A 124923-nucleotide genomic window follows, 5' to 3' on the forward strand; every position below is an offset into this window, starting at 1 on the left:
AAAGTTTACAAATGAATTTAATATAATAAATAAGAATATCCTAGTACATATCAAAAGTTTTATGATCTTAGTAGACAATTCAATGTAAACTTATTGGACCTTTGATGGAAAAGTTTTATAATATTCTATTATTGGCTAAGTATCTTCTTTGATACTCAAGCATAACTTAATGTTGAATGTCATTATTCATAAAAGTTTAGGAGAGGAAGACTGGTCATCACAATCTAGGAGAATTTTAGAAGCTCCATAGATTCAAAAAACATGATGTGTAAGATATTCCTACAATCCTATAAGTTTTTAATTTAGTATTTTATGAGCTATATGAGATCTTGCAGATTTATATTGTTTCATGTACGGATTAATATTGCATATGGTATTAGAGCTAGATGTAATAGACTATGAAATTTGAAAATTTTGGATTGGTAGAACAATGATGAGAAGATCAACATGTAATTTGATTATAAGAACCTTATGCATATGTATGATGGTCAATCTAAAAAAGTTTATACCATCAAATATTATTCTAACCAAGAGCTTATATAATGTAGAAAGAGTATTATTATATTAAATGACCTTATAAAAAGGCAAGGACAAATCGTATATGTTAAAACTGATGTTGTCAGCATAGCGCAATATATGAATACATATTGACTATATGTTCATTAAACTGACTTGTTAGAGGATGATAACCCTATTTTCCATAGAAGAAATCTTCAAATAAATAGAGGTGCATATAATCTTACACTTAAACTTACCAAAATGTCTTACTTACCAATCAACCTAATTTGACACTAATCTAACGTAATCTTTTTTATTAACCCTAAGAAGTGGTTCTCTGTTGTGCTTCTCTTATTGTGTCCACTCAATAGCTCAATGTCTTCTTGGCTTTCTAAGTGTTGCATGGTTCTATCAACCCATCTCGAAACCTCCTTTATCCTCCAACCAACTGCCAACCTAGTTGTTAGAATTTGTAGAAGTTATAAAAAAATGACACCAGATTGCGTAGTAGTTATGAAGAGATCAGTGGACTAGATTGTTATGATCATGTGAAAATGGTTTTATTGGATTTTGTATTCGTTTAGAATAAGCTTTTGCAATTTATTTTGAGGAGTTGTTTATGCTAGCTGAACTCTAATAAAAAGTCATTCTTAATCAATCTTGCGATTGTAACTTACAAGGATGATCAAAGACTAGTTGGTAAGTATTATGATTTTAGAGTTTAGAATTTATGATTCACGATTTAATGTTAAATGTTTAGAATTTACAGTTTTTTTGTTTAAAGTTTATGTTTTAAGGTTTAAGGTGCAAAGGTTTGAAGTTCACAATTTCAAATTTAGAATTTATGGTTTACAGTTCATGCTTTCAATTTAGAGTTAAAGTTAAGGATTTACGAGATCAAAGTTTTCAGCCTACCGTTTACCGTTTATGATTCGTGGTTTTCATGTAATGTAATCAAACCAAAAACAAAGACCCAAGTTCAATAACCTTGGCTTTCTCTGATCACAACAACAAATGCACATTAATCATGGTATAAATCTAAGGGCAAATGACCATGTCCCACCCAAGGTTTTATGACATTTCAATTTCAACCCTTTAAATTTCAAAAAGTCAAATTCATACTAGTCATATTTCTTTTTATAAGTTTATTTGTTTTTTTTCTTAAAAATGATTGTTTTGTTTTTTCTTAAAATTATAAAATTACTATTAACATTAAAAAATATCAATAAACTCTAATAAACTTTAAAATATTTTATTTTATTTAGTTCTTTAAGGTGTAATTATCATTTTTTAAACTATTGAGAGACATTTTAAAAATTTGGAAAATTCAAAAACAGTGTCAAATTTTTTTATATTTCCAAAACCCTTTAAAATTTCATTAATACCTTTTTAAAAAATTATAATTCACCTTTTTTACTTTTGAAAAGGTAAAATAGAAAAAACAAAGGAGAAAAAAAAATTAAAGAAAAATGGAAAAGAGAGAGAATATGAGAAAAAAGAGAAACTTGAAATTTTTTTACAAAATGACATTCTTTCCCATTCATTTAATGAAATTTATAAATAGAAGTAAATAACATATGTGAATTTGATTTTTGAAGCTTAAATAGTGGGAATTTGTTAGTTTAACAAACTTTGGGTGGGAAAGAGTATTATGGCCAAAATCTAGAGGTCAAAAGGATTTCTTTTATTTTATGTCAAATTAATTGCCCTTAGGCCTTACGTTCCCACCTTCCATTCGGGGAACAAGGGCAGTCGGAATGAGAATGGCCATTTCCATCATAATAAGGTAATATTGAATGAACAATATTATATATATATAATATAAAATTTAAGTATATAAATAATATATTATTATGTGATTAGATGTTATTTTATTCTTAATTTAAAATAATTAAATTATAAAATAATATATTATCTATATATTTAAATTATATACAAAAATATATATACATCTAATTTTATTGACATTGAAAACCAAGAAGAACAATCTCGGCATCAGAAATGCAACACAAAATCAATAAGTTGAGCACATGTTATTTAACAAAATTATACACATTTTAAACTGCAGTAAAAACTTGAAATTACGAGCTAATATAATTTATCATAAAAGGACTCAAAACAAAAGAACAGCGCAGAGAAATAGCCATCCCTAAACAAATTAACATTGCTAAGACCTTTACTACTTAGAATCTACTCAAATGGATGTAGAACAATCTTTCTCAGAAACCAAGAAAAAGCACTTAGAATTCTAAAATCCAACCCATTTTATTGAAAACTTTCTTATGGTGTTTGGTTTAGAGAATATTTTATTACTAAAATTTTATAAATTACCTTGAAGATAAATTATCTTGAAGATTACTAAGTATAAATTATTATTATTATATTTGATAAACTGGGTAAGTATAAATAATTATTGTGTTTGGTTAGAAGTAATAAGAAAATATTAGTATATTATTTTACTTAAATAACTTTGAGTATAAATATTTTAAAATATTTTTTTATGTTATTTGTTATATTAATTGAAAATGAGATTATTTTTGTCTTAAAAAATTAAAAAATAAATATATAGTTATAATAAAATGAATATTATCTTGGTAATATTTTAATACCTAAAGTGGAGGTGATAATTAGATTATCCCTTATATTACCTGACATATCACTATTGGTAATAGAACATTACCAAAATATTTAATTACTTATAAATCAAACAAAATAATGTAAGTAATAAAAGATAAATTATCAGAGTAATCTTTAATACCGTTTAATCAAACGCCTCTTAAAATGCAGATTCTATAAACCAAAAGAACAGAAAACAAAGATCAAGAAAATGAAAAACGTAATGCTTTGGTGGACGACTAACAATGCAATAAGACATATTGGGAAGTTGATCCTTTCGGTATGAGTGTGTATAATTTGATTTGATGCAATTTAAGAACTTTTAAAATTAAACTGAAAAAAAGGTTTAAAAAATTTTCAAACAAAATCAAATCATTTTATATTTCAAACCAAACCAAACTAATTTGAAAAAACATAAAACTATTTGAACTGGATTGAAGTACAATTTGAATTAATTCAAAATCATTAACTTTCAAAATATTTCCTAGTCAATAAATTATGATTGAATAATAGTTATCTAAGGCATAAAATAAACATGTAAAGTGAACATGAAATAAAATATAATAAACATGTAAAGTTTTATAATTTTTATTTCAAATAATCCCTTGTACAATGTAGAGATTATATCAATTTATATATGTGGCTTCTAAAGCTTACACAATTAGCCACTTAAAATAGAATGGACAAAAAATGTATTGAATCTTGTATTATATTCAGTTTTTTTTATATAACTGTTATTTTTGAAATTAGTAAGGAGTATATTAAAATTTTAAAAATTTCAAAACACCTCAAACTTCTAAAAATTTCTAAAAACCCTATAAAAATTTAATTAACACACCTCGATTTTTTGAAAATTAAATGCACTCCAAACATATGATTACATTTTATAAATCAAATTAACGTCCTTCACTTTTGAAAGGAGTTTTCGTCATCGATTTGCTTAAAGTACCACTAATTATTAGTCTAAACAACCTTTTTTAATAAATTCATGTTACCTTAATTATTTATTAAACCGTTAAGTAAGGAAAGACTAAAGGATAAACCTTGGTTAGTTAAGTTTTAGATCTATTGACTCAATCTTATTGTTGAAAACATAAAATATTCTTGAAAAGATTTTGATTCTACGGTATTCTATTAAGTATATATATGCCACCTTCTTCTTTAATATAATTAATACATACAACTAACATTCCTTTGTACGTATATTAAGAGTTAAATTTTTAGAAAATTTATGTATAACTAACATCCGTTTGTCCTACAAATAGGACTTTGTACGAATAAAGAAATAATTTTATATGAAAAATAGACTTCACAATGCTCATTGCTCTACCTTTGCCCGTTTACCGAGTGCTCACAGTATAAATATATATCATTTTAGAACCAGCAATTCTATCACGGCTGCTTTCCAGCATTTCAAAAGAAGAGCAACGAAATTTAAAGCTACAAGATCTCAGTCAAAAAATTGTAAGTATTTTAATTATATTTTGGTATATTTGTTGTTCATATATTGTTAGCTCTTTGAATGCCAAATTACTTACCATTAATTGTCTTGCACAAATTACACGAAGAAATAGAAAAAAAAAAAAGAAGAGAAAACCTCACTCTCCTTTAATGAAATCTTAGTTTGGTTTCATTAATATAGTAAAGTAATATTAATTTTATAATACAAAGTTTCATGTATATAGTATGCATATTTTAAAAATATCTTGATCAAAATTTGGTCGTGTTCATGCTTTTTCTTGCTTTTAACATTTTTTTGTTTTTGGTTTTTTACGTTGATCTGTTTGGGGTTGTTCATGATGATGAAGTACAAAGTGGGATTGTTGATTTATGATGAGTAAATTACATTGTCGCATTCAAGGTTGAGCCTAAACACACCTTTTCAACTTTAGATAACATAAATAATATTTTTATATTTAAAATCAAACTCTGTTAATAAAAAAAAAATCTTAAAGTAGTATCAAAATGTAAAATTATTATGTTATTTTTCGAAATTATAATATAACGCCAAATTAGCAAAATTTAAAAAATCTTTCAAATATCTAAATTGCTAAAAACCCTATTATTTTTATTTTCTTTTACTTTCACCTCTTTCTTGATCGTATATCTAGTTGACCCCACCACCTCCCTTTCTTTGGCATCCCACTCCACAGTTCCAACCTCTCAATCCACCTCTCTTGTACAATCATTTTTTGCCCTTTTCTCATCACGAGTTTTAACCCCCAAAATCCTTTGTCTTGTCACCACTGAAGCTTTCATTGATGACTCTTGTCGTGAGTTATTGATGACTTGATTGAGTAAATGATTCGTGAACAACAACTTAGATGCTATGAGGGAGAGGATTCAGGGGGTCGAAACTTGTGATGTTGGTAAGATTGTGACAGTAGGAAGAAGATCTTCAATGCTAAGGTTTCTAATGGATTATAAATATTCAAATGTAAGATTTCAAACCTTTAAAAAAGGTCAAACTATTATTTTTAAATATTTAGGTGAAATTTGTAAAAAGTTATTTTTATTTTTTTCAAAATATCTAGATGGTGAAATTACTATAAACAATATTATATATATTCAGTTTTAAATATTCAATTAACTTTCACTGATGTCTTATCATGTGATTGAATATTACTTTATTTTTAATTCAACAACTTTTAATTGTACAATAATATACCATTTGAGTATTTAAACTAAATATATATAGTTTTATTGAATTACTAGGATACCCTTGTGACATTATTTTTTTTTATAAAGTTCGATTTTGAATAAAAAAATGTTATTTATGCCATGAAAGAGTTAAAAAAAAAGAAAAGTTGGGGCTAAACTGGGTGGGAAAATATCATTTACTCATTTATAATTAAAGCTTTGGCATTGGTTATCTCTCTTTCAGTCTTTTCATGACTAATATTTTTATTATATATTTTAATTTCTTCTAATAATTATTTCATTATGAAAGCAATATATGTATTTTTTTTTAAATTAATGGCAAATTTACATGCTGGTTGAAAAAATGATGGGTGAATTAGTATATTTGTCATTGATCGTTAACATAATCAAATCAATTAATAATTTAAAAAATTATATATGGGTTAAGATTTAAAATTATATCTTTTTTGTTAATATTACTGGGTTATTATTTAGCAAAAATACACACCTCGAGAGTTTATTATAAAAAAAAAACCCATAATTTTTTTATTAGTCTTTAAATTTATACTGTCTAATTATATTATAACATATTAATTTATACATATAATTATTATATATAAAAAATTGTACACAATTTTATGAAACAGTCAAATATCTTACAAAGTATTCCAATTTTGGGATTTCTGTGTTTTGTTGCATCATTGGTTTGAGATAGAAGAAGTGTTTAGTTTATGTAGTTCTGCTTTTAGATTTGAATGTAACTTTTCTTAGTTGATGTTCCAGTATTTCCTAGTAGTTTGACTACAAGCTTGAAATTCTTCTGCTTTTTACTATCATCTTTTATATTTTACTGTTTTCTCTTGGATGAGATTTTTCCTATATTAATTTCAGCAAACAAAAGATGCCTAATAGCCAGGATGATGTCACGAAATTAGCGAATTCTTTGAGAAACAAGTTTGAAAAATTGCATCCCTTATCCGATGAATGCTTCATCTATAAGGTTCCTCAGAGATTGCGTCAGTTAAATGAAGGGCTCTACACTCCAAAAGTTGTCTCAATTGGGCCGCTTCACCATGGCAGGGAAGAGTTAAAACCTATGGAAGAGATTAAAATAAGATACCTAAGAGACTTTCTTCAACGTACCAAGGCACCCATGGAAGAATTTCTTAAGTATATAAAGGAAAGAGAAACGAAATTGAGAAAATGTTATGCGGAATCCATTGAGCTTCAGAGTGCTGAGTTTTTAGAAATGATTTTTCTGGATTCTGTCTTCCTCATTGAGTTCTCACTAAGGATCCACCATCAACGGAATACTGGAGTGGACAGAATATTTACAAAGCCATGGATGAAAAAGGATGTGAGAGATGACTTGTTTCTCCTAGAAAATCAGCTTCCATTGTTCATTATCAAGGACTTGTTTGAGCTAGCTAAAAGCAAAATGCAAAATGACAAGCCCTATGAAGGAGTTTCTATGAGAGAGCTTGTTCTTGACCTCTGGGAAGATTTATGTATCAATCTCTTTACAGAAAAGTCTTTGGAGCAGCACTTTGATGGAGCACGACATTTTGTTGATCTGATAAGACTTTGTCTTCAGCCATCAGAATTAGGGCAAAGTGGTGAAGTCAAAACTATAGTCACTCCAACTATAACACAACTTCTCCAGGCCGGAGTTAAGTTTAAAGTTGGGTCAGTCAATAGTTTATTTGACATAAAATTCAATCATGGGACTCTGGAAATCCCAAAATTGACAATAGACGATCGAACTGAAGCTCTGTTCAGAAATCTGGAGGACTTTGAGGCATTGAATTATGGAATTAAATACTATGTGAATGATTACATTACGATTATGAGTTACCTCGTCAACAGTCCAAAAGATGTGGAAGTACTTGTGGAGAAGGGAATCATAGAAAATTTTCTGCCCGGTAGCGAAGAAGTTTCAACGATGTTTCGAAACCTTGCGAAAGAGAACAAGATAGATAATAGCGATTTCTCGTATGTAGGTTTTATTGAAGATCTAAATGCCCGCTGCAGATCCTCATGGCACCACTGGGAGGCTGCTTTGATACAGGATCACTTCAACACGCCATGGGCTTCCATCTCCATCGGCTATGCTGTTGTTATTCTCCTTCTTAGTTTCATACAAACCATTATTGCCATCAGAAGTTCTCTGCCATAGAGGAAGAATAAATGTGAGGTTTCATTATGTGGTTTGATTGTTCAATGAAGAATAAATAAGTATGAGGTTTTGATTTTGTACTTCAATTGTATTTTCAATAAAGAGTAATAACTGTGTGGTTTGGTTATGCATTGTATAATTTATCTCACATTTTATAATCTTTCTCAATTCTGAAAATTAATTGAATTGCAATTAACTTTTAATAGATAATTTTAATAATTTTAACAAGAAAAATTATAACGACAAATGATAATGAGATTTTCTCCACCACTAAAACTTTTTAATTACAGAAAATATTTTAAACAAATTTTTCTCTCATTACATTCATAAATTTATTAATTTTTACTGAAAATACAAATAATTAGTTATTAAAATCATGAAAATAGTATTTATAATAATTGAATTTTTTTTGCTTATTATTTTTTTATAGTGATCTCTAAACTATGTTGTTATTTTAAAATTAGTGACCATTTTAAAATTAAAAGTTGTTTGCCTGAAAAACAAAGCTATTTTCTTTTCTTGAAATAAATAAAAATAATTAATATTATCTAAGTAAGGTAATATTTGAATAGTTATATGAACTTATATTAATTATGTTTTAATTTGATAAAACTGGTGAATGTATAGTCCATTAAGAATTTTTCACATGTATAATATGATCAATCATATTGTAAAAACACAATACACTTCACATATAATTTATTAATAAGTCACAAGCGTGGACTATTCAAAATTATTGGGTTTGTAATTAGAGAGCTCAATAACAGTGTTTTAAATTAAAGGCTTGGTCCCCTTTCTATATAATTTATACAATTAAAAATTTCATTCATAAGGTAACCTAATCTTGAGTGTTATTAGAAAAGAAGATCAGTTCTCTTTAGATTGATAATCGGTCAACATCATTGAAATTTTTTTAATCACCCTATTCGATCTATTACCAATATCTTGTTTTGTTCCATACTTATTAATCTGCATCAATCATGACATAATTAGGTTTTCTGAATTGCTAAAACTTCAATTCCAGTATCCTATAACCCTGTGTTAAAGAGATACAATTGATTAATTATAGGTAATTGATGATTGTGTTTAATCAATTAATCGAACAAAAGATATGTTAATTATGTTATTAAAACTTATCTCAGTTTTACAACAAATATGGAGATGGTTGACATAGAAAGTGATCAACAAAAGAGAACTAATGAATATTATCTCTCTACATTCCAAATAAAATTTCAGTATCAATTATTCAAATTGTAATTTTTTATCAATATAGTCCTTTAAATTTATGATATCATTATTTTCTTTGAGTTTATGCTTGATTGTTTTGCTAGACAAATTTCATTACTTAGTTATGATATATTTAATTAAAAAAAAAGAGATAGAAAGAAATTTTGAGATTAAAATACAAAAACTATTATTATTAAAAAAATTATTAGTAATGCCTTAATCTTTATCTAAGCATAAACGAAATAAAGGAATTCAATTATATAATACCACTTAAGAATTATGGTACCAGGATTCTGTTTCCTATAGTCTTCTTTAAGATTTCATGTTAATTTTGAAATAAACAGTATAAGACTCGTCTCTGAAGTTGTAAAGTGGAGCTAGAAGAAAATTCCTTGTCGCTCCTTTTGCTACAAAGCTGATAGGATGATACTCACTCATACCTTTCCCCATTACAAAACTGGCTGCCTCCCTAAATCCATGCTTCGATTTGTTGCAGCCGATCTTTAGGATTGCGCCTGCCTTCAACTTCCCACTTCTATACAAAAAGCAACCCTTCCAGTTTACCAATTCCAATGAAACAGTTTCAGCTTTTCCATCCAATCCACCCACCAAACGAAAAATCGAAAAGCTTTTATGTCCAGGCGGATTCGCCGCCACAAGTTCGCGATGTTTTCCTCTCTGCAGCAACTTTCCTGGAACATCAAACGGTTCTAGACTGACTGATTTGCCGATAACATCTCTGACTGATGAAAATTTTGTGGTGTCTTCATTGTTAAAGATGAGTCTGAAAGTGGCATAAACAGAAGCATTAGTGCCGAGTCGTGGAAGCTTTTCCATTGTAACCGATTGGTTGTTCATTAAGACGAAAGTTGAATTTCTGGAAACTTGAGATAGTGTAACCAAATTAGCATTGTATGGGGCAGGAATTGGGGTTATCCATTCCGAAAGAAATTTAGCTGGTTTATTCTTTATTTCCCAATCAAAGTTAGAATAACCGGCAAGTAGATAAGGACCATAAAGTATTGCCTGAAGAGACGAATAATCAGGCCGATCATCTGAATTAAAAAAAAAAAAATCAGTGTTAAATATCTTTAAAAAATATGTAGTCTATATATGTAAATTATTCACGAAGATACCTTTAATCGCCTCTGTCCAAAGATGGATCGGAAACTGAACAGTTAATTTGTCATTGGAGCTCCATTTTCTTGTGAGAGATAAATAATTACCTGATCCATGACAGCAAATTAGACTGATCAGAAGGGGGAAAAAATTAATCCCTTTGTATCTGATTGTATTAGAAATCGACCTGGAGTTGGTGCAGGCAATATCTGGTCGTTTAATTTTGCCTCAATACCAGTGGAACTTGTCCAACTTGGTATCCGCAAATTCAAGGTTGATTTTACTGCTTCCTGTGCAAGTGAAATTAAAACTGTATTCACATTTTGTGCTTCGATCAAGCAATGAATTATCCAGGGTAAGATGACAAAATGAAGTTAGTACCTTGGTTGAAGAGAAAGTTATTGTCAATCGAAGGAAAGGATCCCATGAAACAACAGGATCAACAGTTTGATTCAGCACAAACTTTCCGGATTCCCAATTAATGGAGCTCGAAACATATTGGAATATGTAAAGAGCAGGAATTTTTCCTTCCTCTTCAAAATAAATGGAATCTCCTAATTTTGAGAACGATTCAATTCCTACATGAAAGATTAAAATCTATCAAATGTTCGGTTCATAAAATACACAAGAGCAATGAATATGGATTCGAATTGGTAGAGCCTGACTATTCCCAAGGGAGGCCTAGGTTCAAGAAAGGAGCTGTGATTGTGTGTCCAATTAGTGTATCTCAGGATTCATTCATCCAATTAAGCCGGGCAGGTTCCCGGTCACAAAATAAAAAGGAATATGGATTCGATGTACCTGTTCCATAACAGCACCAAAAACTATCAAACTTTGTTCCCCAACCATGAAAAGTATTGGCCTTGGAACTTCCAGGGCCGAGTGGAAGCATATAAATCATAACTCCAGGATCCGTTCCTCGCTGAATACTAAACACGCCATTTGTCAGGGCACGCTCATAATAGTCCGCATATCGCAGGGATTTTGTCCATCGGAGAAGATATCGAGAGACCTACAAAATCAATTATATTAATTAAAAAGAAGACAAGAAAACCACAGATTGATTTGTCAATGGGCATACCTTGAGCATGTTATAAGTTGTGCATGATTCTTCGTTCTCCGTAGCTAGAGTTGTCGCCAAGCGCATTGGATCACTCCTAAGGGTGAGATGTTATTGATAAAAAATTCAGAAAATTTGGGCGGCCATTGATGTTTGGATAGAAATTCAATCTCAGAAATAGTTATATTTTTAGTACCAGTGTTCAAACAGTGTTGTTCCTCCAGTTGCGTAGGTGTGGGAAGAGTTTACAATGTCAAAGAAGAAAGTCGCCATGGACTGGCAATCCAAATATTATAAGAAAATTAAAATTAATTTTTCCAAAATGAGTTTATGCCATAATTGAGAACTTATATTACCAAAAAGAAAAAAAAAATACCTTGGAAAGAGGATGACCAGTGATTTCATACCGCCTCTGCGTTCCAATAACAACAGGTATGTGTGTATTGGCGTGCATACCAGATAGGTTATCAGCCTATGAGCATAAGAAAATGAATTTGTATAATTAATTTATATATATATACATATATAAGCCCAAAGGAGTTATTCCCACCTAAGCTTTATTCTATTGGCAAAGTCCCCATCGGCTAAGTTTGAAAATCTAAATACCCACTTCCAATCAAGACAAAAACATTTGAATTTAAACACAACTAAAACCACGTTATAAACAAAAGACGGGACATTCAGTAATAAGAAACACCCATAATTGCAGCAGATAAATACCTATCAATCGACTAAGTAGAATGATCAATTTAACAGCATGAAAGTGATGCCCGACACATGTTTTGCTCGCGTAAGAACTCAAAATTCCTATCTGAAAATTATAAACTTGGGCAAACTCATCTCAACAATTGAAAACAAAGGAGTATCCAAGCATCATCTCAACAATGAACTCCATTTTTTTCCTTTTTCGTAGAACTACAAAGCACAATATTGTTATTTCGACAAAAGTTCGATTTTTTCCCACCAACGGCCGGAGACAGAAGATGTTGGTTTGAAGCAGAAACACTAGGCGACGGAAAACAAGACCTTTGAAGCAGCAACGGAAGCAGCTAAATTTTTTCTCATATTCAACTTACAATCACTAGAATGCCAACTAAAAGATGGTTGTACATATTCAGACTGCTTCCGTTTCGTTTACTACAAGAACGACACCTTTACAGGTTTTTTCTCATATTCGAGCATACTTAATCTGAAAGACCTTTCAGATAAACTTCCCCAGAAATTCTAGCTCTTTGAACTTCTTCGGTAAACTAAACCTTCGGTGAGAATAAGTCTTTTGGCCTACATATAATTGCATAAATAGAAAATAACATAAACAATGTGGAAATTACCTCAAATGCAAGCGGCCCTAAAAAGCATGTTTTGTCAAAGAGTCGGGCCAACATGAAATGCTTTTTATCTCTCTGGGATCAGTAACGTAACATTAATAATTCGTTTATTTACTTTAAATAAATAAAAATAAAATCATTTGAAAAAAAAAAAAAAAAAAAGACTAGACAGATGACAATTATAATACAAGTATTATTAGTTACTTACCGTAATGTTATATAGCCTGTAAAGTACATCATTCATGCCACCACTTTCTTCGTTAAGCGTTTGATAGTGGCCTTCCAAACCATACTTTCTTATAACATTGTGAACACGACGCCCAAAATAATCAGCCATCCATATTGTCATGTTCAAGGCCAGAGCATTATCAGCATACGTATATTGATCCAACAACCCGTTCATAATCTGTTAAAGCCAACCAATTAAAAAATATTTAATCATTTCTTTTTCGAGAAAAAAAAAGGAATAGTGTTATACCTTGTGGATGGTGTAGTATGGAGCCCAGACTTGACTATCTAAATTCTCCAGAAGTTGGAATTGCTTAGTAGGGAAAGCAGAAAGATATCCGGAGCCAATTTTTTTCTGACAACTAGATAAGGCTGATACAATTCTGGACATTTTTCCTTTTAATTTTTCATTGTGAGTGTTTGCCCACATTAGTGCTGAAGCACTCAAGTAATGGCCTTCAATTTTTTGAAGAAATTAAGTCAGTCATTTGAAAAGAATACATTGATTCATTCATCAATACTTTTGCCTAATCTAATAATGAATGTAACCGCACGTACCTACAAAATGGCCTCTGAGATTATTGGTTTTATTCTCCCAGCCTCCATATGGAGTCCCTGGAGTTGGCAAACCAGCATTTTTCCTGAAGCTCCAAACCAAATTATTGACCTTCAACATCAACAAGTACTCCAAATTTGTTTGCTGTGCTCTCCAATGCAATGAATTCGGACCCAATCTGACATTATGCAATGACACTTCCTTGAGATATCCTTCTGGCAACTTAAACTCATCAGGATTTTCCATCTGCTTGTACATCATTTCCCAGCCACGACCTTCATTTGTTGTTCCAATCCACAATTGGTATTCAGATTGCATTTCTACATTCCGGGTTTGACCTCCTGGTAATCTATCTGTGCACTCCTTTCCAAAAGCACAACCCCATAAAAGAAACACTAACAATGCCTGAAAGAAGAGAGACCCCATCATTTTTTATGCTTATTTCTTTGGTGAGTACCTCCGAAAAAGAAAGATCTCTAGTCTGTACATATATTCACAGGTGGAACTACGTAAAGAAAGAGAGATTTCAACTTAAAAACTAATAAAAAGTTTGACAAGTTTTAGAAAAAGATTTCTTTTTATATAGATAGATTGTATAAGTTATGGATTAGGATATGAATCATATAGTATATTCTTAGTGTTAAGCCATGGATTAGGATATGGATCATATAGTATATACTTAGTGTTAAGCCATGGATTAGGATATGGATAATATAAACATCTACTTAGTGTTAGATAAGACCAAGTCTCCCTCATCCCTTTAATTTTTATCCTCAAGTGTGCATATATATATATATATATATGAAAAATTATTTTTGAACAAATCAAAGAGAAAACAAGTAAATTTTTTGCCATTCTTTCCAAGCTAATTTTCTTATCAGTTTCGTTACGCTCTCATCTGCGTCTCCTTAGTTAACTCTTAGGCTGCAATTCAATTAGTGCGACAGTTACTGTATTACACCAAATGATATAAAAGCTAACCTTATTAAAGTTGTAATTTCATTTATATCAATAATTATCTGATTAAACTAATTACCTAAAATAATTATTTTAATTTTCTATAAAAATATTTTATGAATTAAATTTTTTTTTTGCCGTTTTTGACAATGGATTCAACAAAGACAATTAAATAACAATTAATGTTATAAATGATAAGTTACAACATCCCAAATTGCATAAAGTTAACTAAGTTCATCCAAAATTATGTATTTTAACATAGTTCAATGACATCTAACAAACAAATTGTTTATTTAATTAGAATCATATTTTATATCATTAGATGAATATAGAGTAGGTAGTATTAAAATGCATTGGTTAGGAGTAAAATATATTGGTAAACAATATATTACTTTTCATTAACAAATGGTTTCTTATAATTGTAAGTCAAACCAAATTTTCTTTTTATCTTATTCAAATATTAAATTGTTAATTTAATTTTTAATTAACAATTACAACATAACTTGTTCAAGAGCAATATAATGTGTACTCATTTTAGGTATACAAATATATACACATTTGTATATGTTATTATATGAGTAGATGTTATTTTATTATTATTTAAAAATTATCTAATTATGTAATGATATATATAAATGTGTATATAATTATAAACCCAAAATGAATACATATAATTTTATTATTTGTAAAATCGTAGAGCCGCTTACATATGAAGTTGCTTATCTCATTTTATTTTGTTTTTTTTTTTTAAATCTAGCATGAGATTTTTTTCGAGAAAAAAACTTTAATTATTGCAACATCATATTACATTTAACAATTTTTTCTCATTTTTTAAAAAGATTTTATCGCCTATGAAACAGATAATGTTATAGGAAAGAAGATATTCATAAAGAACTTTGATATTAAAATACAAATATAATTGAATAAAATTACAATGAAGCCTTAATTGATAAATCAATCACTCTATCAATGCCAAAGAGTTCTCCTTGATTCATGTGGCAAGTTATCATCATCAACCTCTCCTTAAATCATATGACAAGTCAACACCATTAATCACTCTATCAATTGAGCCAAAGACTTCTTTTTGATAAGTTAACACCATCAATTACTCTAATTAAACCATAATTATATCCTTAAATCTTTGGCAACATGACTAGGTTTGTCACATAATTAAAAAACGACTTGAGGTTGGTTCCAATGGAAAAGAGGTTGCCAGTTCTAATTTGATAAATTGGCATAGTTATGGAATCCACGACTTCCATAAGAAGTTTGTTGAGATTGATGATCATTATTCTCATTATTACCATTATTGTTTGCTCTATAGTTCGATTGTTTCTGAGAAGTATTAAAGTCGTTATTTTTGTCTTTTTTGTTGGATTGATTCTAAGAATACTGGGCTGTGATGGAGAAGTTTTACTTTGTTGAAGTTGAGTGTTTGAGGTTGGATTTATAGTCTAGAAGTTTCTTGACTAACTCTTTGAAAGAGATGGGTGATTCTCTAGCAGGTAAAGTAGCCCTAAGCTCTTTGTAGTTGTTGGTGAGACCATTGAGAGTATGAACCACAATTTTGCCATCACTCAATTCATGCCCAATCATAGCAAAGTCATCAATAGTGGTTTTAATTGATTGTATACAATTAGAAATAATTTTTTCTTTCTTGATTGACCTTAGTAAGAGAATCAATAAGACCAACCATCAGAGTATTGGATCTATTAACATAGGTGGTTTTGAATTTGAGTCAGATCTCTCCTGTATTTTTGCACTGAGATACAAGTGGGCTTACTGGTCCAAAGACAACAATTTGGAAGGCAAGGAGTAGCAATCGATCTTGACGAATCCAAGTCTTATGCTTAGGATCATTAGTTGATAGACATAAATAAAATTATGATTTGATTAGAATGATTGATGGTGTTGACTTATCAAAGAGAAGTCTTTGATTCAATTAGTGAAGTGATTAATGGTATTAACTGGAGAAGTCTTTGGCATTGATGCAGTGATTGATTTATCATTAATCTCTAGTCATGAAATGAAATATAAGAAATTAATTATGACAGCTGTAATCCCAAGTTTTTCTTTTAGGTGTAATTTTGAAATAAACAGTGCAACGACTCATTGAGGAAGCTGAAAATCAAAGCCAGAAGAAAGGCACAAAGCTCACTTGTCTCTTTTGCAATTACAAAGCTGACTCCCTGATTAAACAGACTCAAGGATAACGAAATTGATAGAGTTATAAAACTTTTAAAGAGAAGAGCTATATTCACCTTGAGGTATGATGTTAACCAATCCTTGGTAAACCACGGGGTTCTTTTCATTAACCCTGACTTACCAATCCAACCGATTTGGACAAGGTTTCTTGGTTAAAAAATAATAATAATAATAATTGCTTGAAGAGAAGAAAATTCAGCCCGTCATCTGAAAAAAAAAAAAGTCAATATTAAAATTGTAAAAAAATGTAAATTTTGTATAGATAAATTATTCATGAAGATGCCTTTAGTGGCCTCGGTCCGAAGATGGATGGGAGGCTGGAGGGTTATTTTGTCACTGGAATCTCGTAAATTGGAGAATGGTTCTCTACATGAACAGAAAGATTAAAATCTATAAAATGTCTTGTTCATTAAAAAGGTTAATTAGAGCATCACAGAAATCGTTACATAAAATATATCATTTCAGATTTTAATTCCCCAACCGTGACGACAATTGGCCTTGGACCTTTAGACGCCGAGTGGAATTGATAAATCATAATTCAAAGCCCTGTCGATTTGGTTTGGATTAATAAATTTTTTAAAAATAGTTTTCAGTTTGAGTTCTAACTTGAATGATTTTTAAATTGAATAAAATTGTAAACTATATTTTTTTAAATTATATATACATATATAACTATATTTGACAAAATTTTTTAATAAACAATTAAGTGTATAACTTTTTTTATATTTATTTTACATGTTTATATTATATTCTATAAAGTTATAATTCAATTAATTTCATTAAATAATATATATTTAAAAATAAATAATTTTAATAAGTAATATAAATCGTATTTTTTCAATTTGATTTGAAATTTAAGATGATTTTATTTGGTTCGAAAATATTTCAAATTATTTTTTTCAGTTTGATTTAAAAAAATTCTCAAATTATACAAAACTAGATCGCACACACTTCTAGCGGTGGTGCATTTTTTTATTTAGTACAAAAATTCCATGGTTGATGTTTCTCCTGTGCATGACTGTGAGAAGAGTTAACAACGTCCATGAGGTCACTATGGTTGAATAATAAATAAAAACCAAGTGATTTATCAGTCTCATGATTGAATAATACTCATTTATTGAAAGCAAAACTTTATAGTTTTCTTTTAAATTTCTTTTGCGACGAAAAAATGCGCAACTTTGAAAGTTGACTGAACGTCTTGCTGGTTTCATAAGAAATTACATTCTACCTTGTGATTTACCAAAGAAGAAGAGACTTAAACTCTAACCAGTCCTAATTTAAATTATAGTAAAATTAATTGGAGCATAAAGAAAATTATTTGACATACGATTCGACATTCAATTGAGTAGAACCAGACCGAATTTAGAGTAGATTTTGGATTCAACCAATTGAACTGATCTATCTTATCTGATTTTTTAAACCTTGGTTGAATGGAGCTTAGTGTGCAGTAATTTACACATTGGTCAATTTTGACTTGTAATTTGAAATGTCACTGTTAATAAAATTTGGGAAATTAATTGTTGCCTCACTAATTTGATTCAAATTCATCGCCATAAATTTTAGGTGGTTATTAAATGAAAACATGCTGAAAACAAATTAATCTAAGAGTAAAGAAGTTAATTATATTATATTCGTGCATAAAAGGTAGCTTAATATATAAGAATTTTAATGACTTCAACCCAAGTTTTACTTATTTCTATTAGAAATAAGAGAATCATGGATTGCTATACAATTAATAATTAACATTTCTTTTGTTCCAAATATATTATTCTTAATTTTTTTTATATCTAAGAGTCTCTAAGATTTCAATCATATTTTGCTTAATTATCTACCTTGTTTGCGATGCACAGGGCTTTACATTAGTTTTTCTGAGGCAACAATGTGATAGTAGGACATGTGCTTTATTATATAATGAAAGGAGAAGAAAAAATATCCAACACACGCTTGAGTTGTTAATTTCAATAGGCACTTTGCAAAAGTGTTTTTTGTAATGGGATTCAAATGATACAACACTTGAATTCATTCATGCAATCGATGTATAGAATCATTATGGTAAAATATATACAAAAGTTAAAAAAAAAAAATCATAAACAAAATGTGATATGTTTAAAATAGTGATATGATTTAAAATTTAAGATTTAATATTGATCTTTCTTTCAATCTTGTTCAGTACCATTATGATTTTTTTTTTGTCCACACACACACACACATCATCCTCCTCCAATGGTATAGAAAGTATTGATCTTTTCTCTTGTTTTGGAGTATTTCTTTCAATCTTGTTCAGTACCACTATAATTTTCTTTTGTCCACACACACACACACAAATGAATGTTCTAAAATTTTTATATTGTTCACAAATCTTTTATATATAAATATTTGTCTTTTAATGTTATCTAACGATTGACGATATGTATTTAGACATTATCAATTTTTAGATGTGTAATATGTTAAGTTGTAATATATTATTTCATTGTGCTCTAATTGTGTTCACCAATACTACAAAAGCTCATATATAAACTAGACACAAAAGCATCTTGAATACATTTATTTATATACATAAATTATAAGTTTGTATTTCCCTTTGAATGACCCGAAAACCTTTTCAATTGACATAAACAAAAGGGTTATTTTTCGTTGGTAAAACCATGGCCGACAAAGCCATCATCAAAGCATTTTAGCTTTTTTTTTTTCTCTTGTAAGTTCATTTGTTCCTAACTTTGACATGAGTGGAGGAATATTGGTATTCTAGCTTTTTTTTTGGTTCTTTTTTAAGCTAATTTATTTATCATTTCTTTGCTTTTACTCTGACCTTAGGTGAAGCTTACATTTTCTCCCAATAAATGATGGTAGACAAGAACACATTTTACGAACCTTTAAAAAAGGAATATAAAGTCTTTTAGAAAAAAAAAACTTTGGTAGGGTTTTGCTGTCTAACATTGGGCTCAAAGAGCGCCAAAAAGAAAATAGTGACCAAGATTTAGTGTAAGCTGAAGTTAGATCAAATGGGGTTTTATTATTTGGATCCTTTTTCAAAGAATTACAAGTAAGCGGGTAGCTTTGCCGAACATTATTTCATGTCATTGAGTGGCCTATAACATCGATCATATTGTGCTGTTGAGCTGGCTTGATTTATTTTTATTCTACTAATTAAAAAGAAACATATATGCATGTGTATTTAATATATAATATGCAACCCACTGAGGATTATTCTATGCATAAACATGTGTTAGGGATTGATTCATGTTCATTCAAGTTAAAATGAAATTAATTCACTTATTATTATAAACATTAAAGCTACATATATCATTGAGTTAAACGTTTTAATTTTATTTATTCCCACTGAACTTAGACCTAGCCAATTACAAGGAAGCCTTTTAAACTAAAAATAGAGAGCCTCCCTTGTAAGTAGAGTTTTCCATAAATTTTATTAAGGATAAGATAACATTATATTTTATTAAGTTTTTCATATAACAAAATCAAACATATTTATAAAAGTTATGATATATGTACATATTTTTAATACATAATTTAAGTATACATATGATATGTTATATATGATTAAGTATTTACTTTAAAATCATTCAATCACATACTGACATATTATTTGTGTACTCAAATTGTATATAAAAAATATGTACAAATAGTTTTATTGTATTTATAATATTTAATTGAAAAATATTCTTATATGTAACCATCTTTACTACTTTTAATTCTCAAAATTTAAGTGTTTGTTTGAAGAACAAATTTAGTCATAAAATCTTGTTACTCTTATTAAAAAATATCAAGAACAAAAATAACCAGGATGCACCAGACTATCAAATCCAGCATGGTTTAGTATATGCTTTAATTAGTCTATCCAGTCATACTTCAAAATACTTGACTAGAGCTAAACCATCAAATCTAACAAAGTCTAACGTTATATATCAATATAGCAATACATCATTTGTTGTTCATTAAAGTATAATCAGTAAATCATTGAGTTTTATGATGGAGGAGTCTGATTATTAATTTGGACATCCATGACCAAACTCCATTAATTAATTAATTGATTATTCATCGATAAATTTTTATTATAGAGGAGTGCAATAATTGTATTTGTATATATAAGTACGACCAAGGTTAGATCCCGGCTAATTAGTGGAAAATCCGTAATTATCCTTGATCAAAATTATTGAAGAAGTACAGGTATGTTAATAAAATAGATGATCATAAGGCTTTTTAGGCCAAGAAGACTCTAAAAAGTGGAAACTAGGTGAACCCATCTTACCAAATTTATAAATAAAAATTTATACAAATGTGGGTATTTGAATGTCTTAAATTAATTAATTTAATTTTCTGAAATTAACCATGATTAGTTGTACTACCTTGTCATGGGAAGTGAGATCAATATTTTTACTTTTTTCTTTTTTAATATACGTAGGAGAGAAGCTGATTGCATTCCAATAAGCGTGTAGAAAAGGCCCTTATTCATATAAATGTTTCTGTAATCCTAAGCAATGTTTCAGGTAAAAATTAAGCAAAAAATTATACTAGTTATAATAGCTTTTCATACTTTGAATCAAAGCAAATAGGCAAGACTCAAGAATAACTTCAAAATTAGACCCTTCATACTTCTTTCTCCATTCCGTTATAGAATAAGCACTTATTCATATAAATGCTTCCGCTTTTCTATTTTTCTTGATTCTTTCTCTCGAGTTTATGTGTGAAATGCCTATGGGTTTTTTTTTGGTATTTGCCTTCTTTAATGTAATTTAATTGTATGTGTGCCACATGTCAATAAATTTTGTCTTTCTTTGAAAACACTAAGAACCCTAATTCGAAGTAAGAACGGAGAAAATATCTAAAATTTCCTTTTTCTTATTAACCAAACTTCACAAAAAATATCTTTATACAGGTTTATATACAACTTGAATCTAGGATGGCAACCTTGGTTAACTGAAATCTAAACCACTGAACAGTTCCTATGAGAAAACACAACATGCTGCATTACCAACCATTAGATTTCAAGAAGAAGACGTTGAGATGAATTTCTCTACTCTGGAAGAAGAAGTTGGGTCACGGGTGTGCTCAAAGGGCAACCAAATTAAATTTAAAATTTTTGAGCCCCATGAACCCTTACAGGATCCATTCGTAGACTATTATTAGACAACATATATGCATATAGAAAGAGCCAAAAGAAAGATTTAGGAAGCAAATCTACGTTGGCGGTTCCTTCACTTCGACAGTCTCCAATCTTGGCTGCAACCACTTTCGAACACATGGATACGGATGCATCTCAGTAGCTACACGAAAAACAAACGTAAAAAGATTGTTTCACACACTCACTGTTTACTATAAGCCTAGAATGCGATGTATGAATAGGGGTGTTTGGTATACAGACGTACATGATGTGTTATGGACAAAAGATATGAAATTATAAAATCATTGTTTGTATATAAAGACGTCATATACGGTTGTATCTCATAGTTGTAGCATGTGTAGAACAGTAGATTGTTGGTGCTTCTTATGTGTTGAGTGATAACGCCATTAATTGTTATTATTTTGATTTATAATTCTCTTATGTTGTGTGGAAATTTAATTTAATCTAATGGAATTACTTATCTTTTTGCATTTAGGAAGCTTTGAGTATTTTTGAAGTAACTTGGGCCAAAAAGATGAAAAATTGGAGCAGACCTATTAATCTGAAAATTTCGTGATGCTGACTAGACGTGGGCAGGTGAAATGACGAAAGCAGAATTCGAAAATTAAATCTGGACGTCCAGATCAGCTGTAAGGGTCCACAAAATATCAAGATTTGTTTCCTAAAAAAGGGATAGTTACTAGCTAGAAAAGAGAATTAATTGAGATAGATAAGGAAGGATATTTTTGGAGGAAGGATATACATCAAAATATATACTTTTCCTTTCTTTTTGGGAAGATATGTATTAATTTTGCTTGGTTGGATTAAGAGATTATGATTGACTTTTATTTTCCAGATTTTTAGTAGTGAGATAATATATATATTTTTATTTTGCTGAGGGAAGAATTGACCATTGTAATTAGAGGATTAGAGAGCAAAATATGGTTTACAGTGGCTGAATATTTTCTCTTGGTTGAAGGGATCAGAAACCATGGAACTATAATGATTGTGAGATTTATTTTTGTTCTTTAATGTATCTTTTTAATTATTCGAGTATTGATTATCTTTTTGAATTATTTTTCATGATTGTGTTGGTTGATTTCTAAGGTGTGCAATTAGTTTATCAATTAATATAATCTACTACTAGTTTAGGTGTTGAATCCGTAATTGTTCAATCCATCTAATCGAAGTGGCAACTAGGTTTATCGTTTGTTGCGTCAAAAACTGTAAATTCTAGGAAAATAATCAACTGGATTAAATACAATGTCGTACGTTTGTATTGTCTTGCTTTGTTGGTCTTTCTAATTCGTAATGCTATTGTTTAATTAAATTCGAGATCGTATCCGAATTATTAATCAATAAGGGTTAATTGGAATACATGTTTTTGGTTAACTAATCGTAAGGAAAGACAGGTAAATTTAATACCACAACGAATATTCGAATAATTAATTTGATATTTTCGGTTTTAATGTTCAATCGTAGTTCCAATGGTGGATGTGACCGTAGACTAAAGTTTGTTTAATTGATTATTTATTTTAAATTATTTCACTGAATTTTTATTGATTATTTTTAATTAGAATTTGCATTCAATTCAAAACCCTCATTCTTTTCTTATTTCGATTTATTTGTAGCGACATAATAATCAAAGCTCTTCGAGGGAACGATCTCTACTTTCCTTTACTACGTTTTTGTTACAGGAATTTAAGATTTTAATTTGGGTGTCGACGATAGCACGTACCATTGAGAATGTGTTAATTGTTTTGTTTTACTGTTTGTTAGTAATTTGATTGATGATGGTTGGTTTTGCTATGTGATGTTGATGTTATGGAAGGCTGTTTACTGGTGTAATTAGGGTGACTGATGATGATTGGATTTCCTGAATATATGGTCCTGATAATATGGTAAACATATAGGGGGGTATGTAAGAAACAATTACCAAATTAAATACATAATTATTTGATTGAATGTAACTATTTTAACCAATTATATTATTATTATCTGAAAAATTGAAGTCAAAAGGTGAGGCTTATGAATTTTAATGAGGGAGATTTATTGGATCAATTAATCTCAATTCTTTAAACTCTTAATAATTTCTTCTACAACATATAACATATTAATTATGATAAACTAGGCACAAAACTACTAATTAGACCTGGCCACGGTTCATGAACCGTCGGTTTCGGTTCGGAACCGCCGGTTCACGGTTCGAAAATATAAGGACCCTGAACCGAAACTGTAACAGGACGGTTCGTCCACGGTTCGGAACCCCCGGTTCCGGTTCATGGCCCCGGTTCGGAACCGACGGTTTCGGTTCGAAACCGATATTAAACAATCAATTTTAATATATGATCTTGATTTAATTTTTAAATTATTAATTACAATAATTAAAAATTAAAATAAAGGCTTGGACTTAATTACAATAAATAAAATTAATTATATAAATAAATTATATAATTAATTATAAAAGATAATAAAAAAATAATAAATAAAATTAATTATAGAAATAAATTCTATAATTAATTATGAATTGTATAAAAAAAATTAAAATTGAAATTGAAATTAATAAAAAATTAAGAAAGAATTTAATTAAATTTAAGAAAATTTGATTGAATTGAAAGATTGAGAGAGTATTAAGAGTTTAAAGAATGAGAATGAGAGTTTGAAGGATTGAGTGAGAGAGTAGAAAGATTGAAATTTGAGAGAATGGAATTTGGAGGAGTATATATAGGAAAAAACTTTTTTAAAAAAATTAAAGATAGGGGGGTGAATTGAGATTCAGAGAAATTGCAGGGGACCAAGTCCCCTGCATTTTCTCTGAAAATTGCAGGGGATTGGTCCCTCCCCTGCAATTTTTCCTTCAAAAGGCAACGGTTCCCTGCGCAGGGAACCGTTGCCTTTTTAAATAAAATTAAAAAAAAAATCAAAAAAATTTCAAATTTTTTTCGGTTCAACACAGTAAGCCGCCGGTTCATAAACCGGTGTGAACCGGTGGTTCCACGGTTCCAATTTATGTGAACCGGAACCGAACCGTAGAGCCACGGTTTCGGTTCCGGTTCAGTTCGGTTCCGGGTCTGTCGGTGCCGGTTCCGGGTTTATCCGGGCCGGTTTCGGTCCAGTTCACGGGCCAAACCGGCCCGTGGCCAGGTCTACTACTAATGATTGATGACCCTTAATGCCCAGAAAAAACAAACTCGTATCCTTAAATTTTGACTAAAATAATTATAAAACAAACCTAGTTTACATATATTTTTGTAAGACAATACCCTGAATTTTAGTGACTTTATCTACCAAATCATTCATACTTAGCCCATTGAAAGTCAATTTAATGTGTTTTAGTTTAGTGCATACGCATGCATGCTAATTTTAGATGATGAAAAAATAAAATATGTCATAACAGAAGCTTATACGGGGACAAACTATATTATAGTTCATTTATTTATAATGAATGGAAAAAGAAGAGGAGAAATTAGAAAGGATAACTAGCAACATTCAATCCCGATAAAATCAATTTATCTCATTTTAGATAATTATTGAAAAAGTTGTGATACCTTTAGCTAAATCTCATATTAATAGAATATGAGAGAGATGTTGGGTATGAGTGTATATATCTCATATTGCTTAGGGAAGAGAACATTTAATTGATTAAATATCTTGTGAACTCCTTAGGTTACCAAGACACATTTTGGATTGTAAAGCCCAAAAACAAAAATATAATGGATTAAGTGGATAATATATTAATAGTAGACATCTTTTTTATCTCAAGAAATGCAATGAAATAAGCATAGAAATACTAAGAAATATACACATAAAGACCTCCAACAATATTAAATTAGTATGCTCACTAGTAATTTCTATAAAATTATTTTTCATATCACAAAGTTTGCTATCAATGTTATTTGTTTTACATTCAAGATCTCCAACAACATTGCACATTAAGATCATTAACAAACAAAATTTTGAATATTTTAATATATTTTATTTATTTTCAATAGACAAACCAATATATTTTTCAATGTGTTGATATTCTATTGTTTGTCCATCAATGATCTCAATAGATACCCCTAATTAAGAGATTTTTAGAGCTACATACAAACAACTCAAAATTACATTCAATTATCAAACCAAGAAAATGCATTTTGAGAAATTGAATAAATGACTGTCAAAGATGATGATATATAAATAAATAAATAAATAAATAAAATTTGGTTTTATATATATATATATATATACACACACACACACACACACAAAAATGGAAATTTTGGTATAAAATGAAATGTGAATGCTTTCACTACTAATTATGTTGCATATTATATATTATATTTCTTATAATTTCTCATTCTAAATCTATTTTTAGCATTACTAATTTCCATTTGTTTTAAACAAATAAATGGTTGTTATTAATCTTTATAAATAATCACTTTTAAAATTATAAAAAACAAAAACTAAACCAAACCCAGCCTAAATAAGTCTCAAGTTCATGTACTCATCTAGGGTGGGGCTAATCAAGTTGAGTGTCGAGTCGAGTAGTGTCTGGTGTGATGTTGGTTTGATTACCTTAAGACAAAATTCAAGCTTAAACTCCACTCAAAATTTATAATTATCTCCTTAATTATTACATTTAATTCAAAAACAATAAATAAGTTGTTAATGAGTATAAGTGTAATATTTAAAAAAATTTTAGATCATACTGATATCTTATTTGAATTGTGAACTCTGCCAAATTAATCATCCTTAAACTCCAATAACTTTCACTGAAACCCGATTTAACATTAATCAAATGGAGACTTTCTTTTGAACCAAACTTAGTGACTAGAGTTGTACCTCTATTTAACTGTGCTCATCCTAGGCCCTTGGAAGCTGGGAGCCTCCATGTGAGAACCGTACACCCAATCTTATTTTGCCTTTTGATTGGCTCTATGCATCTTTTATTTGCTCCTTGCACGTGTGAATCTTCCCTCAATTTCTATTTTTTATTATTATAAAAAATTTTAAAAATTAAAGAAATGCCTCCGCTTTAATTAACCAAGTCATTACACTAAGGACGTCTATATGATTAGCATATTAACAGTGTTGATTCTGTCAGTCTTTTAAGTAAATATTAGAAAATTTTCTTTTAAATAAATTTTATAATAATTGCAGTGTAAGGAAAATAAATTGGATCTTTTTTAACGTACACGACGAAAGCACTACGACTTGAAAGCAAAAACAAACGCGTATACTGTACAAAAAGAACAACAAAAACGGAAAAACAAACGCAGCTGCGTCTTTTTAGTTTTTTCTTCTTCGGCAACCTTTCTCTCCTTCTTCCACCAATGGACATTCTACCACCGCTGCAACAACTACACCCACAAGAGCAATCTCTAAACCTCGACAACATCAATGCCCTCAAAATCCTCGGCAAAGGCTCCATGGGAACCGTCTTCTTAGTCCACCACACCACAACCGACCCCTCCGCCCGTTTTCCTTTCGCTCTGAAAGTGGCCGACAAGACCTCTCTTCATTCCAAGCACGACGCTGATCGTCGTGCCCGTTGGGAAATCAAGGTCCTGACCCGGCTTTCGCATCCCTTTCTTCCCAAGCTGATGGGATTTTTCGAGACTAAGGATTTGCTTGCCTGGGCTGTCCCTTATTGTCCCGGTGGCGACCTTAACGTCCTCCGTTACCGTCAGAACGACCGGGTTTTCTCTCCTGCCGTTATTCGTTTTTACTTGTCGGAGATTATTTGCGCGCTTGAGTATCTTCATAATATGGGGATTGCTTACAGAGATTTAAAGCCTGAAAATGTTTTGGTTCAACAGTCGGGTCACGTGACACTTACGGATTTTGATCTCTCTCGCAACCTGGCTAAAAAAACCATCAATTCAACGACCACCTTGGAGAAACGAAGCCATAAGGTTCCAGTTCCGGAGATTTCGAAGAAACATCGAAGAGCATTGACTCGTTGGATCCAAGCTTTCAACGATAACAAAAACGGGTTAATGAGGGCGAAATCGGCCAGAGTCAGCCCCGTTTCTCGGAAGAAACCGAGTTCCGACAACGGTGAACGGTCCAACTCGTTTGTGGGAACAGAAGAGTACGTATCACCTGAGGTGGTGCGTGGCGATGGACACGAGTTCGCTGTTGATTGGTGGGCTCTGGGTATCTTGACGTACGAGATGTTGTATGGAACAACGCCATTCAAAGGCAATAACCGAAAAGAAACCTTTCGAAACGTTCTGATGAAGTCGCCGGAGTGCTTAGGTAAACGGACGGACTTGATGGATTTAATCGAACGGCTTTTGGAGAAGGATCCCATGAAAAGATTGGGATATGAACGGGGCGCGTGTGAGATCAAGGAGCACGTGTTCTTCAAAGGCATAAAATGGGACCTACTAACGGATGTATTACGGCCACCGTTTATCCCTTCGAGAGAAGACTGCCAGTTAACGGAGAAAGTAACGGGTGGTGGACAAGTGATAAACATAAGAGAGTATTTTCAGAATTTGAGAGCTCCACCACCTTCAATGCCGCCGTCACCAATACCATCATCATCGCCCGGGCAATGCCAGGGAAAAGCTTCTTTCACAGAGTATTGACTGACGCCCGTATGGGATATGACTCGTGTAAGGATAGTATAGGTATTAATTTTAATTGTGTAAATAAAAAAATTTTTAAAATAAAAAAATAATGGTAGAAAGCTTAAAACGTCCATGGCTCGTATTTTGATATTTTTTTACGTATTTTTATACCTTTTGCCTAACATAACTGCCTATGGAGGCGCGTGATTACACGCAACATGATTTCCTCGCGTAACTACGAGAAGGCTGCATGAAAATGTGAGGAAATGCTTTTTGGACCAAATTTCATTTAAATTCAAAGAATGTGATTGCAAGTTTATCATCAGAACATTTAATTAAGTTGTATATTAATTAATAATTTAATTTGGGATTTATATTATAATTAAGGCCAAAAAGATTATTTTCCATTCAAATTTTAATGTAAAGATAAATATATATATATATATATATATATAATTTAATTTTTATTGAAAATATTAGTTATAATTTGGAATAATATTGTTATTTATTAAAAAATTTAATAAATTAAAGTTTTATCTCATTTTTTTTCTAAGTTTAAAAATCTTATAATTTGTTCTCATTTAAAGTTTTCAAGTTTTAAAAAGTGATTATTTCACTTTACAATCCTTATCTTTTCTTTCTCTCCTCTTTGAAGATGATAATTATCTGAAATCGAGACAGAGACAAAGAGCCGACCACCATATTTTTAATAGAGATTGGGTTATGGATAGATGTTTTTTCGAAATCTTAAATATGTATATTTATTTTTATATTAAAATTTGAATGAAAAATAGTCCATCAACCTATAATTAATTTATAATTTCATTAAATGTAATTTCACACGTCATTATTATTATTTTATTGATTAGATTGTAATAAGAAAAAATAATTTAAAAATTAAATTTAACCTCATCATAACTAAATATAAGTTATTAATTATCTAATTAGATTAATTAAATAAATTACAAATATTAACAAGATACATATGATTACAAAGATAAAAAGAACTAAAATTACGGGGCTTTATAAAACAAAGCCACATGACTTTCACCTTTGGGGTCCAATCCATCAATAATCATAATAACAACTTTCTTATTAAACCTAATAAAAAGATCAAATCAAATCAATCACCGATATTGTGGATTAGAGTAAGCCATAATAACTATAATTATCCTAATCCTTTTTTAATATAAAGGTGGGATATTAATTAAAAAAAATTAATTGAAGATACCTTATTGAATTTTCAAGAAACATGTCAAATGTTTTTCCTTTCATTATCTCCATAAAACGTTTTTCTTTACTAAGCATCAAATGGTATGGGTTATGTATTAAAGTGTCACGTGCGATGGCAAATTGAAAAGTTATAATATTATCTGAATTAAAACATTAAGAGTATGTATAATTTACTTTAAGCCGTAAAATTGGATCAAATTACTTAAAAATTAAATTATGATTTGATTTGGTTTAATTTGTAAAATGATTTGGTTTGAGTTAATAAATTTTTTAAAAATAATTTTTATTTTGGATTATAGTTTAAATGATTTTTAAACCAAACAAAACCATAAATAAATAAATATATATATATATATATATATATATATATATATATATATATATATATATATATATATATATATATATATAATTATATTTGACATAATTTTTCAATGAACAATTAGGTATATAACTTGTTTTTTTCATACTTATTTTGTTATTTTCTTTACATATATATTATATATATATTTCATATTTATTTTACATGTTTATATTATATTCTAAAAAATCATAATTTGATTTATTTTATTAAATAATATATATTCTGAAGTGAATGATTTTAATAGGTTTAAATCGTAATCCGAACCAGACCAAATTGTAATTTTTTAGCTTGGTTTAAAAAATTTTTAAACAATTTTTTTCCATTTGGTTTAAAAAAGTTCACTACACCGAACCACACCGTCCACACTAATAAGAGATGATACAAAATTAGAGTATTTCCAACCATAAGTAAATAAGGTAAGAAGTGAAGGAAATTTGTGTAACGATGTAAAGAGAGGTGGTTGTTTAATGTTATAATTATCAACAATACTATGTATACCTATTTAGATATATAAATATATACATACTTATATGTGTTATCACATGATTAGGTGTTACTTCATCATTAATTTAAAATACTTCAATCATATGACTACACATTTAAATATGTACATATTTGTATGTCTAAAGTAGGTACACATAGTCTTATTGTATAATTATATTACAAATTAAACAACTATCATATTTGCGCATGCAAACAAAAACTAAGGGGGCATTTGGTTTAAGGAATATTTTATTATCAAAATTGAAAAATTACTTTGAAGATATATTATCTTGAGAATTACTAAGTATAAATTATTACTATATTTGATAAAATTTGATAAAAATGAATCAGTATAAATAATTATTGTATTTGGTTAAAGGTAATAAAAGAATATTGATATATTATTTTACTTAAATATCTTTGGGTATGTTATTCTAAAATATTTTTTATATAATTTGTTATATTCATTGAAAATAAGATTATTTTTTTCTATAAAAAATTAATAAATAAAAGATATATTATAATAAAATCAAGATTACATTGGTAATTTTTTAATACCTCAGGTAATAATCAGATTAACTCTTATATTATCTATCACAACACTATTATAATAAAATATTATCGAAATCTTTTATTACTTATAAACCAAATAAAGTAATATAAATAATAAAAAATAGATTATCAAAGTAATCTTAAATTCTTTCAATCAAAAGCCCCTAAAAGTTTTCCAACATTAATTCGGAGAACTATTTATATTTTTCATTTCACAACAAAAAGTCTGATAAATTTAAAGATTACTTACTTTTCATAGAGCGTTCCCACATCCAGAAATACAATGAGATCTGCTGAAATTTACATAAAAATAAATTTGGGGTATCAACAACATATTATTCTACTTGCCGGGTAAATTAAGCCCAATTGGTTTAAATCTGTCGCCTAGAATTGACTCTTCACAAAGATAAACCAAATGAACTTCTTTTTTCATGTACATTAGTTTGTCGATAGCTCTTGGCTCTTTGCAATTACAGCGCATTGGGCCCCTTTCACGCCAAGCAATAATAAATTGATTTCTATATATCTAAATTGTAGAGACAGAAAGGTTGCACAGGGTCCCTTGCATTTCCTCTTTTGACAAACAAAAGATCCCACTGTTCTTTTGTTTTTAAGCCACGATTTATCTTTCATTTTCTTCCCAGGGAAGTCTCATCCTTTTCTCATCAATCCATCCGCTACCCTGTGTCGCAAATTTTCTTGATGAAAGAAAGAACCATATCATAGATGTAAATTACAAATATGATATATAGTATAATATGATAAGAACCACACCATAATATGATGATGCCCACAGAACTTTACTTTAGAAAGTACTCAGTAATATCTGTCTTAACAATGAAGTGTTATATTGCTTAATTTTCTAGCTTTCTATATATATACTTCCCTTTTATTAGTGAAGTGAGATTAGCAAACATTAATTTAGGTTTATCCTTTTGAGGTTGAATAACCTAACATTTTAGGTTTCAGTTAAGTGGCAAGTTTGTTGTTTTCAGTATAAGATCAATGATTGTAAGGTTTTCTGGCAGTTGTAGCCTATTTGGCAGGTTGATTCGTGTATAAATATTGTTATAAACCCTAATTTTTTATGAATGAAAAAACTGAGGAATTTCATTGTTGTTCTTTGTATCTTGATTTGTGTTTCATTTGTCTCATTTTCATGTAAATCAATTTAATGGATAATGAAATAATCTTGCATTTTCAATCGTTATTATTATAATCTATCATGTACAATACTCTATATTGCGTACTTTTTTAATTGGTGACGAAAAAAAGTTTTAACAGAAATAATCTTATTTCAAATTATCTATGCAATTGTGACAAACGCCTTCGCAATATTTGCTAAGATTTTAACTAGAGAAGTAGAACATGTCATCATAAGTCAATGATGCCAGCTCCACAAGGTTTATGAAAAGGAATAGATACCTTTTTACTAATCTTAAGTCAATTTTGAATAATCACATTTTTTTACAAACAATCCACATTTTTTAAAATTAAGTTAGATTCAAACAAAACTAACTTGAGTTTGATTGTCAGCTTGACTTGATTAAACTCAAAACAAGATACTCCTCAAGCTTTGGGGTTGTGGTACTATTGAGTTCGAATTCAACTTTAAGAGTATTCAATTTGTTGGGCTCACAAGCCTAGACAAGCTTAATTTAAAAACGATTAAAATAATTTTATTGTAATACAATACCTATTAAAACATTTTCATTTTCATGCAAGTTGAGCCAAAATGAAGTTCAACTTGTTACTATAATCAAACTCGAGTTAAGATTGAATTCAATTCTTTTCAAACCAAGATTAACTTAGACTTGATTTAAGGGGAATCTATTAAACTCGAGTCTAGATTTTAGTTCGACTTCTTGAAACTAAACCAAACTCAAGTTGGTCTACTCTCAAGTTTGATTCAGCTAACAATCAAATCCAACACTATTCCAAAGAGTTACAAGAAAATTCATGAGCACAATATAGCCGTGTATGAAATAATCTTCTTAAAGGCATTGCTCAAAGGCCATAAGACTTTGTCCATGTTGAAGTGCGACGGTGGAAACTTTTTGAGGAGTAATTTAAAAAAAAAAAATTGAACATATAAAACGTATTAGTAGAAATGTTGTAGAAACTATTTGTTTTAAAAAATAATCCAAATTTTTATTTGGGCCTTCTGGATACAAAAATTGGGTTCTACTTAGACCCAAAAACTGACATGGCATAATCTATGATCACTGCTGAATCTGATTTCTGGTCAACTCTTCTCTAGTAAAAACCCTAACCTCACCCCACCGCACTACACCAACAATTAATCAGCCAAAAATGCACGGAACAAAATGAAAACTAGAGTTTCAAAAAGTAGACCTAAATCTCCATAGATTCCATTCTAATATTTTGCTTCTGCAAATAGAAAAATATCAGCATAATAATAAGTTCTCTCAAAGCATTTTCAGTCAGTCTTTCCACATTGTAAGAGCTCCTCCATTTGTGCCCTGAATTGAATACCCAGGCCAGTTGCCATATCCACCTGTCGGCATATCGTAATCCACCTTGTCCAGAGCGAGCTCTTCAGCCGATCCCACCCCATTAACCCCCGAAGAATTCGAAGTCATTCCATTAATGCCGTTTCCGAGATACCCTCCACTGTAACTCCCACTCGAACTTCTATTATTGTCCAGCACAGAAGAAGAATTAGAACCCATGTTGACCAGCCCGTGAAGCAAAGCCGGATTGTGCTGAAGATAGCAGTTGTAAAAATGAGACTCCTGGCTTGATTGCTGGTGCAATTGCAGCTCGGTTTGAATATAACTTTGGTGAAATGTAGGGTCCTGAGTATACTGAGAAATGTCCTGATTTTGTAAGGATTGTAAAGGTTGAGGGCTCTGATTTAATTGGGTTTGCATTAAGGGATAAGCCTGTAATCTGCTGGAGCTTGAGCTTCCATACTGAAAAGTTGAACCGAGGGCTATCATTTCTTCACGTCTTCTTGAAGTTTCAAGAGCTTGAGCTTCTTTTAATCGTTTCGCAGCACCTCCTCCGATTGGTAGAGTATTGCTTTCCTGTATAGTTTTTACATCATAACGATTCATGTCGAAATTGGTGACTGCGTTTAACCCTCTAAACTTTATCGCTGCAATGTCGTAAGCTTCTGCGGCTTCCTCTTCCGTACCTTAAATTGTTAAAAATTAAGTAAAAGTTTCTCTAATTCAATGAGTACATGGGAGAAATTGATTTTACTTACTGAAAGTTCCCAAGTAAAGATCTTTGTTTCCAGCAACTCTCCCAATCCTTGCTTGCCATCTTCCATGCTGGTGATGCCTTGTAACTCCCCGATACATTGAAGCACCCCTCGAAAAACCACTACTCTTCCTACACTTTATCACCAAAATCGTTAATCTTTTGCAAATAATAAACCAGTTATTAGCTAATTTTCGAGTAACAGAAAATTTATTCCTACCTCCTAATAGAGGCCACAAATTCTTGTCTAGTCATGTGTTTCATCTCTTCCAATTCTTTATCGTAGTTACTAATCTGCAACCAAAACAATCTTTCATACCAACTATAATGTATTGTCACGTTATTTATTTAAGTTTAATTCATATCACATTAGATATTTTATACCATTTTGTATGAATAACTAACATTATAAAAAAATTTGACATCAATTGAGAGAACAATTAACTAGCAGATAATATTTAGTTTCCTTTCCATGATTTTGACAATTCAATCATTTATATTTTCATTAAAATTAAATAATTTTATAATTTTAATAAAAAAAATTATCGTTAAAAATCTATTTTTTTCGATAAAGAAAGTTGTAACAGGAAAAAATATCTCATTATCGTTTGCCATTATAACTCTTCTCATTAATATTTTAACAGGAATAAAAACATTTTCCCTTATTAAATTCATTATTTTTTTAAGTGTAAATGGAAACTTACTGGAAAATTGGTGGTGGTGGACGTGCCCCAATACTTCAATGCAGCTAGATCATAAGCCCTAGCCGCTTTTTCTTCTGTGTCATACCCGCCTGAACATAAAGGGAGTTAAAAGAAACCTTTTTTCTGCTTCTTATACCAAAAGAAACGATGAAGAGAAGGTAACTTTTCTCACCTAAGTATACTGTAAGTGACAATACAAAGTAAAACCAGCATGAAAAACAAGTTAGTAACTGGTCAAACGACACTCAATTGAAAATTTACAACAATATCATGAAACTCTTTCTTTTACCTTGTCGTCCTTTTCTTGATTGACCTTCCCTTCTACAACTATTATCCCAAAGATGAGCTTCATATCTTCCTGTCCATCTATGCCTATAATTAAAACCATAAATTTTCAATGTAAACTGTAGTAGTGAAAATGAAAAAACATTTTAATTAAAAGTATGAATATTTGTTCATGCTTACCTTGTAACGCCGCGATATATCGAAGTTCGTTGTCCAAAAGTGTCCTGAGTTCGTCTAGGGGCAGCTTCAACGGTATTGGTACTATTATCACCACTAGTTGCACAAGTTGAAACCTTGCCACTTCCCATGGACAATGTCAAAGACTGCACATAGTTAGCATTTTCCTGAAACTCATAGTTGCCAGAAGCGCCTGCAATAGTATTTTGCACTGGCAACAAACTGTTGTTTTGAAAGAGGTAATCAGATTCGTTAGCTTGAATTTCATTGAACGCCACAAGATCTGACTGGCTCTCCGATTTGCTAACACCAAGAAAATCGGCAACCTTTGGAACTTCTCCACTTCCATGAGGATTAATCAGATTCCATTCTGTCAATTTACAAAATATTCACAAATCGTGAGAGAATAATGTCAAAGAGATTGAAATAATAGGAGAAAAAGAGATATTTACCTTGACCTTGAAATGGGTTGTCAATTTTATCATTCACTAACCCTAAACTGAACTGATGAGACTGAGAAGAATGAAGTTGTCGAGGTAGAGAGGCATGAGTGGGAGAAAGGGGAAAGGACAGCCAGTTGTTTGAATTCATGGAACCCATAATAATCTTTTTCTTTGCTTGCTTGTAATCTTCAAATTCTTTACCTTGATTCCTTCAACAAATCAAACTATTTCCAACATGTAGAAGAACCCAGTGGAGTACACATGTGAGAGAGAATTCAGAATCCTTAAGGAGGAGGTTGAAAAGAGAGAATTTAGAGAATGTATACAAGGGGGTTAAAAATAGTAGAAATAAATCATACTATTTTTTAATGTATAATTTGATGTGTTAATATATAATTAAATAATTTTAAAGTGAAAGAAAAAATAAATAAATATATTTTCCAATCATATATTATTAAATTAATTTGTATGCAAAAATTTGTACTAATTATCTTACTCATAATATTATTCAAAACAATATGAACACATTCACTTTTAAGTGTATTGACTCTCAACTCCGTATATTTTCCAAGCCTGATATTGAATATGGACACGAGTGATCATAATAAACTATAAGTTGGGGATCCTATCAAATTCAGTCTTTTGTGCTAAGACAAACCCACGATTCGAATTGGAAAAATCCAACTCTCACCTCTCCATCTTTCTCTCACTTTACCCCACTTGGTTTCTTGGAACTTTCGTCCTCGTTCTGTGCAAAATATGACTCCCCAAAGCCCAGCATTCCCACACTCTGCAAATCATCTCTAAGTCTAAATATTGACCACTCTATGTAAAGTTTAACTTCTTTCTCTTTGTCTCTCTCTTATTTTCTATATTCTCAATTGCAAAAACTAATAAACTATCAAACCCATCACAACAGAAGATCTCCCAAATGGGTTTAACTCATCAGAAACTTAACGAAAGAAATTTGTAAATCCCCGAGTCTAAAGAGGGTTTGCGTACGAACATGCAATATAAGGTAAAAAAACCAAACTTATTATTGATGTCCAATGTAAAAAACCAAACTTATTATTTTAGAAAAAAAAAAAAGATTGAAGGATTTCATTTGGTTCCCCAAGCAGAAATCTGTTGACCACCTCATCGGTTTTCGCATCCGTCAAAAAGTTAATCTGAGATTCAATGGTAAAAATGATCTCCTTCCTGTCCTATAGAAACGCTAGAAGGTTGTATTGTGGCAAGTAATTCATTTTTTATGTCACTTGTGGCATCCAGTTAGGCTAAGTCTAATTTCTAAAACAAAGTAATGATCGATCTAAACTATCCATTGTATGTATAGTCATCTCACCAATTCAAATGGCTACTATCCCAATGGGGCAAAGTGCGAAATCAAGCGAACTCTCTTTTAAATTCACAGCAGCAATAAGAAGATCAAGAAAAGTTTCATATCTGTTCAACCACACCATAAATACGCCACATATATTTCCACTAGAGTTAATTTCTACTACAAATTTAAAATATCATTCATCGCTATCATCTCTAATTTTATTCGTTGTACAAACAAATGATGTCAACTCTTTTATTTCTCTTGGTTTCGCGGAGAAAGTTCCTAAAGATTGCTTGTTTTTTGTGTTGATGAGGATCCACGTGCAAAAATATCCCCATGTGCAGGATAATTCAAAATTATACATCTATAAGAGCACGCATATGTATATATAAAATATAAGTAAAAGATTATCTAGAGAGTCATCATTTGCGGACTCAACTTTTCAGAGATTTAGACTGGGCATTCTGCCTCTGCGCTTATTAAATAAGAAATTTAGTAGTAAGAATCTGAGACTGAAACTGAATCCAAACCAAAAATAATAAAGAAAACATTATAACACACGTCCCGTCAATTTCTCTTACTTGTGTGTAAAGTTCGTTGACTGAAATGATCCACAATAAGGAGCGGGACCAAAGTCTCTCGCTTTCTTCAACCTTTGCATATCAACAAACCCACAAATTATATAGTAAAGCCCTAATCAGAAGATCGAAACTAAAACAAAACCAAGAGAAAAAGCAATGATAAAGATATAACCCCCTTTCATAAAACATAAAAATGAAAAGAGAATTACTCCCTTTGTTACTTTCAAAGAGAAGCATTTTTTTGTTTCTTTATGAAGAAGATCAAAAGCTCATCGCGAAGAAGTTAAAAAGCTTTTACTTACTAACAAAATTTTCTTTACAAAGAAACAGAGAATCTCTTTGGTTCTAGTTCTCACTCACAGTTCAATCCATTTCTCGGAAAATGTAAAGAGGAGAGTGTTGGGGATCCGCCACCGGGCCAGGCACATTTAATCAAAGACAACGCTCAAGCCGTTTCAGATTTCAATGGAATGTGTAATCAAAGACAATGTTCTCTACTATATAACTCATATAGAAAATAATATAATTATAATTAATATGATATAGTAGATAAAATACATATTTTATAATATGACATATATTATTTATATGGGTTAATATACTTTTTAATATAAATTATCATATAGTAAAAATATATATAAAAAATTTTAAATTTTTATAAGTATTTATAATATTTTTTAAAATGATAACATATTGATTATTTTTTATTATTTATTTTTTAAAAATTATATTATATAATATGATATATAAAATTAAAATTTTAATATACAATATAATACACTATTTAAATTTCACGCTCAAAAGTGCAGCTAGATGGGCCAATTATCCGGTTTGCATGCTTGAGGAAAAAAAAAAACACAAATTGGAAGCAAATTTGACCCTGCTCTGACCACCTCAGCAAATGTTCTTGCATCAAATTACCAAATTGCCCTATCACCTTCATGTCATTCATCAATTGCACACTGTGATAAGTAAGAGGAAAACAAAATAACTCCTAAGTTACATTAAAATGGATTCGTTTTTCCAATTTCAAAATCTGGTTTCTAAATTTCTGAATTGTTTCATGGAACTTGTAACCAGTTAAGTGCAAATTTTAAGGATTATTTTATTTGATTTAATCTCAATTTCCAGATAGGTAATTTAGTTTCCCAATGGATGAAAGTTAATTCCATTATGTGATCCCAATAATAATCAGGCACCTGAGTTTATTTTTACCAACCACTCTTGTTTGTAATCAACTTCTTTTAGATGAAACTTGCTTCATGAGTTCCTTGAGATTTGCATTATTTTTATATATAAGGTGATTGATATGGATTTATATGAACGATGATGCATGACTAAGTAATGATTATTTAGATGATATGTTCTACAGTTATACTAATTGTATCATATTTGTATTTAACGTTCGTCCTCTTCCAACACCTGTTCACGAGTTTGTATATAAATAAATTATATTGTAAATTGTTTTTACTTTTTAACATTTCATGCACTCTTTATACACGTTTTTCATTCTCCTTGGGTTCTAGGAGACCTCTTGAACTCTTGATTGAGTGTGCCTCATAACGATACTTGCAACATATTATCATAAAGATGAAGGAGCCTATAAGACCCTAAAACATTTGATGTTTTTTGTATTCATGTTATGCATAATATATTTCATATTCTAATCTTGTTAAGGAAACTTTTAAGTTATTCTTCTACTTCCCTTACCGATATTTTGATTTAAAAATAATTAACCAACATCTTCATCATTAATATTAATGTTTACATTACACTTTTCATTTTCTTTTTTTGAGTCACGTAGAGATTGTATCATTTTCTTATTAACTAGCATAATAGTGATCTTCTTTTCGTTGAAATGAAAAATTCATCCATATATTATGTTTTTAATAATGTTCTTTTGAAATTTTGCTCTTTTCTCTTTATAATTGTTCGTCACATAGAGATATGTCACTTATTTCATTTTTTTAGCTAATCTTATTAGACATTGAATATTATGATTATCTTAAATCTTGTAAAACAATCTATTGGTTAAATTTTTAGTATTTATTGTATGTCGATATGTTCCCACATTTGATTGATACCCTAAGGAGAGTTGAAAGCCTCAATAAATCCTTCTTATATAGTTTTTTATTCAATTATTTATATTCTCTTATTCTTGCCACCATATTTATATCGAGTTTTTATCTTTGGATATCCACCGTCTTTCGTACCAAATTATAAATGCAATTTTAGTTATTTACAAAAAAGAAAAAATTTTGCAATTAGTAAAACAAAAGTAGTTATATTAACATGAGTTGGAATACATAATTATACAGTGATATTCAGAAAATTCCACATGTTAAATTATGTATTAAAACATAATTTGTCGAATATCGAAAGCCCTTATATTTTTATATATTTATAGTCAACTTGAAACGTTTGAAAATTTATATTTTGCCCTATTTGCACCTTCCTGTCTACCCTGTCCAAATTACTTCTACCCTTGGTTTCTTTTAATTTTTTGTAATTTATAATTCAAAATCAAATAAATATATTAGTAATGCATTGACTTGAAGTAAATAAAAGGTTAATGACCATTCTTAAAACTAAAATGAACTACAAAATCCAGAACTGACAAAATAATAAGATAGAATTGCTCACTCATACCTTAATTTATCATGATTTCTACATATTTAACACAAAATCTAACTCTAAATCATATAAATAAGGTTAACAATTATACATATAATTAAAATTAATAATAACAATTGAGAATTGACGGAAAAAAAAAAAAAAACAAGGCATGAGCAAGAAAATATGGTAGGAGCAAAAAATGAAGGCTAGGAGCTACCATCCCTCCTACCCATGGTTTCATCACATTTTCAACAAATTTCAAGCAAAACCAAAAAAAGATATCATACTCCTAACTAAAATACACAATAATAATGAAGAATTGATTAAAAAAAGATTACAATTAGAGGTATTTATAGTAGGAGCAAATCATGCCTACGTCAAGAAATATTTAAATTTTGGATTCACTTCTCGAAAAAATAAAAAAAAGAAACAAAGCGATGAAATACTTATTTACTTAGATTAAGGTAAATTGGTTGTCAACTTTATTTTATTTTTTACTAAATTCTTGATGAAATTATGGATGAAGAAGTTTTTGCGCGGCTAGGGTTTACTTAAGGTTAGAGATGAAGGTAAAATATGTATTAATTTGGTCTCTTGACTATATCCATATAATTCCTAGAGTGTTGACTAATATCATATAGACCCTCTAAAATTAGGGTATTTTAATTAATTTCTCTTATTATTTATACCTAAATCATCATAAGCCTAGAAAAAAAAAAGTCATTATGAAATTAGATTTATGAGCAATACTATAATATTCATATTAAATACATAAATAGATATAGACTTATATGTATTATTATATTGTTAGGTATTACTTTATCTTTAATTCAAAATTATTCAATCAAATTGTGACACACATCAAATAGGTATCTATTTATGTGTTTAAAATATGTAAACATAATTTTATTACTCAAGAAAATGAGAGAAAAAAAAGCGAATATTGCTTCTTAATTAAGTTTAGCTTGAATTTTGACAAAAAAAAAAAAAAGAAATGATAACATGAATTGAATACATAACATAAAATTGTCATAAGATGTAGAAATTGTGTCATAGGGTCACATATTTCACATTCAAAAACTCCCACCCGTAAAGAGGTTTTTGTGCATGCAAGCCCAAAATTTAATTAGACTATCTTCAATCCTCATACTTTCTAATTCTTTAAATTAAAGCTTATGTTCATTCTTTCTTCTCCAAATGGGCCATTTTTAAAAGAGAGTTTAGATAATTGAGCCAAGAATGCAACTTGTAAGGATTACTTAAATGGGGTTTTATAATTGTTTTTCAAAAAAAAAAAAACTATGGTTTTTTTTAAATTGTATTTATAAAGAAAGGCATTAAAGTTTGATACTCAATAAAGCTCACAACAAAAATTGCTTTGTCTAAGAGCTTTATAAATTCAAAAAAGAGGGCTGTCAATGCGGAGTGGCATTTGAAATGAAAATAATAGCACGTAGATTTAAGGAGATCATAAAAGGTAGCTATTAGAATTTAAGGAAGACAAAAGATAGATAGTGGGGTAAATGAAGATATTTTTTTGAAAAACAAAATCAGAGAAGGGTAATTTAGGAATTAAATATAATATAAAATTATATTTTTTAAAATAATTTTAATTATTATTGTAAATTAAAAAAAGATTTGAAATTTTTCCGAAAAGGAAAATTAATTAGAGGTTTGCAATAATTATATTAGGCCGAAGCACTTTTTCCCACCTAAGGTATAGTAAAATCTCAAACACATACCGTCAATTTAAAAAAATCTAAACACCCACCCATCACTCAACTTTTGTTAGAATTTTAAGTTTAGATTAAAGATAAAATCATTATTTTACTAGTAATATTAAAAAAAATTATAATTTTATCTTATTTTCTCTCAGATTTTGAAAAACTAATAATTTTACCTCATTTTCAAAAAATTTTTCAGTTTTGAAAAGTAGCCCCCCCCCTCCCAAATCCCTAGGTTTCTTTTCTCGTTCTCCAACAACCAACCAATTACGACAACAACTAAGACAAGACAATATCAAACGTTTCTATTGATGAAGATATCTCTTCATCGACAGAGATAAAATTTGAATGAATAGATGTCTTCGTTGCTATCCAAAAAGAAATGGAGACGATCTCTGTCTCTTTGTTGACATCTTTTCATCAACGAAGACGAAAAGATGTTTGCTGACATCTCATCTCAGTTGCCACCATTGTTAGATGGTCGTCAGAGAAGGAGGGAAGAAACCTAGGGATTTGGGGGGAGGGGGAAACTACTTTTCAAAATTGAAAAAGTTTTGAAAATAAGGTGAAATTATTAGTTTTTAAAACTTGAAAAAAAAATTAGATAAAATTATAATTTTTTTAATATTATTGATAAAATAATAGTTTTATCTTTAATTCCAATAAAAAATTCTAATGAAAATTTGGTGTTAGATGAGTATCTAAATTTTTAAAAATTAACAAATATGTGTTAAAAATTTCACTATAGCTTGAATAGGAATAAGTCGTTTGGCCATTATATTATTTTGATTTTTTAGAAATTGAGGAGATCCCGATCCTATATGTGGATTATGATACGTCTATTTTTATTATTAATTTATTACTTAAAATCAATTTTCTTTTGATTTTACTAGCCTTAAAATGTTGAAAAGTCAAGTCTAAATAGGGTCTGTAATAAGACTTCTCATTTTTATGGTCCTGGTCGGCAAGGATACCAATTATATAAAGGTGAACATGAAATAAATTAAAGAGTAAATTACATTTCTCACCCAAGGTTGGACTTAAGAACAAGATCTACCTCTAGTTTGCATGAATTGCATTTTTACCCAAAATCAAATTTGATTATTAAAAAAGTTAAGAAGTGGAATAACCATTGTATCTCTCAAATTTTATTTTTCAAAATTATCATATGAGCCTATATTAACAAAAATAAAAATTAATTTTTTAAATATTTCAATTACTTAAGTACCTTCTCTTTTTTTTTTCTTTCACCCTTACCTTATTCTTTATCTCTTCCTAATTTAGGTCGAGAATGATGCAAGTAATAAAAGTAATTATCCTAGTAGAAGAATAAAAAGGGATGTCAATGACATATAATTTTATGTTAGTAAGATAATATAATTTTTTAAAATATTTGGGGTGCTCATAATTTTTTCAGGGTTTTTAGTAATTCAAAAAAGTTTAGGGTGTTTATGATAATTTTAAAATTTTAATAGATCTCTCGATAGTTTTAAAAATCATATTTATACCCCTAAAGAGTTAAATAGAGCACAACAAATTAAGTATATAAATGTTATATTATAAATTATTTGGGCAATTAAACTTTTCAAAATATATGAAGGTGAACCAGATAATTTCAAGGGTTTTAGAAAATTGAAAAAAGTTAAGAGGTTTTTCAAATTTTTAAAATTTTAAAATACCCCTTGGTAGTTTAAAAAATGATAATTACACCCCCAACTTAGGAGAATAAATGTCATATGAGAAGTTATTGAGACCATAATAGAATTTTCAAACTATATAGGATAAATATGATACTTTTATTGGGTTTTGAAAACTTGATAAAAGTTTTTGAGTGTTTTTGAAATTTTTTAAATTTTAATATGCCTTGTGACAGAATTTCAAAATATTTAGAGGTTAATTTATGAGTTTTCAAATTATTTTTAATGTTAAATCATTATATTTAAAATATTTGGATATGATCTATAATTGAGTTATTTTTTAATAATAAAATTATTATTTTACTCTTACATCATTTTTTTTATATGGAGTGTGATTTTGATGAAAGGATATTATTTATATTAATAGAAAGTATTTTTACGCCGAACCTTGGGTGTCAAAATTAATTTACTGTTTAATAAAATATTAAAATATATAAATAAAAAACAGTTTTAATTTGATTACTGAAATTTTTCTTTTTTTCTCCTTTCATCTAATTTTAGTTGATTTCTTATTGTTAAAACCATTTTTTGTAATCGGGTAATGGTTGGTGAAGATGCAGTTAATTAATGATCTTAATAAATTAAGAATCCAATAATCACACAAAATGACATTGTAAAAAGGTAATTTTTTTTTTTACGGCAAGATTTAATGGTAATTAACTGAACTTTTGTCTTTTCCTTTGGGAACTTTATTCAATTTTGTCAGATAAATAAATTCTAATTTTGTTTCATATGGTCTAGTTATTTGATTTTAAGTTAATCAGTCTAAAATTTTTTAAATATGAGTGAAGAAATTATTCAAATTTTGGCCTTTTCGCAAGGAGACTTTCAATTATCACAATTTCAAACAAGGGGGTTAATATTTACATTCTAAAATATTGGATTTTAATGGTTCTAGAAAAACATTGTGGGGTTAAAAGTTTTTTACCGTCAAAAGAAGAGAGTCTAGATCTCAGCTTGACACGGTTGTACCTGCGCTGCCTCGTACCGAGGGACAACCTCGTCTTGAATGTACAAGACCAAAACATGGCGCAAGACATAAGGAAATCCCCACTGGTTCTCCTTTCCACTTCATTAATATCATAAAGGTATGCTTTTTATCTCTTATTTTCTTCAATTATGTAAGCTAAGATCTGGGTTTCATTAAATTAACCTTGCGCAATTTTCTTTTGTTATCTTTCGATTTTAGAACAGAAGAATTTGATCTAGAAAATCGCTAATTTTTGCCGCAAATTGGTGAAGGCATTAACTGCATGGAATTTAATTGTACCAAGTTCATGTTTTCTGGATTATTGGGTTTGATTGAGTGATGATTTTTTTTTTTTTTTTGGGTTTCTGGGAGAGCTCAGTTCGGGTTCTTAATGGTTTTGTCTTGTGATAAGTCTTTGTATTTGATATCTTATCGATACATCTTTGTTCATTGTTGTTTTTCAATTTTTGGCTGTATGAACGATGTTTTACACCACAAGTCTGATTTAAAATTATAGTTGTGTGACACTAACTTTTGAACTATGAGTTGATAAATTTCATTATTCGTTTTCTGGTATAGAAATGGGCAACAAAGCAAGGTTTTTTAGTTTTCTTTTATTGTACTTAATGTGTTGTCTGATAAATTTCAGGGTAGGTTTATCTAATATTGTATTGGGTTATGGATTTTTCATGATCTGTTGTTGTTGTTCTTCTTCTTCTACTGTGAGTTGAAAAGGATGATCTTCGAAACAAAGGAAAGTATTGCAAATTCATGGACTCTGTATTCTTGATTAAAGTGTTATGATTTATAGGTGCTGTTTTATGCATAAGTGGCTATTAATTGGACAGGAGTTACTGATTAGAGATTTTTACGTTTTTCTCTCGTTGGGTGATAGGGTTTTTTTTTTTTTTTTTTTTTTAAGATAACATCATTTAGGCTGAACCTTTAAGCCATAGGTAGTCATTTCTGTAAATATATAATCAATATTGTTGGCTGATAAATAAATTGAGTGAACATTGTCCATTTTAATTCGCAAGTTGTATGTTCTAAACAGTCTGTTGTTTGTTATAAAAGAATATATAGAGTCATTTAACCCATATGGTGACCAACTCGAGCTAAGCTCATTTCAATACTGTAGCTAAGCTAAAATCAATCAAAATGATATCGCTTTGATGCGTATTAGTCAAAATGATGTTGTTTTAGTTGATTTGAATCGAACTTTCCAGACATGCGAGTTTGGTGAGCCGAACACCTTTCAAGCTTGAGCTCAAGATCGAAAATCTAAACTCCTTTGACTTGAGCTCAAGTATTGCAAACAAGTTTGTTCTGAGCTTGTTCGAGTTAAGCTAGCAAACAAGTTCAAGCCAGTTTGACTCAAATCCAACCCTAACAGTATGTAGATGGATGCTTATATAAGTTAGGCACCAGATTTCTAGGACAGAAAATCAGGACCAAACAAACAAAAGAGGATAGTTGACCATAATTGTATTCCTTTAATTCCTAAATCACATCCCTATGGTCTAGGGAATCATATCCCATTAATTCTTAAATCACATGAATGAAGAAGAATTTAGGTATTATATTTGATGATGCCAAAAAAAGAAAAGCTCATTTGGACAAGATTGTTGTTTAGCTTGCAATCAATCATAAATATCTATTGACCTTTCTTTGGAGGCTTTTATCTATTAGCATTACTTTTGTTAGTGGAATGTTGATTGGACCATGCTTGAATATTTAATCTTTTGTAGTTGATCTCTTTGAACTCATTAAGTGCTCCTTTCTCACAATGACAGACGTTCAATAGATTGTGATGGTGAAAGCATACACTCAAGAGCATGTTTACAAGCACCCATGGGAGAGGGTAACTTCTGCATCTTGGCGCAAATTTGCTGACCCTGAGAACAAGCATACTTTGTCACATATACTTGAAGTGGATACATTGAGCCACAAGCTGGATCCTCTCTCTGGGAAGCTTTACACAACTCGTGCCCTTACCATCCATGCCCCAGGACCATGGTTTGTCCGCAAAATTGTTGGTCAAGATATCTGTCACTGTGTTGAATCAACTGTTGTTGATGCTCAGTCAAAGTCAATGCAACTCACCACCCGCAACATTAGTCTCCAAAAGTTCATAGAAGTAGAGGAAAAGATCAGATATGAACCTCACCCAGATAATCCAACTGGTTGGACAATGTGTCGACAGGAGACTAGTATTCGCATTAAGCCATTATCGGCGCTGGCATCAATGGCAGAAAAGGTGGAGCAACGATGTGCTGAAAGGTTCATGCAGAATAGTGTTAAGGGTAGAGAAGTTATGGAGAGGATATGCAAGTATCTTGAAGCTGAATCTGGTGGAATTGCTCTTTAATTTTCACTTGCAGAGTTCAATTTCTTTTAGCATTCAAATCTCATTGGGCTTTCGAGCTCTTTTAGAGTTGAGAATAACTTACAACAGGAGAATGTAAAACTACAGAATGTTTAACACAATATCTCCTATCAAGAGTTTGATACAAATTTTTGTGTAGTTCAAACGAAATTTGGAACTCAGTGTTCTTGTTTTTGAGTTAAAGACTGAGCATTATATTGCTTTCCTGGATTTTGCTAGAAGAGAAGGTCTTTTGGTAGAGTTGCTCCAGTTTTAGACATAATGGAGTGCGTTTGTTCCATCATATTGGATTCGAAAAACTGTTTCTGTATGGGATTGATTTGAAATGTATACTAATGGATGAGGCATTGAAACATAGACAATGAATCTCTAATTAAAACACAAAAAGCCTTATTATATATCTATGCACAGCTACATAGTGTTCAAGACATTTCCTCTGTAATCACTTTGCAAACGCCACTAGAGCACTTTGGAAAGATAAATAGCATAACCTTGGACATCATTCTTAAGTAACGGGTCAAACCATATTAAAAAATCTTTTATATCTTTATAATTCTCTCTCATATTTATACAATAAATACAAGATTATATGGCTAATTCCAATTCCCTTTATCATAAACTATTATTTTGTGTAAGACTCAAATTTGTGTATTTACATGCTAATTCAACAAATAAGTGACTCATATGAAAAAGATGCCAAAACTCAACATTTAAATAACTCTTGAGGGGTAGAATTTAACTCAATAAGAGTGGACAACTTAGTTGTAGTGGTGTCATGTATCTAATTTTTTGAGTAAAGAGATCTATTTACTTCAAGTAGCTTGGTCACAATCTGAACGTGTGTCTAGACATTGTCAATTTGTAGAGACTAATTCGTGTTAAATTGATAATTCATGCAGCAATGACGTTAACAAGCAAGATACAAAGCCAAACTTTTGTCATGTTGATTGATTATAAAAGGTGTAGATTGTAACCCATGTTTCATCAACTTTAGTCATCTATGTATAAAAAGTTACATCAATTACTAAGTGGAGTACTTGATATAAGTGTTAATAGACTAAAACACTTCTAATTTTATTTCATAAACACTGCTAATTATTAAAAAAAAAAAGCTCTAGATTTTATAACTATGTAAACTACTTTAATGCTTCAATCATGTCAAGGTGTGACACGTCCTGTACTGTGTCACAACACTAAACCTTAACCTTTTCTCGTGGTATTAAGGCAAAAGGAATTATTCACATTTAAAGTATGTTGTTTTTCTAATTTTTTATTTTTTTAACTTTAAAAATTTTATTTACCTATCAATAGACAGTTAAATTTGTTAGTTTTGAAAACAAAATCATTATTTCATATGTAATATTAAATATAAGCTTAAATTTTGTTTTCTTTTTCTTCCCTAAACCTTAAAAATTAACAATTTTCTCCCTAAACCACATGTTAAAAAATGACATTCCTCTCTAGATTTTAGTTTTCAAATTTTATCTCTTATAGGTATGAGTTTAAGATTAGACTAAAAGTTGTGTGGGCAATAGTCCTTTTCCCTTGTTTAAATTTATAAACCCCGTTCCTCGTAACCAAATATCTCCCACTTTCTTCCTTTTTTGTCATTAACTCTCCTCTCCGCACATTTTTTTTCCTTCCTTCAGTCAGCTGCCCTCTTCCTCTCCGTTTCTTTCACACAAACAAGTGAAAAAACCATTTTCACATTAGCCATCTCTAAAATTATTCAAACCAAAGTCAAACAAACCTATGTTCAAACTTGGTTTGATTTGAATCCACCCCCACATCAAATCAACGTTTTTACTCTCTCACTAAAGTAGAAAGAATCAAATCAAATTGAACACCAACACAATACAAATATATGCCCAAAGGAAACAAACGCCTTTAAGGAAAAATAAAAGCATAATAAAAAATTTACAAAGATAGGCACAAGAAGATCCATGGATATTTGATTTTCATATCAACTGGAAATTGAACAACCATTTTAACAGAAACAACCACCAGAAATGAATATATATGCCACATGACATGACATATATTTCACAGCTAGCCAAACCAAAAAGTCCATCAAAACAGAGACCACAGAGATTCAGACCCTAACACTGAAGCCAACATACAAGGGCTCGCCAATCATAGATATAGAGTTCTTCATACTTTGCAGAGATGTCCTAATTCTCATTCATTCCCCTGCCCACCATCATATATAACAATAAATAAGGACACCTGATAACATAAGCAGCCAATTCCGAAGAAGCCCCATAGATGAAAATAACCATATCACTCTTTTTTGGTGAATTGAAACTTTTCATTGGATTTAGATTTTGTCAAGCTTCTTTGCCTTGACAACAGGATTTGCTTGAGCTATTGCATCCTGGGCAGCAGTGCGGTAGTCGAAGGGGCAGTCGTGTTTGTCTGAGTAGCGATGTGATGCACAGAACATGTTACCACAGCGACATTTGAATCCTGTTAAGCCAACCCGCTTCTTGCAACTGTTGCACCGGTTGGGACCCTCCTTAGGCTTTGCTTCAACACTCTCCCCCAAGCTTGAACCACATGAGGTCTGCACAGAGATAACTTCAGACTCCACCGAAATGACTTGCACATCCACAGTGGCAGCACCAGCAGCAACAGGTTCACTCGCTTTGCTACTTGATGATTCATTCACAAGGCTTCCAATAGATGATGCAGCGAGCTTAGCTTGCTCTTGTTTCAAAATCATATCCTTGTAACATTTGGAACACATATTCATAGTAGCCACACTACCGAAGAAGCCACAGTTGTTGATGCACAAGATAGGTCGTTCTGGAGGAGCTTGGCATCCAGTCTCATCATTGTCCATTTTTTCACCTCTCCTGCACCATGAAAGCTGAAAACTTTCAGATGAAAGTATATTAACAGAAAAGAAAGCCAATGATTGAGTCTCAACTTGTCCTATGTTTACATTGAACAAGAAGTGGATAAACTTGAAAACAGAAAGACGTGAAGAACATTCAGGTAAATTGATTAAATAGGAAACTGTTACACCATGATATAAAAGAAACTGAAATAGGTACATAAGTGAACTAGAAATCCACAAGCAGATAAAAAAGATGGAGCTTACTAGAAAAGTAATTAGATTTGGCTCATCATGCCAACAGTACTACAACTGTGTAATAAGAAACATTTAAAGCAAAAAACCAGCACCTTCAAACACAGAGCATATAATCAGTACATGAGCTAGATTTAGATTGGTTTAGTCAAATCAATCCTCTCCAACCAAGGAAAACCACTTGGGCACATCCAAAGCACCGCACCATAATGCTGATGCAGTACATCAACCAGCACATTCGTGACACATGTATGCGTAAAGAAATTTACCAAGGAAAATACTGATTTGACACACCAAATGCACCCAACACTTTCTCCCAAACAAGAATTGAGTCACTTTTACAAGCTATGAAACTCAAAGATTACACAGTTGTTGAATGTTGAGACCCAGACCATGCAAACAGACTCATTGATCGGTTTGCTTTATTTTTTCATGCTGCTGTATTCTAGTTGCACCTCTAAACAGCATAAAAAATTATCATACCAACACCACTCAACTACAATTCACACACCCTCAATGTATGTAGCTCTCATGAAAATAATAGTACTGACAGATCAACAAGATGATGAAAACATTATAACATTGTTCTCCCACAAGCTCTTCATTTAATAATCAATATCCCAACCAATGCTTAAGTGAGACCTTTCAAGTCATAAAGTGACACTTAAAAAATTAGCCAAATCTGGTTTTGAAACTAAGAACAATAATATTTTATATATATGAAATCTATAACTGTTAAGATGCAGACAATGAAAATGAATCAGTGAATGGGGTCAAGAACATGGTAAGTGCAGACATGTATAGCTCCTTAAACAAGGAAACAATTCAATTTACACATGCATGCAACATCAAATATTTAAATTATATTTAAAATAAGGACAATAATGTGCTCCTTATCTACTTCCAAAACATTTAAATATCTAGCAAATGCATAGCAATAAAATTGTATGATCAAGATTTAGTGATTAATATGACCTCATCAGAGACAACGTATCTCGTATTGAAATTCCAGATTTTTATTCTAATTACTCTTATGCATTGTTCACACACATCTATCTTTCAACTCCAATTATTAGAAAAGGAAAAAGATTGTGCACACAATAACCTTGAAATGGTACCAAATTCTATACTAAAAGAAAAATATAGTAATTTTATAGCTATGAACAATAAAATATCCTGAACAGATAAAAAAGGCCTACTTATGCAAATGAAGATTCCCAAATATCATAAATTTAAAAAAAAAAAATCCTAAATTATGAGGAAATAGATGCTCGAAAAGATGCCTATATAAGAGTCCCTCTTGTTAATACTTATAGGGACCTCATCTTAATTAAAATCTTGTTTGTGCCAAATTTTTTTTATTACTTAATTTACATAATTAATGTAATAGAAAAGAGTAAAAAGTTTAACACCTTCCTTAAATATATACTTAGAAAGAGATTCCAAACTCAAACCCACTTTGCTGGTTGAGTATCAAATTAACAATCATAAATCTCCAGTCTTGATTGGATAAAATTTCAGATAAGGATCTTGTGAGACATATACATAACTATTATTTCAAGATAATTACTCTGTTAGATGCTAACCTTTTTAGAGACTATTAATGCTGGACAAGAATGATTGTTTAAGATTGGTTGATTTAGATTGAACATCGAAGAGTGCCAATAATTTATCTAGAGCATACACAAAAACCATGAAATACGGTACAAGAAACATCAGAATCAACCAGACACAACAAGATATTTTGAATCAAACACACTTCCCCCAATTATTTCTCACTATTAGCATATACAATGCTTATATTAATTAGCTACTTAATTAGATAGATATAAGCAAGTAGCAAACTAAAATAGAATCATTCAAACATGAACACACAACATTTCATATCATGACATGATGAAGTAAAACCCCAAACTTCTCAATAATTTCTAAAATTACCCGGCCATCCCCAAAGCCATAGTAATAATCACAATCCACCGACAAAAATTAACAGCTAAAATGGGTAGATGCTATCAGTAAAAACCAAACGCAACCAATTCAGACATCAACAAGAGGGAGCAAAAACAAATAAACTAACCTAGATTATTACTAAGAAAATTAACACAGACACTTCATCATAAACCATATGAATCCGCTTCTTATACATATAAAAAATGAGTTTCCTTTTCATCAAAGGGAAACAAAAAATTCCCAAACTTTCTCTTAAATTCAAGAAAAACGTCAAACTTTAAACATGCCCAGATAACAAATTTTATGTCTTTCTGTTAATATATAAATCAGGCCCCAACTAAACATAACTCACACAAGCTTTCCTAAACAAAAATACAGAAATAAAAAAATCAACATTAAAAAAAAAAAACTAACCTTCGTGCCACAGAAGTTCTACAAATGAATCCCTAAAGCCTATCAAAGAGGCTCAAAACGGCATCCGTTGAACTTGAGCCCTGCGTCAATTAATTAATTTAAAAAGCCCTACAAAAAAATTCAAAAAAATATAGAAAAAATTGAATAAAAAACCACACAATCAAAACCAAGATCAGAAATCCTAACCCCAAAACTTTTTGGACCAGATCCGAGAGAGATTGAGAAGACACAAAGCAGAGAGAGACGTCGTGATTTTTTTATTTAATTTTGTTTTTTTTCCCCCCCTCTTCTGGTCTCTCTCTGATTTACCAAAAGGTGTTGTTTCTCTGCCAACGAAGGCTCTACATCGATTAGGAGCAGGTGTCACATCCCTATTTGATTAGCGTGTTCTTTCATTTTTCCCATTTTACCCTCTGCTGGATAGTTAATATCGGTTTTGACATTTTGGTATGAGAAAGTGACGGGTGGTGAAGACTGTGAGGGTGACCGTCGAATGGGAGTTGAGAGAAGTGGGTGCTTTTGTGTGATGTTGTTGGGGTGTAAATTATTATTAGTAAAAAGATTAATTAAAAAACCCTTTTTGGGGGATAATTAAGTACAATTAACAATAATTAATCACTTGATGAGGTTGGTGGTTGGAACTTCATAAATCAAGTGGCGAAATCACGATATAATTCCTCAAAAAAAAAAAAAACGATATAACAATAAAAAGTATTTTTCAGATTTGAAAAAAAAATACCTAAGTTTTTCCCTTGTTAAATTTAAATAAAAAATAAAAAGTCTATCTTGTAAAGATATTCAAATTAAATCAGTGATATTTCTAGATTTCGTCATAAATCTAATTAGTTATTTCTAATTATATAAATCAATAATTTAAACCAACACTGAATAATAGGGCATTTCCCATTTTTATAAAAATTTCTATACCAAAAACAATAATATCTTCAATTATAGTCCTTTTGAAATGTAAAATATATCTCATTTCACCATCTTCATCATATATGAGACAAACGTATATATTCTAATTAGAATCATATTACATGTGGATAATTTTATTATATTTATCTTTTTCATTTCATCAAAAATCGATTTTATGATATAGACGCTTATGACCTCTCTCTCTATGTTATGCGGTAATGATTCCTCTGACATTACGATCTTTACCACAATAATGTTGTCTATAGATCAAATTATCTGATAAATTAAATTATATTTTATAGATTTAACAAAAAGAAAACATAAGTTTTTCTAACTTATTAAAATTTCAAAGCATCCAATTTTTCACTTATCTATTAAAATTTTTAATAAATTTTGTTAATTTTTTTAAATTATTAAAAAAATAAAAAAATTCCTCAAACTAAATAATATTTTACTCTCAAAATTTTGTTGAATAATTTTATAACCTTAATTTATATTATTTGATAATGATGAAATTTGAATGAAACTTTGTCTCCTGCTTTTGTGAATAATTTTCTACACTTTCAAACACTACTTTGAACCGTTTCATCACTGCCATTGCCACCATTGCTGCAGCTGTTGCATTTTTCGGTCATCACCACCGTTTCCGACCTTCTGTCAGCCCGTCACTCCTTGCTCCTCCTCCTGTGACGTTAGTTTGGTTTGTGTTTCTTTTCTGGATTTATTTTGTGTATACGGATTTGTTTGAATCTGATTAGGGGTTGTGTTCTCTGTTTGATCGGTGGGTTTTTTGAGTTTCGTTGAGGATTTGTTTGTGACTGGGAGTTGTATTGTTGACCGGGAGTTGCATTGTTGAAGTTGGTTGTCTCTGTGAGAAGAAGGTATTTGTGGAAAAACCTATGTCAGCTAGCACACCGGGGTCATCCAACGACTCTCTGGCCTTTTGCAGAGCCATTGGGCGCAAGCCCAACGGCTAGTTTTTTTTTTAATTTTTTGTTTTTGTTTTTGTTTTTTTTAATATATATAAAACCCCCCTCCAAATTAATTTAAATTTTCAACAAAAAAAAATCTCTCAACTCTCTCAATCTCAATTCTCGATGGTTCATGATTAATTTTTCGTTTTTCTTAGAACATTATCGATTATTATTTCTATTTAATTTATATATAAAAAAAATTCAAGATTGAATAAATTCAATCTATTCGGTTATTTTGATGAAACACCTCTGTTTCCATATGTCAATAAAGAATTTGAGTTGAGCAAGTAAGTCCAACACCCCTGCAGGTATATGAGATCATTTTAATCAAACTAAAGAAACAATCGATTATAAACTGATTCGAATGATAGTATACAAACACTGTAGTAAACATTTAAGTTGTGCGAGTTTGGGAGCATTAGACATTTTTGTCAACATATAACAAAGTACTGTAAAAAATTACTCAAAACTTGAAAGGACAATAACAAATTTTCTTCACAAGATCAAGATTGGTGTGTGTGTCTTCTTTAGGTAATCTAGTTGCACCCGGTTTTGTTATGTGAGAAACATTCAATTTTACGTACAATCATCAATTTATGTGCAATTATATTGGCTAGGTACGATGTCTCTTCTTACCAATCTTCTTTTTCTTATGTAGAAAATACAATATTAAAAGCCTGCTCTAAATATACCTAAGTCTTAAGATTTGATATAATTAAAAATTATGAATTAATGAAATAAAAAATATGAACGAAATAAATGAATTTAATGGTTTTATCTTTGTAATTTCTGATTTATGTTCGACTAGTAGTTAGGAATTAGGGTATCTTTACGCAACTACTTAATATATTAATTTTGATTGCTAGTATTACAAAAAAATTAATGGAATTTAGGATGTTACAATATCTTCATTCTGATGTCACAATTTATCGAATATCCACTAAAATATTTAATGAATATAAAATTAATAAATATATTTGTACAATAACACTTAATAATGCTAAATTTAAAGATAAACTAGTAGAATTAATGTCAAAATATTTAAACTTACCCTTTGATTGAAAATTATTTCATATTAAATGTGTGTGTTAAGTTATGATTTTGATAGCATAAGATGCCATGAGCTTACAAACTTACTATTATTTATATTTCATTATCCTCATCTCGTTTATAAATTTATCATAAAATATGTAAACAAATTGGGTTAAAAAGAAGAAAAAAATTGTTTTACACCCTTGGGGGTAAAATTACTACGAGTTCAAATTTTGTTAGAAGTTATAATTGAAAATTTCGTAGAATCATTAACCTTTAAGTTAGATGATATTCAAGAATTTTTGTTATAAATGTATAATGTTTAAAAAATATGGTAACACATCACACCTTTTAGAACCACAAGTTTAAGTTGTTCATTTAGAGGTGAGTCACGTTTGTGGTCTATACTATGAAAATGTAAGCAATCAAATTGAATTTTATAATTGTATTAATATTGATTATTTTCTCAAAATAAAAAATCAAAGTGAACATTTAGATATTTTATTATGGTGGAAAACACATCTAAACACTTATTTTGTGTACTTTGTGTTTTTTTGCTATGACACGTGATCAACTAATCCCTCTGACATCTGTTATAGCATCAAAATCATCTTATAGTGCAGGTAGATGCATCTTAGATGACAGATATTTAAACTTATACTTAGAAATGGTTAAGGTCATCATGTGCTTGAAGGATTGGGTGATGGTAAAAGTTTAAGTTGTAGAATCATGTGACCAATGATATATTTGAAGACTATAAGAATTTAAATATTGAAGATGAATGAACAAGTTGATGTATATTTTTTATTGGGTTTATTTTATCTTGTATTTATTTTTCTATAATATAACCACGGTTTTCCTTTACTATAAATGAGCTCATATTACTAAAATTTTAAAGATATTGTTGTTATTTTGATTAAGTAGAAAATGTTAAGAAAATTAATACATTATATATAATAAAATTTAAATAAGCTTAAAAAAATTATGTCCAATAGTAGCGAGCCATATTGGGCAGCCCTGCAGGTCTTATCAAGTAGTTGAATTGAGCTCGAGTGGAGCCAAACTCAAACTCAATTTACTTGAGTTTAGCTCGATTTTGAACTCAAATAGAGTTTTGAGTTCAACTTGATATCATAGACAAGTAAAACATTACAAATATAATATCATTTTGATATGTATTAGTTAAAATAATGTTGTTTTAATCGATTTGTATCAAAACTTTTTAAGCTTACGAACTTGGTTAGTTGAACATCCCTAAAACTTGAGTTTAAGTTCGTTTAAGTACTTATTTATAACTTATTTGAGCTGAACTCATTTATTACTTATTTAAACTGAACTTAAACTTAAGCTCAGCTTAAATTGATCCTTAACCTTATCCCATTACTTGGAACATGATTTGTTAAACTTAGGAGAATGATACAACCCACTTTTTCTTTATGCTGGGTTGGCATGTGCCGTGCAAAATTTTTTGGGCTGGCCCCCGACCCTTTGACAAGTTCATGTATGTATATTTTTGTTGCAACCATTGTTAGTAAGGTTGGACTCGAACCAAGTCCGTTCTGACTCAAACCAAGTTCGTTCTTGCTCAAGCTTGAGTTTAAACTCGGTTCGAATAATCCTAAAACGAGCTAGTCCTATATGAGCTTGGTTGAGTTTGAGCTACTCATCAAATTTTTTAATTAAAAATTTTGATATAAAATAACGTCATTTTGATCAATATGTATTAAAACGATATCGTTTTAATAACGAAAAATGAATCGAATTGAATTCGAGCTAAATTTGAGCTTGGCTTTCACAAGCTCGATAAACTCAAGCTCAATTTGAATCCAGCCTTAGCTATCCGTGTCAGAAGACTTTCATAGCTGCAAGATTTCACATTTATATAGATACAGGGGATCTTCCTATTCTATTTATAAGTTATAATCATTTATTTTATATGTATTATTCGATAATTTCCTGAGATATTTGTAGGGTAAAAGACTTATACCCATTTTGTTCATTCACAACTTTTATAATTAACATAAATTTTTAAATTTATGAATATAATTATTATTTAATCAATAATATTATAAAAATAAAATTTTATTTCATTTTTATCCTTTAATTTAAATATCCAAATTAAATTTTATCTCATATCTACCTCCCACGATTTGCATTTCTTTTCTCCGCCCAACTTCTCCATCTCCAGCTGCCGTCTTCAGCTCACCCTCTCTCTCTCCCGGCGCTCTCTCTCCATTTTATTGGTGAAGCCAATTGACTTAGGTACAAGCTCTCGTCCGGTCAGTCCTCTGACATAAATTTCTACAAACCAGAATTCCAGTGCAGTTTCTTCTTGGAGGCAAAAGCAGCCGTCGTCAAGAGGAGATGTCAAGAAGAGTAGAAGGCAGCCTCAAACTGAATCAAAGGATGCAGCTCCACAAATAAAATGGATTTAGTAAGTATTTTGCAGATGTGATGTTCCGAAGCCTTCTGGTTTGATCACAAGAAGTTTCTCAATAGAGATTGTATCACCTGATATCAATTAATACACGAATCAAGCCGAGAAAATTATAATTTTCTTTTAGATCAGATTCTTTCCGTAAATAGAATTCAGTCCAACAACCAGGAACCAGAAATGCGCCCAACGTGCGGAACTTCAATTTAGTTATTTTTTTTGTTTTATTGACCTTTGCTAAATCTCTGTTTGCACTTTTCTTAATGCGAACTCTATGAATGATGGAGAGTACTGACACTATTTGTTTTCAATGTTAATGCAGTAAACCTGCCGGTAGAAGATTCGTGATGCAAAGTACTTCTGCAATTTGAAGGTGCAAGGCCTCCTGTCTTAATATGCCGAGGAGATAATCCATAGTTGCTGAGTTTTGCTATATATATATATATATATACATTTTTGTTGCAGTCATTGTTCTTGTTAGTCTCATAAGACTTTTAGAGCTGCAAGATTTCTCATTAGGTACAGATACAGTGGATCTTCCTCTTCTTTATATAAATTATCATTATTAATTTTATATATGTTATGAGACAAGAATAGTCTCTCTGTAATAAACATAATTCTCTAAATAAGTTCATTTTCCTGAGTTATTTACAATATGATGTGCAGAGACCAAGCTTAGTCTAAACAGTGACATGCAGGGGCGAACCTGCCAAATGTTGAGGGTAGGCCTCAACTTTGATGAAAAATCAAATAATTCATGGAAGCAGAAAACAGAGTGTGTTTGGGCTAGAATTTGTACGTATTCACCCTTAACAATAACGTAGTCATGGAGACCCCTCAATAAAAATCCTGGGTCTGCCAATGGTGACATGGAACACAAATATATGTAAATTTTAAACCCATTAAATGTTACAAAAAATTCAGTTCGAAGTCGGACTCCATAGTTGGACGCTCCACAAAATAATATTAATTGCAATTTGTCTTTTGCATTAGTAATGCAATCCTTTTGGCCTTTAAATGATTCTTTGCAAATTGTTAAAGAAGAATGTTGCAAGAAGTCGAGTAGATCAATTAAAATTACTGAGATGAGTAAATTCTAATTAACAAATAATGATATGAGCAAAGAGGTTAACAATTCTGGATGAAACCGCACCTCTAATCTAAAATTTATTTGACTAATATAAATAAAATAGTATGAAAAATCTAGCTGTTGATGTAATTGATAACCAAACAATCATCTTCTGAACTGGCTTCAGCCCAAACGATGAACAAATTGCACAGAACCATTGATTGAACTGCTGAATTTGGATTAGTTTCCACAGAATCTCAAGAACCCATTTGAAATTGCTTTAAACTAAACAATTTACAACAAATTCGAAATAAAAACTAATAAGATGTGGCTTTCTTTCAAATTTAAAATAAAAACAAATAGTTACAAAATTTCCAAAACTAATTCGAACTTCCTTCTTTCAAAGTGTAACTCTATTTTCAGCATTGCAATCCTACTTCTGTCTCCATCATAAGATTTGGCTTCAGGCGCTTCCGAGGACCAACGGTTATGTCAAATTCTGAAACTTTATCATTCCTCTTCACTGCTCTCCTTGGCACTTTAAATCCTGGAGGTACACCAAGAAAAGAAAGTGGAGCCCAAAAGCCATTATTCCTGAAGAAAGGATGTTGCAAGGCTTGAGCAGCTGTTGGCCTCTTGCAAGGATCCCAAGAACAAAGCCATGAAATCAAACTAACAGCATCCTCACTCACAGATGGCATGAACCTTGACAAGTTAACTCCTGGTAACTCTGGAAATTGATACCTTAAACTTCTTGCCAAAAGTAATCCTTCAGGCCAAGTCTCCTCAGTTGGAGTGCCTAAAACTCTGCAAATCTTGAACATCTGGTCGATTGTATCTTTTCCAGGAAAAATAGGGTGCAATGTATACATCTCAGCCATTACTGCACCCACAGCCCACATATCAACTTTTCTATTATAACTGCCAGACTTTAACAACACTTCAGGTGCTCGGTACCAAAGAGTTGTAACATACTCAGTGTACGGTGGTTCAGAATCTATCTTCTTTACCATTCCGAAATCAGCAATCTTGATTATGTTCTCAGAAACAAGCAGGTTTTCAGGCTTCAAGTCACGATGGAAATAATCCTTTTGGTGTATGTGGTTGAGACCTAGAAGAATTTGAAAACACCAGCTTCTCACCTCAAAGTCAGAGAATAAAGACTCCCTTTGACGAATAATCCGATTAAGATTGGTTTGCATGTACTCAAAGACAAAGTATAAAGAATCGTGTTGTTTAATAACTTCTTGAAGCTTGACAATGTTAGGATGTTTCATCTTGCCTAACGACTTCACTTCTCTCAGATTTATGCAATCCTCCCAAGAATGATATCTTTTTCGTAACTTTTTGATGGCAACTACCTCGCCTGTACGCTTATCAAAAGCTTTCCAGACTTTCCCATAAGCCCCCTCACCAACACGTTGAATGGCCTGAAAATTCTCCATTGTCATCTAACAAAAGAAGAGAGGAGTGCTTAGCCCCAAAAAAAAAAAAAAAAAGCTTAGAGAAACAACAAAAAGTGAAACTAAGATGAAGAATTGTGATTGTATCTTCACGTATTTATAACAGATCATAATGACTCTCCTACTTCATTCAGGTTTCAGAAATCAGAGTTTTACAAGTGCTTGATTAGTAACTAAATTTTGATAGTTAACAGTAATCTTTTTAAGTATTAGTTTGTGTTGGACTCAATTAACCAAAAAGAAGACTATAAAGTTTCCTAATCTGTTAAAGATTTAGGAATTAGAGTTGGACAAGAATGTATTATCTCAGCTGAATCCAATGATATTCAACTATGATTCTTACAGAATTTAGATTATCAAAAGAGAGATTTAAGTTGAGTGTTGACCATATTTGTAGATATGCTTAACATTCCAAATACGTTAAGACTGCGGAGCGGAGTGAAATTAGAAAATCAACAAAAATTAAGTTGTTATTAATTTTATGTAACATCTCTCCCTAGATGTACTATCCATCAGAGGAGAAATATTACGAATTAATATCCGGAGCGTCTATTTTTTTCTTTTAAAATACTTTAACATGAATGCATCACTAAAAGTGTTTAGAAATTATTCTAAAAAAATTGAAAATCTGGAAGTAAACAAAAGATGTATATACTCATATGAAAACTTATCTAAAAACATCTGAAAACAAAGAATAATCATATACAACTGTACAATCCTATCAAAAAGGTCAAAAGTTGCCAAAAACATGTCATTGTATGCATGTAATATAAATCAGAAATAACCTGCTCCAACTGGATCTACCTACGCTGACCTGACCCTGCCTCGCAACTACCTCGATCACCTATACCTGCAATCATAAAAGAAAATGAAGTGAGAGATAAGAACACTCAGTAAGGGGAAATAATCAAGTAAACTATCTTATTTCCTGTTCTAACTCACTCTCGGGACTCAACCTCACATCATAACCTCTATAAGAGATTGAAGGGGTAATCTAGTTCATTCTTTACTATTTGGGTCATATTTTGTCTCATCTGGTGTCTATTTGATACTTTCTAGAAGCTAACTATAGAAATTTGATACTTTTTTAAGCTCGAGCTCTTTTTCTTTCTCTCACTACACCATTTTTGAATCTGAATTGAGCTCTATTGCGAGCAGACCCTATTGGGGGTCTATGTCCTACTACGGATGTGTTCTACTGCAAACGTGCCCTTCTGCGGGCGGTGCAATATAAAGTGCCCCCTCATAGTTCATAGCGTGCATGCGTGTCTTATATCTTACTAATCTTGTTTCCATCTAAATCTATTCATAACTCACCAGACCATACTCTTGGGACGACCCCTGAATCTTGAGTCTTAAATTCCTTTTCTTACTTTTCTTTTTCTCTCCTTTCTTTCCTTTCCTTTCCTTTCTTTCTTTCCTTTCCTTTCCTTTCTTTCTTTCTTTCTTTCCTTTTTCTCCTTTTCTTTCTTTCCCAAAAACTGTGAAATACTGTTCATTTGATAAAGTAGCCTTCTTTTTCATACAATTTCACAGCCCAAATGGTCTTTAATTCATACAAGTTATATATCGTTGAAAAGAGAATTCAAAGAGTTTTCCAACAAGCTATAATAACACTTATAATTCATTATATAAGGCAACCAAAACGTGAGATGAAATCAGTAGCAAAAAATTGGCTTCACTCTTTATTTGGTAAAACAGTCCTTTTGGTTCATACAATATTTAACAATACAAATGATCTCCAATTCATACAAGCTATATATCATTGGAAATATGATTCAAAGAGCTTTCCAAAAAGCTATAATAGCACTCATAATTCATTAGATAAGACAGTCAAAACGTGAGATGAATTCAATGGCAAAAAATTGTCTTCACTATTTATTTGGTAAGACAATTTTTTTGTTCAAGCAATTTAACAGTCCAAACAATCTCTAATTCATACAAGCTATATATCATTGAAAAGAGGATTCAAAGAGCTTTCCAAAAAACTATAATAGCACTCATGATTCATCAGATAAGACAACCAAAACATGGGACGAAATCAATGGTAAAACTGTAAATATTATCCAACTTTCTATCATCAACAAAATCACACACATAGACACCCCAAATGGCAAAACAACATTTCTCAACTTCAAAATCATCATTTATAACATAAATGCAAGAAACCAAAAGCCTAAAACATGTAACATATCAAAGATGATACCTTTTACCTTGTTTCAAGCCAATCTTTACAAGTTGGCTCTCTCCTTCTTGTTTTGTTTTCTCTATCACCAAAATCACCTTAAATCAACACCAAAACATACTAATATGTTTATATAACATGCATCTAATGCATATATAAACATAGGTAAAGGGAAAATGAAGAGATCTTTTGGTTACCAAGGCTCCCAAAGTGCTTCATTTTCTTTTTCTTCCTTATTTATCCTCCAAAACCCTTCCAAATCACTCACTTTTCTTCAAAAACACAACAAAGAAAGGAAGAAACTGCCTCCTTTTAGAAGAGACGGGAAAATGATAGAAAAAGTGTAAAGGTTGCCTTTTTTTACTTTTCTCTCCACATATATAAATTTACATACTTTTGAATATATTAATATATCTATATATATATATATCTTTGGTTTTCTTTGTAATTGGTTTGTATATAACACACACACACACACACATACATTTCAACATATAAATTTAAAACTGAAAATGTCTCAAAGTATGATCAAAAGACACAAATACCCCTAGAACGTACCACAGGGTATTACATTTTCTAATTCGTTCTCCATTAGGAATTAGACTCATAAATATTTGTAGTAAGAAGACAACAAAAATTAAAATTATCATATACCCAGTCCCAAATATTTGCAAATTTAACATTTTAATCTAACATCTAACATCTAGAAAAATCTTTTGTATTTATAAACTAGTGTGTGAAGATTCGGGTTTCCCTCATATTCATCGCCACGTCCACTAGCTACAATTTCTAATAAACTATGAATAATTATGTTCACATTTAGTTTTTATGTGCCATGTATAAATGTGTGTGCACACGATTGCATCGTATGAAAATATTTAAAGTAGGTTATTCATCCAAGAACACTTAACAACCTATTTTATCCTTATTCGAATAAGTTATTAGTTATCTAAATAGGTTATTCATCTTTTATACTCTTGTTGGGTATATAAACCAACATTTTTCTTCAAGCCAACTAACACGTTTTTTTTTTTTTTGTTTATGTATCAATTTTTTCAATGTCATTTGGTTAAGTTCATTTTTATTGTTTCAGTGTACCTTCATTTTACAATTTCTCTCTCTCTCTCTTTTTTTGTTTCTACCAATCATTTTGCAGTTTAGCTTGTTAAGATCGTGGGATATGCATTTGTTATTAGAGCTTTGAGAGATTTCAAGGCCAAAGGCTAAAGAGATTTCAGCCACAAAGTTGAAGGAGAGCTTGAACAACCAAGTGGAATGCTCTAAGGGTCCGTTTGGTTAGGAGATTTAAATATTATTTTAGTAATTTATCTTTTATTACATTTATTAGTTTGTTTGGTTTGCAAAATAATAAAATATTCTAATAATTTTTTATTATCAATAGTAATATGATAGATAATATAAGAGGTAATTTGATTATTACCTTCATCTTAAGTATTAAAAAATTATTATGGTTATTTTAATTATTATTACTTTTTTGTGCTTACTTATTAAATTATTAGGATAAAATTCCCTCAATTTTTAATTAAATAATAAATAATATGAAAAATATTTTTTATACTTAGTAATCTTTCATATAATAAATAAAATAATATATTAATATTATTTTATTATTTTTAATCAAATATATTAATTATTTATACATACCAATTTTACCAAACATAGCAATAAATTTGTATCCAGTAATTCTCAAAGTAATATTTCAATTTTGATAATAAAATATTCCTCAAACCAAACGCTTCTTAAGTATTTCAAATTTGAGGATAAGCAACTGTTTGTTGGAAAATTTTAGGAATTTATTAAGTGAACAAGGAGTGTTTTATGTATGTGTTATTTTTAACTTGTAATTGATAGTTGGTTTATTGTTTAATGTATTATATTTGCTGGATTTGGTTTCATGCAATGTAGGCTTTATTTGAACTTAGTCTAACCATGCAAAAATTGAGGTATCCACTTTATTTTTTCTGCTCTTATTTGTTTTTACTATGATTATTGTTTATGTGCGAAGATTGGGTAATTTGAGCAATATCTAAGTTCAATACAAGCTTAACAAACCAAACTCATATCATTCACCTCAATCAAACTTTCAGTGTTTGTTAATGCTGGATTTGTATCAGTTTTCAATTAATGGTTACTACTAAGCTTTGTGATTTTCCTGTAAAAACATAAATTGGGTTTTAACATACCGTGATACTGTAGGCAGGACCAATCATATCAATTTAGCTATTCTTCCCAGAGGAGAATGGCCAAATTGACGTGTTATTGAATCATTTTTGTACTTGTATTTCCATTAGTAAACTGCATGGTTTCCACACGATAATGCCAATTGCTCCCACAGCCGGGGAACTAGGGAGTACAGGTCTAGAATGGGTTTCCATTTCATTAAGGATTCTGATTAAAAGAAGCCCATCATTCAAGACAGCCAAGGAGCACAAACTGCATTTCTTTTGGGAGAACAATTGGATTTTGACCCAGAAATATGACTATTGGATGTTTAAAGTCATATAAATCTTACATTAAAAATTCATATTTTTTAATATAGGATCTATACCACCATCCTCTACAGTCCCAACACCCGTGAAAGCTCTAATATTAAATAATATAAACCTTGACTTGAAAGAACTATATTTCAAAAAGTCTAAACTTATAGAAATCTCATACTAGAAACTTATACTTTCCAATGTGATCTAAATTCATACACTTGAGATCCTAATATGGACACAACTTGATACATGTCATAGGTTTGTAAGCTCTATGAAAGCCTCCAATCCTTCTGTTTATTATGTAGATTGAAAGATTGACATCATTAACGTTGTACTTCAGTAGTTTTCATTAGAAGCAGTATTTTCAGTTCGAATCCTAAATTCTGCAAAATGCTAATTGAATTTGAGGCGAGTTTTCACCTGACTTTAATATATTTTTTACACACAATTAACAAACAAGATTGAGAGAGTCGGAGACAGAAAAATAGGAGATGAGATTGCAAACCATTTTATTTATTCATACATTACAATTATAGAGAATTCGACCATTCAACTACAAGAAGAATCATAAAGGTGAGTCCATCCTTCATTTTTTCATCTTCTCTATTTGAATAATTCTCCATTCGCCATCAATTTACTGGAATAAAAGGCCGAAAACTGACAAGAGAAAAGCTCCAACCAAGGATCCAGCCACAGGCATGGTTGCAGCCGATTCACTAGGAGCAGCAGCTAACTCAGAAGAAACTGGAGCTGGTCCAGGAGCGGGCACGTCCAGCCTTGAAGTTGCGGCCATAGTTGCAGTCATAGAGGCAGCTAAGAGGAGGATAGCGAACAAAATCATCTTCATATCCATGGTGACAGGTGAATAAATCGGTAAAAAGAGCTCAAAAATGAGATCTAATCACCAAAAATGCGCAGCTAGCCTTGGAGATGAAGAAGTCAGCAAAGGGTTTTTCTTGTTTGCAATCCTGAAGAAAGCATTGGGGTGAAGAGGGCTTATATGGTGGTAGTTTGTTGCTAATTTTATTGGTATTTTGAGTGTTCTGTGGAGGAATTTGAATGAGAAAAAGTTGGCGGAGGGTGTGGTAATTCTAGCTAATTAATTACACTAGGAGGCTAATTGTGGTTTTGTGAGGTTAAATTAGTTATAACAATATGACTCATAAGAGTTTTTTCCTGTTGAATCAGTCCTTAAATTGGAAATGATAATACCTAAATTACCTAAGCTAATTATAGTTATTGATAATCTATGATACACGATATATATCATATTTTATCATATGATACAAATAAAAAATAAAACATATCATGAGGTGTATCAAATTAATACGATACAATAAGTACTCTATGATACGAGACATATTATTGATATAGATCAATATACTTTTTAGAGAAAATGATGATATAATAAAGGTGTATATTAAAAATTTTAAATTTTTTATGATACTTATGATATTTTTTAAAATAATAAAGTATCAATTAGATTTTTTTATTTTTTTATTTTATTCTTAAATATCGTATTATACAATACGATATAATATTTGATATATGATACATAAAATCAGATTTTTGATATATGATATGATATACAATTTAACTCCCATGACATTTACTCTTGAATCAAATATAATAGGATCTTGAGAACCTAAAGTTCGGATTTGATTTGGATTTACAAATAAAATAATAATAATAATAATAAATGATTATGATTAATAATTTTAAAATTAATTAATGCACAATTATTTTCTTAAGCATTTAAATATCCTTTGAAAGAGCTAAAAACTCCTTTAAATATATTATTAAAAAAAGCTTTACAACATATCAAAAGTTGAGTTATACAAAAGAAATAAAATTAACTTGTTATTTACATAAATCTAATGGTTGATGCCAAGATGACATTACCCTAATATCATAATCCAATATTCCTAATTCTAAAATAAGTTGGACTATCATCTAGTGGTAGGCTCAAATTTTTTGTCGAGAGGGAGCTTTCACAATTTCACCATTATTTGTCGATCAGTTAGTTAAAACTTTAAAAAACTACCAAACTTTAAGTAAATGAAATAAAACATTATCAAGAAGTTGAAAAAAATAAAAGAATGTTATAACACAATCAATTTTTTACGTGGAAGGAAATAATAAATGTTTCTTTTTTTTCCAAAAAGAGTGAAAAAAAAGTTATGATCGTTAGATTGATAAAGACCCTTTAGTAAATATACTCTTTTAATTTTCTCTTTTAATGAAGTTTGATTAACTTTAGTATCAAACGACACTAAAAAATAGGACATTTTTCATTTTTATAAGAACTTTTGTACCAGAAACAATAGTATCTCTAATTATAGCCCCTCTGGGATGTAAAATATATCTTTTCTCACCATCCCTAGTGTATGAGACAAATGTATGCATTTTGATTAGAGTCATATTCTATGGTTATGATTCTACCATATATGTTTTTCTTATTTTATCGAAAATTGATTTTACGGTATAGAATACCGTAAAATAATTAGATATCATAGATGTTAAATAAAAAACAAATTATATAACATATATAATATAAGTGATTGATTTTAAAAAAAAAAAGAAAAACCTAAAATATATGATTTTTAAGAAAATAGATAAGATGAAATGAATTAGATAATAATAGTCATGAATAATCTTATGAGTGACTGACATCCAGCATTATGACCACAAATCTCATGTCTTATGTTATATCCAACTCAAAACATTATCCATCTTTCACAATATGTAAATTCACACTGATATTTTCACAAACAACTAATCTAAATTCTCACAAAGTTTATATATTTTTTGTCGAATGACCAACTATGTAGAATCAAATCTTACCTATTTCGCAACAAAACACTATATGCCTTTTTCACATGTAAAGATGTATCAAAAATTGAATTAATTTGAATAATTTGAAGCGACTTGAAGAAAATTATCAATGATGAGACACAACTACAAGTAACCTTTCAAATTGAAAAATATCAAAGAAGTTTATTAGGTGCGTTATAGATGTCGTATAGAATATGTGTACTAAAAAATTTTAATAAACCCCTCACTATGTGTGACCTACGCACTAAAAAAAATTTATAACCACTACATACTAGAAAATATTAATAAAATACCGTTATGCGTATCACACCTACTTTAAAAGTATCTGAAATGCCTACTTTTATTGGCTTTCAACATGTGCGGCTTGATTCATGATTATTGATCATGCATATTGATCGGTTTTATATGTGTATTTTGATAGTTAAAAATTAATTTAAGATTTGTTTATATATAAGAAGTTTCGTATGAGTTTAATGTATTATTATATCTATATATCTCTCTATGGAGTTGATCGGTTTTGTATTAATAGTGTCTTTTTAAATAATTACACTATGTTATATGAGTTGGTTATTATTTATTTATTTTTATCCAACATTTTATATTTCAATTTATTAAGTATTGTAAATAGAAAATTCTAAATTTCAAACATCAAAAATATGTTGTTTTATTATAGGGAATAGGAATTTAAAGACTATCAAGTTTCGAGTATTTGCATATACCCTTCTAAACTCAAAATTTTATCAAAAACATTTAAAAAAAAAAAAACCTTATAAAAGTATTTAACAGTTTTTGAAGAATAATAATTAACATTCCTAGATGTTACTAACTAGTTGCTTAGTGTGCATAGAAATCAATTCTAAATCTAATTCAAATCACTCAAAGAATGAAACAAAATGCATTTTTGAAATATAATTATCAGTATTTTATTATATACGATACCTATTTTATAATTGAATATGATACAAGTGATAAATAATATATATCATAAAGTATATCAAATTAATATGATACAATAAATGTATCATATAATACAATAAATATCTTACGATATTATACATATTATTGATACAGATTGATACATGTAAAAAATAATAATTATATAATAAGAGTTTATATAAGAAATTTTAAATTTTCAAAAGTGTTTATTATATTTTCTAAAATAATGATGTATCAATTAGATTATTTTATTTTTTAAAAAATATATCATACAATATAAAACAATACTTTATACATGATACAAAAAATTAGACTTTCAATGCATAATACAATACGTGATTTGACTATTATATTTTGAAACATGCCTAGAATGCACAAATAATCTTATTTTACTTTACAAATTACGCACCAAAATTTAGTTGTCTTTTATGCACGGGAACGTAAAGAAGAACTTCATTGTCATGGTAAGATAAACTTGACAAAGAGACATTTGGGTTGACAAATTTGAAGATTACAACCTAACTAGTTTGTTAGGAGGGATTAGATGAGCATGCCTTACTATTTGCCTGAAAATGAGCATAAATCAACCCATTTGGAAAATCTACTTCATTGGCAAAGAGCAATACAGATCCAGTACATTTGTCCAATTATTGTATAGAAGAAGACCTAAGGGTTTTCCACAACTATTTCTAATAACAATAAAATTATGTGTATTTATTTTTTTATATACAATTCATGTACATAGTTGATGTATTATCATGTAACTGAGAGATTTTAAATTAAAGATAAAACAATACTTAATCGTATGATGACACATCATCTGTGTATATGAATTATATATTAAAAATAGATACACATAGTAACGCTCCTCTAATAGTGTTGCTAAGAAGAGCCAACAGTTCCGGTGTAAAATGATAAAACTTGCGCTATATCCTAAGGTATCAGTAGTTTAATCATCCTCATGAACTACCTCACAAAATACATAAAAGAAAAAGTTTTTCTAGTTGTGGACAGACACCCCATTAGTACCAAACAAGAAATATATGGGAAAAAGAAATAAAGAAAGAAAGAAAACAAATGTCGCATCCTATCATATGAAGATAGCCTGAAAATTTGTTTTTAGTCCATGGAGTTTTGGATAGCTGATTGGAGCTTTCTATTCAGCTTTGCTTTCCTTCCCCACTTTCGGTTATTACCACTGAGTAATTAGCATTACAAGAGCACAGTCCATACCAACTGTTACCAACCACAACAAAGTGCAAGTTGCAAGGTAGCTTAATCTCTCAGTAGCCTTTGTTTCCGCGGATCCTAGCTCTCATGTCAACCTGACCAACCACAACAAAGAAGAAAAAGAAAAAGACCAGAAACTGCAAGTTAGTAAAAATTGACTTCAACTAAAAGCCCCACTGATATGCAATAAAATAAACCCTCTAATAACTAACATCCAAAGTTCAACATTTCTGAGCACACTATCATTTTTGAGAAATGCTCCAGAACACATCTAAGAATTATATTTGCATCCTCAACTTAATAAAAAGACAATATATACATATTCTCAGAGCACATGTCAAGTTTTCTGAACTGGGTAGAATGTACGTTATGCCTATTAGAAATGCTATGCTTGCTCATAGTCTTTGGCTTATCAAATGATAGGGCCGCCAACACCCACAGTAGGATAAGGTGAAGTGATGGAATCCATTACCTTAACTGCCTTATGCACAAAAAAGAAAACATAAATTGATTTTGAACAATAGTATGCATATTGAACTTTCAATTTTGCAATAGCAGTACACCAAAATTTCAAAAAGAATAGCTCTCTCATGGGATTGTGTGATGAAATCCTTATCCAAGGTGTGACCGTTGTTTTATTTTTTAAAATAATCCAAAAATCCCTCAAACCTTTTTTCAAACTCGAGTTTGAACCCTACACTTGTAAGAAGTAGGAACCATGTGGCCTTTGCTGAGTAATATGTGAGAATATAAAATATAAAATATGACAAGATAATGGAGAAAAAACTAAAGGACTCGGAATGTTATTATCCTCTTACTATACAATTCCTTCCTTTTCAATTGTATCTAAATCAATGTGTATTTGTGGGCAAATGACACCAAAGCTAAAGAATAATTTATTGTCATAAGGCTTGCCACATATCCATTTAAGAAACAAGAAGTTGAGGAGAGCATGATCGATATTAGCAAATGCCCTATAAAATGGTAGAAATTCACCAAGTATTATAACACCATCACTTACAAGTAATTGTATTAAACTGTTCTAAGAAAAAATCCAATGGGACAAAAACCTTAATAAAGAATCACAATTATTTGATGAGCTGTAAGTGGTGTTGGATATGTTCAATACCACCTCGTCAAAAACCTTGGCTACAAAACCCAACGAGGTAAAAGTTGGTCAAGGGAAAAAAAGTGCAGTATGATGTGTCAAATAATTTCTTCAAAGATATGCTCCCTTGATAATTACTACCCTTATCATGGAAGAACTGTAATACATGGTGTCTTTCCACCAATTCCAGGACACTTCACAATATGGATTCATACCACCATTAACTTCAAGTTTCTCATGTGGGCATGTGGCAAAGCATATGACATCAATTTATCTGACAAACTGGACAGTTAATGCCTATAAATACAACATGGTTTCCCTTGTTATCGTGACACCTCTGAAATAAAGTAGTTTTGTTATGAGAAGATAACAATATTTAAGTCTTCTTCCTATATTCTGTTTTAGTCCTTTTACTTTATACATTTTCCAATTATTATATGACATGTTATCATCATGTAGGAGTTTTAAATCCCAAATGAGACAACCACATGCTGAACCACTAGACTATCCTCAAAAATAGAACCATAGGTTTGATGCCAAATATTATCTATCATTGCCAAGAACCAGCATGTCAGAACTTTATTTTTGAGTCACATTTGACAAAGAAAATTCTCTTCACTACCATAATAAAGTGATATACCTAATTAACATCTCCCTGATTTTAGCCATCAAGTCAACCATAAAAAAGGCCTTATTCAACTTAGCTATATGAGTTTTATAGGTAAATAAAGGAGAATAATTACTTGGGATTACTCATCTAAGACTAATTTCAAGGAAAGGTTTAAGAGCTAACCATGCTTCTTATCAGGAAATCTCAAGTTATATCATCTAAAGAAAACTAAATGGAAACAATTACTTGGGATTGCCTTGTTGGAACAGAATTTAGAAGATTTTAGACACTATCAAGCGGTTTTTCTATTTTCTATATAAGAAAACACAAAGGAAAAATACTAAAAATTCTATATTCATAATTTAATGTATCTCTCAACATAGGGAAGATAAAGGGATTTCTGGATACACACAAAAAAATTATACTTCACTCTAATAAGGAACCATATATATATATATCATGATTATAGTTGTTTCCTATAACTTCTGCAATTCAGATCTTTTAAGGAACCATACATTGGTCATTCGAATTTAAACAATCAATGCTAAGTAATAGAGAAAAATAAACATAACATTATAAAATTGCCTAACCAAAAAATAGAACATAGAACATGCCTGGCCTCTCTTGCAATTGAAATAAGTTTCCCTTAGTCCGACACACTCGCTCGATATGCATGGGCTCTTCTCTCCAACACATTCCCTGTAAGATCTCTTCTCAACCTACAACAAGAAAGATGATGAATGTCATCATATAATCAGATTATGCCCAACAAAACTCATCCTTGAGTAGATACAGGCACATTGAATAAGAAAGACCTTTACACAATCCGATTCACTGAGACACTTGACTAGTTCCATAGCCAAGCCCTTGCAAGATTTTGACATTTTGCCTCTTTCGACTAATAAAACATTGACTATCAGATAGATAAGAACATAGTTAGCTAATCTGCAAACAAAGAGGTTATTGGACAGAAAAAAAGTTCGAAACCCAACCTAAAACATACAGAAACGAGAAACAAATCAAAATAAATCCCCACTGCAGTAAAAGGAAAAAAAACCCTAACCGTATATTTTACACCAACCGAAGAGATCAAAACAGTTTCGAGTTCAGAATGGATAATACAAAGATGGCGAACTTCCGGGTCGGGTTTCCAAATCGGGTCGAAAATAGATATAAAACTTTTTAAACGGACAAATATATATGCCCGTATGCTGCTCATGGTATTTTAAAGATAGGCTTTTCACCAAATACACCCCGTGAAACCAAATCACGACAGTCCCGCCCATTTTCTAAAGTTACAATATACACCCCTCTCAGGAAGTGTTGACCTCTTAAAGGAGGAAGTTGACCGTGTTTAGGGATGGATTTGAGCCGAGCCGAGCTCGGCTCGCAGCCAGCTCGGGCTCGGCTCGATTTTTTTATGGCCGGCTCGAGTTTGGCTCGAGCTTAACTCGAGCCAAGTTTGACTCGTTTACGACTCGTTTTTCATATCAAAACGACATCGTTTTGTATATATATGAGGATCAAAACGATATCATTTTGTATAAAAAATTTTAAAAAAAAATATACCGAGTCAGCTCGAGCTCGATCGAGCCGAGTAGAGCTCGACTCGTTTCGAGCTTGAATCGAGCCGAGCCAAGCTCGAGCTCGAGCTGGGTCGGCTCGAGTCCAGCCCTAACCGTGTTTGACCAAAAATTACAAAATTACACTTTAATTTTTGTGAACGGACAATTTACCTAATAAAATTATTATCTTCTTTTTAATCATCTACATTATAATTTAAAGTTTACATTATTATTTATATACATTTTTTTAGTATATAATTATGAATATAAATGATTAATCATTATATAATTAAATAATTTAGATTTAAAAATAAAAATAATAACTATTCATATTATAATATAAAATCTATATACATATTTACTTAAAAATTTATATACATAATATTTTTATAAAAATAAAATAATTAAAAAAAATTAAAAGCAGAAATCTAACTACAACAACCAAATCGACACAAATCTTTTAATTTGTAAATACAAAATTTTATCCTTTAATAAAGTACAAAAATCTTTTACTAAAAATTAATAAGTAAAATTTTTTAATTTCTTCTTATTTAATCTCCTATTTTTATATTAAATATTAAATTTATCCTTTTGTTATACATCTTAATAGCTTAAACTAATGAGAATAGAGATAACAATTACAATTTGAATTTAAGATCTTAAACTTTTCTCGACTATAATAGGAAGGAGATTCTATGATATAAACAGGAAATGAGACGAAGACATGAATGAAAAAATCTCCATAATCGAGGATGAAATATATGTGTCTCCTTCTCACTCTGCCCCCATCCTCATTCTCACCCCTTTATATTAATATTTTTGCGTAAAATACTAATATATTTTTATAGTATTTATATTTTTGTTGTATATATTAAAATAATTAATATATGATATTTGTGACATTTAAAATAGTAAGTTAGTTTTAATTTGACTTAATTTTGTTATTTAATATATTTATATTATGTTTAAAAAATATGAAAAAAAAATTTTTTCTTGTAAAGATAAAAAAAAGATTTTTTGTGAAAAGAAAATAAAGAATCTTTATCATTTTTATAATAGAGATGAATCAAAGATGAAGATTGATATCTTTTGTGAGAATAAGAACAGAGATATCAATACCCTCCCAACCCCTCTGCATTGCCATCCCTAAACAGAGGGAATGCATCTTTAGTTGTCGAAGTTGGTCAGTGCTAGACTTATTTTAGTTTAGGGTTGTTACGTGGCATTTTCGTCTTCTAAAAATTTGGTTTCTCTTTAAAATATTCGATAGGCACGGGCATCTGTAATTTATAATACAAAAAAATTCGGCCTGGGTCACTGGGCCAAATTTCAAACCCGGAAAGGGTTTATCTTGGTCTTCTTCCTCCTCTTCTTAAAACCCTAGAAATCAAAATCCCAGATTAAACTTCCACAAACAAACATTTCGATCAATTCAAGCAATGCCTCACAAAAACGAAGACGTTCGCTTCACTTCGTCTTCTGTCAAAGTTCCTCTCTTTCGTCCCCACTCTTCTCTCCGCTTTTTTCCCAAGCACTCATCAAAACCAGAAATTCGCTTTCCCAACTACTTAATTCACCCAAAATTCGTTCCTCTGAGTCGACTTTTGTGGCATGGAATCAGAAGGTCCATTTGGTGGCCTCACTCTTACTAGGAGAGTACAAAAGAAGGCTTCCTCTTTTCTGTTCAGCTTCATTGGCTCTCACTCAATCCGAGACGGTAGCGAATTCGCCGCTTCTATGCTCGGCATCTCTGTCGCTGAGTCAGGCAGCACCGGAGTCGTCGTTGAGTCAGACCGAGTCGTCAAATCCGCAACTGAAGGGGCAGGCGCATTCACTAAGTCAGTATGACGAAGAGCGAGTGTTGATAAGTGAAGTTTTGGTGAGAAACAAAGACGGTGACGAGCTTGAGAATAAAGATCTTGAAACTGAACTTTAACGGCGTTAAAAGCCTGCCGTGCCAACTCAGCTTTAACGATACGTGAAGTCCAAGAGGACGTGCACAGAATCATCAATAGCGGTCACTTTTGTTCGTGTATGCCTGTCGCCGTACGCGCGTGACGGCATCAGATTAGTCTTTCAGGTATACATAAAGAAATATTTCCTTGAACTACTTTATTTTTATTTATCAGAGTTTTTCGTCATGTCATTCTGTGTTCTATAATCTACCGCCTTCGTCGTACAAACATCAAACCGCTTTCCACGTCCATTTACAAATAAACCTAAGCAAGGAGTTAATAATGCAAACACAGAAAATGCTTATAATTAATTGAACGCAAATCCAAAAATTAGTACGAGAATAGACTGGAAATTGTACTCAAAGATACTGTTCATTGATTGATAATGAGACAGGGAAGGCAGATGCACAAACCACCTCTAGGCTTACAAACTGAAAGTGTAATCGGAAGATGACAGAAGAAATTAGACTGACTATTAAGAGGTCCATACTCTCCACTTATGACTATTCCAAAGGTCAGTCTCACCCTTCACCAAAAACTTGTTACCAAATTCTGCATGTTTTTTTTCTCTCCACTCTTACACTTTATTCTCTTATCTTCCTGCTTATCAGACTGTCATGCTCTATCAGTCAGCAAAAGCCATATAGCCACACCCAGGTGCTATTAGAATCTTCCTGAAACAGCTCTTTTCTAGCCGCTGGTCACTTGCATTGTTCTTTCCGCTAGTGGCTTGCATTTGACAAACTGCGAGGTGCAAGTGACCCCTGCTTCTTAGCTCATGCTTGCGCATGTGCCTCCGCTTAATAAGAGATCACAAATCTGGGAATTTAAGTATTTTTACAATCCAAACAATGTCCCACCTACATAGATCTTCCAAAGTACAATAGGAGATAAGTTGGTATGAAGGAGCTATATAGGCTAGAACAGTAAATTATGGGCACTAGGTGCTATTAGAATCTTCCTGAATCAGCTCATTTCTAGCTGCTAGTTGCTTGCATTGGTGCTAGTGACCCCAGCTCCTTAGCTCGTACTTGTGCGTGTGCCCCCACCTAATAAGAGATCTAAAATTTGGGAATTTAAGTATTTTCACAATCCAAACAATGTTCCACCTACATAGATCTTCCAAACGTCTAATAGGAGAGAATTTGTTATGAAGGAGATATACAAGCTAGAATAAAAAATTAGGAGGTTTAGCTCCATCTATCAATCTGATAGCTTGATCATTGGTTTGTTGAGCAGGTTCTCTTGATGGGCCATCAAATTGATGCTGAAAAGCCTCGAGTAGTTAGGTAATCAAGTTTCACATAGGTTATTCCTTTGGTAAAATGGTATCCTCTAAACTAACAAACTCGAGCCAAAAACCTTAATTGCCAGCCTTTACAGATTTCTAGAGACTTTTGAATGTTGTTTCCATAGTGATTAGAGTTGGGTCACGTTGCAATTGTCGTCGTTACAATTTGAAACACATGGTTTGTGTTTTTCAATTACCTCACACTTTACCTAGCATAGACAATCGATTCACCCCTAGTGTCACATCCACATTACCCAAATTTAAAGGGAAAAGATCTTGAGTGATATGGATACTATGTAAAACCAAATTAGACCTGATAATTTGTGTTATCGGGTCGTATTTGTATTTTGTCATTTCGAGTTTAAGTTAGAGACTTTTAGTTTTAACCCGACCCAAATTAGAATTGTGTCCAACCTTTTAATGTTTAGGTTGATCTGACACAACCCAAATTGATTCAAAATTGTCTATTGTTTTTACTTGCCTAAGTGTTTTTAGCATTTTAATTCATTTATTAAATTAACTCAACCTATTATTAATAAAATACACAATATAATATTTTTTTCTTGTTTACAAATGGTCTAATAATTATGTACCTAGACATTTAAAACACGTCAATAATTTTATTGACCAAATCATTTTTTTTTTGGAGAAATTAAGAAATTATAAAGAAAAAAAAAAAACAAAATGTGAGGGGCATACCCCAATCAAAAAGTCACATAAGACTCAAAATAAAACACAGTGGGCACACAAACTCCATAAAAGAACAAATTGAAAAAGTGTTATAAAAGACTCAAAACAGAATGAGCACGCAAGCTCTAGAGAAAACTAAGTAATTGTCAAATAGTTTGAAACTAAAGGGAGATCTCATGCCTCGGCTCCAAGCCAACAATCCTAGCGTGAATCACATTGAAAATGCTTGTAACAATCTCATAGCGATGCCTATAATGTTGGAGGAGCACTCGATTATTCCTCTCATATCATAGACAACATAGTATGACAGATAGGGATAATCGAGATAAAACATGTCTAAAGTCTCTCCTGCATCAAAGGTGTAAAGAAGCCCAATGAATCAGAGAGAACCAAGAAAAGCTTGACTAAGTCACAAGAGTTCTAACTTTGATTTCCTCCCAAATAAATCAAAGAAATTGTAGCTGAAGAATAGGTGATCATATGTCTCCATGACTGAGTTGCACAAAACATAGCTGGTAGAATCTAGAAGCTTGTGACCTTGAAGGTGATCCATGATGCACAAACGACCCAAAGTGGCAAGCCAGAGGATGAATGAGTGGCATGAAACATGTCCTGGGAACTAAAGTAGATGGTGCACAAAGTTGACATCTCTTTGGGCCTATAACACATTCTATGCGAAGTCAACCTTAAACTTGTTAGAGGAGTGACCTTTCCATACAAGATAATCAGAAATCCCAACTCATGGATGGGTGGTGACTGAGTTCCATATATGTTGCAGCTCCAAGCTACTCGACAAAAGAGCCTATGAACCATCTTGGATGATATCTGACACCTTGGTATCTCAAGGTAGACTGGTAGACGATAACATCCTAAAGGAGAATAAATCACACAAAGGACCTTGTGATTACCAATAATCAAGCCAAATAGAAGTGTCTCACCCATCACCAATGCAACTAACAATAAGGCCTTTACACCAATCTCTACTAAGAAAAATCTTCCTCCATGCCCATGAAACCTCGGAAGTAACCTTGATATGCCAAAAGGATTAACCTCTGAGAAGAACCCTATGAACCTAAGATGACCAGATGAAGTTGTGATTTGTGAGAAGCCTCTAAACATGCTTCAAAATTGTTACCTTATTCCATTCTTAAATCCTCTTAATCCCCAAACCTCTCTCCCTCAAAGGGTAACATGCTAACGTTTAAACCACCTTAGCCCCCAAATGTAAAAGTGAGGTGCCTCTCCAAACAGAACCTCTCAAAATACTCTCAATTCTCCACATAGTAGCTATTGGAAGAATAAACATAGTAGACTAGCATACTTGAAGAGAATAACGCTGACTTAATCAACTGTAGTTGACCAGCGTAAGTCAGTGAAGTTGAAGTCCATAGTCTGATCTTACACAAAATCCACTCAATCAAAGGTTGTCAGTCGACATGCTTAAGTCAAGTGGAAACCAAAGATTCTCCCAAATATTGGATAGGTAGCACACCCAACTGAAAGCCTAAAGTAGACTATATCTGCACATGATCTTCACTAACCCCTGACAAAAAAAATGGCTCTTCTCTGAATTAGTAACTAAACTAGAAATCGAAACAAACTCATCTAGAGAATACTTTATAACTCCCACAAAAACAACATTAGCATGACAAAAAGCCATCAAATCATCAACAAAGCAAAAATGAGTGATACTTGTTTGTCAACATCTTTAATGGTACTGAAAACCTAGAACCTGAGTAGTCTTTCGCAAAATACTGCTTAACCCCTCCATGGCCAAAACAAATAGATATGGTGTTAAAAGATCACCTTGTCTAACTCCTTTAGATGATAGGAAAAAATCATGCAACTTTCTATTCAGTGCAACTAAAAAATGCATTGTTGTCATACATGTTTTAATCTACTGAACCATTTGATCTGGAATGCCCATTGTTTGTAATGCCAAAAGAATGAAGTCTTAATACATTGCAACAAGAAATCGGTCTAAAGTCACTCATACTTCTATGACACTCCATATGAGGAACCAAAGATATACTTATGACATTTACACATCTAGGTAATCTACTGGTACCAAAGAAATGCTTCATTGCAACTCTAAACTCAACCCTAATAATATCCTAGGATTTCTTAGAGAATAAAGATGTAAACCCATCTATACTAGGAGATTTATCATTAAGAATAGAGAATAATGCATCTCTAATCTTTCTATTAGTAATGAGAGCAATCAAACTATCTATTATATCAATAGGAATACAACTAATGAAGTACCTGAATGTGTTCTCAATAGATGGTTGTGTTGGGACACTAAGCAAACCTGGTAAAATCGCACAACCAAATTATCGAAATCCCCCTATTAGAAATGAGGGTACCCCACTCATCCCTCAGTCATGTGATCTTATTTCTGACTTGCCTATGAATTAAAAGCATATGAAACCAACTCCAACACGAACAACTCCCGAACACAAAACAACACCTCGAACAAATCTCAACTTCCCCAACTCAAAAACACAAATTCAGCAATAATCAGAACACAATTATCTAATAAGAGGTGACGTGACGAACAAACCAGTGATGAGGCGGTGGTGGTGATGGCTGGCGACAGTGGAGATAGGTAGGACGACCACCAACAAAGGAAATTGATGTGGCAACAATGACGAATAATGTAGCAGGTTTGGAGATGCAACTTGAAAGTCATGGAAAGAGGACATTTTGGGTTGTAAAAGGTGGACTTTGGATGGCTAAGGTTGGATAGAATGGTGTTGCCAACAAACGACATCTAGATTCTAACAGAGATGCCAACAAAAGGATTTCAATTCTGTCCAAGAGTTCAAAGAATTTTTCTCCCTATATCACGTTCTCATTATCAAATAATATAATAAAATATTTAAATAAAAATTAAGAATAATATGATTAATTACAATTATATGCAATATTTAAGTATTTCAATTTTGGTTAATATTTCCTTCAACAATTCTATAATTTATCCTTCAAAATTCTACTAAATTAACATTTCTCTAAATATTCGAGTTAGTTTGGGTTACTTTTGTGTCACTTTTATGTCAATCTTAACACTATCCAATTTAGTTTTGAGTCATGTCGGATTGATTCGAAATAAATTCTATGTCAAAAAAACTCAATCCTAACCGGATATTTTTTATGTCATGTTGTGTTAACAAATCGTGTTGAAAATCACTAGCTCTAAACCAATTGGATCTCTCAGCAAAGACCAACTCCTCTCACACCTTACGTGTTACCAAGAGTGACCTTGAAATTCTTTGTATTAATTAGAAGTTAAAGATGTTTAGCCAACCTTTAGGCGATAAAGCTATGAGTACCCCCGTAATTCACTAAGACGATGATTGATTGATTATGGATGGTTTCTTCAATCTTTATTGTCTTAGGGGACATAAAACCAACAAATTTTGTGAGACCTCCATTGCCTTAGCTTCCACTTCAATGACCTCATCTTCCTTTATAGATTGGATGTCTTCCTCCTCTTTCTCTTCTTGGAACAAAAAGACTTTCAGTTGCTTAAATCAACATATGTGATTTAATTTGTATTTCTCATTGCATCAAAAAAATAACCCTCGATCTCTCTTGGATTGGAATTTTGCAGAGGATAAACGCTTGTACCCATTTGGATGGATCGTTTGACGGATACTTGGAGAAGATTTCGATGTGAAAGAATGTTAAAGTGGTGTTTTAGGGTTGGATTGAGGTCTATAGGTTGTCAATCTAGAGTTTATGGCTGGATGTATTAGGGGAAATGTGTGGAATCAAGTAATTTGGTAAGTTATGGTTGGGGAATTTAAGCAAGTGGGTTGGGTCGAGTTAATAATTCTTGTTAAGGAAGATTGGGAAAAGCCCAAAGCCTTGCCACTGCTTATCATTAGACTAGGTCAATTCCTTTCCTTTTAAAGCCCAATTAAGCATTGGGCAAATATCATCACCTCCTTCAATTCCTTGGGCCTAAATAACCTTGATTCACTCTGGATTTCTTCACTAAGGTTGACGACTGTAGCTAGCCTTTCAAACTATTCTCAATAATTTGCCATCAAACTCAACTGTTGGAGCGAAATCAATTCTTCCTGGGGGGATCTCATCAAAGTTAGACAAATCTGAGCAATAATTCATCTTGTAATTCTTCCCAGCTGTGAAACGGTTGATTTAGTTCATAGAATTATAACCAGCCATGGGCAACTTCCTCGAAACACAGTAAAACTGAAGCTAATTGCTTTGATTTAATTAACATATTAATGTGAAAATACCTCTTTATTTTAGCTATCCAATTGTATGAGTCATCCCCGAAAAACATGGGAAGCTCAAGTCGATGTGGAGGTTGGTCACACCATGGGATCCTACATCACTGTCAATCTTGGTGGGTGATTAACATGCGAAGATCGTCAACCATTAGCCCAGTTTCCTGGCGCACTAAAGATTGGTCGACGATAACCATGGGGGAAATACAAGTTGGATTGGTGAATTTCCCCTTTTCATCCTTCGTCCTAAACTATCGAAGTTCATGCTTAAATCTAAGGCATTGAATTGTGATTCACCCTTTTCTATCTTCTTCGCTAACTAAACTAGCCATGAATATATGGATGTCATTTGTTTGACCAACCCACGGTAGTTATGCTCCAATTCATCCACACATCCTTCCATCCTTGTTAAAACCATACCCCACATTTGATTGCACTGATACCAACTAAATACAAACCCATAAAATGCAAATAATTATTTGAACACAAATCCATATGAGTATGATAATGGACTAGAAATTTCACTCAAAGATACGGTTCATTTATCAATGAGGATATTACAGGGAAGGCAGACGCACGAACCACCTCTTGGCTTATAAATCTGAAAATGAAATCCGGAGATGATAAAAGAAATTAGATAGAAACTTTTGGCTATTCAACTGGCCAATACACTCCCTGCACCAAAAACTCATTAACAAGTTTTGCTGCTTGTTTTTCTTCTCCACTCTCACAGTTTATACTCTTCTCTTCCTGTTTAATGGATTGCCATGCTCTAGCAATCACCAAAAGCAATGTGGTCACACCTAGGTGCCAATAAGATCTTCCTGAATCATCTCCTCTCTAGCCATTAGTCACTCTCTTAGCTAGTCAATTGCATTGTTCTCTCTGCTAGTCGTTTGCATTTGACAAACCGCTAGTCTCTTGTGACCCCTGCTCCTCAACCCGCACTTGTGTCAAATAAGTTTGAATTCCTTTTTTTAATGATATAATTTCTTGAAATACAAAAAACAAAGAAAAAAGAAGTGGGATAAAGACAGCCCTAGTATAATGATATATCAAACAGTCAATAAAATTAACTATATATTTTATTTTGTTCTTTTTATTTCTTTGACAATGAAAAATAAAGATTAAAAACCTAACTGTAATATTTCGAGAATGCATTTAATATAATATTCCAGAATTATTTTCTAAATTAAAATTGTATCTAAAAACATTGTCTGAAAACATTTTTATATGTAAATTTTTTATATTAAACAATTGTGTTTATGGAAAAATGTTTATTTTTTTAGTATGGCTTGATGATTGATATTAATTTATTGTGGCATAAGGTAGAACCGAACCAGGAGTTTCATGGTTTAGTATGTGAAGGAGCTAATGTTCTTCCATCGAAGTTTCTGCAAGATTCTTTTTGTGATGGTTATGGTAGATTTCTCAACATATGTTGATTGTGTGCCACATTCAAAATGGATTATATATGTTAATTAATTTGAATTTTGGGGTCAAGCTGTGCAGGAAAAATTGTCAATGTTAGGTGTTTGGAGGAAGAAATGAATTCCATTAACTGGTGGTATACAGAACGTGGTCTTTTTGGGTTGGTTAGTGTTTTTACCTGCTGATATTCATTACTTATGTTTCATTGTTTGTTGATATTCTTTACTTATATTTCATTGTTTATGGAAAAGTAGAGTTAGCTTATTTCAATATTAAAGTTGACCTCACCCAAGATATTGAGAATCGAAAATCAGATTTTGATTGCCTTCACAGGTATCTGGTGTCAAAATTCTCTCTGGTGGTGTAATAAGATTAGAAGTTGTAGAAGCTGAGGTCAATAATATTTCTATACGTTTCCGTGACAGGAAGACGTAAGAATTCATGTTGAATTTGCTTCTTTTTTTCATGCACATACTAATAGATTCATTTTGTACGCAGACACATTGGCACACATAAAATCTTGTGTTTCATTTTCTATAAAATATTTGAAATTGTAAACATAGGATCTCTATGTGACATATCTGTATTGCTATTTTAGGGGTGAACCAACTAGGGGGAAGACAAAGCCTGAAAACATACTTCAGCAACTTACAACCAATAAAGGACAGGTACATCCCCGAATTTACTTGTAATTTGTGAGGAAGAGTGTTTTGATAAAAGGACTTAAACATAGGCATAATGGCCAAGACGAAATCCTATATGCACTGTGTAGTTAAAAAGGGTTACTGGAGTTACATTTTTTAGACTACTATGAAGTCTTTCGGGAAAACATTTAATATTAAAATTGTGAATAATTAGCCTAAGGTGAACAATTTATGCTTTCAAGTGGGTGGGCTATTATAATTGTTATAGAGCTGAACATAGGATGTGGTTTTGGGTAAATCCCGCTAGAGGATGTGATCTCAAAAGGGAGTATAACCAAAACCAAGATTCAAGATTTTTTAGGCATAGCTGTCAAGATAGCTGATTGTCAAAGTCCCCACTTTGCCTGGTTACAAGTGATCATTAATTGATATATCGACCCTCATTCTGTAAGTATTAAGGCTTTTGTTGAATTTCAACCGAAGAACAAATTGTGTTAGGTTGGCATGAAGTGGAAGCTTTTGGACATCTATGGGACTGGGCCAGTACTGGTGTATTCTCACCTTTGACTGGCACAAATGCAATAATGTTGACTTTCAGGGTTTTATTTAATGTGGGAGAACTTATTATATATAAGCACACAGAATTCTCTTCAGCTTATTTATCCTTTAAACTCTTTGTTACCCTTTCATTTTTTCACATATTTTTGTCGAATGTCATAGGATACGAGATATACTTTACTTTCTGTTTTGGTGTTGCCATCTCTTATTACCTTATGATCGGTTGTCAAGTAGCTTTTGTTTTTTATTGGTAAGTGAAGTATTAACGGTTGACCATTAATGTGTTATGATGTATCTCATGTAAATAATTGGTGGATTCTATGGAATGCACCAGTTTGTTTTCAGACTTTAGACAATATTTAAAACTAAAAAATTTGTTGGCATTTGAAATAATTCTTCTGTAGGTTTATAGTGTGTTTCAAGGGAAAAGAGATGTAGAAACAGTGCTAACTATGGGAATCATGGAAGATGTCAGCATTATTCCTCAACCTGCTGGAGGTGAAATAAAGTGCAATTTCATTTGAATCATCTCATACATGATATATGTTTTCAGATGTTATAGAGATATGTAAAAAGTTTGCAAATATTTTTTTTTTTTGGGAGTTATGGCTATGGTTCAACACATATTTTTTGAATTGAAATGCCCATTTTCTTTGGCAACATTGTAGATACTGACAAGGTTGACTTAATAATGAATGTTGTTGAGCGTCCTACTGGAGGCTTTTCTGCTGGTGGTGGTATATGAAGTGGGTAGGTGATATTAATTTAGCTAGACATAGTTCCAATATGTGTTACCTTATATATGTATATATTGAAATTAAAGTTTATATATTCATATGCTGATTTATCTAAGACAATATTAATTTTTTTTTCATTCACTTGCAGGATCACAAGTGGTCCTCTATCCGGACTCATAGGAAGGTGATATTTTACACTGCATCATCTGGTTGTCAGTTCCGAATTTTATGTTCTTCCTAATTAATTACATGTTTTATTCCTAAAATATTTATATATTCCTCATTGTTTCTGTTATGTAAACAAATGGAGTTCACACTATTTTTTATTTGCCTGTTCTCATTCAATTAAGAGGTTTTGTCTTTTTAATGCTCATAAGATTTGTTTGGGAGCCATGATAAATTCCTTTTCATTTCTGCAAGATACATTCACATGCATATCAACCTACACGCACGTGCATGTACTGCATTTCTGAATTTTTTCTCTTTTGCTAAATTGATGTGATGATGAGTATTTACAGTCCTTTCCTAATATTTACTCATTTCTATTGCAGCTCTGCCTATTCTCATCGGAATGTATTTGGAGGAAACCAAAAACTTAATATTTCATTAGAGAGGGGCCAGATTGACTCTATATTTCACATAAATTACACAGACCCATGGATTGAAGGGGATGACAGGCGGACATCTCGCACTATTATGGTTCAGGTACTTTAAGGTTTTCTTTTTAACTATAACTTTATTGATCGTGGGGAACTGACTATTACTTGAACTGATTTTGTTTGTACTGGAATTCAATAACTCCTGGTACCCTTGTCCATGGTAACCAACCTGACAATAGCAGTCTGACCATTGGCAGGAATAGAATTTAGTTGACCAATCAGGCCAAAGTGGAGTGGGACAGCAGGACTAATTTTTCAGGTAGAATTACCAATTTCTTTATCTAATAGCATGAACTTTAAGGATTAATGTTATCATAGCACTATGCAAACATAATATTGTTTTATTTCCATAGGTTTATTTTACAATTTTTTACAGGGATACATTGTTTACAAGTGAAACTTCTTTTGTTATTGACTGTTTTAGTTGCTGCTGTAAATGATGTAGCAAGGCCTTCTCTATGTTATGCTCAGGCTTCTTCAAAAAGTCAATTTTTGAAACTATAGTACATTGTACAGAACAAAAATTTTTACCATGTGATTGTGTTTTCCTTTAGTCAGCATGCTGGTGCCCGTGATGAAAAAGGAAATCCCGTTATCAAAGACTTCTACAGCAGCCCTCTTACAGCTAGGTATGCCTCCTAGAAAAAATATATCGCTGAACTAGTCATTTCTTTTCTAAGTTTATTGGTTGCCAAAACTAAATTTCTTATAGAGAAATGACTAGTATGATGAGTAGTTTGTTTATGATTTATTAATTGGTTGCAAATAAGTGGTTATGATGCAAATGCACTTGCTTCTGCTCTTCCTGTTGTGTAACTTCTCTTTTTTTTGGGCAGTGGCAAGAGCCATGATAAGATTTTAATTGCTAAAGTTGAGAGTGTTTATACTGGTTCTGGTGATCAGGGTCTTCAATGGTTAGTCATTTGGAACTCCTTTAAACGTTCTTTATTTACTGTCTGTGTGGACCATCATATTTGTTGTCTGTGCAGTTTGTTTTCAATGTGGAACAAGGACTTCCTGTTTTGCCTGAGTGGTTATTTTTTAATAAGAGTGACTGCTTATGTGAGAAAGTGTGTAGAAGTTGGTCTGGCCTGTGTTCTTTTAAGGTATGCTACCTCTCTTTTTCTCTTTCCTTTTTTTTTTTTTTTGGGTTATTAAAGGCATAATTCAGATGATTATTAGTGTGGGATAACTATATTTTTTTAAATCAAGTAATCCTTGTTTATTGTAAATGAATCAAGTTTCTGTTTTAGTTTGCTAATTTGCATTGTTTCTCATTGCTAGTTTGTCCGGTGGGCATGTAGTAGGTAATTTCTTACCTCATGAAGCCTTTGCCATGGGAGGAACAAATAGTGTGAGAGGCTATGCAGAAGGTGCAGTGGGTTCTGGTCAATCTTATGTTGTTGTCTCCAGTGAAATCTCTTTCCCAATGGTAGGACCCCAACAAAATTTTATTGTGTTATATGAACTTGTCACTGCATGTCATGATGCATAAATCTGGTTGGAATTACAACACATGAATTTAATGAAGTTTTACGAAGGCAAGACACATGATGAATTCCAAAAGGAAAGGGTCAGTAAAGAATTAGCACATATATAAACAGCAAAACAGGCATGAATCTAGGCATTTATAAGGAATGTGACATATATGAAGAATAGCAAAGCATGCATAAATCATTTCTGAACGATAAAAATTTAGGGGAGTGGAAAAATGCTCCAAAATTATGGTCCTTCTCCAATGTAGAAGGTACTTCAGTGCCATGTATTAAAATGGGGGGAAATTTTAAAAATTAGTCAAAATTAAGGGGGTTTAAGCGAAATTGCCCAAAATATTTAGGTTTAAGCAAAAATGCTCAGGTTTTGTGAAATGACGAAATTGCCCTCATATATAAACTCAGCAAATTTCGTTCCTTCCCACGTTAATGTTACTGTTTAAATTCAAAGAAAATTCAAAATTTCCAACTCTCCCACGTTCATCCGGATTTTCACCGATTTTCTTGGTTTCTGGCAACCGGAAATGGCAAATAAGATTAGTATATCTCTCGTAATCTTGTTTGAATCAAGTAATTGCTCATATTATTGAAATTTGATTGAGAATTTGCGATTTGAAATTTTAGGGTTTCGATTTGAACAATGCTTAAAATGTTATGATTTTTGGTTGTTTTGGTTGAATTGATTGAGGGGTTTTATGTTATACAACGTGTAGATTTGATTTATGCGAAAATCGGAGGCCGAAACAACAAAATTTTGGTCGAAAATGGCTGTCGAAGTGATCGGTAGTCCGACGTGGGAACAGTGTTTCCCACGTTCAGCAGATTTTAGGGGGGGTAAATTAGCTTTTTTAAAGTATTGGGGTGTCGTGGGAAAGTCGTTAGCCCACGTCGGGTTTTTTTGAAATTGGTCACATAAACGTGAGTTTGGCAAAATTACGAAACAACCCCTGTATATAAACACAGTCAATATTTTCTTATTTCTCACGTTAAACACAACCAAAACTCACGTTAAACAACCACCACGTTCATCCCACGTTCGATCAGATTCTGGCGATTTTCTTGCTTTCCGGCATCCTCAAATGGCAAAGAAGGTTAGTATATCTCTCGTAATCTTATTTGAATCAAATTATTGCGCATATTATTGAGATTTGATTGAGATTTTGCGGTTTGAATTTTAGGGTTTCGATCTTGAACAATGCTTAAAATGTTTTGATTCTTGGTTGTTTTGGTTGAATTGATTGAGGGGTTTTATGTTATACAACATGTAGATTTGATTTATGTAGAAATCAGAGGCCGAAACAACCAAATTTTGGCCGAAAATGGCTTCCGAAGTGATCGGCAGTCCGACGTGAGAACAATGTTTCCCACGTCAAGTGCGTTCGCTCACGTTCAGCAAATTTTGGGGGTGTAACTTAGCTTTTTTAAAATATTGGGAAGCCAGGGAGATTCCTTAGAACAGAGCGGGTTTTTCTGAAATTTTTCATATAACAGTTGACCTTTTTAGAATAGGAATTTTCATGAGGGGGTAAATTGAGAATTTTTTTATCTAGGGTTTCTGATAGGGTAGTTTTCAAATTTTATATCCGTTTTTTCTGTTCTATGGTTTTTCAACTTTTAGAATTCGAATTTCCGTTCCGTTTTTTCGAATTTCACCGTTTTACGAGATATTGACTCGTATTTTTCAGATTTTCGAAGGATTTTCCGTTTGTTGCCATTTTAATGTATTTCAACTTTTAGAATTCGAATTTCAGTTCCGTTTTTTCGGATTTCACCGTTTTATGAGATATCGACTCGTATTTTTTAGATTTTCGAAGGATTTTTCGTTTGTTGCCATTCTAGGGTTTTTCAACTTTTAGAATTCGAATTTCAGTTCCGTTTTTTTGGATTTCACCGTTTTACGAGATATCGACTCGTATTTTTCAGATTTCTGAAGGATTTTCCGTTTGTTGCCATTTTAGGGTTTTTCAACTTTTAGAATTCGAATTTCAGTTTCGTTTTCTCAGATTTGACCGTTTTACGAGATATCGACTCGTATTTTTAAGATTTCTGAAAGATTTTTCAATTGTTGTCATTCTAGGGTTTTTCAACTTTTAGAATTCGAATTTTAGTTCAGTTTTTTTGAATTTCACTGTTTGACGAGATATCGACTCGTATTTTTCAGATTTTCGAAGGATTTTTCGTTTGTTGCCATTCTAGGGTTTTTCAATTTTTAGAATTTGAATTTCAGTTTCGTTTTTTCAGATTTCACCGTTTTACGAGATATCGACTCGTATTTTTCAGATTTCTGAAGGATTTTTCGATTGTTGCCATTCTAGGGTTTTTCAACTTTTACAATTCGAATTTCAATTCCGTTTTTTCGAATTTCACCGTTTTACGAGATATGGACTTTTATTTTCCAGATTTCTGAAGGATTTTTTATTGTTGCCATTCTAGGATTTTTCAACTTTTAGAATTCGAATTTCAATTCTGTTTTTTTGAATTTCACCATTTCAGGATTTATCAACTCATATTTTCTTATTTTCGGTCGATTTTTCGATTGTTAACCTTCTATAGTATTTCAACTTATAGAAATCAAATTTAATTGTAGTTTTTCCGAATTTCACATTTTTTGGCTATATCAACTCGTATTTCTAGATTTTCGATCGATTTTTCATTTCTTAACATTCTAGGGTAGTTGAACGTGTATAATTCGAATTTCAGTTTCATTTTTTCGAATTTCACTGTTATCAGACAGTTAAATCTTGTTTTTTTAAAGTTTCTCATTTTCTTTTTGATTATTTGGTATTTTTCATCTTTTTATGTTTTTTCCACGTATACATTTGTTTACATATTTGTTTTTACGCATGTTTAACGAATTTTTTACATTGTTTCAGGATATTTCTCGCAAAAGAAGACGGGTTGACAGCGAGCTGCGAATGTATATTTATCGTTGTATTTTTACTGTATTGATTAGCTCATAGATGTATATTTATCGTTATTCTTATGTTTAGATGTATATATTTATTGTATGTGCATATGTGTATGATATACTTTATTTGTGGTTATATATGGATGTGTATCGTATTTGATTTCATTTTTTAAATAATCTTATCATGAAAAAACAATAAAAACGTATGATTACTCAAACATTTACACACTTGAAACAATTAGAGAAAATAAAGTAATACTGAAATAACTCATACGAAACACTAAATTTATTACATCAAATGACAATACAATTAGACATTTGAAACAATAATAAAAATACATCGGTTACATAAAACTGAAGTACAACAATGAAGAATCATATAACAAACAAAATTGAGTATAAGCATGTCAAGATCTCGTTCCTTTGCCTTTTGTATGTGAACGCTGGGGGGCGGAGCTCGAGACCGGTGTTGGGGATTTACATTGGGTTCGTGTATGCCCCGGTTCATGGATGTCGATCGGAGATTATTGCAAGCTCAGAGAGGTCAGGGATGCATTCTTTAATTCTCATAAGAAACCAACCCCACGTGTCATGATCTTTTTTTTTGCCGACACCGAAACCAATAGGGTATATTTGATTATTACCATCAAGAGCTACCGCAATAAATAAATGCCCTATATATCGACCTTTAGGGAAAGCAGCGTCAATGCAAATAACGGGGTGAAGATATTGACTAAACACACGAACGGAACATCTTAATGCCATGAAAAAATTTGTAAATTGATGCTCATCATCTGTTTCAATAGCAGTAACGGTGTCCGGATTAGTACGTTGTAAATTGTAACAATAATCTGGTAACAACATAAAAGATTCCTCCGGTGAACCCCTCAATGAATTGATAGCCTAATTTCTTGCGCGCTAAGCCTGTGAGTAGAAAATATCAATTTTATATCGGTCGGCGATGTCTACAATTATTTCTTTAGGTCGATAAATTCGATCAATCATCACAAACTTTGATCTCATTAATTGACCTAAAGCTCGAGCGCCAACTTGTCTGTGATGTGGCAAGATTTGATCAACTAAACATGTGTGGGTAGGATTGATAGAGTTGATACCCCACACATCACCAACAGTGGACTTGGTTGCATGTATATACCACTTACAATTTTCGACCGTGCACTTAATTTCCCACCGTTTCTTGTCAGACTTTTTGACATCAAATTGAAATCATTTCAGTAAGGCGAATTGTTTCACAGCGTCTTTCAATTGGACTTTATTATGAAAAATATCCCCTATCTTGACACCATGCTCCTCTCGGATCGATCTGGAACTACCTGATGATGCTGATGGTTGTGGAGGAAAATCAGGAAGCCACCTAAATGGATCAGTGGGGACATTATCAAAAAATGGCCCAAAATAATTTCCACCACCTGAAATAGGATCTTCAAGCTGTAAACTATCCATACCCTCGATAACTGATGCCATATACTCAGACTCTACATCTCCTGAAGGAATGTCGGACATATCATTTCCATCAAAGTCACCCCAATAGGGAACTATATCTTTTTCTCCATGAGCCCATGAGTTTGCAATATACAACGGGTCATTATTGAAATCAATCAACTTTTCCAAATCATATTCTTTTTTGACCCAACTACTTTCGTTTTCATCTTCATCCTCCTGTCCTTCAATTGGGGTACATGTAACAAATACAGGAATACATTCTTGAAAGTACTGGGACATATCAAGAAGACCCTGGACATCTTCATCATTTTGGATCTGGATGGGGCCGTCAAGCTCAATTTTTCTTGGCTTCATTGATACTTGAATGTAGTTTTTCATTGGATCAATACTGCAAGACTCCGTCAAAAGCTCAATAAATCCCTCGAATGTTGTTCCATAAGGGATTTTAATCAATTGTTTGGCTCCTCCAACATATTTCATTGTGTTGTTGCGACTTTGAATCCATTCTCCCTGATAACGAACTGATGCATAACCATCCATTTTAATTATGAATCCTGCAATGACCAGTTTTTGAAGATAATTATTCATTTATAATAAAAAAATCAATAATAACTATGAAAAATAGTTGTACAATTATTAATAATTAAGAAAAACTCCTAATATTTTTCTAATAATTTATTTATCCCCCTATAATTATTTGACAATTTATATAACAATTTATATAACACTTTCGTATGTTATTTTACCCCTCAAAATGCATCTATCTGTTTGTAACGTTCCATTTAAAACGTTTTTATAATATCTATATTTTGAAATAGATATTCAAATTCTATACTTTGAAATGCTTTAAAATGTCATTAATAAAAAATTTCTTCAGAAATCTGGAAAATACTAGTGGATATATCTTAAAACGATAAAATTCAAAAAAACAGAACTGAAATTCAAATTCTAAAAGTTGAAATACCCTAGAATGGTAATAATCGAACAATTCTTCGAAAATCTGAAAAATACAAGTTGATATATCCTAAAACGGTAAAATTCAAAAAAACAGAATTGAAATTTGAATTCTAAAAGTTGAAATACCCTAGAATAACATCAATCGAAAAATTCTTCAGAAATCTTAAAAATACGAATCGATATATCCTAAAGGGATGAAATTCGAAAAAACGGAACTGAAATTCGGAATCTAAAAGTTGAAATACCCTAGTATGACAACAATCAAAAAATTCTGTAAAAATCTGGAAAATGTGAATTGATATATCCTAAAGGAGTGAAACTCGAAAAAACCTATAATTTCAATTATAATACGTCTACCATGTTTAATATGAAAATGCGCCATAATTTTAATAATATTTCATTTGACATTTTAGAAAAAGTAATTAAATAAATAAATAAATAAATATCAAAATGCCTTTATAATATCAAATATCTAAAAACCCCCCATATTTATCTTAAATTACATGTAACCCCCTATACTTGTGAAGCATTGCATTTAAACCCCTTATTATGGCATAAAAACTAAATTTAACAAATGAAATTAAGTTTTAGACTAAGATTGACATAAATACCTTTTTTTGATGAATAGTATTTTTTCGAGTCGAATACAGAAATACGAACTTCTTCTGTCCGAACGAATCCCTACTAATTGATGTTGAATAAAAATGAAAGTGAGAGTGAGTGTTTGAGTGATATGAGAAGTGTGTGTAAATAAAGGGAGTGAGGAGGGTTTATATAGATGAGAGGAAGGGTAATTTTGACATTTTAGAAAAATTAAATAAATAAATATCAAAATGTCTTTATAATATAAAATATCTAAAAACCCTCCATATTTATCCTAAATTACATTGAACCCCCTATATTTGTGAAGCATTGCATTTAACCCCCATATTATGACATAAAAACTAAACTTAACAAATAAAATTAAGTTTTAGACTAAGATAGACATAAATACTTTTTTTTGATGAATAGTATTTTTTCGAGTTGAACATAGAAATACGAACTTCTTCCTTCCGAACGAATCCCTACTAATTGATGTTGAAAAAAAATGAAAGTGAGAGTGAGTGTTTGAGTGATATGAGAAGTGTGTGTAAATAAAATGAGTGATGAGGGTTTATATAGATGAGGAGAAGGGTAATTTTGACATTTTAGAAAAATTTTGAAATAAATAAATAAATATGAAAATGCCTTTACAATGTAAAATATCCAAAAACCCCTCATATTTATCTAAAATTATTTTAACCCCCATAATGAGTGAGGGGAGTTACATAAATGAAGGGAAGGGTAATTTTGACATTTTAGAAAAACTTTGAAATAAATAAATAAATATCAAAATGCCTTTATAATGTAAAATATCCAAAAACCCCTCATATTTATCTAAAATTATATTAAAACCCTATAGTAAGTGGGAGAGTTATATAAATATGAGGGAAAGGGTAGTTTTGGTATTAAAAAAAGTCATAGGTATTTTTTTTTTGGAACAGTGATTTTGGGCATTTTGGCTTGGAAATAGTGATTTTGGGTATTTTTGCTTAATGGGAGGGCATTTTGGCCGTTTTTTAAAATTTCCCTAAAATGGGACTTGAACTAAATTAATGGAATGTAATGGTTGCTGAGTTAAGCTCAAGATAATGTTACTGGTCAACTGATGGTGCCAGTTAGAATCTAGGAACCTGACAGTTTTCTTTTTACAATATTCATATATAATGAGGGGCAATTGAAGAGTGTGGTTTTTAAGAATTATATGTGAGGTAAAATTATTTCAGGGTGGTAATAGATTTGCCTTTACTATTTAGTTACAAGGACAGTTTCGTGTGCTATCATTAAGACAGGCTAAGACCTTTCTGGTTGAGTGTTAATCTCAGATATAAATTTTACCTACATGGTTTTTATGCGTAGTTTTTTTTTTTGTCCGGAATGAAATGTTCTTGTTATTACTTGGTTAAATAGGTAACAATTTAAAAAACTTCTGAAAACTAACTATGATCACTTAATTTTCTGAATTCACGGCTAAAACTTAAATTAATGTGTAAAGATAGTGCAAAATAATTTGTCACCAAAGGGTTATGTAACAATTTTTTTTTTCTATATATGGTTTGATTGCGGTAATGTTTGTTAAATATATTCAAAATAGCGAAATCAGTGATGGGGTTACCATGCACAAGCATATATCATTTAGTAGGATCGGAGTGGTTAGAAAATAGTCATAGGAGGGGCCAACATGTAATTATATTCTGAAGAGCTTGTCTGCAATTTAATAAACAGAAGCCCTGTAATCTAAAGAGTGGTCCATCCTCTTCACTCCATATTCAGTGTCAAGTTTCCTTCAATGTAAATGACAAATTTTACTGAGGTTTTTGTGGTTTGAAGGTTTTATGAGTTTCAAAGAATGACCATAAACAGTTTAGAATAGTGTAAGTTACTTCAGAGCTGAGGATTTTGCCTGAGATGGGTGAAAATAGAACAGGATTGATGATCTCTGTGTATGATGCTTCCCTCTAAAGTTTCTGTTTCCCTCCAGAGTTTATCTGTTATCTGTAAGTAATAATTTTGCATGTTGACCCTTCAATACATTTTGTTTTGCAGTTGGGGCCAGTGGAAGGGGTTATCTTTTCAGACAATGGAACAGACCTCGGATCAGGCCCCACTGTGCCTGGTAGGTTTCTTTATAGTTTTGACCCACTATTTATCATGTTCTACAGTTGGGTGAGTGGGAAGAGTCATCTTTCAAGATATTTTTCTGATCTTGTGGTCTGATTCCTTTATTTTCCTTCTTCATTAAGTGATCCTGCTGGGGCAAGATTGAAACCTGGTAGTGGATATGGATATGGGTTTGGTATCCGTGTTGACTACTCCCCTTTGGGGCCTTTGCGACTTGAATACGCATTTAATGACAGACAAAGAGGTTTCACTTTGGGGTTGGCCACCGAAATTGAAGTCCGTTCCTACATCCTAATATTCTTATGTGGGTTCCACTTATCCATCACTGATGCAGTTGGTTGTCTTCAATCTTCACTGCTGTCATGACCATTGCCTGGAATAGCACCCAGTGGCATCTTTATGTTATCGATGCAAAATTAGTTGAATTGCTTTTTGGCAGCTATTGGTATAATCTCTCTTCTGTAGATGCATTTGAAGAGCCTTGCTATGTCCAGCGTCAATGTTGTTCAGGGTAACAGTGACTGCCTCCCATCCCCTCGACAGTGAAATGAAACATTGGTGTTCTTAAAGTTCATTTTCTCTTAAATAGCATGTGGCAAGCTTTACTCAGGGGAAGATTTAGTTTTCACTTTTCAACCATTATTTTCAGGTTTTTGAATCATAAAAGTGGTCTTAAGCTGTTATTAGGTTTCTTTCCTTGCCATAAAAACACTGTTGTTAGGTTTCTTTCAGGCAAGCATTGTTTTTTTTTTTTTTTTTCTAAATAATTAATTAAAGGGTTTCACAAAAATGATCAAGCAAGCATTGTTGCTCGATGTGGATAGCGTGAGCTTGATAATACTCACCGCTTGGCTGAAGATTTATTGTTAGAACCAGAAGTTAGTAGTTCCAAATATTACATTATTAATATGTAGTGTAAGACTATGCTAGAAGCATTTACGACTGGACTGGCGTTTAACAGTCTAATTAAAACATGTTAAACCATATTGGAAGATGTTAAGCTTGATGTTCTTGTGCATTTTAGGTATTCTTTTTCTTGTAATTTTCCATTAATGTCTTGAATCATGTGATTTTATGACTGAATTTATCCTTTAAACAGACTTAATAGTTTTGGGAATTAAGATCAGTAAAGTTGTTTACCCATGTTTAGGCATGGGTTTAAAAATTGGATCAGATTGGTAAGTCCGACCAGTTCAACCATTATCAACTAATCAAACCGGTTGAACTATGTATGAAACTGGATTTGACTCAATTAGTATAAAAAAAATGATTTTTTATTTAAACCAAAATTTTATTTAACATATTTGAATATACATATTATTAAATTAAACTTATTTTAATGTTAAATTATATAAAAAAAAATTTTAATATTATTTTTGAACTAATCATCAATTTGACCATTGAACAATCAATTCACTTATTGGTTGAATTACGTTATTCCCCTCTATGGGGCAATATTTGTTTCTGTACTAAAAACATTGTATTTAGGGCTGTTATGCACCCAAAATTAACCAAGAAAGGAATGCCAAATGGAAATTTTTATACTTTAAATTTTTAGTGGGAAAAGAATGTAAAGACAAATTACCCAAAAAGAAAAGGAAAAGAAAAGAACGTAAAGACTACAAGGCCAGCCACCATTGGAGACGTCAACTATTATTAATCAGTGTAGATTAAAAAGGCTAAGGCATTCATGTTTGCCAATTACTAGGGTATTAATTAATAAACCCACCCTTAGGATAAAATTCAGCATCTGAATCAAATATATATTTAAAGTTTATGATAACAAATTTTTTATATATAATTGGCACAATTAATAATAATATTTACAATAAATAACCTATAACATTAGATTTTATTTAGAGAGAATATGGATTACATATGGCAATTCTTATCCACCAAAGATTCTGCTATAAAGGAAGGTGAGAAAGTCAACGGAAAGGACAAAGTTTCTAAGGAATATTTTTTATAAAATTAACAAATAAGGGCCAGCCACCATGACTATTTTAATATCTTTAAGTTGTGTAGGGACTAGGGATAAGTACTAGAAAAAAAAAAATTATATTTTGATTAATGAATTCAATAAGAGAACGTAATATTTACTCTGAACTTTAATTAGGGATTAAACGTTCATAAATTAATATAAATATTATATATATTACTAACAATTATATAAAAAATAATTATAACAAACCTATACAAGGAAAAAAAGTAATCCCATTACAATCAATAAAAGAGAGTAAAAGATGGATAGTTATAGACATCTAGAGTAATACTGTGTACCTACTTTTAGTATATAATTTATGTATACAGATGTTGTGTCATTATATGATTGAAAGTTATTTTATCTTTAATTCAAAATCATCCAATTACATGATAATACATCACTTGTATACGTAAATTGTGTATAAAAAATAGATACACATAATTTTTTAATCTAAAAATATAATTTTATGCTAAAGTTTATATTTATTATATTCAATTAAACATCTCGGAATAATATATTTATGTTCAAAATGGGAGGTTAATTAGAACCTTACACTCCAATAATTCCTTTTTTAAATTTATTTTTTTCTTTTTTATGAAAATATAGTATTTGTCATCACTAATACTAAATTAGTTTTAATTAATAGACCTTTAAAGTTCCAACTATGTAAACAAAAAGTGAGAATTAATGCATGATAATAATTAACAAAGAAAATAAAAAATTGTTGCAATATCGACCCACATCAAATTATCTTTATGAATTTTCATATTAATACCCCTAAATAAACATTGGAGCAATACTATGCATACTTGTTTTGGGTATATAAATATGTACATACTTACAGCGTTATCACATGATTAAATATTATTTTATCTTTAATTTAAAATCACTCAATCACATAATGACACATATAAATGTATATGTATTTGTGTACCCAAAATTGGTACACATAGTTATAATGATAAACATTGTTTGTCAAAAAGACCCATCATCAAACTAAAAGCATGGAATCTCTGAACTACTACAAAAACAAATCTGATTTAAATATGATTGCAAATAATATATAGTTACTATAACCTCTCTTAATTTTAGTTTATTTGAGCCTATAAAAATACCATAAGACATATTTATTTATGATTCAAATTTATATGTATAGTATGTTTCTATTATGTAACTATCAGAAAAAAAAAAAATGAGTGAATTACATTTTCCCACCCAAGATTTAGCTTTAGAACACTTTTTCATCCCTAATTGACTTAAATGACAATTTTTCACCCAAAATCTAACATAAATAATACTTTACCATTTAAAATTAAACTCTGTCTATAAAATAATAATATTAATGAGTAAAATTATCATTTTATCCCTATTGTTTTATTTTTTAAAATTATCATATAACCATAAATTAACGAAAATTAAAAATAACATTTTAAGTATATAAATTATATTTTCCTTTCACCTTTACCCATTCTTTCTCTCTTCTTATAAATAAGAGTATTTTTATTGTATAACAATATATCAAAGAATAAACTATAATTTTTTAAAATATTAGGGGTTTGTATGAAAATTTTTAGGGGATATTGGAAATTTAAAAAATTGGGGACTTTTGAAAAATTTTAAAATATCAATTTGCCAATGTTAGTTTAAAAAATGATATTACACCACAAAAGAATTGAATAAAATGGCATGAAATTTTTTAAAGATTAAATTGTCATGTTTATAATGTTTGAATATGATAGAAAGCTTTTTTTTATTTTCAAAATTAATAAATAGTAAAATTACTATTTTACTCTTGCATTGTTAGTTTTCTTTAATAGAGTTTGAGTTTGGATAAAAAAATGTTATTTATGCAAACTAAAAGTGGGAAAGTGTTTTTAGGTCAAACCTTGGGTAGAAAAATGTCATTTTCTCATAAGAAAAAATCTTCCAAATCTGAGTATGAGTTCAAACAGGAGAGGATCTTAATCCTATTAATCGACTTCTTTATCCATTTTCCCATGCAATTTTTTTTCCTTTTTATTTCTTATTGGTCATACATAAGATCTCTTCATTGTAACACCTTACAACATTTGCAGAAGAAATTAATGGAAGCCATGTGAAACTCAGCAGTTTGAACAGTGGAACCAAATAGCCAAATAGCTAAGAAACAAAATATATATACATCGAGAAAGAGAAAGACAGATGTAATGGCTTCTGTCTACGTAAGTTTGAACAGTGACTTAGGTGTAACTGGGATATAAGTCTCAAATGTACTGAGCCTAGCCGACCATGGCGCCCCCACCAAAGTAACTGCTGGGTTTGATTGAAACTCTGTATCTGTTTCCCAATGAAGAGAAACAATTAGTGATCAAGAACAAGAAAAGAATAAATATTTATTTATTTATTGATAAATCCAACATAAAAGTCCTTGTTACATGTATTTTTGTTTTGTTCTTGCACGTAGTTTATGTTGTTGAAAATATATGTACAAAGAACAATCAATCTCTCTCTGTAGAGGTATATTATTGAAGAAGACAAATTTCTAACCCTAATTACTGACTTTCTCTTTGGCCTTGTTCAAACTGTCTTCTTGGTTTGGATACTTTGGTAGGCCATGCATTTATATATATATATATATAATTATTTTATTTTTTTATTTTTTGGGTTTTATGATTAATTTTGTGTTGTGTTAGTCCTTTTCACACTCTTCAATAAGTAACTTGTTCTTTCAAGTCCCAAGATTATCTTCTTCTTTCTCTCCCATTTTTTCTTGTTTTCTCTTTCTTTGCTTTAGCATATTTTCCCTTTTGTTTAGTCACACCTCACAAGTGACAACTTGTCTCTCCTTTTTTACTCAATTGGGGTTTGCTTTTTCTCTATCAAACCTTTCTTCAATTCTCCTTCATTATTTTCTCCTTTAACCCCTCGTCTCTCTTACTCTTCCTTTCATTTGACCCTCTATCTACCAATCTTTCTCTTCTTCTTCTTCTTCCTCTTGTTGATTCAGTCATGGCTGATCCGTACTTCAATTATTTCAATGAATCATGGTTTAATTATCCTCCTCTTCACCATTTCTCTTCGTCCACTTCTTCTTCCAATCCTTCTTTTAATAATTTCATTTCAAATCCTTTTGGCTATCATAATAATTTCTACTCAAATACCATCAACTATCATCAATCTTCTTCTTCTTCATCCTCCCCTCCTTCTCCTCCTCTCAAAGAAGCCCTTCCTCTCCTCAAATTGAGCCCTACAAGGCATCATCACAATGAAGATGAACAACAACATTCCACATGCACTGCCATGGAAGTTGATCAGAAAAGCTTCTTTTCCATTTCCAACGATGATGATGAAACTGACACCGTTGCTCTCCATTTAGGCCTCCCAAGTACTACTTCTGCTGATTTAATCTCAGGAATCTCATCAGATAAAGAAGAAGATGTCACTATTGCAACAACGACAACAACAACAACAACGGGAGTACTCAACAAAGGCCAATATTGGATCCCTACACCGGCTCAGATTCTGATTGGTCCAACTCAATTCTCATGTCCTCTTTGCTTCAAAACCTTCAACCGATACAACAACATGCAGGTATGAATATGATTTGAAACATAATATTCATCTGAAAAGCTTCCCTTTTTTAATTTTTTTTATTTTGCAGAAAAAAAGAGAAATCTCATTCCCTTGTATCCTTTACATGTACACTTTATTTCTAGCTTCATTTCAAGCTTTCACCTTTTATTCAACTGATGATGATGATGATATGAGAGGAGAAACAAATCACAAATGGGATGGGTGATGGGTCCTTATCCTCTCCTTATTAGGGTTTTCTCTTTTTCTTTATTGGACTTTAATGTCATATCTTTCTCTTTTTTTCACTTTAAAATTCTTACAATTTCATATTCGAACGAGCTACCACTTTTCTTTTGCTTGATTTGGGGTCTTGGGATTTGAAAAATGAAACAAAAGAAAATTCTTACCTGGTCCATCTGTGAACAAAGATGGATCAGTGCCTCTCTTTATGCGATTGAACTACACATACAGCCATCATGTTTTTGCATTCCTTGAAGTTTGTGTTCAGTGTATTGGTAGCCGTGTAAAACCTGAAAAATCTCATCTCCGATCGTCTTCAGCCACCAAAGCCCTAATTTCAACTCTCAACAGCACACAACACAGGATAAACGGCCTATTGCGACACAGAAATGCACTGAAAAAATATCATAATAATGGCTTCGCAAGACATTTATTGCGACGCAACAAGAACAAAACCCTTATTTTAATTCTAATAAAACAAATCCTTTTGTATTTGTTTTGTTTCATAGGGCAAGTACAATATTACAAGTTGTTTAGAGGAGGAAAATTGAGATTTTACTCATGCTATGCAATAAATTCATGCCCTCAAAATCCCACTAATTACCTTCTAAAAAGAAGTACATACTGTTTGTTCCTGTCACTTGACATATCCATTATACTCCATGAATTGAATTTATTCTTTTTTGCTATGTCTCAACAACTGTTTTTATTACAGTTTCAAGATGTTAACAACACGCAGCACAACTCTGCCATTAATATATTTGCTTCCTTTTTATTTATTTATCCTGAAGATTAGTACTTGATACATTTTTTTTTCTTATTTCTCTCCTTTATTAATGGCTGCTAATATTAATTGCTAAAGAAACTATACCAATGTGTAGATGCATATGTGGGGGCACGGATCTCAATACAGAAAAGGGCCGGAGTCTCTAAGAGGAACACAACCAACCGCCATGCTGAGGCTTCCTTGTTATTGTTGTGCTCCGGGTTGCAGGAACAACATCGATCATCCAAGGTCAAAGCCATTAAAGGATTTTCGAACCCTTCAAACGCATTACAAGAGAAAACATGGAATCAAGCCATTTATGTGTAGAAAATGCGGCAAGGCGTTTGCAGTGAGGGGTGACTGGAGAACCCATGAGAAGAATTGTGGCAAGCTTTGGTATTGTAGTTGTGGGTCTGATTTTAAGCACAAGAGGTCTTTGAAAGATCATATTAAGTCTTTTGGAAATGGCCATGCGTCTTGTGGGACTGATTGTTTTGAAGAAGATGAAGTTGCCTCTGAAATTGAGCAAGATAATGAATCCTCCCGAGACATCGATTAAATGGGACCTTTTACAGGGCGCCTTTCTTGAATGAACTGTCTCAACATCATTTTCAGCTGACACTTTGTTTATTTTATCATGGCTTCAAAGTTTATCAGCATAAGAAATTAATTAATACTTTGAGAGCCATGGTCATTTTGTAAATTTCTTCCTTTTGTTCATTAGAAGTTTCTTAGTATTGTGGACTATTATTGACTTATCAATGTTAAACACAATTTCTTGTAGTTGCTATATTTTTTTTACAACCCCATCATTTAGATCAGTTGGATAAGTAAACCTCAGGATATAATAATCAAACTCATAATTACTATACCAATAAAATTAGAGTTTCAAAAGTATAACAGAGACTCAAATCCAAATCTTTTTTTTAAAAGTTTTAATATTTTATTAGTTTTACTAACTTTTAGAATCTTGTAATTGTTATGTTCATTTAATGTCTCCCTCTCTTTGTTTTATGCTTTAACATCGATGTGTGGACATGAGAAAATGGCTAACTATATACTTAAAAACTAACATGTAAATTAAAGTTTGCATTCCAAGAGAAGAGAGTTACAGATTTCATATTCGTATTAAAAAGCTAAGATTGTGCATGTCGTGTTAGAAAATTTATTGACATGTGCAAACATTAATTAAGATTTAATTTAATAATTTTTTATATTAATGTATTGTTGAATGAGATATTCTGATGGACTTAATGTGATTATACAAGAATTGTCTAATACAAATGATAAATAATATAATATAACTTGACAATATCAATTTGAATTTTAGCGTTTATTGAACCCTTCATGAGAGGAATATATACCGGTTAATTTCTTTCTCAAAAGCTAACACAATATTGAAAAATATGATAATTTTATCATTTAAAAATTATTATGAGAGATAGATTGGTCACTGCATTCTGGTGAATTTCATGAAATCTAAATACCTAAAGATATAACTCAATAATGTATTTCTATTAACTTTATTTTTAATTTAATATTTTATAATTTATGAGATAAAATTATGAATTGGGTTGAATTTATTTTGTTTATGTATGTAAATATTAGATGTTATTAATGATTAAATTAGCTAGAGGAATATTAACTGATTTTGTCCTTTGGATAAATTATCGATGCGAAAGATTTATGGGTTGACAGATGATATACTATACTTTTAACTGAAGAAACGTAGCATGAAAGAGGTAAATATTCTTTAAGAGTTTTGTTCTTCTAACGATAAAGGAGAGAAAGTGCAGGGAGTTGCATGTATAAATGAATTAATAAATGCATGGGCATATAAATAAATACATATGCATGTTATGATGGATCCATGTGAGTGTTGTCAAAATCTTGTCATAAAATGCCACACTTTTGTAAGGTCTAAACCAGTTATAACGAATAGACACTAGAAGTGTCAAGCTGATAGATAGTAATAGAAGAAGGAAAGATGAGCATATGCAATGAATGATTTTGTGAGAAAGCTTAAATTAATGCATCAGCTTTTTGTTTGTGTGCATTAGATGCCATTCCTCTTTCACTCAAGAAAGAGTTTTCACTGATTGACAGAACATATACCATGTTTATAAACTAAAATAAATTAAGTTAAATGGGAAACCAAATGATTAGCATGAGAGAAAGGGAAAGAGATAATAGGTGAGTCAAGATATATATATATATATGGAGAGAGAGAGAGATATGAGGAATCTCATTCGAATTAGATCGATTTATTAGAATCAAATTAACTATATTAAACAAGTAAAATTTCAAATCAAATAACTAATCTCATAATTATTATATCAGAATAGTCAATAGTATAATTTTAGTATGTTATCAAAGAGACTTAAACTCAATCTCTTCACTTCAAAATCACACTCTTTCATCATCTAATTCACCCCTTAAAGGCAATAATAATATATTTTTAAATATAAGAAATCTTATTTAAGTCAAATTATTTTATCAAAGCTAAACTAATAACACTAAACTAATAAAATTTTGAGTTTAATGATTAATCTTATAATTATTAGAATAAATTAATCAAAAATATAATTTTAATATATGATGGCAAGGCTTGAATCTAAATTTTTAGTCTTAAAGTCATAACCATTTAACACTCAAGCAACTCACCAGGGCAATAATAATAATAATAATATATTTTTTGTATAATAAAGTTACACATAAAAAAGTATGTTTAGAAAGGAGTGGATCTTGGCGGCAGCTTTATATACCTCGAGAGCGAGATAGAAAGAAAGAAAAAGAGTTAAAAGGGCTAATGAAATGTCACTTCAAGCTACGTTTATTACACCAAGATTATGAACAATTAATTGGGGTGACTCTCTCTCTCTCTCTCTCTCTTCAGAGTCTTAGATGGCCATTGGTGTTTCCCTATGTACGTTAAGATTAAACATAACAGTAGAACGCAGGGGTGAAGTGGTATTCATAAATATTATTCTTTTTCTTGTTTAACTTTTTACAGTGAAGTGTCACTACAGTATCATCATACTTTGATTCTTCTGACATTTCAGCTATCAAAGTTATTACTAGTAGTACCCAACGAGATGGATCCTTGTATACTTCCCCCTTTTTCTTTCTTCTGCGCGGTAATGGGTGGTGATCTTATAGATTTGGAGAATGCATAATTAAGTTTAAATTATAAAATCTAATTAAATTATTTAAAAATTATAATTTAATCTAATTTAATTTATAAAATAATTTAGTTTAAATTGAAATTTTTTAAATCATTTTCTTAATTTAAATTATAGTTTCAATGATTTTTAAACCAAGCCAAGTTATACATCATATTTAAAAAAATAATAATAAATAAATAAACAAATTTTATATATATATATATAAACTATGTATGATAAAATTTTTTAATAAATAAGTAAATGTATGACTTGTTTTTTCATATTTATTTTATTATTTTATGTACATGTATATTGTATATATATATTTTATACGTATATATTATATTTTGAAAAATTATAATTTAGTTAATTTTATTAAATGATATATATATATATATAAATGATTTTAAAATATTCGAACTATGATAGTCAACTCGTGTATCGTATCATATATCAAAAACCTCAATTTACCATATTGTGTATCATATTGTATGATACACCTTTTAACAAATAAAATAATAAATTACTAATAAAATATTATAATTGAGATTTTATTATTTTAAAAAATATCACAAATACCTTTAACATTTTAAAATTTTTATATACACTCTTAATGCATTAATTTTCTCTAAAAAAGTGTACAATTCGTATAGGTAATATGTATTACATCGTAGGATACATATTGTATCTATGATATATTTACTGTATCCTATTAATTCGATATACTTTATTATACATATCATTTTTCATTTATATTGCATCATACCGCATGATATGATACGTATTTTATATCAGAAGATACTAATAATATAGTTCAAATCGAACCAAATTATATTTTTTCAGTTTGGTTTGATTTGGTTTAAAAAAATTTTAAATCATTTTTTCAATTTCGTTTAAAAAATCTCCCAAACTGCATTAAACCAACTGTGCACACCCCTATTATTGATAAACTAGTTTGAACCTGCAATTGTGCTGGATTAACCAATAGATATTATATATATGTCTTAGTTATTTGATTGAGATAGTTCAAAGCTTTAAGATTTCAGTGAAACAATGATTGTTTTATATATATATATACATATATATATATATATATATATATATATATATATATATATATATATATATATATATATATATATATATATATATATATTATATCACAAGTTTATACATATAATTTAATAGGGTACAACAACAATAAGGAGGATCGGTTAGTCAATCATATTATTTACTACGGTGAAAAACAAATAAAATATAGAGAGGATTGAATACATAAAAGTTTTTAATGTGATTCAACCCATTGTTCAAGTGTTACATTCACAGTTATGTTATTGATAACTCTAAAAAAGTGTTTTAATAGAGTTTCAAGTAAAGATTACAAATAAAATGTCTTGGGAATGACTTGATTTTTGACAAGAATTCTAAAGAGAGTAGCTAGAAAACTATAAGAGTTTCCTTGCATACATTAGGATTGTTAATATGATCTTAAGTGTTAAAATGTTAGCTATATGGAGTTGTATATTCGATTCACTATTCATTTATCATTTTTTTTTTATTTCTCCTTTTCCTTAAATGATCATTTAGGGATAAGATCTTATTGGTTACATTTCAAATTTAAATTCAAAATTTCATAATTTGTTATATATAAGAGATAAGGTAACAGTTATGTCCTAATAAGGAAAGAAGTTATTACTTTCCATTATAGGCTTGCAACTAACTAGTAGATCATATTCTCTAAGTGATGATGTTTATCCACAAGTTGAGATGCAAGTTTTAACTTGTATAGCTAGTTGCTTCTCTAGAAGTCACTTAATGACTTAGAGTTTACAACATAATAATTGCCTTTTGATTTACGAAGTGTAAGTGAGATTTCAAAAACTCTTTGACTTTTATTCGGATAGGTGCCACATGGAAATTCAGGATACTTTTGATATCTTATGATAAGGATTCTTTGGTTAATATAACTAATATCCCACAAGCTTCACCTCACATATTAGTCATGTTGTTTCACTTCTCCATGAACTCTGATTGGACATGTTATGTTTGCATCACAGTGTTTTGGACACATTTCTTATGTTAGACTCAGGCAATTATAATCAATTTTTGTTATTTCTTGATTTGACTATAAAAAGAAAATGATTCGTTCTAATCACATTCAGAATGTTCATGAGTCTTTGTCAATAAGAGATTCTTGAAAGTCTAATTCTATCAGTCAATTAGAGAATTGTTTACATTGGTTCATGAAATGGCTAGTTATTGAACTTTGAGATTTTTTCACTATTTATTAATTGGGATTGTTGATGATGCTTTCAAGCTTACTTTGTCTGTTTATGTTCAGGCAAAAGTTAACATTACACTGCGTCTATCTTTCCATGGCAAAAGAAGGAAGTTCAAAGTTTTATTTCTCTTTGAAAAAAAAATGACTTTGTGGACATCCCTTTATCGTTGTAATGGATAAGAGTACGTGTTCTACAAGAGCACATAAGAACATCTTATAATGCAACAAATTTGGTAATATGGATATGGTAAGTAACCTGATGCGAACTTACCCAATTGTAGGGAGGTTACATACTTTTTTTCTTCTTCATTTCCTATCTCAAGCTTGTACTAAAGAACTGTTTGTCAGTATTGATCACAATCTTGTTCCAATGGTAGAATGGAAAAAGAATTGGGTAAGTTTGTGAGGTTTTTTCGTATTAACTAAGTTTGAGAGCTTTCCTGACCATTATATTGAGGTAAATGGTTACATATATATGATTGTTTAATCAATTATGTTTTGGACATCCTAATTGACTATTTCTTTGTATTTGCAACTTCTAAAAGACATGTCTTTTCTTTATAAAAGGAATGCAACTGAGTATTAAGCCAACTAAAGAGATGATGTTGATTGTAGAGAAGAAGTTGGCTTTTTATGGAGTAGAACCGTAAGACTAGGGTCATAACTTTGTGGTTAGAAATATTACTATGGATAAGAGCTCATAAAAGGGGAATTGGGAGCCTAGATTGATGAAGTTGGGTGAGCACTTGAAGTTAGAGAAAGGGTACCCTAAGTTTCAATGAAATGTACAAATAATATAGGAATCACACTTTAGAGAAGTCTTTAAAAAAGGTAGGGAGCCTAAGGATAGATTGGTTATGGTCGAGGCAACCAAAAAGATCAAAGAGATGAACAAAGCTCTGATTCTAAATTTCTTTTTACCTTACAAATTTGCTTTAATGGGAAAGAGTTATGCAAAGAAAGCTGTAGAGGAGAGCCATCATTGTGTGTTGGAAGATATCAAGGTAGCTCTCATGAAAAAACAAAATTAAAGACTAAAGAGATACTTATAACACTAAGTTTCAAGCTAAACCCTATTAAGGTGTAGGTTTTTATTCCAATAAAGAACTATGGCCTTTGTCTTCAATTTTGAAAGATGACTATCACACGTCACATGCACTTCATAAGGGTACTTTAGTCATTTTCAAATTTGAGTTAAATTATGCATAAGTGTTATATGTTGAGTGCACTGTATGACCTTACATATATACCTGGAGTGCACATCTGTGAATATGCCATGAAAGGCAGAATAGTCATTCCTTACAGCACAATTAAAATTGTTTAAGTATGGAAGGGCATTCATGCAATACCCATAGGTCCATCCTAGGTCATTTTTGTCTTTTGGATTCACTTGTGATTAATTGTGCTTAATTAATATAGTATTTATGAAATTGGTGTTGCACGATCATGTGGGAAGGCCGCAATCCCGTGTATGTGTTGATAAGGGCAAGATAGTCTTTTCCCATGTGATACGTATAAATTGGTTACGTATAGATGACATACACACCTAGGTGTATCGGTTTGCACATTTGTGTATGGTCAACAAGTTTGAATATTGGATAAGGATATATTTCACAATGATTTTAAAAATTGTCATTAATGAGTAATGACATACATGCCTATGTATCACGCATTACAAGTAAAACAAAAAGAATTGCAAATGCATTTGGCTGAGTTCTTCAGTCATATTTTCTAGCAAATCTATAGAGATAGATATAGTTTAAGTACCCTTAAAGCCTAGAAGCATGAAAGATTGTCAAGGGAAGCCATCAAAACCACGTGAAAAGCTTTTGGACGTTAGAAGAGAGGTAAGTAGGCAGGTTTCTCTTTAATGGCCTATACTTTTACTGTCATGACATGAAATTGATTTGTTACATGTATTAATGATTATATACGTGATGTTATATGTATCATGTTGATAATTTGGTGATGTAACATGATTATTTGATTAGGGAGCATGTCTTACTTTTGTGAATTATGCTCATGTATTCAGGTGTGGATGGAATAATTATGGTTGTCATCTTGATCAATAAACTTTGTACAATGCATTAGCAATGGTATGTGATAAATTAAGTATATATGGTTGATATTTGATACATTTTAGAGAAAGAAATAGACTGTAACTAAAGCTATTGTGATAGGGTTATCAATGAGGTGATTAAACATGTTTACCATGCAATTTTGATATGTTTTGAGATTGTTGCTTTAGTAATTGGTGGTAGGATTGATTGGTATGAGATTAGTGATAATATGTGAGTGTTTCGAGTGTTGTAAATGTTGTTAAGTCAATTGTAAAGTATAAAATAGTTTGTTCTCAAAATATGAAAAATTCACATTACACGCCTATGTATGTCTGTATACACGATCGTGTATATTTAGGGGTAATTCCCCAGTGTTAGGTTTAAGCCATGAAAGTGTTAATTTAGAAATGGATACACGTCTATGTGGCATGGGGCACATAGTCGTGTAAGCCATCCTCGATTACACACCTGTGTTTAGTGGATGCATACCCGTGTATATGTATTTGGAAATGCACATACAACCTTGTGTATAAAGGATACACCTCATACATAATTGGAGAAATCTGGAAGCAAAGATGTAAAAAGTAGTCGTGCTAATATGAGATTCTTAAGTTCATATATGAGTTTAAAAATGACTATTTTATCCTTATAGGGGATGAGTATAAGGAATATGAATGATAAGATCCTAATGAAGGCAATATGAGATAAGTATTAGATAAATGTATCAGACTATATGGAAGATGACATGAAGGATAATTTGAGTGTGTCTGACTGTGTACGATTATGCACTGACGCAAAGTGCCTTAGTATTTGGGATGCTCATGCACACACTGACATTGGGAGTTTTAGCATTTAGGATGCTTGTGCAATTTTGGGAAACACCCAAGGTCTTATTTCCTTGTGATATGGTATCCATAGCTCAAATTTTGGTCTATATATACATTATGTACACCTTATGATTGACATTTGAGATGTCTCATGCTTTCACTAGACTTTCGGGAGGTCAACATATATTGTTTGACACTAGTCATTCATATGACACTATCATTAAGGATTAGACATTGGGCACTAAGACAATTCAGATGAGAATTTGAGATATTAGAAAAGCATTTCGTGATATCACAAAGAGATTAAGTAAATGACACATATGTTGTAGTGATTAATTCTTATATATATATATATATATATATATATATATATATAGTGTTGTGAGGTCACCTACTTACTGAGTGTATTTTACTCACATATTCTTTTTGTAGTTTGCAAGTAAGATTATAGAGCAGTGGGGTGGTGACAAGGGAGCCAATGGGTCAACTTGAGGCAACAAATGAGGGCAGGGACATTTTTGTCATTTTTAATATTAGTCAATGTTTATGTATGTCTGAGGTTATTTATATTTTCTTCACACATTGATTTCTATGATTTGATTTTTCAACTTATGTACTTTGTTTTATGAAATAATAATAATATATACTTTTTGGGATTATAGAATGTTAATTAAATACCACACATTTATTTTATTAATGCAAATGTTTGAGAGATATTTTCAGCCAACACGTCTCTTTGAGTATATATTCTGGATAGGGGTATATACCTAGAAAAAAGGTGTTATAATACAATAGTGCATAGAAGTGGTGCATGCCCATACATCTAATAAGGATGAATAATGTCAACTAATCACCATAAACGCTTGTGCATAAGGATATATCTAGTCATACATGGTATTTAAATTTTAGATAAAACGTTTTCGAAGATCATGGGACATGATTTTCATCGAGAAACTGTAGCGTCCATAAATACGTTTAAGGGTAATTTTGTCTTTTTACTCATTTATGAATAAAATATATTATTTTTTAAGAATATGTATAATCATACACCTCAAGATTGTATGCCCTTACATGCATAGTTAAAGGCATAATAGTCTTTTATGCTTAACACATGAATTGGTTAAATGTTGGTTGGACAAGGTATGACCATGCATGTAATGGATGCACACTTATACACCTATGTTAAGCAATGTATGTCCATATGTCTAGCAACATACGATCGTTTGTAAATTTTGAATTTTAGATAAGAACATTTTTTATGATCACAGATCATGGTTTTTGTCATAAAACTGTACGTTTACCTGTGCATGAGGATTGTATAGCTGTACATTGTGTTATTTCACCAAAATAAAAAAATGATAATGAAGGCTAAAATTATTCATTTTACGCATTCTATATTCCAAAGCAAAAAAAAAGAGATTAGAGAGTTTGTGAGCCTTTGGAAAGTTTAGGAGTGTTGGAAGTAGTCTTTTGGTTGACAGAATTTAGATAAGCCACATGAAGAATAACATTCACCGAAAGTGAGGTAAGTAATTGGCTTTCTCTTACCATGTTTTGATTTTGTGATATGTAATGGTTATGAAGGTTACGTGTATGATTTTAATAGAATTGTAAAACACATACAACATACAACATACTACATTGATTAAGAGGTCTAAGGATAAGAATATGTTTTGTAATATTGTGTGGTGAAATGCATGTTAGTATGTTATGAAGAAATTTAAGACTAATTTTGCTATTCTTGTATTATTTTGCTAATTTGAAAATAAAAAATATGTTTAGGATGAATAGAGATTGGATTTGCATTATTTACAATAGAACATCTAAGTTGATTGGCCTTAAAATTGATAGAACAGTAATTCTAGATGAGATGTATGGTCATACATCCAGAGATGTACACTTGTACATCTTTTAGGTAAAAGTTGAGTTGCCTATAAGTTGATGTATTCCCAAGAGTATTTAGAATTTGTGGCACATGCAGTCATATATTATGGAGTGTACACCCATACATAACTTAGATGAATTCATAAGAGTGAGGTGAAGGAATGCACACCCGTAACAAAGCAAGAGTGAGGTGAAGGAATGCACACCCGTAACAAAGCAAAAGTGAGATAACAAACGTTAGTCAAATATTAGGTGTATGTTAGTCAAAGTTTTGGATGTACGATTGTGACACCAAAGCGTGTATGCTCATACATCACCCAATAGAGTTACGGGTGTATATAGTTCTAGTCACACCTATACAAGGTTTAGCAAAAAGAAAATTTTACACCAATGTTGTGTGTTGGAACGAGGTTAATGGTAAAGAGGTCTTTTCAAAGGCAAATTGAGATGACTACCTAACAAAAACTATCTGATTATATGGAAGATGCACAGACCCTAATTGAAATAGGTTCGAATCAAATTCAAGAAAGTTGACAAAATGATGTACATTGAGTTAGCCACTAGTTGTATGTAATGTGGTGTAATATATGTGAAAGCAATAAGACTAAAAAAAAGATAGATACCCATAAGATGCATTATACGCTTGGCATCGAGATGTCTTAGTAGCTCCTTGTAGAGGATGCATTATATACGTGCTCGGAGTGGGGGTCATCCAAACTGAGTCTAATTGTCTTTTCAGAATCAAACTAATCACATTGAACAGGTAAAACTCTGAATCCAATTATTAGCCTCTACAATCATTATACTTAAAAAGTCAATAATTTAATTTTAAAATGTTACCGAAAGGAAATTGAACTCGTGACCTTTTATATATAGAACCTCTTTCATTATCACTTAAATTATCTCTCATAAACAAATTGACATATGTTATTGGTTTTCGTGACCTTGTCGTTTGCTCTTTCCAATAAAACATTAATTTGAAAAACACTAGTTTTTTTTTTCATTTTTTAATTGATGAAACACTTTTCCTCGCCTTTGCTTTAAGTATAGTTGTTCTCCTCATCTCCTAAATGCTTCCCCCTTCTCTCCATTCAACTTTGACAACTTCAATAAAAAGCTCACTTTTTTCTGTTAACAGAGAAAGATAGGCCTAGACATCTTTGATCCCATGAATCACTTCATCAGATTTTCTGCTTCCTATGAGTTGTCAAAGATTTGCAATATTTCCCATAAAATTATAATCATGATGTTCTCAATTCAATTCAGAAGGGAAGGTAAAACAAAATCAAAAGAAAAAATCTGTAAGATTGAACCTTTTGTTTTTTTTAATTGTTGTGATAAAAAGGAATGGACCCCCACGAACGAAAATTGACTAAAGCTTAGTCCTTGCAATGATATGTTGGCAAAAGCCACAGACTCATCAATAATATAAATCCTCATTTCCATCTTTCCTAGATAAAGAGGTGATCTATTCATATGCAATATACATACATCTTACTACATTTTGATATAAAAGATTTGTCCATAGATTATTCACTCATAATTGCTATAGAAATAATATTAAGGTATTCTTACTAAGGCATAGTGTATATATGTGTGTATATGTATCTGTGTATGTGTGTTTGCCTGTGTGTGCTTGCTTGCGCATAGTGTTTATGTGTGTGTATATATATAGAGAGTAATGCTATGTGTACCTGCTTTTAGTACATAAATATATACACATGTGAAAGTGTCCTCATATGATTGAGTATTATTTTATTATTAATTTAAAATCATTCAATCACATAATAATACATCTATGTGCATACATATTTATGTATAAAAAATGTACATACATAATATTATTGTATATATATACCCATTTTGAAAATTAGATTTTTTAATGAAATATATGGTAATCGTATAGAATTTGAAATTTCAAAAGTACAAGTTGAAATTTTCATCACTGTTGCATTGTATGCTGAAAGCAAGTGGTCATTGTTTATTGTCTATAAGATCATGACCTCACTTTATAGTTTCTCTCTAGGGTTTCCGTTTTCTTCCTGATCAGTTTACCTCTTTCTAATGTCTTTTTCATTCACTATTTTACCTCCCCATGTCCTTGCCACAAATTGATGTATAAACATAGTACCTTACTTAATACATGTACATGAATAAATGTGGCTAAAGTTAATTTCTTGATCGAAACACATTAAGAGGATTATGTAGTAGGATCTTTCTCAAAAAGATCAAAAGAACAAAGTTAAAAAGATGTCCTGAGCAAAAGAAAAAAAGGGGCTCTTAAAGAATGCCATGTTGAACATGTGAAATGTGTACATTTAGATATAAAGTTCAATCCGTCCAAAACAATATGCTGCACAACCAGATTTATTTCTGAGAAACGAAGTTTTGGGCAAACCAAATACCTGTATAAAATTTGCAGTTGCAAAACTTCCTCTGCTTTCATCAAATGGATTGTCGGGGTTTTCAGCAAAATGAACTCTCACACTTCCTATTGGATATATTTCTGTATGTTGAACAAGTTGTGTAATTGGTGTAAATTTGACAAAGCACAGAAAGATCGATGACAAGAAGTTCAACTGAGAATGCTTGACCAAATTGACAAGAAGTTTATTGGAATATGTAATTTCTCAGTTTTTGTGTTGTTCTTTCCTACTAAGTTACATTTCAAAAAAGCACATTCATGGATAAGAACCAACATCCTTCTAAGAAAGCTATACCTCTGCCTTTCAGCTAAGTTTGATGTATCAATCTAATAAAGCTGAACATTAATACAGGACCTTGATACTAGCAAGTAACGCTGAAATTTCTGAGGACTCACCATGGAGGCTCTGGAATGTACAACATCATATGCAACAACTACAAGCTCGTATCTTTCGGTAGGCTGATTTCAAGAAAATATAAGCTGCAAAAGCATAAAGGAGTCACACAAGAAGAATGTAACTGCACTAAAATAAGCAAATTGACCATATTTCAAAAATACTTTTTTTAAGGAAAAAAAAACTTTTCGATTTGCATTTGAAAAAGCATCAAGATATTGATGAAAAATATATTACTTAAACCTGGCAAACTCAGAGTTTCCATGGAATCACTTACCTTGCAGACATGAATGCCATCCCAAAGAACACAGCTTTGACAGCTTGCTTCTGGCCAGCATTATCAAACGCCAATGGCAGCATTTCATGCAAGGTTAGAAAAGCCATTACTCCACCAACTGTGAACATATATAAAAAAGTGAAGGGCCATCGTAATATAACACTATAATTCTCTATTCACTGGAAATGCCACAAAATTGATAGTAAAGTAAACCTGATCCTAGCAAGCCCTCAAGAATTTCAGGACTCAAGCTGCTTGGGAATAGGTAGGCTGCAGTACAAAGGAAAACAGCATTCATTACAAGTAGCCCAAATAATTTTAAAAAGCATTCTTAACAATAAATTAATTTTAGCAAAAAGGCATTACATTTCAACACAACATAGATACAGAAGATGTTTTTTAAAGGCTTAAGAAATATAACACAATCAATAACGTCGTGTTTCAATTCCCCAGTGGAATTGTATCTGGCATGTGTGTATGTGTGTGTGCAGTGAAGAAAAAGATAGTTAACATACCTACAATTACAACCCCAAGAGGCTCAGCAAAACCTGAAAGTGTTGCCAATTTGAATGCCTGCCACTTGCTGAGACATGGAAATGAATTCAACAGGTTAATGAACAATCTTGGAAATAACCTCACTTTTGTCTATACACAAATATTCTGTCATAGTATCTGCGACAATGAACAAAATGAACTTAGTAAGAAGTTGAGACACACAGCAATAGAAAAAACCAACTGTGACTGTATTACAATATAGCATCCAATTCATGGATGCTGAATATGTCAGAACCAGCAAAGTGATTCAGCAAGGGCCAAAATCAAGTTTCTTTTTTAACTTCAGAAGACCTTTGTATACTAAGATCGCATCTGCATTGCAAAAACCCCACTCTACAAAAATGATTCATTCAAATGATGCCCCAAGACATTCTCACCTTGTGTTGCAAAGTAAACAGGAAGAGCAACAGCAACACCCTGTAAAAGAAAACATGCAAAAAGTCCCAATAAAAGAGTATTGGTTAATACAATTTCTCAGCAAAAGAGAGAATTTTTCTTTTTACTACTTTTCAAGAACAGAATATCATAGCTAACAAAGACAAGGGCCAATTTCATGTGCAATGGCTCTGTTTTCTCATCCACATATATAATCTGTAATTTTCATAACTTCATAGAAGTTCCATGGGCAATAACTTTCTTAAAAAATTGCATGGGGATCGTCAACTCAGTTAAGAAGAACTAGGCACTTCTTTGAAAGCAGTTATGGAGATGCATATGGAAAATAATTCCCTTGGACATGCTGTCATTAAAAGTAAGTATGGTTTCATGATAATTGATGGCAATCCAATTTTAATTTAGAGATGCCAGGTAGGTGCTTTTGGAGTTTCGTTTCTTAAGGGTTAGGCTTGTTTTTGTCGCATACAAAATTACCTGTGGGGAGAGAAAACAAAATCAAATGGGGGGATAGCTTTTTTTTTTTTTTTTTTGCAAACTCTTTCCAAAGAGTCACAGGTTGCTTCAAGCCAAGGCTATCATATAGCTAACATGGTGGTGCACTCTTCTTCTCAATGGCATTGTTTTCCATGCAATAGTTTGCTAAATAGCTGTATAACATGAACTGAGGACATATACCTCTGGGATATTTTGAAAGCAGTAAACATAAAAGAAATTCCTGGCCAATGTGATAAAGTAGTTGTATCACAAGATCTGAGAATATATACCTCAGGGATATTGTGCAGAGCAATGGCCAATGCCAAATTAAGACCAACATGAAGACCCTACAACAGAAACATGAAGAAATTTAAAAATGAGCAGATTAACTTACATAGAAATTTAGACATGCATCACCAATCCCACATCATTAAATGAAGGTTCAAATTGGAATTTGTCATAAATTCATTCAATTCCTAAAACAGATTAGTAGCTCAACACACATTAATCAAATATAATTCATTTGAGAATCCAAATCGAGCATTTTTAAACAAATTATTAACATCTCAACAACAAAGCAACAATGGAGGAAGCAATAAGTATTCTACCAACTACAAGAAACCAAGACTACATTAGGTGAACCAGATGTATGATTCTAGTCAAGGAATTGTGGAAGCCATACTGGTTTGGTAAGGGGTGAGCAAAATACCCGAACTGGAACAAGAACAGGAATCATAGGATACCTAGATTTCGGTTTCGGATAAGAACTGGAACTTGCATACCTTGGGTAGATTTCGATTCCACTTTTTTGGAACCAGCAAGTTCTGGTTCCGGTTTCAAACACTTAAGAACCGGAACTGGAGGCAGAAACCGAATCTAGTGCACAACAGATCTCCCGTCATCATCAATCTTGACTTGTACTTATCTAACTCATTAAACCACAACAAGCCTCCCTTCTTTGTCCAAAATCATAAATTCAAAAAATTAGAAGAAGCAGGTAAAGACTACAAGAAGCAACATCTTGTTGGGAGAAAAATAACATTAAATGGCCTTTGATTCGCTTTGCTTTGCATTAACTGCCAATAATAGCTGTTGTCACAAATCCCCTTATTACTCAAATTTGTTACTTTCTGCCCAACTGAAAAGCTTCTTCTACTTCCACTTTCAATTACAGAGAGAACAACACTTTCGCTTCTTTTCATATTGATATTTTCTTGGTGGGCAAATTCATTTTTGTTATCAAAAGGATGATTTAATATCTCCTTTAGAAGATGAATTTGCTTAAAATTTTTAAGCCTTCAGATGGTGAAAAAGGAAAATGGCCTTATAAGAAATTTTAACTATTGGTTCTAGGTAGGAACCAAACCCTACCCGGAACCGACCATCTCGGTTCCAAGTTGGAACCTATTATATGAGGGTTTGGTTCCTATTTTTAGGAGTAGGCCGGTTCCGATTCTTTTTTCTTAATAGAGTATCTGAAACTGCTCACCCCTAAGTTTGGTGCCACCAATTCGGCTCTGAAAGTTGCCAACAAACCATGGCATGATGTGGTTCTCATTGATGAGATGCTAATGGCTTGGCCACTAACATCAATCATTAGTTGCAAATTTTCTTATGTGATTTTGGAATTTTTCATATTAATAATATGTTTTTTTTCTTGCTATAGTTTTCATTATTTTATTAAAACTAAATCTAGATGAAAAAATCATCCTGTGAAAAGTGGACTACTAGTCCATTGAGTCTTAGACATAGTTGTTAAAGGCTAAAAGCGCCAAAAAGTGATGTGGGGTTTTAGTGCCTAGGCGAAAAAGGCAAGGCAAAAGCGTCGTTTTTTTACCCAAGACAATTAAAAAATCCTATTAAAATTTTTATATTTCCATTAAATTTAAAATAATATGTAACTACATCGACAATAAAAATATTGACTGACAACTTCATTGACTATCTCAGATCAAACAAATAATTGGTGATCAAGACTAAACCTATTTGAAAACCGTCTATGAGGAATCAGTGAACCTACATGATGACCTTAAATTTTTTCAACAATTTTTTTGGCAGCCTTAGAACTTATCGATAACCTCTTGTCAACTTTAAAACTTACTATTAACCTCTTGATGACCTTAGAACTTGTTAGTGATCTCCTCAACAACCTTAAATCTTACTGTAAACCTCAAAAATTGTCAGTAACCCCTATATCTAACTGAAAATTTCCTAAAACTTGCCAAAAAGCTGAAAATTGTGCTGAAAATTGTTTAGGATTTGCTAGTAATTCTTAGATCTAGTCGCAGATATCCTAGCTGATAATGAAGTGTGCTTTTTCGGTGCCTAAAACTTCTGCCAAGGCACCGAAAAAGTATCAAAGGCGATCGCCTTTGAACTACTAGTCGCCTTGATCATACTCAAGGCAACATGGCCATGGCCTTGAGTAAAGCGTCGCCCAAGCATGCTTGAGGTGCGCCTTTGACAACTATGTTCTTAGAGTTGGTCCTACCAAAACAAGTTCATTTATTCAAAAGCATACTCTTTTTTTGTTATCTACAAAATATAATAAGCAACAAACTATCTTAAACACCACAATAATGATGATCCATCCAATAATGTGATTGTAGATTGGATATATTGTCCACAAAATCAACTCAAATTTTCCATAAAAACATATAAAAAATAAGAAAGTACCTTTATTGATCCAAGAAACACAGCCATTCCCTCTGGAAAATTGTGCAAGCTTATGCCTAAAAATCATAAAGAAATATTCATCAATTAAACCAATAGGTACAACACTAATTGAAAAGAATTCTTATGCTTTACATATGTATATATAAATTCTTCAATGTGGGCGTCTGACCCTTTTTAAAATCCACACTTTAAATCTCTTTTGGAGAGAAGAAATGATAGGAGTTTACAAATTCTTGTCTTTGAGCAAATAGCTTCCTTAGAAAGCTGATTTGTATGCTTTAAAAAGTATGGACAACCATGAGTGAGGCTAATTGTTTGACTATTCTTTTCATGTTTTGTCTGGGATAAGACACCAAGTATCAACCAATTACATCATAAAGCCTATATACTAAATTTGATAAAGAAGAGTATGCCCTTATATTTGAAGCTAAATAAATCAAATATGCAGTCAATTACCAAACAATAATTTCCAATTCAATGGAATGAGCAAAAACAATTTGGTCTAATAAAAATCCCAGCCTAGAAGAAATCAAATATATTATCAATATAGTCATACCAATAGCAGTAATGATTCCACTAAATAGAACTTGGCGGCGGTGCTTTTTCATAATATCCTTGCCCCCGACATCCCCATTTTTCTGTTATCAAGCACAATGTCAAACTGTCAATATACCAGTAAATATATCAGCAGAACATAGAAGCATCCACTGTCAATTGTAAAAGCAAGCAAGTCACAATTAATCATACTTATTGGGAGAATAAAATTTCATAGCCTTGTTACTTTTCAGATCAGAAGCTGAAGCAAGTGATGGTTCTGGGATGAAATTGGCAAGAACAGCAAAGAATATAACACCGGCAAAAAACTGCATTGCCAAGAAACCATAATTGAATTATTAGAGAAATATGAATAAGCAAATGCATGAGAGTAAACACATTCAAATTGATGAATATAGAAGGTCAAACTAACCCAAAGGTTGCCTTTTAAAAAGCCAATTGAGTTTATGGCATTATGAGCTAAATCTAGAAATGATATGCTCAGCATAAGACCTGCAGCAAAACCCTGCATGTGAGACATCTAGAGATTTAGGGAAGGTTACCAGAGCTTAAAAAAAATAAGAGAAAAAGAAGCCAATAGTAAAAAACCAATTTATGCTCAAGGAAATATTTTAATCAATGCAAAATGATCTTTGATCAATGACCCAACTTTCTTTATGAGTTAAATATGAAGGTAAAAATTATTTAAATTAGTGTAATATTAAGATAAGATATAACAATAGGACAGATTTATGTTCAAATAAGAAGAGCTCGATCACATGTCCCATTAAGAATCAATTTATTAAATAGATTGGTACTACCCAATACACAAGTAACTATTATGGTAGAAAAACGAAATTCCCAGCAATGTACAGCAGCAATGGAGTGTGTAACTTCTGTACATCACCTGTAAAAGTCCAAGCATCTTCAAATTGGGAGCTTGATTAAGAATTACAAATTATAATCAGATTAGTGACAATACCTTATGCACTTCACTCTTGGAAAGTTGTTTAAACATTGCATACATAGTTAATACTTTTCTCATCATAAAATCTAAATTCAAAGAAGTATATATTATAGATACAAAAAAAGGAAGCAAAAATAGTGTGCAGATAGAATTCATTAACAAGTTTTATTTGTAGATATTTCAAACCATGTCACTAGTATACCCTTCATCAATGACTAAATAGGTAATTTAATCATGTGAACAAAATATTCAAGTGATGTTTAATCATATATTGTAAGAGAATAATTCTTAGATTTCAAACTTCTATCTTGAAAGAGAATAATTCCCAAATTTTAAACTTCAATGTGCATGTCCCTTAAGATATCTAAGTGAAATGTCATACCAATAACATGACTTTGAAAATTTAAAATATCATGAAATGACAGGTAGAGCTTTTTATTATTCCGGACTCATTTATGCCATATCTAAATTGTATGAATCTGGATACAACAATATCATATCATAGATCATTGACTCATTAATCACCATCACAAAGAAGGCAAACGAACAGAAACTTTGTTCACTACTCAAACAGCTGTCAGTTATCTTGTAATTCAAAAAACCACCCCTAAATTATTATAATTAGTAAACTTTTAAGTTCTATTATCAGTTTGACTTCATACTCATCCAACCCTTATCATTTTTCTCTTCCTCAATTGATATCAAATGAAACAGACCACAGATAAAACTTAAGGCCAAGTGGAGATTGCCATGCTACTATAATGTAGACTCACCACCATATTACACTGTAGGGTAACTTTCCGCTCTTATTGGACTAAACCTTGGCAATTTCCATTTAAACACATCATTCATTTATCACATTATTACCATTTCAGCTCAACTGAAAAAGAAAGCTTCACAACCAAATAACAAAAATATAAACTTTTAAAACTGTTGCAAAACACATACATTTTATATTTTTGAACCTTACCATGTTCCTAATAAACAGCTAAAATCTAGCGTTTCAGATATACGTTAGTAGATCAAAATGACAACTAACTGAAACAATCGAGCTTCACAAAAACACAAACTTAAAACATACCCGTAAGCAAAAACACAATAACAATTAAGCTTTAAGTTCAGTAAAATATAAAGAACTGACCTATTGAAGTACTCAATCCACCCACAAGAGACAAGCCAAGCGCAGCCACGACCTGAGAGTCCATTTTCAATCTTGCAAAAGAGGTGGGGTGCTCTCTTTCTCTCTCAAATACCAAACTGGCAAGATGTTTGTTGGGTTTTTATACTAAACAGAGGAAATATGAACTGTTGGGAGATGCTTGTTGGGTTTTTATACTAAACAGAGGAAATATGAACTGTTGGGAGATGAAATGAATAAAAGGGAAATTTTAAAAAATAGCCAAAATGCCCTCCCATTAAGCCAAAATGCCCAAAATCACTATTTCCAAGCCAAAATGCCCAAAATCACTGTTCTAAACAAAAAAAGCCTATGACTTTTTTTAAATACCGAAATTACCCTTTTCCTCATATTTATATAACTCTCCCACTCACTATAAGGGTTTTAAGGGAATTTTAGATAAATATGAAGGGTTTTTAGATATTTTACACTATAAAAGATTTTGATATTTATTTATTTATTTAAAACTTTTTCTAAAATGATAAAATTACCCCTTCCTTCATTTATATAACTCTCCTCACTCATTATAGGGTTAAATGTAATTTAGGATAAATATGGGGGTTTTTAGATATTTTACATTGTAAAGACATTTTCATATTTATTTATATATTTTATTACTTTTTCTAAAATGTCAAAAATACCATTTCCCTCATCTATATAAACCCTCTTCACTCATTTTATTTCCACACACTTCTCATATCATTCAAACATTCACTCTCATTTTCATTTTTTTTCAACATCAATTAGTAGGGATTCGTTCGGATGAAGGAAGTTCGTATTTCTAAATTCGACTCGAAAAAATACTATTCATCAAAAAAAGATATTTATGTCAATCTTATCCTAAAACTTCATTTTATTTGTTAAGTATAGTTTTTATGTCGTAATATGAGGGTTAAATGCAATATGTGACAAGTATTGGGGGTTAAATGTAATTTAAGATAAATATGGGGGGTTTTTAGATATTTTACATTGTAAAGACATTTTCATATTTATTTATATATTTTATTACTTTTTCTAAAATGTCAAAAATACCCTTCCCCTCATCTATATAAACCCTCCTCACTCATTTTATTTCCACACACTTCTCATATCACTCAAACACTCACTCTCATTTTCATTTTTTTTCAACATCAATTAGTAGGGATTCGTTCGGACGAAGGAAGTTCGTATTTCTGAATTTGATTTGAAAAATACTATTTATCAAAAAAAGGTATTTATGTCAATTTTACCCTAAAACTTCATTTTATTTGTTAAGTAAAGTTTTTATGTCGTTGCAAAGGGGTTAAATGTAATATTTGACAAGTATGGGGGGTTAAAGATAATTTAAGATAAATATAGGAGGTTTTTGGATATTTTACATTGCTATGGGGGTTTTAGATATTTTACAATATATACAGGATTTATATAACATGTTAAAAATATATAGGGATTGCTTTGATACAAGACGACATACAAGGGTGTCAAATGAAATGTTATTAAAATTAGGGCGTATTTTCATATTAAACATTGTAGGCGCATTATAATTAAAATTATAGGTTTTTTCGAGTTTCACCGCTTTAGGATATATCAATGCACATTTTTCTTATTTCTGAAGAATTTTTCGATTGTTGTCATTCTATGGTATTTCAACTTTTAGGATTCAAATTTCAGTTTTGTTTTTTTGAATTTCACCGTTTTAGCATATATCAACTCGTATTTTTCAGATTTTTTTAGAATTGTTCGATTAATACCATTCTAGGGTATTTCAATTTTTAGAATTCGAATTTAAGCTCAGTTTTTTTTTAAATTATCGTTTTAGGATATATCCACTAGTATTTTTCAGATTTCTGCAGAAACTATTTATTATTGACATTTTAAAGTAATTCAAAGTATAGAATTTGAATATCTATTTCAAAGTATAGATATTATAAAAACGTTTTAAATAAAACGTTACAAACAAATAGATGCATTTTGATATAAGATAACATACGAAAGTGTTATATAAATTGTTAAATAATTATAGGGGGATAAATAACATATTAGAAAAATATGAGGAGTTTTTTTTAATTATTAATAATTGTACGGCTGATTTACATAGTTATTATTGATTTTTTTTTTATACCTGAATAATTATCTTCAAAAACTTGTCATTGTAGGATTGATATTTAAAATGGAGGGTTATGCATCGGTTCGTTACCAGGGAGAATGGATTCAAGGTCGTAACAACACAATGAAATATGTTGGAGGAGCCAAACAATTGATTAAAATCCCTTATGGAACAACATTCGAGGGATTTATTGAGCTTTTGACGGAGTATTGCAGTATTAATCCAATGAAAAACTACATTCAAGTATCAATGAAGCCAAGAAAAATTGAGCTCGACTGTCCCATCCAGATCCAAAATGATGAAGATGTGCAAGGTCTTCTTGATATGTCCCAGTACTTTCAGGAATGTATTCCTGTTTTTATTACATGTACCCCAATTGAAGGGCAGAAGGAAGAAGATGAAGATGAAGATGAAGATGAGGATGAAGATGAAAAAGAAAGCAGTTGGGTAAAAAAAAAATACGATTTGGAAAAGTTGATTGATTTCAGTAATGACCCATTATATATTGCAAACTCAGGGGCTCATGGAGAAAAAGATATAGTTCCCTATTGGGGTGACTTCGATGGAAATGATATGTCTGACATTCCTTCAGACGATGTAGAGCCTGAGTATATGACATCAGTAACTGAGGGTATAGATAGTTTACGGCTTGAAGATCCTACTTCAGGTGGTGGAAATTATTCTGGGCCGTTTTTTGACAATGTCCCCACTGATCCATTTAGGTGGCTTCCTGATTTTCCTCCACAACCATCAGCATCATCAAGTGGTTCCAGATCAATCCGAGAGGAGAATGGGGTCAAGATTGGTGATATTTTTCATAGTAAAGTCCAATTGATTGACGCCATGAGACAATTCGCCTTACTAAAAGGATTTCAATTTGGTGTCAAAAAGTCTGACAAGAAACGGTGGGAAATTAAATGCAAGGCTGAAAATTGTAAGTGGTATATACATGCAACCAAGTCCACTGTCGGTGATGTGTGGGGGATCAACTCTATGAATCCTACCCACACATGTTTAGTTGATCAAATCATGCCACATCACAGACAAGCTGGGGCCCGAGCTTTAGGTCAATTAATGAGATCAAAGTTTG

At 31.1% G+C, this 124923-nt stretch overlaps 10 protein-coding genes and 1 pseudogene across 13 annotated transcripts; 5 read left to right on the forward strand and 6 right to left on the reverse strand.

Moving 5' to 3' along the window:
* Positions 1-6655: 6655 nt before the first annotated feature.
* On the forward strand, positions 6656-7930 carry LOC123226240 (UPF0481 protein At3g47200-like). Its single transcript, XM_044650771.1, has one exon. It carries the CDS (start codon positions 6656-6658, stop codon positions 7928-7930), a length of 1275 nt encoding a protein of 424 aa, XP_044506706.1.
* A 1539-nt stretch (positions 7931-9469) lies between these two features.
* LOC123226241 lies at positions 9470-13874 on the reverse strand. Its single transcript, XM_044650772.1, has 12 exons — positions 13451-13874; positions 13143-13348; positions 12873-13070; positions 12668-12739; positions 11713-11808; positions 11533-11612; positions 11358-11433; positions 11078-11288; positions 10642-10854; positions 10464-10562; positions 10294-10383; positions 9470-10212 (listed from the first exon to the last, which is right to left on the reverse strand). Exons 1-12 carry the CDS (start codon positions 13872-13874, stop codon positions 9470-9472), a joined length of 2508 nt encoding a protein of 835 aa, XP_044506707.1.
* A 13034-nt stretch (positions 13875-26908) lies between these two features.
* On the forward strand, positions 26909-28420 carry LOC123226112 (serine/threonine-protein kinase UCNL-like). The gene has a single exon (XM_044650597.1). The coding sequence runs from the start codon at positions 27045-27047 to the stop codon at positions 28305-28307; it is 1263 nt and encodes a 420-aa protein (XP_044506532.1). The 5' UTR covers positions 26909-27044; the 3' UTR covers positions 28308-28420.
* Positions 28421-33365: 4945 nt separating this feature from the next.
* LOC123226584 (AP2-like ethylene-responsive transcription factor PLT2) lies at positions 33366-35915 on the reverse strand. The gene is made up of 8 exons (XM_044651131.1): positions 35768-35915; positions 35319-35685; positions 35143-35225; positions 35026-35034; positions 34854-34942; positions 34370-34443; positions 34154-34281; positions 33366-34081 (listed from the first exon to the last, which is right to left on the reverse strand). Exons 1-8 carry the CDS (start codon positions 35913-35915, stop codon positions 33366-33368), a joined length of 1614 nt encoding a protein of 537 aa, XP_044507066.1.
* Positions 35916-44677: 8762 nt separating this feature from the next.
* LOC123225116 (protein slowmo homolog) lies at positions 44678-47296 on the forward strand. Of its 2 annotated transcripts, none has more exons than XM_044648984.1 (2): positions 44678-44788; positions 46475-47296. In XM_044648984.1, exon 2 carries the CDS (start codon positions 46481-46483, stop codon positions 47036-47038), a length of 558 nt encoding a protein of 185 aa, XP_044504919.1. In that variant the 5' UTR covers positions 44678-44788; positions 46475-46480; the 3' UTR covers positions 47039-47296. The 2 variants fall into 2 exon arrangements, with proteins under 2 accessions (XP_044504919.1, XP_044504918.1); XM_044648983.1 differs by having other exon boundaries at positions 44679-44788; positions 46464-47296.
* A 1646-nt stretch (positions 47297-48942) lies between these two features.
* LOC123224843 (zinc finger A20 and AN1 domain-containing stress-associated protein 8-like) lies at positions 48943-52857 on the reverse strand. 2 transcript variants are annotated; one of them, XM_044648568.1, is made up of 3 exons: positions 52698-52857; positions 52512-52591; positions 48943-49911 (listed from the first exon to the last, which is right to left on the reverse strand). In XM_044648568.1, the coding sequence occupies exon 3, from the start codon at positions 49896-49898 to the stop codon at positions 49374-49376; it is 525 nt and encodes a 174-aa protein (XP_044504503.1). In that variant the 5' UTR covers positions 49899-49911; positions 52512-52591; positions 52698-52857; the 3' UTR covers positions 48943-49373. The 2 variants fall into 2 exon arrangements, with proteins under 2 accessions (XP_044504503.1, XP_044504504.1); XM_044648569.1 differs by having other exon boundaries at positions 52512-52619; positions 52698-52855.
* Positions 52858-59357: 6500 nt separating this feature from the next.
* LOC123226242 (cyclin-dependent kinase F-4-like) lies at positions 59358-60383 on the reverse strand. Its single transcript, XM_044650773.1, has one exon. The coding sequence runs from the start codon at positions 60381-60383 to the stop codon at positions 59358-59360; it is 1026 nt and encodes a 341-aa protein (XP_044506708.1).
* Positions 60384-69683: 9300 nt separating this feature from the next.
* Positions 69684-72998, reverse strand: LOC123225243 (cytochrome c oxidase assembly factor 5-like). Of its 2 annotated transcripts, none has more exons than XM_044649156.1 (4): positions 72870-72998; positions 72622-72719; positions 72421-72525; positions 69684-70183 (listed from the first exon to the last, which is right to left on the reverse strand). In XM_044649156.1, exons 2-4 carry the CDS (start codon positions 72688-72690, stop codon positions 70142-70144), a joined length of 216 nt encoding a protein of 71 aa, XP_044505091.1. In that variant the 5' UTR covers positions 72691-72719; positions 72870-72998; the 3' UTR covers positions 69684-70141. The 2 variants fall into 2 exon arrangements, with proteins under 2 accessions (XP_044505091.1, XP_044505092.1); XM_044649157.1 differs by having other exon boundaries at positions 72799-72920.
* LOC123226243 lies at positions 72933-96100 on the forward strand (annotated as a pseudogene).
* A 3831-nt stretch (positions 96101-99931) lies between these two features.
* Positions 99932-102439, forward strand: LOC123226211 (zinc finger protein WIP2-like). The gene is made up of 2 exons (XM_044650746.1): positions 99932-100668; positions 101772-102439. The coding sequence occupies exons 1-2, from the start codon at positions 100087-100089 to the stop codon at positions 102213-102215; spliced, it is 1026 nt and encodes a 341-aa protein (XP_044506681.1). The 5' UTR covers positions 99932-100086; the 3' UTR covers positions 102216-102439.
* A 12007-nt stretch (positions 102440-114446) lies between these two features.
* Positions 114447-120144, reverse strand: LOC123226244 (zinc transporter ZTP29-like). Its single transcript, XM_044650774.1, has 10 exons — positions 120037-120144; positions 119817-119932; positions 119626-119711; positions 119070-119125; positions 116684-116740; positions 115893-115940; positions 115484-115547; positions 115182-115238; positions 114969-115086; positions 114447-114777 (listed from the first exon to the last, which is right to left on the reverse strand). Exons 1-10 carry the CDS (start codon positions 120142-120144, stop codon positions 114732-114734), a joined length of 756 nt encoding a protein of 251 aa, XP_044506709.1. The 3' UTR covers positions 114447-114731.
* Positions 120145-124923: the final 4779 nt, after the last annotated feature.

The sequence above is a fragment of the Mangifera indica genome, chromosome 9 (assembly GCF_011075055.1).
Source record: "Mangifera indica cultivar Alphonso chromosome 9, CATAS_Mindica_2.1, whole genome shotgun sequence".
Classification (NCBI taxonomy): Eukaryota; Viridiplantae; Streptophyta; class Magnoliopsida; order Sapindales; family Anacardiaceae; genus Mangifera; species Mangifera indica.

What these genes read in the sequence shown, in the direction of transcription:
- LOC123224843 (XM_044648568.1), bottom strand. Translation starts at nt 49,898, where the DNA reads ATGGACAATGATGAGACTGGATGCCAAGCTCCTCCAGAACGACCTATC.
- LOC123226241 (XM_044650772.1), bottom strand. Translation starts at nt 13,874, where the DNA reads ATGGGGTCTCTCTTCTTTCAGGCATTGTTAGTGTTTCTTTTATGGGGT. An exon ending in TAGGGCCGCTTGCATTTGAG is followed by an intron (nt 11,809 to 12,667) that starts GTAATTTCCACA and finishes TTATGCTCATAG; the next exon opens with GCTGATAACCTATCTGGTAT. An exon ending in CAACTTATAACATGCTCAAG is followed by an intron (nt 11,289 to 11,357) that starts GTATGCCCATTG and finishes TTGATTTTGTAG; the next exon opens with GTCTCTCGATATCTTCTCCG.
- LOC123226242 (XM_044650773.1), bottom strand. Translation starts at nt 60,383, where the DNA reads ATGGAGAATTTTCAGGCCATTCAACGTGTTGGTGAGGGGGCTTATGGG.
- LOC123226584 (XM_044651131.1), bottom strand. Translation starts at nt 35,915, where the DNA reads ATGGGTTCCATGAATTCAAACAACTGGCTGTCCTTTCCCCTTTCTCCC. An exon ending in CCACCACCACCAATTTTCCA is followed by an intron (nt 34,444 to 34,853) that starts GTAAGTTTCCAT and finishes TTTTGGTTGCAG; the next exon opens with ATTAGTAACTACGATAAAGA. An exon ending in TCTTTACTTGGGAACTTTCA is followed by an intron (nt 34,082 to 34,153) that starts GTAAGTAAAATC and finishes TAACAATTTAAG; the next exon opens with GTACGGAAGAGGAAGCCGCA.
- LOC123226244 (XM_044650774.1), bottom strand. Translation starts at nt 120,144, where the DNA reads ATGTCTCACATGCAGGGTTTTGCTGCAGGTCTTATGCTGAGCATATCA. An exon ending in AAATTTTATTCTCCCAATAA is followed by an intron (nt 119,712 to 119,816) that starts GTATGATTAATT and finishes TTGTGCTTGATA; the next exon opens with ACAGAAAAATGGGGATGTCG. An exon ending in TTGCAACACAAGGTGAGAAT is followed by an intron (nt 115,548 to 115,892) that starts GTCTTGGGGCAT and finishes TGTCTCAGCAAG; the next exon opens with TGGCAGGCATTCAAATTGGC.
- LOC123225116 (XM_044648984.1), top strand. Translation starts at nt 46,481, where the DNA reads ATGGTGAAAGCATACACTCAAGAGCATGTTTACAAGCACCCATGGGAG.
- LOC123226211 (XM_044650746.1), top strand. Translation starts at nt 100,087, where the DNA reads ATGGCTGATCCGTACTTCAATTATTTCAATGAATCATGGTTTAATTAT. An exon ending in ACCGATACAACAACATGCAG is followed by an intron (nt 100,669 to 101,771) that starts GTATGAATATGA and finishes ACCAATGTGTAG; the next exon opens with ATGCATATGTGGGGGCACGG.
- LOC123226240 (XM_044650771.1), top strand. Translation starts at nt 6,656, where the DNA reads ATGCCTAATAGCCAGGATGATGTCACGAAATTAGCGAATTCTTTGAGA.
- LOC123226112 (XM_044650597.1), top strand. Translation starts at nt 27,045, where the DNA reads ATGGACATTCTACCACCGCTGCAACAACTACACCCACAAGAGCAATCT.
- LOC123225243 (XM_044649156.1), bottom strand. Translation starts at nt 72,690, where the DNA reads ATGTCAAAATCTTGCAAGGGCTTGGCTATGGAACTAGTCAAGTGTCTC. An exon ending in GTGAATCGGATTGTGTAAAG is followed by an intron (nt 72,526 to 72,621) that starts GTCTTTCTTATT and finishes TTCTTGTTGTAG; the next exon opens with GTTGAGAAGAGATCTTACAG. An exon ending in TCAATTGCAAGAGAGGCCAG is followed by an intron (nt 70,184 to 72,420) that starts GCATGTTCTATG and finishes GTGGTTGGTCAG; the next exon opens with GTTGACATGAGAGCTAGGAT.